General features: G+C 47.1%; 3 protein-coding genes across 10 annotated transcripts in view; 1 reads left to right on the top strand and 2 right to left on the bottom strand.

Moving 5' to 3' along the window:
- Nucleotides 1-13,466, bottom strand: part of ARPC1A (actin related protein 2/3 complex subunit 1A) — a 24,268-nt gene extending 10,802 nt beyond the window's left edge. Inside the window, exons 1-5 of one of the 2 annotated variants that reach the window (XM_053276676.1) lie at nt 13,307-13,466; nt 10,181-10,285; nt 9,321-9,425; nt 3,368-3,590; nt 2,101-2,208 (exon numbers count right to left, since the gene is read on the bottom strand). In XM_053276676.1, the coding sequence (XP_053132651.1) occupies nt 2,101-2,208; nt 3,368-3,590; nt 9,321-9,425; nt 10,181-10,244 (500 nt within the window). In that variant the 5' untranslated portion in view covers nt 10,245-10,285; nt 13,307-13,466. Of the gene's footprint in view, nt 1-2,100; nt 2,209-3,367; nt 3,591-9,320; nt 9,426-10,180; nt 10,286-13,156; nt 13,176-13,306 lie in introns of those variants that run through there. The other variant, XM_053276677.1, reaches the window with a different exon arrangement.
- A 5,993-nt stretch (nt 13,467-19,459) lies between these two features.
- Nucleotides 19,460-88,886, bottom strand: LOC128336660 (myosin-16). 5 transcript variants are annotated; one of them, XM_053276655.1, is made up of 44 exons: nt 80,890-81,426; nt 80,449-80,720; nt 78,652-78,795; nt 75,563-75,719; nt 74,402-74,429; nt 73,851-73,947; nt 73,605-73,697; nt 72,063-72,126; nt 70,365-70,463; nt 69,660-69,763; nt 68,942-69,080; nt 67,213-67,481; nt 66,572-66,742; nt 65,290-65,469; nt 61,994-62,120; nt 59,918-59,979; nt 57,546-57,633; nt 56,078-56,195; nt 54,919-55,039; nt 53,885-54,021; nt 52,655-52,736; nt 50,983-51,156; nt 48,822-49,049; nt 47,227-47,331; nt 46,746-46,832; nt 44,564-44,709; nt 42,831-42,921; nt 41,638-41,694; nt 40,904-40,990; nt 39,684-39,929; nt 38,565-38,682; nt 36,940-37,067; nt 35,635-35,831; nt 34,562-34,694; nt 32,230-32,446; nt 30,905-31,041; nt 29,224-29,327; nt 26,698-26,890; nt 26,090-26,293; nt 24,790-24,915; nt 22,926-23,096; nt 22,016-22,216; nt 20,797-21,026; nt 19,460-19,873 (listed from the first exon to the last, which is right to left on the bottom strand). In XM_053276655.1, exons 2-43 carry the CDS (start codon nt 80,656-80,658, stop codon nt 20,823-20,825), a joined length of 5,844 nt encoding a protein of 1,947 aa, XP_053132630.1. In that variant the 5' UTR covers nt 80,659-80,720; nt 80,890-81,426; the 3' UTR covers nt 19,460-19,873; nt 20,797-20,822. The 5 variants fall into 5 exon arrangements, with proteins under 5 accessions (XP_053132630.1, XP_053132633.1, XP_053132635.1 ...); XM_053276658.1 differs by lacking the exons at nt 80,449-80,720; nt 80,890-81,426 and adding an exon at nt 88,851-88,886; XM_053276660.1 differs by lacking the exons at nt 80,449-80,720; nt 80,890-81,426 and adding an exon at nt 82,684-82,908.
- A 142-nt stretch (nt 88,887-89,028) lies between these two features.
- On the top strand, nt 89,029-107,987 carry KPNA7 (karyopherin subunit alpha 7). Of its 3 annotated transcripts, XM_053275729.1 has the most exons (11): nt 89,029-89,166; nt 93,024-93,101; nt 94,918-95,052; nt 96,444-96,529; nt 97,460-97,728; nt 98,388-98,470; nt 99,620-99,883; nt 102,663-102,896; nt 104,270-104,452; nt 106,051-106,200; nt 107,740-107,987. In XM_053275729.1, the coding sequence occupies exons 2-11, from the start codon at nt 93,036-93,038 to the stop codon at nt 107,824-107,826; spliced, it is 1,557 nt and encodes a 518-aa protein (XP_053131704.1). In that variant the 5' UTR covers nt 89,029-89,166; nt 93,024-93,035; the 3' UTR covers nt 107,827-107,987. The 3 variants fall into 3 exon arrangements, with proteins under 3 accessions (XP_053131704.1, XP_053131705.1, XP_053131706.1); XM_053275730.1 differs by lacking the exon at nt 106,051-106,200; XM_053275731.1 differs by lacking the exons at nt 93,024-93,101; nt 94,918-95,052 and having other exon boundaries at nt 89,128-89,166.
- The last annotated feature ends 858 nt before the right edge of the window (nt 107,988-108,845 follow it).

Genomic DNA, 108,845 nt, shown 5'->3' with positions numbered 1-108,845 from the left:
AAAGTGCTGGACTAGGACTGGAGAGACCCGAGTTCAAATCCCTGTTCAGCCATGAAACTGACTGAGTGACTCTGGGCCAGCCACTTCTCTCTCAGCCTAACCTCCCTCACAGAGTTGTTGTGAGGATAAACAGAACCATGTACACTGCTCTGGGCTCCCTGGAGGAAAAGCAGAATATAAATGTGGCAAATAAACCATTTGAGCTTTGCCTCTATAAGCTGCCCTGTGGACTGTGAAGATGGAAAGGCAGGATACAGCACTTTACAAACAAATACATTATAAACTATTAGCAATTTAACATTTGAAACGCTGACCTCTGAGGGAAGCCACACAAAGCTCTCTCATTACTCTTGGAAGACCCACTTGCTAGAATCCCAAGAACCCCAGCTTTCTTACAGCAAACACAGAAAACAAGCTTCTAGTCCTCAGGGTTCACTTCCGCATGAGGAACTGATAGCAAACCAAGGCAGTCAGCAGCAGTGCAACGTCCTTGCATTTGCCATATCAGTGGGAAACTCCCCAGTGCCTGGTCACTCCTGCACTGAGCACATGTTGGTGCCTGGAACTGTAATGAAAGCCACTCTAGAGAAGGCAGAGAAAATGAAGGTAGAAGAGAGATGAGCAATTAATCACACACGGCTTCTCTTCTGCAGCTGAGGAAGAATTCAGCCCAGGCCTTCTCTGACAAGCACACGCCAGATCCACCCCCACTTGCAAGGAGACCGCGGCAGTAGCCACTAGTACTGTCTGACGGGGGCTAATCACACAGAACAAGATACTCAGTCCCAGAGTCCCGGAGCATTCAAAAGTAGTTGGGGAAAGAGCTCCCGGGGAAAAGCCAAATAACAACAATGACATGAAATAAGCCTCAGGACAAGCCATACACCACATCCAATTAAAGACGACAGGATCCAGTGGGATTTAAACAAGCCGGAATTTGTTGAGAATGCTAAATGCCATCTTGCCTTCAGATGAGAGGATTTTAAAACTGCTGGAAAACCAAACTGGCTACAGCACCCAAGGCAAGCCCCTTTCACATATGAAATAGCCAGTGAAATTTTCGACATCATGTCAGAAACATTCCGCAATACCCCGGCCCAATTTACATTGCCAGCAAGATTTTCTCCCTTAAACTAAAGAGTGGGAGTGGTGGGGGTTGCTATTTCAGGAGCAAAGAGTAATGCAGTAAAATTGGCAAGCGGAAGGCAGCCTGAATGACTACACTGCAATTATTGCATCAGATTTTTTAAAAGGAAAAAGGACAATTACTGATAGTGATTTGCTCCAATATACCAAGTTGGCTTGATTCTAGCACTATTAAGGTATATGGTGCTTTACAGAGGAAGATAAGATCCCTGCCCCAAAGAGGATACAATCCAATTGTAGAGTTCAGCAGAACTATTCATTGTGGCTGGGGATGAAGGGAGTTGTAGTCCAACATTAATGGGGGACCTTAAGGCTGGGGACCCTTGCATTAATGTCAAACGTAATCAAACGTAACATAAGAGCCCGGCTGGATCAGGCCCATCTAGTGCAGCACCGATTCACACAGTGGCCCACCAGATGCCTCTGAGAAGCCCAAAGGCAAGAGCCGAGGGCTTTCCCTCTCTCCTGCTGTTGCTCCCCCCTGCAACTGGTATTTAGAGGCACCTTGCCTCTGAGGCTGGAGGTAGCCTATAGCCACCAGAACTAGTCTTAAACTTGTAGACAGACCTGTCCTCCATGAATTTGTCTAAGCCCCTCTTAAAGCCCTCCAAGCTGGTGGCCATCACCACATCCCACGGCAGAGAATTCATAGGTTAATGATGCACTGTGTGAAGAAGCACTTCCTTTTGTCGGCCCTAAACTTCCTAGCAATCTGTGTTACGGGATGACTCTGGGTTCTAGTGTTGTGCATGAGAGAGAAGTTTTTCTCTCTCTCCACAGCATGCATAACAGTACACATTTCTAGCATGTCTCCGCTTAGTTGCCTTTTTTTCTAAACTAAAAAGCCTCCTGGCAAGAGCCATGAAAATGAAATATGGCTAACGTGGTAATTAGAGGCAAAGTGGGAAGACAGGAACCAGTCGCTTGAATCCAAAGGGCTCTGACTTCTCTCACCTGCATTTGAAGTCACAGGATCCAGCTGCCAGCAAGACATTGTTGGGGTGCCAATCTAGGCTCAGGACCGTGGAGCGAATGGGCTTCTTAATGTGCTTGCTCACCCACCTGGAGAGGAGAGGAGGGGGACAAACAGACAGTGAGGAACCTGCTATCATCCCCTTGAGTAACAGGGCTGGAGCATCATACAGCAGGGCAATCATTCACAGGCCTTTTAAAAGAGAACTACTAAGCCGGATGAATCCATCAGCATGATTCAAGACACAGGTTTCATTACTAACTAGTTAGCTGTTGCAGAAATGCTATCCCCTGTAACAGAACTGTTGCCTTCTTAAGCATTCACTGAACGATTAAGAGACTAGTCGAGCACACAGAGCTACTTTGGTTTTTCTGGACTGGGGCAGAGCATCTGCTCTGCATGCAGAAGGACCCAGGTTCAGTCCCTGGCAGCATCTCCAGGTATGGCCGGGAGAGACTCCTGCCTGGAACCTTAGGAACATAGGAAGCTGCCTTATCTGAGGCAGACCACCTCCAGCCTCTGAGTGAGGCCACCTCCAGCCTCAAAGGCAGGATGCCTCTGACTACCAGTTGCAGGGGAGTCACAGCAGGAGAGAGGGCATGCCCTCAATTCCTGCCCGTGGCTTCCAGTGGCATCTGGTGGGCCACTGTGCAAAACAGGATGCGGGATTAGATGGGCCTCCTTGGGCCTGATCCAGCAGGGCTGATCTTATGACCATTAGCTCAAATATTGTCTCCCCAGACTGGCTTCTCCAAGGTTGCAGTCAGGATTATCTCTCAGCCCTATCTGGAGATGCCAGGGAGGGAACCTGGGACCTTCTGCATGCAAGCAGGCAAATGATGCTTTCCCCAGACTTTTCCCATCCCCTCAGGGGGAAAGCTCACACATGTGGTCTCCCATTCAAGTACAAACCAGAGTGGACCCTGCTTAGCAAAGGAGGCAAATCATATTCACTACCACAAGAGCAGAGCCACTGTCACTCAGTGCAGACAATCCTAAGCTAGATGGGCCAAGGCCTGACTCAATAGAAGGCAGCCTCCTTTGTTCCTATAACAAGGAACTATTGACTCTATTGTAGTTTCAGTCTCTTTGTAATGCTGACATTAGTTTTAGAAGAGAGAGGTTTAGAAGCTGAAGCCTCGGCAGTAACACTGCTAACCAGCAACCGACAGATCACACAGCTGTACAGATGAGAAGAGACAGGCTGAGAACAGCCCGAGAGAAGCAGGTCAATGTTAACAGGCTCACCAGTCATTTTCAGATTCAAAGTAGCACACAGAGATGAGCCGGGCTCCGCTTCCGACGGCAAATTTGTTCTCCAGAGGGGACCACTTCACAAAGGTGGCTGCTCGGTTGATCCTCAGAATCACCAGGGTCGGTTTCCACACTCCGTCCTTCTGGCTCCAGACGTAAGCATTGCGGTCAGCACCACAGGTGACAATGCGGTCGCTCTTGGGAGCCCAGTCAATGCCTGCAAATTGAGAATGTCCTCATTTCTTGGAGGCTGAGCCCCTACTGATCACAACACACAATCTGGAGCTGTCTCACCACATGCTTGTTGCATGCCATTTATAGCCTGCCCTTCTTCTCTCGTTGAGCTCAAGGGGGAATTGCCCAAAGTCTCCCATCCAATTACTGCCCAGACCCAGACCGGCTTAGCTTCAGCGAGGCTGTGGCAGCAGGTACCTTTAGCCCAGAGCCCAGCTACTGAAGCCAAGTGCTTGTGCTATACTACAATCTGCAGAGCCTCCAGCCTAGCTCTCCAAACATGGTCCGGTATTAGTTGACATTACATATTCCAAAACAACCAACTGCTTTCTTTATGCCCATGTGGGCTTGGGGTGACTGCAAGATAAGTTGGAGGTCAGATCATGTAAAAGCAAGGAAAAGCCCACCAGAAGGTGTCTCCTTGCTTTGCCAATATCTGTCCCTGAAATTGTTAACAAGAAGAACTCCACTTTTGAATGTATGTTATAGATTTCTAGCATGCCCCATTTTGAAGAGCCAGGGCAAGAGCCAAATTATGAGAGCCCAAACACTCCACCAACACTGAACAAAACTAAGGAGATCTAATCTTGCTTCAGCAAGCATGAATTCTCACCTTTCCTAAGCAAGGTCCACCCTGGTTTACATTTGGAGAGTGAGCACTATCTGCTGTAAGGCATTCCCCTTAGGGGATGGGGCAATAACTGCACAGAAGAGCATTTGAAGGCCTGGGGTTCAATCCCTGGCAACATCTCCAGGTAGGGCTGAGAAAAACTCCTGCTTTAATCCTTGGAGAGCTGCTGCCAGTCAGTGTAGACAGTACTGAGCTAGATGGACCAAGGGTCTGACTCAGTATAAGGCAGCTTCTCTGTCCCTGTGATAAGTCAAAGGTGTTCTATAACTAGAAAGCAATGACTGGAAAACCTTTCTAAGCTTCCCCTTGCCATTGAAGCCATTAAAAAAGAGCACACTTGGTCAGACGGGACAGCTTGGGCTAGAGTTGGATATCAGGTTTATAGCAATGACAAACTGCTCAGGAAGGGAAAAGGATCCGATCATAGAACCTCCAAATTTTCTGGACGGTGTAAACGATCTTGACATGACATGGCTAGTCTTGGAGAACAGACTCAGAACAACCATCTCAACATTCCTCCCAGTCACACAGCCAAGTCTTAAGTGAGAGATTTTATCTGGGAATGTCTCTTAGCCTGAAGACAGATTGTTTTCTCAGAGAGCTGAACGCGAGTTGGAAGACAGATTGTGGCTTTAGATGGGTCCACTCTCCACAGCCCCAAACACTCCAAACATTCAGCTCTGGAAAACAAGCTTGCTGTGTGGTGTCAAAAACCTTCAAGACTTCTTTGACAAGAAGCTTTGACGGGGGCAGAGGATGCATGTAAAACTTATCTTATCCTCTCTTGAACTATTGTTGACTCTCTTAGAAACTGTGGCCTGCTCCCAGCCTTAGCTAAAAAGGAAGCTTGCTTTGGAAGTTGAACAGAACTGGTTTTCTGCTTGACCAGGAGGTACTGGCCTCGGGCCATTCCACACTGGACCCTGCAGAGCCCTCAAGATGCAAATAAAGCCACAGAATGCATTAAGAAAGAGACAATGCCTCTGTATGATCAAGCCACAAGTCAGGGCTTGACAAATCCCAGGTGCCAGGGATCCATGGCACCTAGAAATTTAACCATGGCACCTAGACTAGGATATTCAAAGGCAGAGTTACGTAATAAAATCTTTATTTGTCCCAAGCAGCCCCATTTCTGTTCCAAGTATTTCACTTCAAAATGGGATAAAGAGAAGCCCATTTACCATCCCCCTCCACAATGTCCTTCACAAAAGGAGAAGAGCTGGTCTTGCAGTAGCGAGCATGAATTGCCCCTTTTCTAAGCAGGATCTGCCCTGGGTTGCATTTGGATGGGTAACTACATGTGAGCACTGTCAGCTGTAAGATATTTCCATTAGAGAATGGGGCTATAGCACCTCCTTGCATGCAGAAGGTCCCAAGTTCACTCCCTGGCAGCATCTCCACGTAGGGCTCGGAGAAACTCCTGTCTGAAATCTCAGAGAGCTGCTGCCAGTCAGTGTAGACATTACTGAGCCAGATGGACCAATGGTCTGACTCAGTACACAGCAGCTTCCTATGTCCCTATATAAGGCCAGTGATTTTGTCAGGTGTCTATTATCTGGCTCCTAAATTTCTGGGCTGGCTTCTCATTCCAAAGTAAGTTTGTCAAGGCCTGTCTTAAGTGGTTAGTTGCACATTTGCTACAGACATAACAACCAGCTTGCCAATAAAATGTCAACTGTGGCTCACTTTCTTCCTGCCTTTGATAAACACGAAAGACTCCTACTCAATACAGAGATAATGGAGCATTCAAAGCTCCTCTGGCAGATTCCTCTTTGTTTAGACCAAGGCTGCACAACCTTGGCCTTCCTGCAGATGCTGGACTACAACTCCCAACATACCTCACTACTGGCCACTGTGGCTGAGGGTGATGGGAGCTGTAGTTCAAAAACTTGCGGGAGGGCCAAAGATGTACAGCCTGGGTTTAGACCAGGCTTGCTCAACTTCGGCCCTCTTGCAGATGTTGGCCTACAACTCCCATAATCCCTGTGGCTGGGGATTATGGGAATTGTAGTCCAAAAACAGCTGGGGGGCCTAAGTTGAGCAGCCCTGGTTTAGACTGAATTCACATTGTTTGGTAAATGCTTCTGTGAGACGGGCTGTAACGGCAAGAAGTAGAACATTCTGTACCTTTATTAAGAAAGCAATCTTCTGAAAAGAGCTCACAGTTCTTATTTAAAAGACTAACAGTGTGCTTCATCAAATACTTAAGCCGGGGGTGCAGAGAGGATAAACCCCTGGTTTCACCTTAATTGCAGGCAGTGCTGATTAAACGACTCGAGGGTCGTAGCGTACACTTAAAAAGTTAGCCCAAAGCAAAGTAACAGCATCCAAGGGTCACCCCGTTTCTTTTTTTAGCTTTTAATTAGGAGTCCTGCGGATTATGTTCACTCAAGCTCATGCGACAAAGATGACAAGGATTTCTTTAAGTCCTTCATATGGGGGATTTCCCCCCTACTACTGTGCTTTAGAACCTGAGCTCTCTATTAAAAAAAAGATTTCTTAATTCTTGATTAGGAAAAGAGCTCCAAAATAGAAGCATGGCTGATGCAGAGGTGTCAGGGGTGACGGAAGAAATCCATCTGTCTCAGCAAGGTGTTATTTAGGATCTGAAGATGGCAATTAAGCTGCAAATACTGTAAGCTTCTCCCACATCTCTCCACAATCCCCAAAAATGCAATGCCATCTCTCTCTCTCTCTGCCTTCAGCATAAGAGCTCCAACAGGCCTTCTACCATGCAGAGCTGCCTTGCCAATCTTACATTTGTATCAATATTTTTGCCTATGTTCAGAATAAGCTCTCATGGGGCCACAGATGCAGGTTAGGATATATTACAGTATTTAAAGCTGTGGCACAACAAAGTGATACAAAGGAGTGTGACATGTATTTATCGTTCATGTTATTTTCCAAACAAAAGTTACGTGATTTAATATTCACACTCTTGAACTTAAAAGGCCATGACATCTTGACACTGGCAAGAAAGCTTTCCTGCATAGGGAACAGAATCTCGCGATGGCTTGTCATGCATTATCATTCATGTCTGCGTTTCCTGCCCAAGTGCAGAGAGCAGGCAGCACCACAGTGCTGAGTTCTCCAGCTGCTAAATGGCTTCCGACAGAACAAGGGGCTTAAGACGGGGAAACGCTGTTATAACTCAGAGCTATAGCAGCTTAATGCCTCTACTTACAGCACTGTAAGCTTATAGCAGCAACGGTACAGCACAGCAACTACTACTATGAATATATCAATACTGCTTTTCAAAAGGGCTCAAAGCAGTTTAGATAGAATAAATAAATGAGATGGTCCCGTTCCCAAAAGGCTCACAGTCTAAAGAGAAACCGAAGGTAGGCAGCTACAACGACCACTGGAGGGATGCTGTGCTGGGGCTGGATAGGGACAGTTGCTCTCCCCCTGCTAAACAGAAGGGAGTCACCACAGGAAGCTGCCATATACTGAGTCAGACCATTGGTCTATTGTCTTCACAGTATTGTCTTCACAGACTGGCAGGAGTCTTCACAGACTCCGAGGTTGCAGGCAGGAGTCTCTCTCAGCCCTATCTTGGAGATGCTGCTGCCAGCGAGTGAACGTGGAACCTTCTGCTCTTCCCAGAGTGGCTCCATCCCAAGGGGAGTATCTTACAGTGCTCACACTTCTAGTCTCGCATTCATATGCAACCAGGGCAGACCCTGCTTAGCTAAGGGGACAAGTCATGCTTGCTACCCACAAGACCAGCTCTCCTGCTGTGCAGGAGGCTGGAAGTTGAACATAGGAAGCTGCCTTATACTGAGTCAGACCCTTAGGTCCATCCAGCTTGTCTACACTGACTGGCAGCGGCTTCTCCAAGGTCTCAGGCAGGAGTCTCTCCCAGCCCCACCTGGAGATGCTGCCAAGGATTGAACTCGGGACCTTCTGCATGCACCAGTTTAAGAGATGCCTCGTTGTTCAGTTAGCAAGGTTCTGCCCCAGTTCACCCCCCAGGACTTCATACAGAAGCCATAGAGATTAGCCTCAAGCAGGAGAGGTAGAACAGATCAATAGCACAATATTGAACAATATGTTGCTATGCATAATTGTCATCCTTCCAGTAACACCGCCCCTTGAAGGCTTCCAGCCATGGCTGCTTGCTCTCCCCTCTTCTCCCAGGGAAAGGCAGCAGATGTGTTTTATTCTGCACATCTTGGGTCTGCACCTCCTGAAAAGCCCCTAACAGTGAGGGTGTTGCTAACTAGAATTCCTTGCACCCAGAAAGGCAAGCTGTGCATCCAAGCCTACAACTCCCGCAAGCCTCGTCAGCCTGCTTGCAAGCATGACTGAATATTTAAGCGGTGCCCATCAGAGATTGCAGCCGCTTCCAGTCACAGGATCCTATGGGTCAGCAGGTCTCCTAGCTGCACCGGAAGGAGTATCAGAAGCACCACCGAGTCCTCCTCTCTGGTTCGGAGATCCTTGAGGAAAAGGGTGGATCTGGGGAAAAGCACTGGGATGGGGTCTTTGAAACCCCAAGGCAACTGGGTATGCTATATATTTGCGACCAGTGCATTGGATACACACACTCAGGCTTTGAATAAGCACACACACACACACGCCAAAATATATGCATGGTATTTCAGTTTTGACCACCAACTGGTGCATAGAAGATATTGAGAGCAGGTTAATACAAAACAATTTTAAACTGGAATGGGCCACACAATACTGGAAATAAGTCAATATGCTTGCCCCCATAGGAATCGAAAGATGTTCTCTAATCAAACACTTGGACAGATGCAGCTTAAACAGCTGCAAATGGCATGTGAATTATAATAGTTAAAATAGAAAGGAACAAAATGCTGCACTATAGAGCAGGGCTGCACAACTTTGGCCCTCCAGGGGACGTCGGACTACCTCCTCAGCCAGGGATGATGGGAGTTGTAGTCCAGCCGCCGCCAAAGGGCTGAAGCTGAGCAGCCCTGCTATTGGGTTCACACCCTCCACGTAAGTGCATGAGAAGGGTCATAATGCAAGAGTCAAAGTAGCTTTGCATGGACAATCAAAGCTCTTTGCATCTCATAGGCGCAAGCCAGGATCTGAAGCGGATGCTTCTCTTACCAGTGATGTGTCCGTTATGTTCTTTCAGCTCATGAGCCTTCACCCACTGGTTCCCACTCTTCTTATAGATGTGGACTTCATGGTTATTAGGACTAATGGCAATCTCTGCAAAGAGGACGAATCCATTAGCATCAGAAGCATTTTCTTCACAACAAAGCTTAGAATGCAACATCTGTCCAACATCTATAGGCTCACAGTTTAGTCATAAAAACGTTTCCACCTAACAAAAGCAACCAAATAATGTACGTAACGGACATAAACACTGATTAAACATAGAACGTAACACAACGGCACAAAAGCAGAATACATAACAAGAGCATCAGTGTAGCGTAGGCCTGCTCAGCTGTTCAGCTCAGCCCACCAGCTGTTTTTGGACTATAACTCCCATAATCCCCAGCCACATTGGCCAACAGCCAGGGATTATGGGAGTTGTAGGCCAACATCTGCAGGAGTAGAGGCATAAAATCAAGCCAGTCAAATACAGAGGCCAGCCAATGCTTGGGATAAAAGGAAGGATGGGGCCCTCGCTCAGTGGCAGAGCATCTGCTTTGCATGCTGAAGGTCCCAGGTGCAATCCCTGGCAGCATCTCCTCCCAATGCTACTTTCCAGTGACAAAGCAAACATTAGGGCTATTTACCATGGGATTGCAGTATAACATGTGGTTTCATCCCAACAGCAGCAGCCGAAATTACGTGTACATACAACCCTTCCTAATCTTGGTGCCACTTATTTTCAGTAGAGTGCTGTGTACGTTGCAATCCAGTTGTGCAAATTCTGTTGCCGAAACGGCCTTTCTGTGCTAATTCACTGAGCCATCTGAAGTCACGTATATTGAAAGTGATAACACGACGACACTCACGTGTTCGGTCTCGGTTCCAGGCATGGCAGGTTATAGGCTCTAGTAAGAACTGGTGTAGGGACATGCTGAAGCAGCGATAGTCTCACAGCTTCAAAAGGGATGAAGCTAAAAAGAAATAAAGAGCAATACTCTAGGTTGTGTATTGCCAACCTTAAAAAATATATATTAAGACAAAATATACATTGAAATACATCTTAGAATTACTAACACTACAAAACCATATTGCTCCCAAAACTTAACATACACATACAATGTGAAATTTAAAAATAATGTACCAAACAAGCTTCCATACAGAAAAAAGAAAAAAGACATATGGGGTAGGACCAGTGTTCCCTCTAACAGGGATTTCCAGATGTTGATAAGTACAACTCCTAGAATCCCCAGCTGCATTAGCTTTTGCTTGGGCATTCTGGGAGTTGTAGTCAATAACATCTGGGAACCCTTGTTAGAGGGAACACTGAGTAGGACTATTTGGTTTTCATTTTCTCTTGGCTAGCTGAAGTGACCATCTTTAAAATAACCATATATTCGCTCCACTTTTCTTGACTGTACTTATTATTACAAAACTTTCTGAACTTATTCCATTCACTTTCAAATATAGCTTTAACTTCCCCATTTTTTATTTTAATGAGTGTACTTATATTCTTCATAAGCATAATCCACCATAACTTCCTATGCCACTCCTCAATACTTGCAATCTACTGGACTTCCACTATTGCCAAACTTGATTCCGATAGTGAAGGTATTTGAGAAGATCATACTGAATTTAAAGACTGATATTCAATTGGATTTTTAAATGCTCAGATAGCTCAAAGTAGATAAGCAAAAGTAGATAAGCTTGGACACACAAACACACACACTTTTAAAAGACGCATCCACTAAAAAAAACTTCTGCTCATCTGGGATAACCACTGTATATCCAGATAAAAATTATCAGGTGCCTCAGGGAGAGAACTGGTCATGTGGTAGCAAGCATGAAACAAAGCACCTTTGCTAAGCAGGTCTGCCTTGGTTTGCATTTGGATGGGAGACCACATGTGAGCGCTGCTAGACATGCCCCTTAGGGGATGGGGCCATAGCTCAGTGGAACAGCATCTGAGAGCCACTGCCAGTCAGTGAAGACAGTACTTAGATGAACCAGTGGTCTGACTCAGTATAAGGCAGGTTCCCATATTTCTATTCCTAAGGTGCAAACAACCAAGAAAGCAAGCTGTAGCTACAGCATCTTCACTTATGCTAATGGGTCATTATAAGAACATATTAAGAGCCTTGCTGAACCTGGCCCAAGAGTTATCTAAGTCTAGCACCCAGTTTCCCCACAGCGCCCCACCAGGTGCCTCTGGGAAGTCCACCATCAGGAGAGTAAGGCATGCCCCCTCACCTGCTGTTGCTCCTCTGTAACCAGTATTCAGACACATTCTGCCTCTGAATCTATAGGTAGACTCATAGCCACTGGTACAGCTTAATAGAATCAAGTTGAACTTAACAGCTTAAGTTCTCTGCAGCTTAAGATCTCAGCCTCAGAAGAACCGAGAGGCATGTCAAAATACGTTTCTTGCTTAGAAGTTATCTGATCTTACATGTTTTATGTAAGATCTGCTAACTTCTAAGCAAGAAATGTATTTTGATGCGACTAGTGCAAGCCAGAAGACAGACTCTGCCCCAAAGAGATTGCAATCTAAATTTCGACACCAGGAGACACAACCCAAGCTTAGTTTCATAACTAAATAGATGTAATTGAGTGAACATACCTGAAAAGGTAAGAGAACTGACTCATCTATGTTAGGTTGATGACACCTATGACTGGAATGTGCACAGAAACCACACCAGATGTAAAATGTAATTATCAAAACTCAGGCCCTATCCTTATTTCCCCACATTGCTTTCTTACATCCCCTACTCAACTGCATAGCCAAGGGAAATCTACTTTTTGCCTTTTCTATTACATGTGTTGAAGAAACATGCTGATGATGTCATCTTAAGACACCCACACCTACAGAAGCACCAAATATCCATGTTTGGCAATATCAGATGTAGTCTACACAGCAAGGTAAAAAATCCAGGTAAAGCTAGAAACAAACAGAGGCTGAACAGAATACACACACAGAGAGATCAACTTTTCCTGCCTATCTATAAATAATACACATGAACATATTTTATATAGATTATACAAAGTGTATACAGATAAGTATAAATATTTGTTTTTATCTGCAGTGATACACACAGCTATAGAGCTAAATATATACAGAATTTAGAGTTTTAAAGTCAGAAGCGTTATTGGACATCTTCTCGTCCAACCTTTGGCTCAGTGCAGGTATCTAATGCAATTACAGCATCCCTGATGGATGGCTGTCTGGTCTCTATAATCCATTTCTCACATGTGTGTGTGTTTACATTTATATCCCGCTCTTCCTCCAAGGAGCCCAGAGTGGTGTTCAAGGCTACGTTTACCATCCCAACAGCCCTGTGAAGTAGGTCAGGCTGTGCGATAAGCGACTGGCTCAGACTCACCCAGCGAGTTTCATGGCTGAGTCGGCATTTGAACTCGGGTCTCCCCAGTCCTTGTCCAACATTCTAACCATGAACACATATTACTAAGGGGCGTGTGTTCGTGTGTGTAATTAACCACACACACATTTACATATATATATATACAAGCATATTTGTATATACACACGTAATACACACATTATATAATACAAAGCAATTAGAGAAGATCGGCAACCGAGATAAACAGAGGGATTTATTAGTCGGTGGTTTTGGCTTCCGCCTTTCAAAAATATATAGTTTAATAATCCACGGATCCTTCCTGTCTGATGTCTCTTTGGCAGATTTTTCCATCATACGTTTCTAATGCACATGTTTCCCATTCACACATATATTTTACACTCCTGCAGATTATTTACTCCCATGCATTTATATAATCTGTATAAATATAAAAAAGATGACCTTTTTGGACCAGGGAGGAAGCCCTACCTTATCTCCACCCTCCCCTTATGGCGGGCCCTGGGGTGGGGGGAGGGGCTGTCCCTCCCCCCCTCCCCCCACGTCCCTGTCCCTCTCCCCGCCGGCAGCTCTGTGGGAATGGAAAGATGTGGGGGGCGTACACAGGCCCCTTCCACTCACCGTCCGGGCTGAGGGAAGCGGGACTCGCGGACTCTGGCCAGTCAACGCGACTCCGCTCCCGGCGGGGCTGCTCTGAAGAGAGGCGAGGAAGGCGCGGCCACCGAAAAGAACCCGGCTGTGCGAATGGGACCACTGCGCCTGCGCACGGGCTTCAGGAGCAGGGTTTTCCCCCATACGGCTGTGCTCATGCGCAGAGAGCACGATGTCCCCCTCCACCCTCGGCGGCAACCTGCTAGGGCGGCGGTGGGTGGAGCTCGGCGTTCTTACTGCGCTTGCGCGGCATGCCGCGGCGGCGAGAAAGCCGTGTGCTCGTACTGCGCCTGTGCCAAGTGCTGAGAGACGTTCTCGCAGCACGCTTGCGCAGACACAGTGGGGCGAAAGAATGATTGGAGTGGTGCGCCTGCGCAAGCCAAGATGATGTTGTGCGGAGATTCCTTTCCTACTCAAACCGCAGGAAAGGGCTGGGATTGTTTGATGAAGGGGCTGGGCTGCGTTCATAACCCCCAAGGACTGGGTGGCTGCATAACTTGAGAAAGTTGGAGAGGAGAGCTGGTCTTGTGGCAGCAAGCATGACTTGTCCCCTTAGCTAAGCAGGGTCTGCCCTGGTTGCATTTGAATGGGAGACCAAATGTGAGCACTGTAAGATATTCCCCTTAAGGGATGGAGCCGCTCTGGGAAGAGGAACCTCAACTCCTGCCTGTAGGCTCCCAGTGGCATCTGGACTAGATGGGCCTTGGGCCTGATCCAGTTCTTATGTTCTTAAACTTCAGATACTAGGAATGATTTCTGAGGAAAACGTGTACAGTATAGGATTTGGGCTGAATGTATGCAGGAAATGTGTACTGTAAAGCTGTGGTCATAGACACACTTAGTGGTAAGGCCCGTTGCATTTAATGGCCCTTACATTGAATGGAAGTAGCCAAAGTTTTGGATGCAGGCTAGAGTTGTCCAGCCTTTTAGCACTGGCCTGGAATCTCCAGAAATTGGCATCCATCCCCCAGGTGACTTGAAAGCAAGCCTGGAGATGTTTTGATATTGTGAAAAAACGAGGATGCAGAACAGTGTTCCCTCTCGTAGAGATTCCCAGATGTTGTTGACTACAACTCCCAGAATTCCTAGCTGCAATAGCTTTTGCTTGGGGATTCTGGGGGTTGTAGTCAACATCTGGGAATCCCTGTTTAGAGGGAACACTGATGCAGAAGATCCCCGGTTCAATTCCTGGCAGCATCTCTAGGTAGGACTGAGAAAAATTCTTGCCTGAAACTGTGCAGAGCCATGGTTGCCAGTCAGAGTAGATGATACTGTGCTAGATGGGCCAAAGGTCTGACAGCTTCATATGTTCCTATGTGTAGACTGACCTTAAAGAAGCAGTGGAGAAGTGTATTTTTTTGCTCTTGGAAAAAACAAACCAGTCTTTGCCATCTAGCAAGTATAGAAGTCTAGTGTGTCCTGTGGGGTTATTGGTTTTACAGTGTGGCCTCATTTTGCCAGTTTGATCTGTCAGAGAGATACCTGGAAGTTTTGATGAACCCCCAGTAGTGAAGTAACTTCTGAATTAAAACCAGTATGTAGACACACTGTAGCATAAAAACTGCACTTAGACCTAGAAATCCTTTGGTAATCTGTGATTTTAAGTGTGGAAATGACTTGCCTAGCAAGCATGAGGTTGCCAGTTCAAATCCCTGCTGGTACCCATATGGGGGACCACCTTAAGTGGCACAGCAGAGAAATGCTTGACTAACCAGCAGAAGGTTGCCGGGGTTCGTATCCCCGGTGGTACTATATTGGGCAGCAGCGATCTAGGAAGATGCTGAAAGGCATCATCATCTCATATTGCACGGGAGGAGGTGATGGCCAACCCCTCCTGTATTCTACCAAAAGAAAACCACAGGGCTCTGTGGGCGCCAGGAGTCGACACCGACTCGATGGCACACTTTACCTTTACATTTTTATGCTGATAAACTCTTAGTAAATGGATACTAGCACTTGGTAGGATTGCAATGAAGGCCTTGGAAAGGATATTTAGATGTTGTGATGTGTCTATACCTACAAAGATTAGAATCGTTCAGACCATGCTTTCCCCCGTGACACTCTATGGATGTGAAAGCTGGACTTTGAAGAAGCAAGATAGAAAAGGTATTGACGCTTCAGAAGGCAGGACTAGAACCTCTGGGTTGGAGTTGAAAGGAAGCAGATTTAGCTAGACATTAGGAAGGAGTTCCTAATTGAAAGAGCAGTGGTGGGCTCTCCATCACTGCAAGTTTTCAAGCAGAGCTGTAGCATTTTTAGCGTGTTGGAGTAGGACTGGGGAGACCCGAGTTCAAACCCCCGTTCAGCCATGAAACTCTCTGGGTGACTCTGGGCTAGTCACTTCTTTCTCAGCCTAACCTATCTCACAAGGTTGTTGTGAGGATCAACATAGCATAGGAAGATGCCTTCGACCAAGTCAGAGCCTTGGTCCATCTAGCTTAGAATTCTCTACCCAGACAGCAGCGGCTTCTCCAAGGTTGCAGTTAGGTGTCTCTCCCAGCCGGGGAGGGAACTTGGAACCTTCTGCATGGAAGCAGGCATGTGCTCTTCCCAGAGCGGCCCCATCCCCTAGGGGGAATATCTTACAGTGCTCACACTTGTAGTCTCCCATTGAAATGTAAGCCAGGGCAGACCCAGTTTAGCAAATGGGGCAATTAATGCTTGCTACCACAAGACCAGCCACCTTAAGTGGCGCAGCGGGACAATGCTTGACTAACAAGCAGAAGGTTGCCGTTTCGAATCCCCGCTGGTATGTTTCCCAGACTATGGGAAACACCTATATCAGGCAGCAGTGATATAGGAAGATGCTGAAAGGCATCATCATCTCCTACTGTGCAGGAGGAGGCAATGGTCAACTCCTCCTGTATTCTACCAAAGACAACCACAGGGCTCTGTGGGCGCCGGGAGTTGAAATCGACTGGACGGCACACTTTACTTACCACAAGACCAGACCAGCTCTCTTCCCCTAAACCGTGTACACCACTGAGCTCCTTGTAGGAAGGGCCGGTAAATAAGAAATGTGGCAAATAAATTGCTGCTGTAGCAGTTTCCTGCACTGATCAAGGGGATGGAATACAGGACCTCTAAGAGACTCTTCCAAGTCTCAGATTCTATGACTGGCCATCCCAGCAACAGGACTTTGGACCCAAGACTGTTGCAAGGGAAAGGCAAATACGGGAGGTACTTAGGTTGCTTTGTGATGGGGAGATTATTTTGAATCAATAAAACGTGTGTTGGCTTTGGCCATTCATCAGGGTCTCCATCACGCCGAGACAGCCTAACAAAATACAAACAAATGGTTTAGATAACTTCCTGGGTCCCGATCCAGCATGTGTTTACTCAGAAGTAAACCGCACTGACTTCAATGAGACATATTCCCAAGGAAGTGCACGTAGGATTGCCGTCTTTTTCAGAGAAAACGAGAGAAAACTGTAAAATCAGGGACAGAAAGGACGTGGTGAGAGGCACACAGGGCTGCCACTGCCTTTGCTTTTACTCATGGTTTTCTCTCTTCTTTTTTTTAACAGCTTAAAGTTTTGCAACTAGGACAGCTAAAAATTGCACAACTGGAATACAATTGCACATAAATACAGTTTCATCTTTCCAAAAGGTCCTTCACTGCTGGAGGAAGGAGGGAAAGCTACACAGCTCGTTTCTCTCTCTTTCTTTTTTTATTTCCACAGCAGGAATTTGGAAGATTTAGTTCACCAAGACTTAGTCTGCAACAAGCCATATTTTCTGGCAATCACTCAACTTCACTACTCATGTTGTTTCTCCAGGGTGGCTGGGGGAAGACGGGGTGGGAATTGCCAAATAAAAGTGGCCACTGTGGCATGATTCTGGTAGGCTTAACTATTATGCCAGGGATGCTCAGACTGGGATCCAGTTTTCGTTCTAACAGGAATTCCCAGATGTTGTTGACTATAACTCCCAGACTCCCCAGTCAAAGGCCATTACACTGGGGATGCTGGGAGTCGTAGTCAACATCTGGGAATCCCCGTTAGAGGGAACACTGCTTGGATCCCCAGCTGTTGCTGGACTTCAGCTCCCATAAGGCTGAGGGCCATTGTGGCTGGGGAGTATGGGAGTTGAAGTCCAGCAGTGTGTGCCAATGGTCCGTCATTGCCACCAAGCTTTGGACTGCTCTCCCGGCCGGCATCTGCTCCTCAGCCTCCATCACAGTTTTTAGAAAACAAGTTTAAAAGTGTTTCTTCACCCAGGCTTTTATATGGGAGTACCGTTTCTGCTGCTGCTGCTTTGTGTTCTCTGTGTTTTTCTGGTGACACCTTAGCACATGATGAAGTGGGTTGTCACCCACGAAAGAGTAAAGTGTGCCATCGATTCGGTGTCAACTCCTGGTGCCCACAGAGCCTGGTGGTTGGTTTTTGGTGGAATACAGGAGGGGTTGACCATTGCCGCCTCCTGCGCAGTATGAGATGATGCCTTTCAGCACCTTCCTAGATCACTGCTGCCCAATAGAGGAGTTTCCTATACATACCCTTTTCTGGTGAAGCGCCGGCAGGGAGAGAGCTGAGGGAGGGGTGGACGTGCCCTCCCCCGCCCTTAGAGTCAACCCTGCCTTCAAACTTCCCCCACCTGGGGCTGTGCACATCCCTGCTTCTCCCATCTCTTCAAGTGACTTCTCTCTTAGCTGCTATTCTTGAAGCTCTCTTGCTTCTCTGCTGGGTGGTTCTCTGATCCTCTGCCTTCTGTGCTGACTTTTTCCTGGATGCATCAACTACCTGGCCAAAAGTCAGGCCCTCTTTAGACACCTGTGGCCCCCAAATCCTTCTCATCGGGTCTTTTATGGGTCGGGCTTTTAACTCAGACTTCTGATTGGACCTTTTCACAACAACTTTTTGACCAATGATGATCTGGCACTGCTGTGCAATCACCTGTTGGGGATTTCAGTCCTTCATTTGCATTTCTGGAGGGAATGTATGTATGTATGGTATGTTCTTTAACTTTGGTAAACCACCTTGGGATCGTTTTTAATGAAAGGCGGTATAGAAAGCTTGTAAAGACTTGGCTTTTTACCCAGGCTTTTACATAATTGTTTTTACTGCTGTTTCTGTGTGTTTTTACCTGTTGTATTGTTTTTATGCCTGTTTTTATATGTTTTTTATATTTTTTAGCTTGATGTTTTTATTGCCTTTTTATTGTATGTTTTAACTTTTGTAAACCGCCTTGGGGTTGTCTTTTAACGAAAGGCCATATATAAATGTAAAAATAAATAAAAATAAATAAAATAGAAATTTAACAATAAACAAACAAACAAACAAACAAACACCAGCGGGGACTTGAACTGACACCCTCTGGCTTGGTCGTCAAGCCATCTCCCTGCTGCGCAATTAGGTGGCTATCCACGAAAGCATATTAATTAATTAATTAATTAACCAACATATTTTTATATCACCCAAAACACAAGTCCTCTGGGCGGTTTACAAAACAATAAAAACAACCAATAAAAAGATTGACATATTTCAACAATTAAAATTTTAAAAAACTATTAATTAAAATTAAGGATGCTGTATTAAACCATCTTAATGGTTCCTATTTCTTTACAGGTACTGGCACAGCAGGGAAATGACTTGACTAGCAAGCCAGAGGCTGCTGGTTCGAATGCCCGCTGGTATGTTTCCCAGACTATTGGAAACACCTCTATTGGGCAGCAGCGATATAGGAAGATGCTGAAAGGCATCATCTCATACTGCATGGGAGATGGCAATGGTCAACCCCTCCTGCATTCTACCAAAGACAACCACAGGGCTCTGTGGTCGCCTGGAATCGACACCAACTCAACGACACACTTCACTTTACTCCATAGTAGTTTTTGTGTGTCTAACTTTTAAAAGCTTTTAAAACCCCATTGCAGATTTGTCCACTGCAGGTCTGGTGGTCATGAGAACACACTGAAAACTGCAAGTCTTGCAATGCTCTCACCCCTTTTCTGCCTCTAGGGGTGCAGACTGTGTCAAAAATCACAATGAGCATTTCTCCCCACTCCACCCCCTCACCTAGTGGTACCAACATCCCAGCTGGCTCATGGACTGTCTCTAGCCCCAACGGTGGGGATGAATCCAGGCTCAGCCTGACCAAGAAAAAAAAAGCCGTTTCCCAGGTTTCTTTTCCATGGGGTAAAGCTTTATTTAGGCATTGCATTAAGACTATTTGTACAGGGAAATGATTGACAAGAGGCAACTCAAGCCACGCCTTCGAAACATTTTCTGTCCTTGACATGAAAATGCAAACAGACTGCATGAAAAACAGACCCTTTCCAGCCAAAAACACGTGTCTATATAACCTTCGTGGTGCATAAAACAAACTCTGGGAAAACGCTGGGTTTCACGCTCCTGTATCTGGCGGATGCTCTGATGACCACCGCTCTCCCCTCAGATGCCGGGATGCTTTCCACTCCCACCTTTCTTCCGTTTCTTTCTATGCAGGTGTCGTTCTGATCCGCTTAGGCTGCTCTCGTCATCACTATGGAAGCAATCTTGCAAAAGGCAGCTGTCTGGAGACGCTTTGGCCATCAGCCTGTAAAGGAAAGCCAGTGATTTAGCCGGCCTGTCAAAAGCAAGCCAGGGCATAGATGGCGGAACTGGATATGCTGCGGAAGCAAACAGACAGAGAACTGTAGTGATAGCTCAACAGTAAAACATCGGCTTTGCATAAAGAAGGTTCAGTCCCTGACATCTCCAGGTAGGGCTGGGGGAAACTGCCTGAAACCTTGGAGAACTACTGCCAGTCAGTGTAGGCAATCCTGTGCTAGATGGACCAATGCTCTGACTCGGTATAAGGCAGCTTCCTGGAAGAGGCAAACAGAGGGACAAGCTACACAGGGGTGAAGAAATGTTGGCTCAGTTTATCAGCCAGACAAAATATTTTACTCATCAAGCTATGTGGGTACATTGCCCATCAGGACTTTTTTCACTGGTCAGGCATCATATTTCACTCGTCGTAGACTAGTGGATTTCTGCAGCCCTGAAGCTACACATTACTTTAAGCCAGGGCTGCTCAACTTCTGCCCTCCTGCAGATGTTGGCCTACAATTCCCATAATCCCTGCCTATTGGCCACTGGGGCTGGGGGTTATGGGAGTTGTAGTTCAAACACAGCTGGGGTATTTAGCAGTGGAGCAGGCCTACTTTAAGCAAAAGTTTTGCAGGTACCCAATTTCTTTTTAAAGGTCAATAGCAGCTGGTTCCCTCCCTCAGCAGGTCAAGACTGTGAAGGGGCTTTAAGCCTATCTCTGCAACAGTCCCTATTCACATAACCCTCCAATCCACAGCTGCTATTTGTCCAGACATTAGGATGCAGGGTCTTTCTCTGCATAGCACATCTGCTCCAGTTATGCGTGCATAAGGATCATAACATTCCCAGCTCTTTCGGAAACTGACGTAAGATATCAGCCCCTCCTCCAGGCTCTTTGAAGAGGAAGGAAAGAGATGTCACACCTACCAGCTGCAGGCTCCAAGAGGCAGGCTCTATTCCTCAGCAGCTGACTTGGAACTGGCGGATTTGGAGACCTGGATGATCTCCACGGAGGTGAACGCCTTCCCCGCCGAGACCCGGTGCCTGGTGCGCAGCTTGTTCAGGGCCGACTCGGCCATGCCAGCCCTCTCCTCAGCATCGTCCAGCTCATGCACCGTTTTCCGGTACCGTGCCTGGCTCTGGTTAGCCTGTTCCTCCTGCAGGCCGTTAATGCAAGAAGGGTTTTATTGGGATGAAACAGGCAATGTGAGAATCAAGCTAGCCAAGATGAGGTGGGTTGTCGTGGCTGGGGATGATGGGTTTTGTAGTCTGACAATATGTGGGCACCCAAGGCTGAGAACCTCTGCCTTAGGGGATATTATCCCAGTATTCCTTTGAATGAGTGGCAGCTGCACACGATTGTGGCAGTCCATTGTGAGATTAGCAGTGGAGGCAACCATTATGATCAGGTGACCAGGATGTGACCATATAGCCAAGGGAATCCCTAACTATAATTGTTGGGATGGGGGAACCTAAGAACAAACAGCCCTGCTGGATCAGGCCCTACGTAGTCCAGCATCCTGTTTCCCACAGTAGCCCACCAGATGCCTCCGAGAAGCCCACAGGCAAGAAAGTGAGGGCATGCCCTCTCTCCTGCTGTTGCTCCCCTGCAAATGGTCTTGCCTCTGAGGCTGGAGTGGCCTATAGCCACCAGACTAGTAGCCATTGATAGCCCTGACCTCCACAAATTTGCTGGTCTGATGGTAGCAAGCATGACTTGTCCCTTTAGCTAAGCTGAGTCTGCCCTGGTTGCATATGAATGGGAGACTAGAAGTGTGAGCACTGGAAGATATTCCCCTTCTTAGGGGATGGAGCCCCTCTGGGAAGAGCATCGAGGTTCCAAGTTCCCTCCCTGGCAGCATCTCCAAGTTAGGGCTGAGAGAGATTCCTGCCTGCAACCTTGGAGAAGCCGCTGCCAGTCTGTGAAGACAATACTGAGCTATTTAGACCAAGGGTCTGACTCAGTATACGGCAACTTCCTATGTTCCTAAATTTGTCCAAGCCACCTTTAAATCTATCAAGGCTAGTGGCCATCACCACATCATGTGGCAGAGAGTTCAACCGATCAATGATGTGCTGTGTGGGAAAGTACTCCTTTATGTTGGCCCTAAATCCCCTGAGTTCTGACATAGGCTGAGGTACATACGGCCTCATCGATCTGCCTCTTGTAGGTCTTCAGCTTGTTCTGCAGCTTCTCCACCAGCTCCTGCATCCGCTGGTTGGTCTTGTGGTCCTCCTCCGTCTGGAAGACCAGCTCCTTCAGGCGCCGCTCGTTCTTGTGCAGGATCTTGACTGTCTCCACATGGCGCTTCTGTTCAGAGTCCAGTTCGGAGTCCAGTTCTTTAATCTGAAAAGGAAAGAGAGGGTTGAGGTGATTGTGCTCCAGGTGGGTCAATTGCCAGATTTGTATACCACCTTTCATTTAAAAAATAAATAAATCCCAAGGAGGTTTACAGTATCTTCAAAATACAAATTTTAAAGATGGGAGGAAAGCTGGTCTTGTGGCAGCAAGCATGACTTGTCTCCTTTGATAAACAGGGCCCATCCTGGTTTCCATTTGGATGGAAGACTACATATATGAACACTCTAAGATATTCCACTTAGGGGGTGCGGCAGTCTGGGAAGAACATCTGCTTGCATGCAGAAGGCTCCAAGTTCCCTTTCTGCCATTTCCAGATAGGGTGGAGAGAGACTTCTGCCTTCAACCTTAGAGAAGCTGCTGCCAGTTTGTGTAGACAATACTCAGCTAGATGGACCAAGGGTCTGACTCTGGTATAAAGCAGCTTCCTATGTTCCTAAATATATTACACACTTAATAGAAATATTAAGTTTGTTGGGGCAGGTGTGGGGTGGCTCAGCTGTAGGAGGCTCCCCACCCTGGCCATTTGGAGGCTCCCCCGGACCTTGGAGGGCTGGGCTGGGTCCCCAAGGTCCGGGGGTTAGTGCGCCGCTGAAGGTGTGATGCTTTACACGCTATTTCCTGTCCGCCCACAACCAAAGTGGAGGAAGTGATGGGCAGTTCTGCTGGAAAGAAAACAATGGAGATGTGTTCTGACCCTGGTTTCCAGCTTCATGATGGTGCGTTTCCCGCCTTTCAGAGCCAGCTGTTCTGCTTCCTCTATTTTGACTTGCAGGTCCTTGATGGTGACCTCATAGTTCTTCTTGATCTTCTCCAGGTGCATGGAGTGATCCTGTTCCTGGCGCAGCTCTTCCGCCATACGGCCCGCCTGCAATGGGGTTAGGGTGGGAAGGGAAACAGGACTATCAATAGAGGTTATTGACAGAAAGCAGCAGACGTCAGAACCAGGTTTCCTGATACGAGGCCTCGTAAGCCAACACATTCAGACCAGGCCAGCAGGGAGGCATGTTAAACAGACTGAGCTGGGAGGGGACGCTGCAGTTCTGCAGGAGAGAAGAAAAAACACAGAATGCAGCGCAGGATTCATCTTCCTTCTACTAGGGGCAGAATTCGTTTTCCTGAGAATCTTGGCCTTCATTTACAAAACAACAAAAACCCAAGTTTCCAGTCTTTATGACTGCTAAGTGTGCTTTCTGCTGAAATTCCAGAAAGGTAGAGGAATTCGATCTCTTGTCATTGGGGGTGATGTTGAAATGCACTCCGTAGCGCCTTCAGCCCTCTGGACTAAATTACGGCAAGTAAATTATGCAAAATTAGATAAATTATGCAAAGTTGCCCTATTAGCCTAATTTATAAAGGATATCAAATTCAGCTTTTGGACCGGTTGCTTTGTTTTTCTTTTAAGCATGAAGTACACTCAGTGCTGGTGATAATATGTGAACTCAGTGGCAGACATCCAAACTCAGTTACTCAGCAATACCACTCAGGAGCTACAATAAAGGACTACTTAATTTCAATAGGACTACTTAGGAGCAATTTAGTCTGGCTATCAGCCATTTAATATAAAATAAAGCATTGCTCAGCCTTTAACCTCACAACGTAGGTACACAAAGGAATTGATCTGCATGTATCCCTCTGGAAACAAAGGAATTTGTCTTAATAATAGTCATTATTACCATAATAATTAATGATAATCGATTATCAGAATATTTCATTTATTTATAAAATAAATATTTTATTTATTTATATGATGGCATCTTATTGATTTGATAATAATTTTAATAGCATAGCATGATAGAATTTTGTTCTGACATTAATCAAGTCTTTGGAAAGGGACTGTGAAGTCTCTGATGTGGTGGCAGATCAAGGCCTCTGTGTGCCTGAGTCAGGGTGCCATGTTAGGCTGAGTCTAGGAAGACGCGAGTTCAAATCCCCGCTCAGTCAAGAAACTCACTGGGTGATTCTTTGCCAGGTACGTTTCTCTGACCCTAACCTACCTCACAGGGTTGTTGTGAGGACAGACATAGCCATGCTATGGGCTACTTGGAGGAAGAGTGGGATATAAATGCAAAAGTTTAAAAAATTAAAACAAACATAACTTGAGTACAACTTCCTTCCCTGCCTCCCTACTTTTCTTTTAAGCATTAAAAAAAAACACCATATGGGAGGAGAGCTGGTCTTGTGGTAGCATGCATGAATTGTCCCTCTTGCTAAGCAGGGTCTGCCCTGGTTTGCATTTGAATGGGAGGCTACACGTGAGCATTGGAAGATCTTCCCCTTAGGGGATAGGGCCGCTCTGGGAAGAGCCCCTGCCTGTTTGCATGCAGAAGTTCCCAAGTTCCCTCCCCAGCAGCATCTCCAGATAGGGCTGAGAGAGTCTCCTGACAACACTTGCTTAGATGGACCGATGGTCTAGCTCAATATAAGGCATCTTCCTCTCTTCCTGTGACTGCCTCGTTGACGGCCCAGCAATCTGCTGCCTGAGGCCACTGCCTTCCCGTGCCGCATGGAAGGGCCGCCCCTCCTCTGAGGCAGGCCCCAAGTATCGGGATGGGACTCACGTCAGTGATGGCTTTCTTCGCTCTCTCGTCGGTCGCTCGGAATTCACTGATGAGCTCCTCGTGCTCATTTGTGATGCGCTGCAGGTCGGACTCCAGCTTGCGCTTGATCACCAACAGGCTTTGGTTCTGCAGAGAGAAGAAGAGGCTAAGAAGAGAAGAAGGAATCTAACACATGGGGGACACAGCCTGCCCACCCAGACGTAGACTTTCTGTGCCCCCGCCCTCAATCTTCCCCCCTGCTGTTGCTGCTACTGCAGTAGATGTATCTATCTTCGTTTAGCCCGATAAATGAGCTCCGTCTGGTGCAGGCACCTCCTCCCACTCACCTCCCGAATGGCAACCTGGACCTGTCCCCTGCTAACTGAGCAAAGAGGCTCACTTTCAAACTTTCAAAAGTGGCGGATCTCGTTACTGAGCAGGGGGAGAGCAACTGGCCCTATCCACACCCAGCACAATATCCCTCCAGTGGTTGTTGCTGGTGTCCATCATACATTTCTTTTTTAGAGTGTGAGCCCTTTGGGGGACAGGGCGCCATCTTTATTTATTTATTTGTATCTATGTAAACCGCTTTGGGAACTGTTGTTGCAAAGCGGTATATAAAAGTGGTTGGAGAGGAGAGCTGGTCTTGTGGTAGCAAGCATGACTTGTCCCCTTAGCTTATTAGGGTCTGCCCTGGTTGCATATGAAAGGGAGGCTAGAAGTGCAAGCACTCTAAGATCTTCCCCTGTGGAAGATGGAGCCCCCACTGTGGGAAGAGCAGAAGGTTCCAAGTTCTCCCTCCCTGGCAGCATCTCCAAGATAGGGCTGAGAGAGATTCCTGCCTGCAACCTTGGAGAAGCCGCTGCCAGTCTGTGTAGACAATACTGAACTAGATAGACCAATGGTCTGACTCAGTAGATGGCAGCTTCCTATGTTCCTAGAAGCCTTGTTTTGTTTTGTTGTTGTTGTTTTTGGAGAGTAGAGCTGGTCTTGTGGTAGCAAGCATGACTTGTCCCCATAGCTAAGCAGGGACTGCCCTGGTTGCATATGAATGGGAGACTAGAAGCATGAGCCCTGGAAGATATTCCCCTCAGGGGATGGAGCCGCTCTGGGAATTGCATCTAGGTGCCAAGTTCCCTCCCTGACAGCATCTCCAAGATAGGGCTGAGAGAGACTCCTGCCTGCAACCTTGGAGAAGCCGCTGCCAGTCTGTGCAGACAATACTGAGCTAGATAGAACGAAGGTCTGACTCAGTATCTGGCGGCTTCCTCTGTTCCTAAACAGCCGTCGTATTTGTCATCCTCGTCGTCTCTTCAGTCACCTGGACGCTGAGCTCGTTGTGCCTCTCAGAGACCTCCACCAGCTCCTGCTCGATGAGTTTCCGCGAGCGCTCGCTGCTCTCCAGGCCAGTGCGCACTTCCTCCAGCTCAGTCTGCAGAAGGCTGAGGCGCCGCTCCTGGAGGTTGTACTGCTCCCGCAGCTCCTCGTGCTGGCGGGCGTCTTCGTCCATCTGGATCTGAAGGTCCTGTGGGCAGAAAGGGGGCAAAGGGATGAGGCTGCTTCTCAGGAGCAGAGCCCCTGTTGGGCATGCAGGAGGTCCCTGGCAGCATCTCCAGGCTGGGGCTGGGGGGAAACTCCTGCCTGGAACCTTGGAGCGATGCTGCCAGTCAAGGTTGGTTGCTTAAAACCAGCATTTTATAAACCTGGAAATGCACCGAGATAAGCTAGAATCCGCAAGGCAACTCCCGATTCATGTGTGGAGCGGGTCGCAGGATCTCGAAGGGACTTCGGGATAAGTTTGGCTGGTGGGTGAATGCACACACTCTCTCCCGAAGGAGATTTGGGGTAGAGGCCCATGTCTGTCAAGCTTCCTGGTGCAGTTCCCCACCTGGCCTCTTCCTCCCTCCCCTCCCCTGTGGTCCATCTCACCTTGATCTGCTGCTGGAGTTTCTTCAGCGTCTTGACCAGCTCGCTGTTGTTCTTGTTGGCGTGATCCAGCTGGATCTCCATCTCGTTCAGGTCTGTCTCCATCTTCTTCTTCAGACGGAGGGCCTCTGCCCGTCCTTTGGCCTCCATCTCTAGGCTGGACTGCAGGGACTCAATCGCCCGCTGGTGGTTCTTCCTATGGAGGGGAGCCAATGTGTATGTTGTTGTTTATTTATGATCTTAGATCAAACATCAATATACACAGAATATATACAGTAAAAAGAGAAAACAATAATGGAAACAAAGTCTAAAATGTCATCAAATATATAAAATCATGCATCTTTGACAGTAACCAATTGCTGTGCTCTAGCTTCTCTTAGTTTGGTCAATGTATAGCAAAATTTGTATATTTATTTATTGATTGATTTGATTTCTATACTGCCCTTCCAAATGTGGCTCGGGGCAGTTTGCACAGAGAAATAACACATAAATAAGATGGCTCCCTGTCCCCAAAGGGCTCACAGTCTAAAAAAAATTGCAACATTCCGGGAGCAGATGTCACCTAGTAACGCATAACAATAACAACTTTATTAAAACACTAAAGCAACTGACTAAACATACAATTAAAAACACATTACAACAGAAGATTACAATAAAATGCAAATGTGTTGTTAGGGAAGACCAGGATTCTCCAAGTCTCTTAGATAAAAGTTTCTTTATCCACATCCAACTAACAGAAGGCCTCCTCTATGTCTCTTGGCCTCCTTCGCCATCAGCAGTAACTCCCCTTGCTCATAGGAACATAGGAAGCTGATACAGCTCATACAGTGAGTCAGACCCTTGGTCCATCTAGCCTAGTATTGTCTACACAGACTGGCAGCGGCTTCTCCAAGGTTGCAAGCAGGAATCTCTCCCAGCCCTCTCTTGGAGATGCTGCCAGGGAGGGAAATCGGAACCTTCTGCTCTTCCCAGAACGGCTCCATCCCCTGGGGGGAATATCTTCCAGTGCTCATGCATGCAGTCTCCCATTCAAATGCAAACCAGGGCAGACCCTGCTTAGCCTTCAAAGTTGCTCTTCCAGTCCAACCGAAACATTTTAAATACTTGTAAACAACAACAACAACAACCCCTTCTTAAAAGGCCTGGGTGAACAGAAAGGTCTTTGCCTGGCGTCTAAAAGAAAAAAGTGACGACACCAGGCGAGCCTCTCTGGGGAGGCTATTCCATAGACAGGGAGCCATCACCAAAAAGGCCCTCAGGCCCTCTCCCTAGTAACCGCCTGTTTCACCTCATATGGCAGGGGCACTCGGAGCAGCTCCTCTGAAGAAGATCTCAAAGTTCGGGCTGGGACATATGGGGTAAGGCACTGTCTTGAGGTAACTGGATCCCAAGGTGAACCAGCATTTTAAATTGGGCCAAGAAACCGAGCTACAAATCAGGCACTCTCTGGTTTGAATCTTGGCCCTTCTGTGAACTCACTAAGTCATAAGTAAGCAGGACTTGAACCCGGGACCTCCTGCACGCCATCAGCCACTCTCCCACTGAGCTGCTGCTACCCCCTCCACCCGGGGAATGTGTTGTAGCAGGCAGTGCTCACATGTAGCCTCCCATCCAGATGAGAACCAGGGCAGACCCTGAACATAAGAACAGCCCTGCTGGATCAGGACCAAGTGCCATCTAGTCCAACTGGTACTCAGAGGCATCTTGCCTTTGAGGCTGGAGGTGGCCTCTAGCCCTCCAACTAGTAGCCATTGATAGACCTCTCCTCCATGAAGCTATCCAAACCCCTCTTAAAGCCATCCAGGTAGTTGGCTGTCACCACATCTTGTTGCAGAGAATTCCACAAATGGATTATGAGTGGTGTGAAAAAGTACTTCCGTTTGCTGGTCCTAAATTTCCTGGCCATCAATTTCATGGGATGAACCCTGGTTCTAGTGTTGTAAGAGAGGGAGAAGAATTTCTCTCTATCCACTTTCTCCACACCATGCATGATTTTATAGACCTCTATCATGTCTCCCCGCACTCGTCTTTTTTCTAAACTAAAACTAAACTAAAACTAAAACTACACAGCCCCAGGTGTTGTAGCCTAGCCTCATAAGAAAGGTGCTCTCGGCCCCTGATCATCTTGGTTGCCCTCTTCTGCACCTTCTCCAGTCCTACAATGCCCTTTTTGAGATGTGGTGACCAGAATTGTACGCAGTACTCCAGGTGTGGCCGAACCATCGTTTTGTATAAGGGCATTATAATATGAGCAGATTTATTTTAAACCCCCTTCCTGATGATCCCTAGTATGGAATTGACCTTTTCCACAGTTGCTGAGCATTGAGTCAGCACTTTCAACGAGCTGTCCACCAAATTGCTTAGCAAAGGGGCGATTCATGCTTGCTACTACAGGACTTTGCTCTTCACCCCATGTTCTTCTGCCTCTTGTCTGCAAGCTGTGGGTCTTCCATTATTGGTCATAGAACGAAACCATCCATCCATCCATTCCATTCACTATGTGCCTGCCAAGCACTGCTCTGTTCTCACCTGGTGGCTTCAAACTCCTCCTCCTTCTCATGGATCCGCCTGTCAATGTCGGCTTTGACCTGCGCCAGCTCCAGTTGGATGCGGATAAGTTTGCTCTCTTCCACCTGTCAGCAAGCGTACAAGCAGAGGCGTGGATGGCAGGCTCTTTAAGAGGCAGCCATGGTGGGTGACAATGACAGGGACCTCTTCTCGGTAGGCCAAGAGTTCGCAACCTCGGGTCCCCAGATGTGCTTGGCTACAATGGCCATTGTGGCAGGGAATGATGGGAGTTGTAGTCCAACATCTGGGGACCCAAGGCTGCGAACCCTTGCAGTGGGCAAGTGAGCCACCGTGTTCTGCCAGAAGGGCATCGTGGGTCTAGAATGCACACAGACGAGAGAGTTATGATGTCATGAATCAGCCCTTTAGAAATACGATGTATTTTTGTTTTTAAATGAAGGCCAAGATTCTTAGGAAAGTGAATTCTGCACCCAGTAGAGTTTACAGCCAGAGGACCTAGATGTCTCATAAATGCTTCTGAACAGAAGACTCGTATAAGAACATGCACTAGATCCCTACAGTACCTCCTGCTCAGTGCAGGAAACTGCACCAGCATCCTCAAAAGGTGGCCACCCAGCGTTGCTGCTATGAGAATTCGCCAACGGATCTTGGCAACTCATAGGATATATGCAATCTAATTATTTGGGCTTAATATGATACTGTATGTATAGATACAGTATGTAAAGAGGAGAAGAAGAGGACAACCAGCACCAGATTACGACAGCAGTGAATGCACCACTGAGAGACCTTAAAGGCCAAGTGGAAGACAGATCATCCTGGAGAGAATCTATCTATGTGGTCGCTAAGAGTCAACACCAACTTGACGACACTTAATCAGTCAATCAATCATGTATATAAACATCTGTATGTATGTAATGTTGCATTATGCTGGTCAGAGGCCGTAATAAAGATACTCCTCCTCCTCCTCCCTAGCCTGAATCTGTTTCCTTCCACACGCAGGTTCATTCTAGTCCCGTGCTCAGAAGTGACAGGGAACAAGTCGGCTCCATCTTCTGTGTTGAAAACAGGCTGGGGATCACAGGGAGAACCAGGCCTCAGTCCCAGTTCCCCCAAATGGGAATCACAGCAGGCCTATTCACAGCACTGCTTGGAGCCAATACAGAAAACGTTTTCATGGTTATGACTATATAATTAGTGTATAACCCTGTCTTATATCTCTCAAGACCCAGATGCCGATGCTGAACAGCTTGTCAATATCCCTTGCAAAGTCAGAAGAGCTACTGCTACTGAAACGATGGCTCATGAACCCAGCTGCCTATTAAGATGATCTGGGGAGTTACAGTTATGGTTGCCACCGGTTATGGTTGCCACCGGCCCATTTGGTGGCAACTCAGGGCCAGGCCTTCTCTGTGGCTGCCTCAGGGCTTTGGAAGGCTCTCCTTGTTAAAACAAGAGCTTGTCCATCTCTGACTGCTTTTAAAAAGACCCTCAAGAAACACCGGTTTTCTCTGGCTTTGAACCGAAATTAATTTTAAACTCTTTTTTATTCCATGAAATGGTTTTAATTTTAAAAATTCTGTTTTATATGGGTTGTGTTTTGGATTGTGTGCACCGCCTAGAAAGACACATATCAGGCAGTATATAAATATGATAAATAAATATAAATGTTTGTTTTAGTTACCTCAAGGGAAGACTCTGCTTCCTCCAAGGCCACCTGCAACTCATCCTTCTCAATCTCCAGTTTCTTCTTCATCTTCTGAAGCTCGTACACACTTCTCCCTCCCTCGCTCAGCTGGTCAACCAGATCTTTAATCTCCTCTGGGGAGAGAGGCAAGATACACAACAGAAAATATTAAATATGAGAGCTAAATTCCGGGACTGTGACTTGCAACGGTGGCACTTGTGGCAACACCCCACCCAGGGGATTGTGGGAGAAGCTTCTAGTCCCTCGACATCACTCTGCACTGGCTTTATTTCCCCCAAAGACTGTCGTGTGAGCAGACGTGTGCATGCAGGGAAGCAGAAGGCGGAAACCCATTCAACTGAGCAAAATGTATTTCCTCGCCTCTTCTCCCAAACTGATGCCAAAAGGCAGGACTCTGAGCTCCACAGTGTGCAGAACAGCCGGGCAATCTGCCAGCCTCATGAAAGGCATCACTAAAGAGGCAGGTTATAGCTCAGAGTGGTTACAGCTGCACCAGCTGAATCCAGCATAATTTAATTAATTAAAGGATTTCCCTCTGAGACTGCAGACACTCACACAAATGCCCAGCCCTCACAAGGCACCAAAACGTTGCCAGTGGCAGGAGGCCTTTGGGAACATGCCCCTTTAAGGCACCAGGGGGGTATGACTCGAACCAAGGACCCCGGCAGTTCTGGCGCCTTATCTTCCAAGCCATTGGGGTGTTTCCACTGCAAGCTTAGCAGACTCTGCTCCATGCTTGGAGGGCGCCCCCTAGGCTGCAGTCCCAGCCTGCCTGAGCATTCCGTCAGCTGATCCCAAGCAGCAAATCCCTGTACACCAGACCCTCTGAAGTCTGAGCCAGTTTCTAGACCTCATGGCCATGAGCACATGAGGGCAAATGTGTGGACAACGCCTGATGCAATCCCAGAAGCCAGGGAAAACAAGCGGAGGAGGATTTCTAGTGGTTGGGTGGGGGCAGTGCCTCTATATAGTACCTTCCCAAACAGCACCTTCCCAAATATTCTGTAACCTGAGCATGTTATGCAGATTTTGCACAGCTATACATGTTTGCATTATGCAAATATGAAATCTGCATAATCGATACAGGTTACGGAAGGGGTCCTCAAACCAGAGTCCCCAAATGTCGTTGGACTACACTCCCCACCACCCACAGCCCCCATGGCAGGGGATGATGGGAGTTGTAGTCCAACGTTTGGAACCCCGGTTGGAGGACCCCTGGGTGACAGAACACAGCTTACTTTGGAGAGTGCAGAGTACTCACAATCCAACCACCAGCCCCCACCCCAGGCAGGGATACTTGCCCTGGAGGGTCTTGTTCTCTTTCTTCACAGACTCCAGGTGCTCCAGAGCTTCCTCATAAACCGTCTTGAGCTTGAAGTTCTCCGTCATGTACATGCGGCATTCCTTCTGGGAGTTGTCCACCTCCAGCTGCAGCTCCTCACACTTTTGCTGCCACTCAGACAGCATCTTGTCAAAGGCCCGCTGCTTCTTGTCCAGGACGGCGCAGGCTGCGTTGGCCTGGGGCGGGGGGGGGGAGGAGATGCTCTGCCATCACTCGCCTCTCCCCACCACCCATGGTCCTCTCCCCCACCCCCAACTCCTCATCACGTCTGCCTGGCACCCTCCCTGCCCCTCACAACTCAGCGGGCAGCTGTTCACGGGGCCGGCAGGCTTTGTGGGCCATGACCCTTCATCCAGAAGCAAGATTAAAAGACTATCTTGTTAGGGATTACTAGCCGCTTTTCCTCTGCGGTTGCAAATCTCCCTTCCCGCCCCCCGCCCCCCCCGACAAGTAGGCAGGAAGTGGTGAAGGATGAACTCTGCAAATTTTGGGTTTAGATATGTCCTTTTAGGCCCCGATCCAACAACTCATAGTTATATTTTGGCTATTGGGGGAAACTAGGAATAAATACATTCCTACATAATGGGAAGCAAATATCTACCATGAACAGCTCCTTGTCAGTAAGGTTGCTCCAGTTGTGGAATCCTTTCCTCGAGCACATTCATTAATTAGCAGAGAGCAGGGATTCTCAACATTCAGTCCGCAGATGTTATTGGACATCCATAATCCCCAGCCCTCAGTGGCCTTTGGTTGGGGATTCTGGGAGTTGAAGTCCAATAACATCTGGGGACCCAACTTTGAGAATCCCTGGCACAGAGGACCCGGGCGAGGGCATCCCCTATGCTTTCAAATACGTAGGAATTTATTTATTCCCAATTATTCCCACTAGCCAAAATATAACTATGGGTTGTTGGACGATGACCTAAAAGAAAATACCTAAACCCAAAATTTGTATTATCTAAATATCTAAACCCAATGCATCCTGCTGTAGGTGTGCAAACATTTACCACGTCAGCATTTATTTTGTTCTAATGAAACCAGCAATGCTGTCCCTGACTAATTATCACAATGATCATTCATGGATCACTGATCGCAATGAGGGGCTGAAGCTTGATGCTTCAACCCCTCACTACCATCATGGTGATCATAGACAGGAACATAGGAAGCTGCCTTAGGCTGAGTCAGACCATTGGTCCATTGAGCTCAGGACAGGATTGGTCCATCTCCAACAAACCATGTTTCTAGTCCTTATGGTTGCAGAAAGATGCTAGCGCAGGGGTGGGCAAACCTGGCCCTCCAGTTGTTGTTGAACAACAATCCTCATCACCCCCAGGCACAATTTATTGGGACTGGGGAAGATGGGAGTTGTAGTTCAAGAACAGCTGGAGGGCCAGGTTTGCCCACCTCTGTGCTAGCATCTTTCTGCAGCCAGAAGGGCTGCGTGGTTAACCTGACAAAAGCTCTACCTGATGGATGGCCAGCCTGCAGGCAGCCCAGCTCTCGGGCAGGAGCCACTCAAGATGCCTCCTTCGGCACCCCACTGGCTCATTAGGATGAGCAGTGTCTGTCTGCCCCCTTAAACCAACATGGCTGCGAAATCTCCCAGAGGTCCGAGAGCTGTGCTGCCTGAGCAGCGGAATCAATTCCCAGCAAGGAGAGCTGGACTTGTGGTCATGAAATGTCCCCATTGCTAAGCAGGGCCCACCCTGGTTCCCATTTGAATGGGAGACTACGTGTGAGCACTGCATTCCCCTGAGGGGACAGGGCTGCTCTGGGGAAAGAAACTGCCTGCTTGAATGCAGAAGGTTCCAAGTCCCCTCCCTGGCAGCATCTCCAAGATAGGGCTGAGAGAGATTCCTGCCTGCAACCTTGGAGAAGCCGCTGCCAGTTTGGGTAGACAATACTGAGCTAGATGGACTCATGGGCTGACTTAGTATATGGCAGCTTCTGATGTTCCTCCTTCCAAAAGGCCAGAGGAATGCATGGAATTTCCAAATGGCCACTGGCCATTGAGTGCATTCTATGGCCACTTGGAAGGAACCAGAGCTTTTCAGTCTGGCATTCCCACCCATTCATTTTAGTTCATTCCCTCTAAAGCATCTGCTTTGCGTGCAGAAGGTTCCCAGTTCCCTCCCTGGCAGCATCTCCAAGAACGGGCTGAGAGAGATTCCTGCCTACAGCCTTGGAGAAGCCGCTGCCAGTCTGTGTAAGCAATACTGAGCTAGATGGACCCAGGGTCTGACTCAGTATGTGGCAGCTTCCTCTGTCCCGGCCATGCTGGAGGCCCTCACCTTCTCAAGATCCAGCGTGAGGTCTTCCACTTCCATCTGAAGCCTCTGCTTCGTTTTCTCCATACTGGCCGCCCGGGCCTGTGCGGACTCTGCTGTCTCCTCTGCCTCCTGCAGCCGGGCAGTCAATTTCCTCCTGTGAGAAGATGGCAAGACAGGGAAATGCAAGTCAGCATTGCAAAGGAGGTCATGGGTATATGTGTGTGCGTGCGTGCGTGCGTGTGTTTGTTCGTTCGTGTGTGTGTGCGTGCGCACGCATTGGGGCAGGGGGTGGGGGGATGTCAGGTGGTCTTCTTCCACAGCAAAGCTGCCACAACAAAAACTCAGATAACCAGTTCTGTGTTGTGACTCCTATGGGGTGGGGCTGTAGCTTGGAGGTAGAGCATCTCCTTTGCAGGCTGAAGGTCCCCGGTTCAGTCCCTGGCAGCATCTCCAGGTAGGGCTGGCAGAGACTCCTGCCTGAAACCTGGGAGAGCTGCTGCCCGCCAGTGCAGACAGTGATGAGCTAGATGGACCAAAGGTCTGACTCCGCATAAGGCAGCTTCTTCTTATGGGGGTGCGGCTGTAACTCAGTGGTAAAACTCCTGAGTTGCATGAAGACCTTCCCAGCTCAGGTTCAGTCCCTAGAAGCAGCTCCAGGTCGGGCGGAGAAAGACTCCTGCCTGAAACTCTGGAAATCCGCTGCCAGTCAGTGTAGACATTCAATTCTGGGCTAAGAGGACCAAGAGCCTGACTTGATACAAGGCCGCTTCCTGAGTATCTTGCTGGCTTTTATATCTCTTGGGAGACATGGGGCCATGGCTCAGTGGTGGAACTTCGGCTTTGCATGCAGAAGGTCCCGGTTTCACTCCCTGGCAGCATCTCCAAGTCAGGTTGGGAAAGACCCCTGCCCGAAACCCTGGAGAGCTGCTGCCAGTCAGTGTCAGCAATGCTGAGCGAGAAGGACCAAGGGTCCTGCTCAGCAAACAGCAGCTCCTGGTGTTCCTCTTAAAGAGGGGAACACACATCTTCTTGCGCTCCTCCTAAAACCTGGAGCCGGCCTCAACTCTGGCGGCCCCCCTTCACATCCGGCTCACTTGGTTTCTTCCAGCTCCTCCGTCCTCTGGATGGCATCCGTCTCGTATTTGGTCCTCCAGGTTGTCACCTCAGTGTTGAGCTTGGAGACCAAGCGTTGCAGCTCCGATTTGCCCTCGTGCTCTTCCTCCAGCTGCTCTTTGATCAGGTCAAGGTCATGCTTGGTGTTGGCCAGGCTGACCACTGCCGTGCTGCGGGACTAAACAACAGCAAAAAATTATAATAATATTTCAACAAAAGTCTCCACAGCGGTTTACATTGAGAAATAACAAATTAATAAATAAGATGGATCCCTGTCTCTGAAGGGCTCACAATCTACATAGACTGGCAGCAGCTGCAGTTCAGAAACATCTGGAGGAACCCTGGTTGGGAACCACTGTTCTAAGAGGAGGCAAGGAGTCACCATGGACAGCTCCATCTCAGTAATGGCACTACAGTTGTGCATACACACACACACACACACACACCCCCGTCATCAATTTTTAAACTTCTAAAACCAGGTCAGCAGCCATGATGGATAGCAGAAGCATAACAAAGAACAAGGATAAAAACCAGCAGAACATTCTGTCAACTGGATCCGTCTGCCCCGGATGCTGGGGGCAAAACAAAAGAAATCTCTAACCCATCTCTGAAAAACCTGAGTGGCTTGCTGTGCCTCCCTTGGAAAACGGTTCTACAAGGCTGGGGCCATAACAGAATAGGCCCTGTTTCTCCCGACAGCCAGGTTTGCACCCAAGCCTGTGGATGTCCCCACTTTCCAAGGCAGGCAACCTTGTCACTCCAGCGGTTGTTGAACTACAACTCCTATCAACAATCTATTGTGGCTGGGGCTGATGGGAGTTGTAGTTCCACAACCACTGGGGTCACAAGGTTGCCCTGCCCCTGTTAGAAGATGAAGCAAATATCCACCATGGACAGCTCCTGGTCAGTAAGGTTTCTCCCGTTGTGGAATCCTCTCCTCGAGCACATTCATTAATTAGATACTGATCTAATTTTTTTATTTTTAATTGTTTTAACCTTTTAAATTTTAAATTGTTGTAATGTTTTAACCTTTTTAATTTGTTGTTTTTATTGTTTTGTTGTAAACTTGCATTTTGGGCGGTATTAAAATATGTTAATTAATTAATTAACCAGGCCCTGTCTGGTTTGGGATCAAGCCGGCCATTGTAGTTGGGGATGATGGGAGTTGTAGTGCAGCAACATCTTGGGACCCAAGGTGGGGACGCCCGGATCTAACCCATGAATCCACTAAGCATCAGAAACCCCATTTTTGTTATTTGGTTATCTCATGTCCGAATGGTCTTCACCTTTGACTCTTCATCCAGTTGCCGTTTGAAGTCATCCACTTGGGAAACGAGAGACGTCTTGACGCGTAGGATCTGGTTGAGCCGTGACTGACTCTCCTCATGCTCCCGGCTCAACTCGCTGTTCTCAGCTGTAGGGGAAGAAGAAAGGAGGACTTAAGGGAAGAAAGGCCCCCCGAGACATCCTGAGCTTCTAGCTTCTTCTCAAGGGAAATGGAAGCACGGTGAACATGATACCATTTCCCAACAATGGAAGTTTTCCAAGTGGTTTACACCGCAAAAAAAATATAAAACAACGGTTCCTGTTCCCAAAGGACTCATAGAAACCAAAATAGGCTCTCAAACTCAGGTGCTCAGTTGTTGAATTACATCAATGATGGGAGTTTTAGTCCAACCACCTCTAGGGATCTAAGGTTTGATATAAAATCAAATTAGTATATAGAAGAGAGATATACATACAACACACACATATATCTTGATATAAAAGAGAACCACCTCTTAAAAGATGTCTCTTTGCCCAATTAACAGGAGTGAACAGTACCTCTCTCTCTCTCTCTCTCTCTCCCCCAATGCCCACCCCAGAATCTTTGACAATGCACAAGGGCTACATGGAAAGTGTTTAGGGTTCCCTTATCAAGAAGCCAATGTGGAAAGGGTCCCATGAAGGTAGCGAGTTTGAAGATCCTTGCCACAGGCACCAAAATATGTAAAGAGCACAGCTTTCACCCAGTTAAAGAAATGCAATTGATTAATGATATATGGTTTTTATCCATTAAATCTGCCTGCATTTGCATATGAGAAAAAAAATCATTCTAAACTGGGTTTTTAAAGGATGTCACGTGTGGTAGCAAGCGTGATTCTGGAAGGGGCATTCTTCATTCTTGCTCCTCAGGAGGGAATACTTTTTTATAAAATTATGTTTGCCAACTACAGGTTTTTTTTTTAAAGATACGTGTATTAACTATAATAATATGTTTTGTATAATCTTCTGGTGGATTAATCAGGGATCACCTATTTTTAGACAGTCAAAATGTGTTTAATCCATTACTGACGTAATTGACTAAATTTGGTTCAGAGGGAGAGAGAGAGAGAGAGAGAGAGAGAAGGGAATCTATACTGGAACATAGGAAGCTGCCTTATACCAAACATAGGAACATAAATAGGAACATAGGAAGCTGACATATACTGAGTCACACCATTGGTCCACCTCGCTCAGTACTGTCTTCACAGACTGACAGCAGCTTCTCCAAGGTTGCAGGCAAGAATCTCTTTCAGCCCTCTCTTGGAGATGCTGCCAGGGAGGGAAAATGCAATTCCCAGAGCGGCTCCATCCCCTGAGAGGAAAATCTTACAGTGCTCACGCTTCTAGTCTCCCATTCATATGCAACCAGGGCAGACCCTGCTTAGCTAAGGGGACAAGTCATGCTTGCTACCGCAAGACCAGCTCTCCTCTTCAGATGAGCCAGACGACCAGGATCAGTGTTTTCTGACTGGCAGCGTCTCTCCAAGGTTTCAGGCAGGAATCTCTCCCAGCCCTACCTGGAGATGCTGCCAGGGACTGAATCTGGGACCTTCCGCATGCAAAGCAGATGCTCTACCACTGAGCTATGGCCCCAATCCCCATCTACCTTGCAGCCGGGTTCTAATAGCATTGATTTCTGCTTGGTTCTTCTCCATCTCAGCCAGCCTAGCATTAGCTTCTGAAAGATTGTCTTCCAATTTGCGAACATGAGCATCGGCATTTATCTACAAAAACACAGAGCAGAGGCTATTGTAGACAATAATCCACACCTTCTTTCCACACACCCCATCTCCCCCACAACAGATGCAGCACACCTATGAACTTGTCCAGACGGTCGGTTTTCTAACATCTGGTGTACTTATAGAGGTACTGGTTGCCAGAACCTAAGGGGTATACTCGTGGGTCAAATGGGCCAATTAAGACAAAAATGAAAACCTTTAAAACTATTTACAACTAGTTGGGTTTAAAAGCTTGGGTGGAGGGAAAAAAGAGGCTTTGAAGGACTTTTTAGAAGTTGTCAGAGATGGGGAGGCCCTTATTTCAGCTGGGAGTGATACTGTGGCTACTGCTGCTCTGTGGGAAGTTTGTGCAGGACTGGGGTCATTAGAGCAGCCCTGCTGGATCAGGCCCAAGAAGGCCTATCTAGTCCAGCACCCTATTTCACACAGTGGCCCACCAGATGCCTCTGGGAAGCCCACAGTCAGGGGGTGAGAGCTTGTCCCCTTCTCCTGCTGTTGCTCCCCTGCAACTGGTATTGAGAGGCATCTTGCCTCGGAGGCTGGAGGTGGCCTCTGGCCCGCAGACTAGTAGCCACTGACAGACTTATCAAAATGGTTCTTCATCCATGTGCAAGCCCAGCTTCCTCCCCGGTTTGTCGTTTACAGGACAGACACACATACCAATGAATCAAACCCGGTTCATCCCCTGGTCTTGCTCCGCCCCTATTCATCAAGCAGGTGACATCACAAACCAATGAGATTCTCCCTCACTCTATAAAACTCCCCAGACCAAGCAATTTGTCTCCCCTGGTGGGAAGGTCAAACCGCCAATCGGCCTCCATCGGCTGCTTCTTCGGTTACATGCTTTGCCGCTCGTCCATCTACCAGCCTGCCTGTTCATCAGCTTCACTGGTTCTGCCTCCTTTCGGACGGCCAGCATAGCTTCATTTCCCACCGGTTTAGCAGGATGTGGTTCCCCCCCGCCCGCTTCCTCCCCTTGGGCATACCTTGGATTTCTGGATCGTCTCCACGTTGGCACTGAGGTCCTCTATCTCCGCCTTCATGACCTGCTTGTCTTTCTCCAGCTTGGACTTCACCCTCTGCAGATTCTCAATGTGCTCGGTCATTTCCGCCATGGCGTCTGTGTGCTTCTTGCGCAGGGTCGAAGCTGTGGCCTCGCTCTGCAAGGCGGCCTCTTCCAGCTCTCGCCGCAGCTTGAGCAACTCAGCCTCACGCTTACGGTTCTGATCAATCTGGGAGCAGAAAGGCAGCGTGCAGACCGTTAGTCTCTTATCTGAAGCAAAGCCTAACTGCATTGGCTCATATTCTTCCCTTAAGCAAGGGATGAATGGATCCCTCTGCCCCTTGGATCTCTCTCAGCAAATCTAAATAATAATTTATTATTATTATTATTATTATTATTATTATTATTATTATTATGCATTTATATTCCGCTCTTCCCCCAAGGAGCCCAGAGCGGTGTACTACATACTTAAGTTTCTCCTCACAACAACCCTGTGAAGTAGGTTAGGCTGAGAGAGAAGTGGCTGGCCCAGAGTCACCCAGCTAGTTTCATGGCTGAATGGGGATTTGAACTCGGGTCTCCCGGTCCTAGTCCAGCACTCAAGCTCCTTGGGGCAGCAACCTATCTGTAAGGCACTTGGGGGTGTCTCCAGCTAGGGCTCTTTGCATTCTGACTCTGGTGTCTTACACTCTGTACCACCAATGGCCCATTTCCATGACCTGGAAATAGCCTAGCAAACTGAGCTCCATGCGCTGAGAGCGCCCTCTAGGCTGCAGTACCAGCCTGCTTCAGCATCCCATCAGCTGACCCCCTAGGGCCAATCCCGGCTTACTAGGCCCTATATAAAGCCCTTGCTTTAGAGCTTGGTCCTCAGTCTGAACAACTTGTCTCTTAAGGCAAGGAGATTGTCTAAATTCCTGTTCCCTTTCCCGGTTTTTGAAAAATGATGATTGTCGATGGTTGTATTTCTCCTTAATAGGAAATGGCAGGTGGTATAAATTCCAACTCACCTTGTTCTCCCCTATGCAAAGGCAAAAAAGAAAAAAGAAAAAGCAATTCATCTCTCTCACCCTTGATTTTTTCAGGGAGTCCAAGATCACCTGAAAAAGCGATTCTCAACTTGTGGCCGACTCACCAGCTTTCAGCCTCAGTTTCTCAGTCTGTAAAATGGGAAAATAACCTCCTTCCTTGACACACACTCACTTGAGCAGTAGTTGCTCCTCCGGCTTCTTCCAGTCGGTCGGTGAGTTCCTCCAGCTCCCGGGAGAGATCACTGCGCTGCTTCTCAATCTGAAGGAAATCGGCATAGAAAGATCTTAGAATTGCTTTCTCCTAGGTTAAATACTCTTAAATTTCATAAATGCACACATGGAGAGGGAAACAGCTAGAGACCCATAACTGGAGCTGTGTGATGCAAAATCCCGGGGATAAAGTTGAGAGCACTCCAAAGCAAATGGAGCAAGATCTGAGCGGTGCCACCCTCTTCTCAGAGAGAGAAACGTGATGTTGGGCATGATAAGCCTGGCTGGATCCAGCAGGCCTGTTCTTATGTCCTTTTCCAGGGAGTGACTTATCCACTAAACTGGGAAGCCCAAGCTGAGAACTTGGTTGTGACTAATGGTCTTCCTATTTGCTTCTGTATTACCTTAGGGGTCCCCAAACATGGGTCCCCAGATGGACTACAACTCCCATCATCCACAGCCACAAAAGCCAGAGGATGATGGGATAACATCTGGGGACCCAAGTTTGAGGACCTCTGTCTTACATGTTTACCCCACCCTTCCTCCGGGCAGTGTTCATAAGCCTGTTCCCCAACAACCTTGCGAGGTAGGTTAGGCTGATAGGAAATGACTGACCCAAGGGTCAGCCAGTATGTTTTGTGGCAGAGCGGGGATCGGAACCAGTTTCATTCGTTGCCTACAGAAGCATCGGCTTACCTTGGCTCGCATCGCCCGCTCAGATTCGAGTTCTTCCTCCAGTTCTTCAATCCGGGCCTATCGGAAACACACGCAAAGGCAATTCAGGGGGCAACATTTAGAACTAGAAGGCTCAAGAGATCCCCATCAACCCCAAGTGCAGCCTGTGTGAAGCTACAGTTCCTCGGGCATCATGACGAGGTGACCCTTCCCACCGTCCAGTGCCCCAGTGGTAGGGTTGCCATATTCTGGCTTTCCAAATCCGGGCACCTAATTTGCATATCATGCAATTTGCACAAATTTGCATATTATACAATTTGCATAAATTAAAGTTAGAATTAAATTATATTATGCAAATTAGCTTGGAAATACTTTCTGAGCAGAAGAGGGACTGCACGCTTGGCTCCATCACTCCATGTCTACAAGGGCTAGAGCTTCGCTTTCTTTTCTTTTCTTTTTAAAATGAAAGCTGAAATCCAGGCGAATCCGGGTGGGCTAAGCCATCTGGGATGGGTGAGATGCTTAAAATCCGGATGAAACCTGGAATTCCGGGGACATGTGGCCACTCTACCCAGTGGTGGTGAAGTTCCCTTCAAGGGAAAGGGAGCCCTCTTGAGCCCCCACACCACCTTTGGAAGCATGCACGGAGTGCTGGGAAGTGTAGCCCTTCCCAGCACTTTCCTCATAGAGCTCCCTGTCTCTTAAAGGGCCCCCCCAGCACTGAGAAAAACACAGGACTGTGTGGAAGTCAGCCTAGTGGGAAATGGCTCTCCCACTGAAGGGTGGTGTGTGTTTTTTGGCCAAAGTGGCCCCCACTTGAGAAACAGCGAAGATCACAGCCTTAGCTGAAGCACACTGGATGCCAAGCCAGCTCAGCATAGGCCCCTCCCAGCTTTTTCGGGACTACAACTCCCTCTAACAGGGATTCCCAGAGGTTGGGGACTACAACTCCCAGAATCTCCAAGCACAAGCCATTGCAGCAGGGGATTCTGGGAGTTGTAGTCAACAACATCTGGGAGTCCCTCTTCGAGTGAACTCTGCCCTTATCTCCATATTGTGGCAACCCTGAAGTGTCCAGGAGGACATACCTTCTTGCAGCTGCCTCTTGATAGGCAAAGGCTGGCTTTATGTTGCTAAATAAAGAGGGTTATGGGGAAAGGCGACCAACGCAGCCACACACAACCCAAGGGTGCCGCCCTGAGCCCCACTCCTACCTGATGCTCCTTCAGTTTCCTCTGCAGTGTGGCATTCAGCGACTGCTCATCCTCCACTTTGGAGGTGATGGAGTTGATCTCCATGTCCCTCCTGCAAGGAAAGATGCAACAGGCTGGTTAAAGCAGGCGTCCTCAAACGTGGGCCCCCAGATCTTGTCGGACTACAAGTCCCACCGCCTTCTGCTGTGATGACCACAGCAGGGAATGATGGGATTTGTAGTGTCCAGTCGCATCGGAAGACCCATATTTGAGAAACACTGGGTTAAAAGATTCTGTCAGTCCTGTGGCAACACCAAAGCTCATAACTGGGGCTGCATATACTCCAAGGCCTGGTCTAAACATGTAATGGAATGAGAGGGTAGAATGAACCACTTCAGGCTGCAGGTGGGGTGTGTGTGTCATTTTTATAAATGGTCCCCTGAATTTAAACTGCCCCCTAACCCCACAAATAGAAAACCAGCACTAAAGGCTGGTTGAAATTTTCCCTATGATGTGCTTGTTTTCCATCGGTAGGCAGGTTTGTTTTTCTAACATGGACGGGGGGTATTCAAAAACGGTATGCCCCACTTCCAGTTTCAAAGGGTACAACAGTCCACTTTACCAGCTCAAATTCTCCCACCTAACATTGCTCTTTAGCAGTGGGCTAAACAATCCCACAAGCCAATGAATGGCGTAGCGGGGAAATAACTTGCCTAGGGAGCAAGAGGTTGCTGGTTTGAATCCCCACTGGTAAGTTTCCCAGACTATGGGAAACACCTATGTTGGGCAGCAGTGAGATAGGAAGATGCTGAAAGGCATCATCTCATACTGCGTGGGAGGAGCCAGCGTGGTGTAGTGGTTAGAGTGCTGGACTAGGACCGGGGAGACCCAAGTTCAAATCCCCATTCAGCCATGAAACTTGCTGGGTGACTCTGGGCCAGTCACTTCTCTCTCAGCCTAACCTTCTTCACAGGGTTGTTGTGAAAGAGAAACTCAAGTATGTAGTACACCACTCTGGGCTCCTTGGAGGAAGAGCGGGTTATAAATGTAAAAATAATAATAAAATCACCACCAGCCAATTACAAAAAGCAGCTTTACTGGGAACAGCCTATATTCTGCGACAATATCTATAACAATTGACAATAAAATTCAGCCATCCCAGGTCCTTGGGAAGGACTCGCTGTCTGGATAAAACAAACCAGTCAATAACACCTGTCTGACTGTGTAAACAAGAAATAATAACAACAACAAAACACAAAGATCTACAAATTGAAATTGAAAGGCTGTGGCAGAAAAAGACCAAAGTAATCCCAGTGGTAACTGGCACCCTGGGTGCAGTTCCAAAAGACCTTGAAGAGCACCTCAACACCATCGGGGCCACAGAAATCACCATCAGCCAATTACAAAAAGCAGCTTTACTGGGAACAGCCTATATTCTGCGACGATATCTATAACAACAACAACATTGACAATAAAATCCAGCCATCCCAGGTCCTTGGGAAGGACCCAATGTCTGGATAAAACAAACCAGTCAATAACACCTGTCTGACTGTGTAAACAAGAAATAATAATAATAATAATGGTCAACCCCTCCTGTATTCTACCAAAGACAACAGCATGGCTTTGTGGTTACCGAGTGGACACCGATGGCACAACTTTGCTTTACTTCAAACAATCCCACAAGAGCTGAGTTCCCAACCTGAGTTGCCAAGTCTTGACCATTGAATGCAACCCATGCATCCCCAGACACTCACTTCTTCACCACCTCCTCCAAATCCAGCTTGGCTCTTTCCATCTCGTTGAGATTTTCAATGGTCATCTTCAAGTCACCTTCTGCCTTGCGGCGGGCCTTCTCCACCTCGGCCCGGATCTTCTTTTCTTGCTCCCAGTTGTCCTCCAGCTAGTCGGAAGAGCCAGCAGAGAGAGAGTGATCAGACTCAAACCATGCAGCAATGAAAAGGATGCAGACATATTGATGAGATAAGGCACTCTGCGTGCTACAGGAGCGGTACAGAATATTATTCCTGTTCTTGGTCATCTGTCTGTTGATTCCTTACGGCAGAGCTGCACAACGTCAGCCCTCTAGCTGTTGTTGGGCTACAACTCCCATCATCTCCGGCCACAGTAGCCAGTTCTTAGCTCCTTAAGGAAAGAAAGCTCATGAGATCACCCAGTTTACTGTGTGCCCATGTGTTTATCAACTTATCAACTTCGCAATGCCTGGACCGATTTGGACCAAATCTGGCACAGTTGTAGTGACACACAGGGACACCTCAATGGCATAGTCTGTGATGATGCCATCCACTCCAATTCAAGATGGCGGATGCGTGGACATTTCAAAAGCAAGTGGGCTAACTTGAGGATCGCCTAACCGATTTGAACCAAACTTAGTGCAGTTGTAGGGACACCCCAACTGCATAGTCCACCCCAATTCAAGAGGATGGGTGCGTGAATGTTTGAGGTGCATGTGGGCTAACTTGTGAAGATGAAAACTACCAATCAAGATTAGCATGAAAGGAAAGCAGGCAGATTAGTTCTTACCAGAACTCCTTGTTTTTTTAATGTAAGTGTGCCTTGTGATGACAAAGATTAGGAAACACTGCCACACAGAGGCTTTGTTATGGGGTAGCCCGGGAGACTCAGGCTCCCAGTGAAGGGCTCAGGGTCCCAAATCTAATCAGCCAGCTCCTTCTTGATTGGGGGGCAGGCAGCTGGTTGCCTCTGCTCCTGCTGCTTCAGCAGCAACGGAATCACTTCTCGTCTCTGCCTCATCCTTAAAAGCTGCTGGGGACAAGACAGACCCCCAAGCCCCCAGTACAGGACTTGTCCCCCACAGTTTCTCTTTGGGGAGGAGTCAGACATAATTATTCTTGGAGAGGGCATGTTTGGATCTAATTATCAAAAGAGGATCTGTGGACCCAGGGCCCATACACAGCAGTGCTGCTGCCAGCATAGCCGATTGCGAGCAAAACGAGGTCGCAGCCAATCAGCACTAGCTTGGGACTGGGTTATGTGAGAGAGCGCTTTGTCCCTTATGTCCCTACACGGACCTTAAGATCTTCCTTGGAGGCCCTCCTCTGGGTAAAGTAAAAGGTAAAGTGTGCCGTCAAGTCAATTTCGACTCCTGGTGCCCACAGAGCTCTGTGGTTTTCTTTGGCAGAATACAGGAAGGGTTGAGCATTGCCTCCTCCCATGCAGTGTGAGAGGATGCCTTTCAGCATCTTCCTATATCGCTGCTGCCCAATATAGGTACGAGTGGTGATTCGAACCAGCAACCTTCTGCTTGTTAGTCAAGCATTTCCCCACAGCACCACTTAAGGGGCACCTCCTCCAGGTGCCCCAGCCAAATGAGGTGAGGTGGGTGGCTACTCGGGAGAGGGCATTTATGGTGGTTGCACCCCGTTTATGGAATAGCCTCCTCAGTGAGGTTTGCCTGGCTTCATTACTTTGTTCTTTTAGATGCCAGGTAAAGACCTTTTCATTCACCCAGGCCTTTTAAATTTTGGTTTTCAGACTTGATCTGATTTTTAACTAATTTTAAAATGAGTTTTTAAAGCTGTTTTATATCATATTTTATTTATTTACATTTATATCACGCTCTTCTTTCAAGGAGCCCAAAACTGTGTATATGGTTATGTTTGTCCTCACAACAACTCTGTAAGGCAGGTTAGGCTGAGAGATATGCGACTGGCCCAGAGTTACCCAGTGAGTTTCATGGCTGAATGGGGATTTGAACTCAGGTCTCCCCGGTCCTAGCCCAACACTCTAACCACTGCACCACACTGGCTCTTTCCTTTTTTCCCTTTGTTGTCTGTTATGATTTAATGTGTTATGTGTTTTTATTGTATGTTTTAATCCTCTGTTGTGAGCCACCCAGAGAACAATTTGTTATGGGGCAGCGAACAAATAAAGTTTATTATTATTATTATTACTGACCTCATGTATCTGAGTGCTAAGTTTGCTGTTGTTCTTGGTCAGATGATTCACTTTGTCTTCTTCAGCTTGAAGGTCGTCAAGAGTTTTCTAAGAAGAGACACATAACAAGGGAAACTTGTTAAAGCCAAAGGAAACAGAAGAAGGCCGGGTGATTAATCTTCAATATCTTGGGGAGAGAGAAAAAGTATGCCAGCTAATTCGAAGCACGGCTTACTTTCCGAAACATTCCTTCAGGTCAAAAGCTTATAAATAATAGAACTTTCCACTTTAAAATTCAACGTAATAGATGATGTGTATTATAAATGGCCCTGGGCTTTGGAATGAGAATTTTCCCTTAGCCAAAGTGTTCCCTTAGCCAAAGTGCTTTCTAATGGAGGAATCATGAATGGTACTTTTAGGCCCTGCTGGGGCACAGCCTGCAATAGTCTGTAATAATTTGCACCTCAGAGACTTACCAGAAAATAAAATTGCTCTTTTTTACCTGGTGAAGCTCCTCCAGAGCCCGCTTCTCCTTCTGGAGTTTGGCGATGGTATCGTCCCGTGCAGAGAGGTCACTAGTCAAGGTTCGCACTCTGTGATCCAGAGCCTAGCGAGGAGCAAAGCAGTTTAATGCAGCGGAGACTGTACCCAGTTCATTAGGTAAAAGGTAAACTGTGCCACCCCGTCAATTTCAACCCCTGTTAACCACAGAGCCCGGTGGGGTTTTCTTTGGTAGAATACAGGAGACCATTGCCTCCTCCCACGCAGTATGGGATGATGCCTTTCAACATCTTCCTATATCACTGCTGCCCGATATAGTAGCAGTGGGGATTTGAACCGACAACCTTCTGCTTGTTAGTCAAGCATTTCCCTCCTGCGCCGCTTAAGGTGGCATCTAGTTCATTAACCCTAGCAAAATCCAGGACAGAGACAGAAGTTTGCTCCACTGGACCCTAACCAGATCTTTCATGCTTGAACCACACGTCATCCTTTATGGCAGCATTTATTTATGCATTCATTCATAGTTATTTAACATATTGGTATACCTCCCACTACCAAAGTCTCTAGGCAGTTTGTAATAGCAAACCAAACCAAACGATTAACACATTTAAAACATACACAAAATTTAAATTAAAACAATCCATAAAACTCAACTGAAAACATCCAACTAAAGCTTCAACTAAAAAGCTTGGCTGAAGAGATGTGTCTTCAGTAGCAGCTCCTCAAGGCCAGACTGATAAATATATTATCATTATTTTATCTCTTTTAGCTTTAGTAATTTTAGGTTTTTAGCTTATTTAGTTTTAATGAGTATATTCTATCCATTTTACTATTCAATCTACAATCATTCTTAGTTTTAGCCTTTTGATGCTATGTACTAATATGTATTTCAACTTTTTAAATTGCAATCATTCTTAATTTTAGATTTGTCAAGTTATGTATCATCATCTCATCATAACAACATTACATAACATGTAATTTTTAACCTGTATCAATTTTATGCTGGTCTCTGGAGCTCAGTATTGTCTACACTGACTGGCAGCAGCTCTCCAAGGTATCAGGCAGGAGTCTCTCTCAGCCCTATCTTGGAGATGCTGCTGCCAGGCACTGAACTTGGGGCCTTCTACATACAAAAGAGGGGCTCCACCACTATGCTAAAGCCCCATCCTCAAAACCAAGACATTTACAAAGACAAAGGAACTGGAGCTGGAACTGGAGAGCTGGTCTTGTGGTAGCAAGCATGACTTGTCCCCTTAGCTAAGCAGGGTCTGCCCTGGTTGCATATGAATGGGAGACTAGAAGCGTGAGCACTGGAAGAGATTCCCCTCAGGGGATGGAGCCGCTCTGGGAAGAGCAGAAGGTTCCAAGTTCCTTCTCTGGCAGCATCTCCAAGAGTGGGCCAAGAGAGATTCCTGCCTGCAACCTCGGAGAAGCCACTGCCAGCCTGTGAAGACAATACTGAGCTAGATAGACCAATGGTCTGACTCAGTATATGGCAGCTTCCTATGTTCCTATGAAAGGTTGCAAAACGGCACCCAGGAGGTTAAAGCAACTCAAGGCCACGTGGCTGGAAAGAATGCCAGTAGCAGGGCTGACCTGTTTCTCTTTTTCCGTCTTGGCCAGGGTGGTCTCCAGCCCCTCGAGGTCCCGCTTGAGGTCGTTGAGCTCCCCCTCCAGCTTGCGCTTGTTGGCGCCCAGAGACGCGGCTGCACCCTCTTCCTCCTCCAGGCGCTCCTTCATGTCCGAGATCTGACTCTCCATGTCCATCTTCGACTTCATCAACTGAGTCAGGCGCTCCTCGGCGTCCATCAGGTTCTCTTGTTCCTGCAAAGAGAAGGTTGGCAGTGATGCCGCCAGCAGCCTCCCAGCAGCTGAAAGGCTGCAATCCTCTTACCCTGAATGCCACTATTGAGAGAAGATCTGGAGGAGTCCTAGCGAGAGGTGAAGCAGCCAGCTGGTGGGACTGCCTGTCCGTGTGTTTAAGAGAACGCCTTCATCGCTATGAGCCCCACCACATAATGCGATCATCTGGGGAGGTCTGTTGGCAGTTGCCACCAGCTCGTGTCAGTTAGTGTCCCCTGCTCACTGAGCAAAGAGGCACCTTTTTAAAAGCGGTGATTCTCTTGTATTGAGCAGGGGGAGAGCAGCTGGCCCTATCCATCCCCTGCACAGCATCCCTCCAGTGGCTGTTGCTGGTGTTTATCTTATGTTTCCTTTTTAGATTGTGAGCCCTTTGGGGACAGGGAGCCTCGGTCTGTCGGAACTTTTGTTCAAAAGTGGCATATATATATTCATCATATTCGTATTCATCTGATGGCTGGAGATGATGAGACTTGTAGCCCAACAACATCTGGGTGGGAACCCAAGGTGAGACTTCTGGTTGGTGATTGGAATTACTCCTGCTAACTGAGCAAAGAGACACCTTTTGAAGTGGTGTTTCTCTTACATTTAGCAGGGGGAGAGCAACTGGCCCTATCCATCCCCAGCACAGCATCCCTCCAGTGAGTGTGGCTGGTATCTGCCTTATGTTTCTTTTTAGACTGCGAGCCCTTTGGAGACAGGGGGCCCTCTTATGTATGCATTATCTATTTTTCTGTGTAAACCGCTTTGAGAACTTTGGTCGAAGAGCGGTATAAAAATATCCATAGTAGTAGTAGAGATAAAGATTCATGCATTCATTTCTTCATTCACTCACTCATTCAAAGGTGAGAACCCCTGTAGTAGTAACATACTGCAGGCCACACTGCCCAGCTTGCACCCGAGGGTAGGTGCCCCATCACTGGAGCCCAGCTCTACACTCCTGTTATTCATGTGGTCCATACACTCCACGTACAAGTGGCATACACTCATTGGGTCTGCAGCCTATTGGAGTTTTTGGCGTACGGAGTTCGAGTGCATGCATATACAATGGCGGGGCCTGAGACGCTACTCCTCTGGTTGCAGCATTGCCCATTTCAGTCACAATGTGGAACAAAAGGTGCAGAAGAGGGCAACCAAGATGATCAGGGGCCTGGAGCACCTTCCTTATGAGGCCAGGCTACAACGCCTGGGGCTTTTTAGTTTAGAAAAAAGATGACTGCGGGGAGACATGCTAGAGGTCTATACAATCATGCATGGTGTGGAGAAAGTGGATAGAGAGGAATCCTTCTCCCTCTCACATCACACTAGAACCAGGGGTCATCCCATGAAATTGATTACCGGGAAATCTAGGACCAACAAACGGAAATACTTTTTCACACAACGCATAATCAACTTGTGGAATTCTCTGCCACAAGATGTGGTGACAGCCAACAACCTGGATGGCTTGAAGAGGGGTTTGGATGACTTCATGGAGGAGAGGTCTATCATCAGCTACTAGTCAGAGGACTACAGGCCACCTTCATTCTCAATGGCAGGATGCCTCTGAGTACCAGTTGCAGGGGAGTCACAGCAGGAGAGAGGGCATGCCCTCAACTCCTGCCTGTGGCTTCCAGTGGCATCTGGTGGGCCACTGTGTGAAACAGGATGCTGGACTAGATGGGCCTCCTTGGGCCTGATCCAGCAGGGCTGTTCTTATGTACTTAAGTTATGTTCTTAAAACTACACTCGGTCTGCATCATCTTAATTGTATAGACTGAATTTTTCCTTATTTTGCTGTGCCTTTCTCCCTTGGAATTTGTCTTCTTTTGTTGATTGGAAAACTGCACGTGGTTGACTATGTAAGAATGATTTAATTTAAGAAGTCTTAAAGGGAAAAGGAACAGCTCTGGTGACTCACGGCCTGCAGCTGAATGGTCAAGTCGTTCTTCTCTTGGCTGAGGGTGGCAGTCTTTTCCTCCAGCTCTTTGACCCGATCCATCAGTTCCTGGGTCTTGGACATGGCGCTCCGGAGCTCCTCTTCCTTGGCTTTCATTTCCTCCTCTTGGCGGGCCACGTTCAGTAAAGGCTTCACCTGCAGGCAAGGAGGCCAAGCCACAAGGTCAGCCACAGGGTGGGAAATCACGTCTCCATTTTGCCTCGTTAACGATTAATGGAAACAATCAAACTCCTTATCACTGAATGAACAGGCCAAGATTCTCCCCCCCCCCCCCCCGCTGAATTATTTTTTCCTGGCCTCTCTTATCTTTTAAATCCCAGGAGCCCGCACCCATTGATAGCAAGGGTAGCATGTTAGCACCCCAGGAGAAGTTTGGTAGGTAGGAGGAGGGGAGGGAGATTGTCCGTGAGAGAGGAGCTGGGCAGGACGGCATTCTAGGAACACAGGAAGTTGCCATATACCGAGTCATATCTATCTAGCTCAGTATTGTCAACCCAGACTGGCAGCAGCTTTTCCAAGGTTGCAGGCAGGAGTCCCTCTCAGCCCTATCTTGGAGATGTTGCCAGGGAGGGAACTTGGAACCTTCTGCATGCAAGTGTGCAGATGCTCTTGTCACTCTTGATAAAATACTAGGTAGAATCAGGGCTTGGGTTTTGGGGCCCCTAGGTGAAGTGTGATTTTGGTGTGCCTCCAGCATAGAAATCTGAAGTCCCTGAAGCGGGTGGGGGACACCGTTGGACGAGCAGGTTCAAAGAACCCGGGCCGCGGCCCCAGACATCCCCCGCGTCTGACGCAGATGCGCGCGCGTGTGTGTGATTTTGCTCCCAAACTGGGCTGCATCACCCCATTTGGGAGCGAAATTGGCCCATGCTGCATTGGCAGCGTGACCGGAGTGACTCTCCCAGCCTTTAAAAGGCAGGGAGAGTTGCTCTGGCCCGTGCTACCAATGCAGAGTGGGCCAATCTTACTCCCAAATGGGGCTGTGTGGCCCTATTTGGGAGCTAAACCACACCCCAGCGTCTGATGTCAGATGCAAGGGCGTGGCTCCCTGCGTCTGATGTCAGACGTGGGGGGCAGGGCTAGGGCGGCCGCCACTGGCCTCCCTCTGCCCCTGCCCTGAAGTTTAATTTGGGCCACACAGGCTGCTCATTCACAAGCTCTAATGACCAGCTGCACAGATGACCAGCCAATGACTAGCCCATGCTGGTTTGAGGATACAGTGGGAGAGAGTTCCCATGAAAAGATGCAGCTGCTAATTTGGAAATCCAGTCTGAGAGCACGAATGCTGTGGCAGGCCGTTCATACTCAAGAGAGAGAATGCAACGTATGAGGCTAGCTGTTTTGTGGGGACTGAGGGGCAATGAGCAAAGAAGGTTGTGTCTTTTGGGGGTGCAGAATGTGCAGGCCCACTGGAGACCCCGGGACAATATTACATCTGTAATTCTTATAGCACTATGCAGTGCTTCAGGGGTGCAATGCAAAAGGGTGAGAAAGAATAATGGGCAGTGCTATATTCTGGGCCTGTTTAGGTGCCCGCCTAGAACTGGCGCCCTAGGCGGCCACCTCGGTCTGCCTAATAGACATTCTAGCCACGATTGAGCTTCACTCTGTGTTCCTTCCACCCCTTCCTCACCAGGTTGTAGAGTTTCCACCAGCCCCAGAATCTCAGCTGTAAGAACTTGCGGACATTCCTCTGGATAAGCATCAGGCCCAACCTGCAAGGTAAGAAATCCCAATCAAGTTATGGCTGAGATAAGTTTTAAAACTGCGGTACTTCCTGGCAAATGCTTGACTAACAAGCGGAAGGTTACCGGTTGGAATCCCCGCTGGTGTGTTTCCCAGACCGCTGGTGTGTTTCCCACGCATCTCATACTGCGTGGGAGGCAGCAATGGCAAACCTCTCCTGTATTCTACCAAAGACATCCACAGGGCTCTGTGGGCGCCAGGGCTCTGTGGGCGCCAGGAGTCGAAACTGACTTGACGGCACACTTTACCTTTTACTTTACTTCCTGGCTCATAGGAAGTGCTGAAAGCTCTTCCCATTCAGAAAGCCAAACTAGCTGATGACCCTATTGCATGATGGGCCTTGATTTCTTTAAGGCACGTGTGGAGCAGGATCTGGATCGGGCCTTTGATAGGACCAAAACTTCTTGGCCCTGCCATGGTTCCGATCCAAACTGCCCCCCCTCCGATGCATGCTATTTAGCTTAGAAAAATGAAATACACAGGCCTCGATCACCCAAGATGCATGTGCAGGAGTATCTAAATATTTGCCATATTTGTGTCCGTAGGGGTTACACAGGAAGCTGCCATATACTGAGTCAGACCCTTGGTCCATCAAGCTCAGAATTGTCTCCACTGACTGGCAGCGGCTCTCTAAGGTTTCAGGCAAGAGTCTTCCCCAGCCCTACCTGGAGAAGCTGCCAGGGATTGAACTCGGGATCTTCTGCATGCCAAGCATATGCTCTACCACTGAGTTACGGGGCCATCCCCAAAAGGGGGAAATCTTACTGCACCCACATGGAGTGTGGAGTCACTCATTGAGATGTCGACCAAGGTGAACCCTGCTTAGCAAAGGGGACCATTTATGCATGCTACCGCGAGACCAGCTCTCCACCCCCACATCTGGGTTCCCAAATCTGGGTCTCCCGATGTTGTTGGACTACCAACCCCATCATCCCTAGTCACAATGGCCACTGAGAGTTGTAGGAACATCTGGGGTCCAGGGCTTGGGACCCCCTGGTCTAGTGTGACTCTTATCCCCCACACTGAACCCCATTAGTCCTCCTTAGCTGCAAGGATCTCATCCCTTTTTAGATGGGAAGGACAGATATGGGGTGGGAGGTGGGGAGACACGTCGTACCTTCTGTCCAGCATCTTTTTGAATTCGATCCTCATGAGGAATCCCCGGCCACGGCACTGCAGCATGGTCATAATCTTTGCCAGGCGGTCGTCTCGCATGTCTTCCAGCTTGGCTAGGACTCCGGCGCGGAAGAACACCTTGAAAGGCAGGGAGACACCACGCGTCCGTCAGCCCCCTGGCTGGGTCACAGCCTCCCAACCTGCCCCCAAGCTCAATCATATTAAAAATGCTATAATATAAAATATTATAAGTTATAAATCTATCAAATAGAAATATAAAATATTTATATTTTATATTTAAATATTAAAATATTTAATTATAAAGCTATTTATAAATAAATATAAATATATCTACATTTTATAATTAAATCTATATAAATATATAAATATAAATTTATTATATTTATACATAACCTAAGTTTTGGGCGGTATAATGTAAATTTATAATATAAATATAATAATATAATATAATCTAAATATAAATTTATATTTATATAGGACGTAAGTTTTGGGTGGTATAAAAATATGTTAAATAAAATAAAAAATAAATAATAATATATATAAATTTATATTATATTTATTTATTTTAAATAAATATATTCGATTTTATTCTATGCTGTGTTCTATTTGTTTTGTTGTTTTAAATTTTATATTACTTTTACTGCTGTGAGCCACTCTGAGCAGTATTGTATTGGAGGACGGGACATAAATATTTCAAATAAAGAAACAAAATAAAAAATAATAAACCCAAAGTACAATGTGTACCTACTCAGAAAGGAGATATGGACTGTTTTGGGGAGAAGGGAGGCCCTTTCTGACCTCCCTCCCCCACCTTAATGCAGGGGGTCTCTAACTGCAGCTCTCCAGCCATGGTTGGACTACATCTCCCATCATCCCCATCCACAATGGCCAGAAGCCAGGGTTGATGGGAGTTGTAGGCCAACAAGCGTCCCTTGACTCGTATACTATCAATCACGGCACCCCAAAATTATGTTCCTGTGGGATGGTGAGGCCCGGACCTAGATTGTACAGTACCTTGGTATGTCCAATTTTGTACTCATTCTCTCCCAGGTCAAGAGATCCCAGCAGAAGTTCTGAGGCCTTCTTATTGTCCACAAATCCCTGGGGGATGACGTTGGGGTTCAGCACCTGGTACCTGACATGACAAAGGAACAGGAGATCTTTGAGATGCTGTAGCAGCCAAGCCCTGTTGGATGTTAGGCCACAAACGGGGTAAGCAAGCTGGCACCATCTCTGCCTTTCAACCTCATCTAGCCTTTTCTGTCAAAGGCAGGGGAAACATTATATATGATTTATATATAACATATAAAGTAATTGTGTGGGAGGCAGACACAGGCTTCAACAGCATCGTCCTATCCAACACTTTTCCAGCAGATTACCAAGGTAGGAGAAAAAGCTTTTGGAGCCTGCATCCGCCTCCCACACAATCACTTTCCCATCTGACGTGACGAACTAGCGTTTAATTCACACACTACTGGAAATGATAGGTAGGATGTATGTCATACCCAGTTAATGGCTGTGAGAACAGCTCTCAGGTACACATATATGTGTGAATTGTCCCTTTCAGCAGAGGTTCTCCAACTTGGGTCCCCAGATGTTGGGCTACAGCTCCCATAAACCCCAGTATTTGGCTATTGTGGCTGGGGATGATGGGAGTTGTAGTTCAACAACATCTGGGGACCCAAGTCTGAGAAGCCCCGACTTACATTTTGTGAAACACTGTACCACAAATTTGGGAAATTGTGTCCCTTTCTGTTCGGGATGTGCAAAACACTTGACAGAATTGATTTGAATTTGAAAAGACTCAAAACTACTTGCACAGAATGAGATTCATGCGAATCTATTCAAATCTGAGTGAATTCTCATCCAATTCACATTGAATTCGAGCAAATTATATTTGAGTTGAGGCAAATTTGAATCAATTTGAACCAATCCCATTCTGTGCAAGCAGTTTCGAGTCAAATAGATTTGAATATGAATTAATTCGGAATCAATTTGAATTAATTCGGTCACATTTTTTGCACATCCCTACTTCCCGTCAGTGATAGAAAATTCATAGATACTCCACGTCTTCATTACTCAAGGAAGACATCATCCAACTGTTTGAATACCCATTCTTTGAGACTCCACCAAATAAAGAAAATGTGTGTGTTGGGGGGAAGTGGGAATTCACCTCTGTTTGAACTCAGGATACTGCAATCTGTTGGGGAACCCTTTCCTGCAAATACGGATGCCTTCTAGTACACCATTACAGGCCAGCTGGTGCAAGATCAGGTGAGCATCAACCACCCCTGAAACATTAGAGAACATCAGTTAGCATTTCCAATCATTTCCTCACCCTATCAGATTAACTAGGATGCTACCTAAGCCACAGAATAGGTTCCTAGGCTTCTGGGGATCTTTGCTTTGACATAGTTATGTTCAAGACCTCCTAAATGAAGTCTGTGTCCGTTCTGCTGCATACATGGGACTTAAGATTCCCCGAAACTCAGAATATGGTAGCTTTTTTTCTAAGCACAAGCAAAGGACATGTCACCATAGGCCAGGCCTTGACAAATTTCCTTTGGATCTGGGAGCTAGTCCCAAAATCCAGGAGCCAGACAAAGGGTGCTTGACAAAATGACTGGACTTAGTGACAGGCACTGTGGAGGATGAGGGTGAATGGGCTTTCCTTGGTCCCCTTTACAAGTAACATACTTGGAAGAGAAAGAGGGCTGCCTGGGATAAATCAGGATTTTACTAAATAACTCTGCCTCTGAATATCCGGGTCTAGGCACCACGACTAACTTTCTAGGTGCCATGGCTCCCTGGCGCCTGGGATTTGTCAAGCCCTGCACTAGGCCATTTGTGATACGGCCTGGCAAGCCAGCATGGGAAAGAGCAGCAGCAGGATCGGCCCTCCCATTATGCTAAGTATTTTACAGCGTGGGAATCCAGCCCACTTGGGAACCCTGCTGTGGCTTATGGAGTTTCACAACCCAAAAATTGTGCCCTCCCTGTTCCGACGACTCTGATTTTTGGACTTCACAGTGCTCAGTTCCAGTTCATTCCCTGCCGTGCTCACAGCCAAATGTCCACCAGGTTGATCCTCCAGCAATGAAAATTCACTGCCCACACTGAGGCCATTCACACAACCAAACAGCAGGGAGGCTGGGGGAAGGCAGGATCCTACCTACCTTCCCCCAGACGACCGGTGCCTCTTTGGGGCTCTGCCAATTGTACACCCACCACACGACTGGCACAGCGGTGGATGCCCCAAGTGGGACCAGAAGTCTTCCTGCATCCCAAAATGCACCATGCAGGTAGCGGAGAGACAGTCCTCACCAATGCAGCAGGACTCCTCTCCCTGGCCGCACTACACTTGGGACTCTATGGCTGCTGTTCCCGGTGGCTGTTTTCAGTGTGGCAGATGACCAGAAAGTGATGCAGGACACAGACTCCTTTCCCCGGCTACCTCATTTTTTGCCCAGGTAGCAGAGCTGGGCTACCTGGGTCTAAACTCTCTCCTACCCTAACAGCTCATGTCATGTGGACGGCAGGCTGGCCATCTTAAGTGCTCCTACGATGACATATTCCTGTTGCCTCTTAAGGGCTGCAAAAGGATCCCCACTCCCGGCAGCCAAAGCAGCCAAGCCTCATACCGGATTGCTTGAACTCATTGGGAACGATGCAGCGGACGAAATGAGGGGCGGTGCTGTGCAAGGTGGCCATCAGCTTGTTCAACTGCTCCTGAAGTGGGGAGAGGAGGAGAAATGAATGGCTTTGGGAGGAGGATGTGGCTGCAGCCACTTGCACAATACACAGCAGGGCTGAAATCTGGGGAGGACGAGCATTGCACAGCTTCAGGAGCTCGGCCTGCTCCTGGTTTGTTTGTTTGTTTGTTTAATTAATTAATTAATTAATTAATTAATTACATTTTATATCCCACTCTTCCTCCAAGGAGCCCAGAGCGATATACTACATACTTAGGTTTCTCCTCACAACAACCCTGTGAAGTAGGTTAGGCTGAGAGAGAAGTGACTGGCCCAAAGAGTCACCCAGCTAGTATCATGGCTGAATGGGGATTTGAACTCGGCTCTCCCCAGTCCTAGTCCAGCACTCTAACCACTACACCACGCTAGTTTTCAATCGTGTGTGAGCAAACTACTAGGGAGGAGGAGGAGGAGGAGGAGGGAGGGAGGGACTGAACCGCTTCATACGTAATGGGAAACCAAGGGTCTTCACCTCCAGTTCCCAAACCTGAACATACGAACCCGGGAAATTACCGTTAAATTTTAAAATGGACCTGTTGTTTCCCTCCCCAAACTCCATTTGTCACCGTCGTATACTGTAGTTCGTTTCACCACCGTAAACTGTATTTCTGTGGTGCCAGAAGTACCTCAGTACCTGGGAGTGCAGTTTGCTCTCACCCAAGCCCAGTCTGGCCCACAGGGCAACAGGGCATATTCCCAGGGTGCCCCACCCATGGGGCGCCCCTGCACCCCGCCGCACTCAGCAGCAGTGAATACTCCCACCCTTAAGCACCCATTCTGCTCAAAACCCAGCACCCTCCCCATAGACATTTCACTGCCCTCTCAGCGCCCCCAGTCCGGCCCTGTCTTCACCACTGACAGGATTATTTGAGGGAGGAAGCTCAACTTCCTCGATCTGAGGAAGGACAGCGAGGGGCTGTCCTTCAGGAAAGAAGGAAGCCCACACAGCCAGCTTCCCCACCTCTCTGCTGACTGCAGAGAGGCAGTCGGGGTGGGGGGCAGTGGGACCTGCAGTTCCACATTCTGTATGACCGTGTGTGTGTGTGTGTGTGTGTGTGTGTGTGTGTGTGTGTGTGTGGAGCTGGGTAGGATGGCTTTTCCTTCTATCTTCTCAAATTGAGGGGTAAGGGAGCTAGGGAGGATTGAGCTCTCCTGCCCAGCCCCTCTCTCCCAGACAATCACTCCCCCCGTCCTCCTACCTACCCTGCTTACACATGATGGGAGTGCGCACAGCTCCCAAAGCCGGGTAGGATGCTTGTCCTCCTGCCCAGTTTCCGATCATGTGAATAGCTGTTCTTGTGCAAATATATTGTGTTCACTTGAATACAATATTAGTTTCCCCCCTATTTCCCCCACCCCTCTATTTTTTAAAGGGGGTCATCTTAAATTCAGAGTCATGTTTGGGTAAATATGGTATACAGGGCCGGTCCTCATAATCCAAAAGAATCTCAGGTTGTCAGGCTGCACATGTGGATTCAGATGTTTTTGCCAATCCCAGATCCAAGCCACAACCGACTGAGAGTTAACTAGTACAACCAGTCAAGTTCCGAACTAAGATTAACTATCCCAGTTGAATGTTGGTTTGGCACAGCGAGGATCTGGGATCACGAAATCCTGAATTCACATGACCCATTCCACGCAAGCGTGCATGGCTGGGTGTTCTGGGATTTGCCAGTAAGCTGGGATCCTTTAGATGGTGGGTGAGGACTGGTCTACTTTGGAGCCGTGGTGGGGCTGGAACCCATAACCCACAGATCCATGTGCTGTTCTACAGGTCAGAGGGTTAGTTGACTGAGGTATGCATTTGTTTATGTGTTTCCGAAGTAACACATGTAAAAAATGTTTGGGGGTTTTTATATTTAAAAACCATATATATATTTGGTTATTTACATGTAAAAAAACTTTTAAAATAATTAAGCAATTTTTTTTAAGCAGCAAGAACTATAATAGAGCAGGGCAAAACAGCCGAGAAAGTGGCAGAGAGAGGGTGAAAGGCGGCATTAAGAGAGGCCTGCTGAAACAGCCAGATCAGAAAGTGATCAGAAAGAGGCCTGCTGAGAAGACAGAGCAGAAAGTGAGCAAATGGGGTAAAATGAATATCCTTCCTGGAGCAGTCTGGGTGCCACCACAGAAAAGGGCCTCGTAGAGTTGCCACACCCAACAACATCCGGGGACTTCAGTTCAGGAAGCCCTAGGGTGGACAATACTGAGCTAATGGGCCAGTGATCTGACTTGATACGTGTGGAATAAGCTTCTCTTACCCTGTAGAAATTCGAGACAGTCATGAAGGAAGACCCTCTTTTCTGCTTCTTGGTTCCTGAAGCTGGCAATAGAGAAATGGAGATTATTCAAATGTCACCTGAAATAGTATTAATCCCTATTAATGAATTGGGATGGAGCCATCGCTCAATGGAAGAGCATCTGCTTGGCATGCCAAAGGTCCCAGGTTCAATCCCTCCCCGCGTCTCCAGGTAGGGCTGGGAAAGACCCCTGCCTGAAACCTTGGAGGGCTGCTGCCAGTCAGTGTAGACAATACTGAGCTCAATGGAGCAAGCGTCTGACTCAGTAGAAGGCAGCTTCCTATATTTTAATTGTTTTTAACTGTTTATATTGTTTGTGGAAAACCACCATGAGATTCACTGAGTGGGGGTATACAAATGCAATAAATAAAACAAAAGGATGCTTTCCTCATGTCCCTTCCTGCAAAAACATTGAAGAGTAGCTCACACCAGGATTGCCCCAGGAGCTGAATCGACGCAAGCTTGATATTTATTTATTTGTTTATTTATTTATTATTTCTCTTTGTAAACCGCCCTGAGCCATTTTTGGAAGGGCGGTATAGAAATCGAATAAATAATAATAATAATTTCCAGCGGAGTGTGGCAATTCTGCTTTGCAAAAGGCCAGGCATGGATGGGCATTTCAAACTGCTGCTGAGTCGTGGACCAGTGAATGCAATAAATGATTGATTTTCAAATTGACAGAAGCCTGACATTTATCTGGTCAACTGGCGGCCACACACCACCGCAAGGGGATTCTCCGTTTACCCCTCACTTTAACCCACTGCTGCACTGGATTCCTCCGCCTGCATCCTTCACTCAGACATAAGGGTGTCCCAGAGCGCTTTTCTAAAATGCTGCCACGCAAATCAAGCGGGCGTCAAGCCAGAAGCCACCAGGAAGCACCCAATGCTGCTGGGTATCTCGAAGGATTGAACAAGTGGGGAGTGTGTGCCTCGGAAAAGCAGGTTTCCAGATCTGTCACCCTGGGAAAGCGGCCTCCCTCATTTTGGAGCCTGTCTGCGGTTCCGGCAATAATGACAAGAGGCTTTGCAGAAAGATGACAAGGGGCTTCTTCTCGTGGTTTTTATTAGGCTCGGAGAAGCATCCTGTCCTATTTCGGGTGCCGTTTGCTTCTGTTTTTTTGATCATCCATGAATATAAAACAAGGTCAGGATCAGGGAGCACGACCATCATGTGCTAAGCCCCAGGACAAGCACGCCCTGCCCAGATTCCATCTCCAGCTTCAGGAGGAGATAGGAACTGGGGGAGCATCCTACCTAGCTGGAGTTTAGCTCACGGTCGCTCCCTGCTGCTGACCTTGTTTTAAACTCAGGCGATCAGAAAACAGGAGCACATCCAGCTCCTGAACAAGGGTAGGAGGCTCCTTCTATATAGGAACATAGGAAGCTGCTGTATACGGAATCAGAACATTGGTCCATCTAGCTCAGTATTATCTGCACAGACTGGCAGCGACTTCTCCAAGGTTGCAGGCAGGAGTCTCTCCCAACCCTATCTTGGAGATGCTGCCAGGGAGGGAACTTGGAACCTACAAGCTCTTCTGAGAGTGGATCCATCCCCTAAGGGGAATGTCTTACAGTGCTCACACATGTACACAGGAACATAGGAAGCTGCCATATACTGAGTCAGACCATTGGTCCATCTCACTCAGTTCTCACCCTTGGGTACCCAGATGTTGCTGGACTACAACTCCCATCAGCCCTGACCACAATGTGGCTGGGGATGATGGGAGCTTTAGTCCAACGGCATAGGAACATAGGAAGCTGCCATATACTGAGTCAGGCCATTGGTCCATCTAGTTCAGTATTGTCTACCCAGACTGGCAGCGGCTTCTGCAAGGTTGCAGGCAGGAACCTCTCTCAGCCCTATCTTGGAGAAGCCGGGGAGGGAACTTGGAACCCAGATGCTCTTCCCAGATTGACCTAATTGACCTCACGGGGTTGTTGGGAACATGGAAGAAGATAAGCTCTTTTACGGTGCCCTCTGCTCTTCCAGGAAAGGGCAGGGCACCGACAGGATCAGTGACGGCTGACATACCGGCAGCTTCTTCCTCTTTGAAGAGGGTGCAGAGCAAAGCCATCCCGGACTTCTGAAACAAGCCCACCACCGTTTCATTCAGGGGGTCCTTGTTTTTCTCCAGCCAACCGGTAATGTTGTAGCCCACCTGGAGTGAAAAAGGCAAAGAAAGAGTGGCCGTGTGTTCAAGGCTATGCAGCATGCTGGGTGGCTAGCCCTCGTGGCAATCATGAAGCCACCCCCACCCCCTGCAAAAAGCTTGCTTGCTTGCTTGCTTTATTTAACACATTTGTATACCACCCAAAACTCAAGTCTCTGGGCGGTTTACAACAAAACAATAAAAACAGATAAAAAGATTACAACATTACAACAATTAAAAGTTAAAATGTTAAGACTATCAAAAGCACAATTAAAGAGCCAGCGTGGTGTAGTGGTTAGAGTGCTGGACTAGGACCGAGGAGACCCGCGCTCAAATCCCCATTCAGCCATGAAACTAGTTGGGTGACTCTGGGCCAGTCACGTCTCTCTCAGCCTAACCGACTTCACAGGGTTGTTGTGAGGGGAAACCCAAGTATGTAGTACACTGCTCTGGGCTCCTTGGAGGAAAAGCGGGATATAAAATGTAAAATAAAATAAAATAAAAACAATATCTAATTCAAAGCCTGGGTGAACAAATGCGTCTTGACTGCCTTTTAAAAAGCTGTCAGAGACGGGGAGGCTCTTATTTCAGCAGAGATGGGGAGGCTCTTATATGGAGCGCATTCCAAAGCCTCGGGGTAGCAACAGAGAAGGCCCGTCCCCGAGTAGCCACCAGACGAGCCGGTGGCAAGTGTAGACGGACCTCTCCTGATGATCTCAATGGGTAATGGGGTTCATAGCGAAGAAGGCGTTCTCTTAAATTATTTCAAATTCAAGGCTGGCTCCAGGAGTATGAGGGAGAAAACTCTCCACAAAAAGCTCTCTTGTGGCCCCCAAGGTTTGTGGAAGGGTTTACATGAGTGGCAGTGGCCACTCAAGAGAACTGGTCTTGTGGTAGCAAGCATGACTTGTCCCCTTAAGCTAAGCAGGATCCACACTGGTTGCACACGAAAGGGAGACTAGAAGTGTGAGCGCTGTAAGATATTCCCCTTAGGGGATGGAGCTGCTCTGGGAAGGGCATCTAGGCTCCAAGTTCCTTCCCTGGCATCTCCAAGAGAGGACTGAGAGAGATTCCTGCCTGCAACCTTGGAGAAGCCGCTGCCAGTCTGTGTAGACAATACTGAGTGAGATGGACCTATGGTCTGACTCAGTATATGGCAGCTTCCTATGTAGACAATACTGAGCGAGATGGACCTATGGTCTGACTCAGTATATGGCAGCTTCCTATGTTCCTATGTTCCTCTCAGTGGTGACCAGCCACCTCTCCACCACCCAATGATGTAGTGTCATTTTGGAGCATTGTAAGGTGAAGTGGCAGCTGGGATATCTATCCTATCCACTGGGATAGGTTTCAGAGGTGGGCCCTGACAAAGCACTGGGATCTCATCACCTGCCCAAGGGAGCTGTCTGCTGATCCTGGGCTGTCTACATTTTTTTTAAAAAAGTAGCTTTTTAGAAGAGCATCTGCTTAGCATGTAAAAGGTCCCAGGTTCAATCCCTGGCCACATCTCCAGGTAGAGCTGGGGGAAATCCTTGCCTGGAACCTTGGAGAGCTGCTGCCAGTCAGAGTATGCAATATTGAGCTAGTTGGACCAATCCCTGACTCAGCATATGGCAGCTTCCTATGTTCAGACAGGCCTTAAGGAAGCAGGGGAGAAGTTTCTTTCTGAGGAGGGGACCGTATCTCAGTGGTAGAGCCTCTGCTTTACATGGAGAGGGTCCCAGGTTCAATCCCTGGCGGCATTTCCAGGTAGGGCTTGGAAGGAGACTCCTGCCTGCAACCTTGGAGAAGCCGTTGCCAGTCGGTGAAGACAATACTGAGCTAGATGGACCAAGGGTCTGACTAAGGCAATAAGTCAGCTCCTTATGTTCCTATGACTTTTTTTTTTAAGCTGCCAATTAAATATTTAACTGAATAAACATGCCAGGCATCTGATTTTTTTAAAAAAATGTCCAAAGCCTGCCTGAAGCAAAGGGAAGAGGTATGAAAATCTGCAATGCATTTAAAACCAGGTGTATGCATCCTTCAGTGAGTGAAGGTGGAGGTATTAGCAGACCATGATTCAGCCTGCAGCAAAAAAACCTCTGAATTGGCTCCTATAAGGAGGTCTGCCTCTGTATATGTACCCTATAAAAGTCAAGCTTCTACATCTTCTTGCTAAAGGCAGTCCTGGCTACCTTCATCGATCAACTGCTGCAACACCTTTATACACCTGCCAAGATCTGCATTGCTAGTTTGTGCGGAAACAGGTCAACAACCCACACAAAAAAATCAATAGATGGGAGAGATTTGGGAATTTATGATGATGTATAAACTAACTCTACAACTTAGAAAGGCCAGGAAGGAACCTGAATACTAACACATTGGCCATCCGGTTCCCTTTTATGTCTTATATTGAAGCTCTTTCCCCAAGGGAAGGCATACGTCCTGCATACAAATGTGTGTATTTCTAATCTGTTATCGCTAGTGAGATTTGTCTACTCTTTCCTTGTCCCCCAACCCTCAGACCTCCCTTACTTTACACACAAGTAGTGCTGTTCTTATTATGCAGACCTTGTTTTTATGTCCGCTATTTTTCTGTGTCGGTGTGCATCTTTTTAATGACATGTTTTCTCCAGGGCTATCTTAGACTTCTGAAAGAGCTGGAAATGTTATGATTCTTATGGACAGATAACTGCAGTGCCTGTGAGTGAGTGGAAGTAGCAGCAAACTCAGGGTGACCCATAGATTCACTGGTGTTCAAAAATCTGGAAAAGGTCCCTAAGGCGGGGGGAACAGCAACAAAAAAAACACCCACCCAATGTTAGGCAATGGTATGGACTGCTTGTGGGCTCAGAGTGTGGTTAACAGACAAGCAGGTGGGTGGAGCTAACAGAACTCAGTGGCAAGAAGAGGGGAAAGGAGGGCGCAGACAAGACAAGGAAAATTTCTCGGCTTGAAGAATAACTCCCTTGAGACAGTCACAACCCTTTCTGCGTCTCGGGGGTGGGGGGTGGGGAAGGTGCCTAGAACTTTCACCATGTCCAGACTCAGGTACACCACATACCAAGTGCAAAATTCTGCTGCAGGTCCATACTTGTAAGATTATTATTTTTTCCCTCTTCGGGGGTGGGGTGGGGGGAATGGTTTACAGGTCAACAACAAAGACAGTCAGACTCTATCATGGCTTTGTACTTACGGTGCCGGCGTAATGCACCAGCTCAAAGTGGGCTTCTGCCCCTTTGCCTTTGCCTCCTTTGGGTTTCAGGAAGTTGGGGGACTTGCCCAAATGATTATCATAGAGGGCAGCCTTGAAAGTGGCATCCGTGGCCTTGGGGAACACGCACTGCTCTTCCAGGATGGAAAAGATGCCCATAGGCTGTGGAAGCAAAAGCACAACCAGAGAAGAACTGATGAGGAAAAGACCCAGATGTACAGACCGTCAGAAGGAAGTCATTGTTCAGTGGGACAGGATCTGTTTGGCATGCAGAAGCCCCCAACTCCAATCCCTGGCAGCATCTCCAGGTAGGCCTGGGAGAGATGCCTGCCTGGAACCTTGGAGAGCCACTGCCAGTCAGTGTAGATGGTACTGAACTAGATGGACCAGTGGTCTGACTTGGCATCAGACAGCATCCTATGGTAATATTCTATCATTTAAAGTAGGACCCTAGCTCACTGGCAGAGCATCTGCTTGGCATGCAGAAGGTCCTGGGTTCAGTGCCCGGCAGCATCCCTAGGCAGGGCCAGGAAAGACGCTTGCCTGGAACCTTGGAGAGCCGCTGCCAGTCAGTGTGGACAGTAGTGACCTACATGGTATAATGCACTTCCGATGTCAGGCTAAAAATATGGCAAGAAACCGCCTGGCTAGCTTTGTCCCATGAGGTTATTTCTCAGAGATAATTCTCTCTCTACTGAAAGGGGTCTCAACTGGGTGCCTAGATGCAACAAGGAGGAGAGCTGGTCTGGTGGTAGCAAGCATGACTTGTCCCCTTAGCTAAGCAGAGTCCACCCTGGTTGCATTTGAATGGGAGACTAGGAATGTGAGCTACTGCAAGATATTCCCCTCAGGGGATGGAGCCACTCTGGGAAGGAGTAGAAGGTTCCAAGTTCCCTCCCTGGCAGCATCTCCAAGATAAGTCTGAGAAAGATTCCTGCCTGCAACCTTGAAGATGCCGCTGCCAGTCTGGGTAGACAATACTGAGCGAGATGGACCAATGGTCTGATCCAGTATATGGTAGCTTCCTATGTTCCTATGCTGCTGGACTAAAGCCCCTATCATCCCCAGAGACACTGTGGTCAGGGATGATGGGAGTTGTAGTCCAGCAACATCTGGGGCACCCAAGGTTGAGAACTCCTGTTCTACAGGCTGCAAAGGAAGCAAGGAAGGAAGGAAGGAAGGAAGGATATGAGAAGAGGGAAAGAAGGAGGGATGGAGGGAAGGAAAAGAATATGAGAAGAAAGAAGGAAGGAAGGAAGGTCACCTTTTCCAGGAGTTCAATGCAAGCCTGCAAGTCCAGGCCAAAGTCAATGAACACCCACTCAATGCCTTCTCTCTTGTACTCTTCCTGCTCCAGCACGAACATGTGGTGGTTGAAGAACTGCTGCAACTTCTCGTTGGTGAAGTTGATGCACAGCTGCTCAAAGCTGTTGAACTGTGTGTGAAAAGGGAAGAAGAGACACTGGGTTAGCCAGAACAACCCTTCCTTGGAAATGATCTCCGTGCATTCGTTTCTGCATTTTGCTCTCTGCTTTTAGGCATCTGTTTGCCGTACAGCCCCAAACTAGGGACAAACCTGAAGACTGGGAAAGACTCCTGCCTGAAACCTTGGAGAGCCACTGCCAGTCAGTGCAGACAATGCTGAACTAGATGGACCAAGGGTCTGACTCAGTATACGGCAGCTTCCTGTGTTCCTATGAAGTTTGCATGTTGGTTTGTTTTTTAATGCACATAGCAGCTGTGCAGGGCCCTGGTTTGTATTGGGATTTCAGCAGGAGGTTTTAACCCTTAGCCCTCATTGCAACAGTGATTCAGACTGAAGGCCCCCTATGTCTTAAATTTGCCCTCAAGAAGGGATATTCCCATCAGTGCCAACTACAGGTTGTTGCTCCATATTTCCTGTACCTCAAAGATCTCAAAGCCGGCAATATCCAGCACCCCAATGAAGAATTGCCTCTGCATCTTGGTGTCCAAGGTCTTGTTGATCCTGACCACCAGCCACTTGAACATCTTGTCATAGACCGCTTTGCCCAGGGCACCGACGGAGTTGTGGCACTGATCCATGTTCTGACCTTTCTGCACAAACTCATTGCCCACTTTCACCCGGGGTCTGGTGATGCCCTTCTGGAGATCCCCAGAGTTCAGATTCATGAGGTGGGCAACTTTGTCGGCCACTGTTGAAAGAACACAGAATCCAGGTCAAGGTGAAAGAGATGGGGAGAGAGCTGAGTGGGATGACGAGAGCATGGCTGTTACTACCTGATTGTTTTCCTGTAGAAAAAAGGCAGCCATTTCCAGAAATTCTGCTAGAAACCCATCATCAAAGAGCTACTAAGAGCCAGTTCTCAGGCTCAACTGAAGATTAGTTAACTGGGAATCTGAGATTGTCAAGCTAACTTCAGATCTAAGACACTATATTTACCTGAATCTAAGACTAGGTTTCCCCCCAAGTTCTTTGACGTTAGAAACCACCTTAAATTGAGAATCCTCTTCCTTTTGGGTAATACAGATATAACCTGTCTTTAATATGTATTTTCCCAGGGGGTCGTCTAAAACTCAGAGTCATCTCCTATTCCGGTAAATTCAGTAATCAATCTTGATTTCAAGTTGGTTTAACATGGCGCCAATCTGAGATTCCCAAAACAGTCTGAGTTCTCTCGACACGCTCCATGAGAGCAAACATGGGGTGGGAATGGGTTAGCGTTTTAATTAGAGACTGTTTTAATTGTGTTTTAATAGTTCTAACTTTTTAATTTTAATCATTGAAATGTTTTAATCTTTTATTGGCTGTTTTTATTGTTTTTGTAAACTGCCCAGAGAACTTGCGTTTTGGGCGGTATAGAAATGCATTAAATAAAATAAATAAAATAAAATAAAATAAAATAAATAAACAAACAAACCTCAGATTCTCGATGAACTAACATTTTTGATTGTGAGAACCAGCCATAAGGATCACAGTAACAGAAGCAATAATCTATGCTGCAAGCTTTAAACTGTTCGTGTTTAACGGTCATGGCTCCCCCCTGCAAGGAATCCTGGAAATTAAAGTTTGGTGAGAGTGCTAAGAATTCTTTATCAGAGTCCTATTCCCCAGCCCCTAATAGGACAATTCTCAAAGCTTCTTGGGAAGAGGGAGTCACTATTTAATCAGCTTAAAGTTTTTATTGGTTTTAGCAAGACATGTGTGAATCAATTTGAACAGATTCTACTCAAATCTGGCCGATTTAATTGATTTGAATATGAATCAAATCACCCCTTAAAAGGGTAATTTGATTCAATTTTGAATCAAATTGGTCAGATTTGAATTTGAATCAATTCAAGACAATTCAACAACCGCCCAGGGACATTTTTGGGACCTTTAAAAAACCATTCAGGCACCCTGATTGGTCAAAAAGGTGCCAAAATAGGTTGAATCAATTTGGATTCAAATCAATGTGGATTCAAATCGAATTGGCCTGTTTCGGGCCAATTAAATTCAAATTGAATTGGCCAGTTTCAATTCAAATTCTAATCAAATCTGAAAATTCAATTCGTGCACATCCCTAGTTTTAGCCACAATCAAGACAAAAACAAGACCAGTGAAGAGATCCAGATGGCTGCTTGGTTTGTGTGGACTCAATCCCAAAGAGCTCACCCTCTGTGGTGTCCACTTCTGCCTGCTCCTCTCTTGGCTTCTGCTTGAATTTCATGTTGCCAAAGTGCATAATGCCACCAGTCAGCTTGTAAACGCTGATCTTCTCTTCTTGAGTGAAGCCCAGGACGTCAAAGGCCACCTAGTAGAAAGACAATGCATCAAAGGGCCAGCCTGAAAGGCTAAAATTCCAGCAAAGATACCTGGAGTTACTTTTTGTGGCTTGGACCACTGCAGCAGGGAGGAGGAGGAGAAGAAGAAGAAGACCACCTCCACTCTAATTCTCAACAGAGAAAGCACTGCAGGTCAGAGTCTCAGATGACAACATATTCATCCATATTGGTGTCGTTTCATACTGTAGGGTGGGATTGAATGTTCAAAAGCAGCCCCATCCAAAAACCGCTCCCTGAACACACATACTTAGCACACTGGGAGGAAAGCTAATCTAGGACTTCCCGAGGACCAATAGTCTGACTCGGTAGAAGGCAGCCTCCTATGATCCTAAGACTAAACAGAGAGGTATTTATATATAAGGCCCTGTCTTAGGTCGGGGTCCTTAAACCTAGGTCTCTAGATGTTGTTGGCCTACAACTCCAATCATCCCATCCCATCATCCAAGGTTGAGGACCCCCGTCTTAGGCCATATTTCCCTTCTAATTCCCCTCTTTCCGCCAAAGCCTCCATCTCCCAAGTGTGACATGCACCGCCTTTGCAAACTTACATCTGTGAGTTGCAGCTCTTCCCCATCGTCCATGTTGTCGACAATTGTGACACCCTGGCTTGTCCAGTGGTATTCCTTGGGATCGGGCACACAGAGCAGAGATTCTGTTGGCAGACAGGAGCGTCAGAATGTGAAGGACGTGGTCTTTGGGCCATGCACTGCACGGTCAACAAAAGTCACCAGCTGATGCAGCAAATGAGTTCATCTGCCATGCATACATAGGGCGATAAATGGAAGCAAACCCTCACAGACCAGCCTGCCCTACAGAGTAGTGATTTCCTGATTTGACTGTTATGCTTCCAAGTTTTTGTCTTTTTTTTTTTAAACCCTCCAGTCACCTAGCCACAGCAATCCACAAGAAAACTTGATCAGCCTTGCAGTTCTGGACGAGAAGTTCTGCTCCCTTCTTGCTCCACCATTAGACCTCTCCCAGCCGGGTATGTTCTCTCACCCGTACCGAAGAGGAGGAAAGCTTAATCAATGGGAGGCAACCTTAGCTCTCCAGCTGTTGTTGAACTTCTACTCCCATCATCCCCAGACACGATTTATTGAGGGTGGGGATGATGAGAGTTGTAGTTCAACAACAGTTGGAGAGCCAAGGTTGGCCATCCCTGTCTTAATGGCTGGAGGGCCCACCAAGGGCATCTCCCACCGCAAAGCCTGGAGCCAGTGCTGCACGTACACAAAGATGGGGGAGTGCCATACCCACAAGTTGAGGCATCTTGTTGGAGAGAAGCTGGTAGAAGATGTGATAGCCTCTTTCAGCAGGTTGTTGAGAAATGACACGAGATTTCTCTAAGAGATCTGGAACACAAAGGAAACCCAGGTTTGTGTTGAGAATGCAGATACAACCCAAGGCTATAATGGCTTGGCTCGGGTATCATAAGAACATAAGAACAGGTCTGCTGGATCAAGCCCAAGGAGGCCCATCTAGTCCAGCATCCTGTTTCTCACAGTGGCCCACCAGAAGTCCCTGAGAAGCCCACAGGCAAGAGGTGAGGGCATGCCCTCTCTCTTGCTGTTGCTCCCCTGCAACTGGTATTTAGAGGCATCTTGCCTCTGAGGCTGGAGGTGCTCTATAGCCACCAGACTAGCAGCCATTGATAGACCTGTCCTCTATGAATTTGTCTAAGCCCCTTTTAAAGCCATCCAAGCTAGTGGCCATCACCACATCCCATGGCAGAGAGTTCCATAGATTAATTATGTGCTGTGTGAAAAAGTACATAAGAACTTAGGAACATACGAACAGCCCTGCTGGATCAGGCCCAAGGAGGCCCATCTAGTCCAGCATCCTGTTTCGCACAGTGGCCCACCAGATGCCGCTGGAAGCCACAGGCAGGAGTTGAGGGCATGCCCTCTCTCCTGCTGTTACTCCAGGATCACAGGGGACCATGGCTTAATCCTGGGTCTGTGCAATGTGCATGATCCTCAGGGTTGTATGCTCCTCTGTCGTGCATGGAGAGGACGATTTCTGTTTCTGCTCTCTGTTTAGAACAAGCTGGGACTTGCTGGGCCAACGGATCCCAGCAAATCCTGGGTTATTCAGAAACTCTGATTAAAACAAACTAGGATCTGCTGGGTTCAAACATCACAGCAGATCCCGACTTGTTCTGAGCAGAGAATGGAAATAGAAAACCTCCTCCCCTCCTATACCAAGGCTCATGAATGTCAAATAGGACCAAGGATTAAACTATATCGCCATGTGACATCTGAGTAGAGCCAATGCAGCTCCTCTGTTGTTCAACAGCCTACTGTGTTCTGTGTGTACTCCACGACTGTGTGTACTGCACACTGAACACAATTAAAACTCTGAGTAATAAGAACACAAGGGAAGCCTTTCTGGATCAGACCTAAGAGCCAACAACCTGCTTTCCCCAGCAGTCAACCAGGCAATCCAAATTCTGCACCAAGAAAAGCCAAATTCCGCAACCTACATATCGCACATATATGCAGAATTTCTCTGATTTTGCATAATGTATTCTCAGTGCTTACTTTGCATAATTTACTTGGGTCTGATTAACCACAGGCAAGAGCCTGGAAAGACACCAACACCTTACATCTACACTCATGCCCTGGAACTCTTATTCGGCAACATTTCTTGCTTTTGAGCTGAGGTACTGCTTAAACTTCCAAGCACACCTGTGCAACCATAAGTAGAAACTTGCTTTGTGGGGAAAACAACGACCCTGAGATTCTCATTTCTGCATCAATGCCACATTTTGCACTTCTCTTGTACCCCTGCAAACACTGTGATATACATCTAGTTCTGCTTTAATGTGAAAATAACAGTGCACTCCATTGAATTCTCGATGTATTTTTCTCAAGTTATCACTAAGTTCAACTTCAAATGGCTGAGATCTGAGGCTCTGTTCTTGGGGGAATCGGACCCGTCTCGATACTTACAGCTCTCAATGTCAGCCCCAGCCAGTTTTCCCGTGCTGCCAAAGTGAATTCGGATGAATTTACCCTGGGCAAAAAGAAGGAAAGGTAGGACTTGAGATCAACACTGAAATATCTTCACACAAAGAAGAATGAATAGACAACAGATTGTAGGCAGCTGCATCAATATGTAAGAGAGGGACTGATAGATGAATCTTCAGAGACAAACTGGGAACTAGAAATGGGAGGAAAATTGCTTTCTTTTCTTTTCTTTTTTTGCATTTGCATTTGCATTTGCAGACAAAGCCTGTTATTGGGGAAAACTCCTTTCAAGAAAGCACCAATCAGCCCCGGGGCCATTTTCCTTTGCTGCATCCTGTATGTAAACTTATCTTCTTCAACACGTAGACCAGTTTTCTTCACTGTAAGGCCTGGGGGCCACTGGCAACCCCCTAAGTGCAGCCAGATGGTCTCCCATCCAGTTCACATACAGAACTGATGGTCTCCCATCCAGAACTGTTGGTAGACCAGTCCAGAACTTCTGTAGACCATACAGAACTTCCCATACAGAACTGATGGTCTCCCATCCAGTTCACATACAGCCTTAGACGTCCTCAGTGTGCTTCACTGTAAGGCCCGGGGGCCAGTGGTGGGCCCCATCAACCGTAAATGTGGCCCCTGATTAACTGTTATTGGGCCCATGTGGAGCTTCAGCCAAAGCTGACTATTCTGCACAGACCCCCTGGCACCATGCCGAGGTGATCCTTCCCGTAGCGCAGTGCTACGTTTCCCCCAGTGCTGGTGAAGTTTCCTTTAAGGGAAAGGGAGCCCTCTTGAGCCCCTGCACCGTCTTGGGTGGCATGCATGCAGTGCTGGGAAGTGTAATCTTTCACAGTGCTCTCCCCACAGAGCTCTTAAGAGAGGACTCCATCACTCTTAAAAGGTCCTCTCCCAGCACTGAGGAAAATGCAGTACTGTGCAGATGACCGCACAGTGGGAAATAGCAATTACATTGAAGGGTGTTGTTGTTTTTTGGTCAAAGTGGCCCTAGTTTGAAAGACAGTTAAGATCACTGATGTAGATGGTGTCACTTTCTAAAAACGCACCTTTTCTGTATGACACTTGTAACCAGTGTTCTCTCTAATTTTTTTCATCTGTGTGCAGAATGAGTTTCATTCTGGGCAGCAGTATGAAGGCAGTGTGTGTGCACCTGCATTCAAAATGGGGCCTTCCTGATTCAACCTGAGCGGGATCTAAAATTAAGCTGAGCGGACATCAAAAAATGTGTGATTGCGTGCACATGCGCATGCCTTAGAGGGAACACTGCTTGTAACATCCTTCTGTCCCCACCCATCTGGTTCTTCTGATCAAAAGATTTACTATTGCGCCTTGTAATAGCTCAAATGCAATTATTTTCAGCTGAGTCTATACATCCAGTTGAAAATAATCAAATGTTAAGTCATTAAATAATGAAAAAGTGAGCAATGTGTGAACATGTGTTAATCAGCACACAGCGAGGGAGAAAGAGTGATGGGGTACAACACCTTCGCAGAATTAGGTACTTACAAAGCGAGAGGAATTATTGTTCCTGGTTGTTTTGGCATTTCCAAAAGCTTCTAGGACAGGGTTAGCTTGGATGATTTGATCTTCCAGTGACCCCTGCACAAGAGAATGTTAATGTTAAACATGATATCTTGTTATTACAGGGCAGAGCTAATAATTAATATTCTCTTCCAGACAACTCCAGCAGGGGGCTGAATTTTAGTTGCTGCAGGACAATGGTCCCCAGTTCATTGGACAAGAAACCTTTACCTTCCCATCGGCAGGGGCTTTGCCAGTGCTGCCGATGTTAGCAAAGTACTGGATGACTTTCTTCGTGTTCTCAGTCTTGCCAGCACCGGATTCTCCACTATGGACAAAAGAGGACATAGACTAGTATTTCAGGATTATAAAACTGGGCGGGGGGGAGAACCCAGAGGCCCTCAGTGCCAACTCACCCACCCTCTACTGCATGAAAGAATTATTCACACACAGACCAGATGCAGAGTTTCTTAGGGCACTGATGGAAATACCCATTTCAGACCCATCTCTCAAATATAAGTCTTTGAAAGCAGACAAAATCCATTCCCTCCCCCTTTAAAACTTTCAAAGCTTCAGTATAGCTTCTCTGCAATTTGAACTGACTGCTATTAACTGGAATTTTAACTCTGAACTTTTATTAATTTGGTTTGTTATTATTTGTTAATAATAGCACATCTTGTTAATAAGGTGTGTTAAACCTGTATGGTTTTTAACACACCTTGTAAGCTGCCTTGGAGATTTAAAAACTAAAAGCAGGTTAATTAATTAATATATGTACTTACGTGATCAGCATAGACTGGTTCTCGCGTTCTGTGTGGGGCAGAATAGGACAGCAGATATCAATAAAGGATCTTAATATGTCTACAAAACTAATTTACAGCTCTGTAATAATTCTGCTGCCCAGAGCAATTTCAGCTTTCATTTAAAAAAAAAAAAAAAAAAGCTAAGCTCTAGCCCCTGTAGAAGTGGAGTTATGGAGCAAAACATGCAGCCACTGTTCTACTAAGAAATTATTTTCAAGCCAATTTACGTAATATGGAAAGCCAGAATATGGCAACCGTACTAGAGCATAATGTTTCCCTCAGTGGCAGAGGAGATCAGAGTCCTATGTGAAGAAAAACTGAAGCACACTTTCAAATAAATGATGTTGAATGTTGATGTCGATGACTTTCTAACGTTACATTAGAAAAGAATTGGAATCGGAATACATATCAGAAATCAGGATCAAAACAAAATAAGTAAACCAGGATTGGAAACCCTGGTTTGCAATCCTGGTTTGCAGGCAAACTATAGTTTGATCAAGCCATAATTTGCCTTGTTTGGACATAAAGCTGTGTATGTGCTGTATATGTGCTGTGTTTATTAAGCTGTGTGTGTACAGGGAGGACAGAACACACAAGCAAAGGGCTAATTCTTAATCCCCAAAACACTGTTCCCTCTAAGGCGTGCGTACGTGCATGCACGCTCACAAGTTTTTAGAAGCCCACTCAGTTCATTTTCGATCCTGCTCAGAAGCCACCTAATGGCACAGGGGGGAAATGACTTGATTAGCAAGCCAGAGGTTGCCGGTTCGAATCCCCGCTGGTAAACACCTATATCGGGCAGCAGTGATATAGGAAGCATTTCCTACTGCGCGGGAGATGGCCATGGTCAACCCCTCCTGCCTTCTACCAAAGACAAACACAGGGCTCTGTGGCCACCAGGAGCCGACACCTATTCGACGACACACTTTACTTTCAGGTTGAATCAGGAAGGCCCCACTCTGAATGCAGGTGCGCACACACTGCCTTGATACTGCCACCCACAGCAAAACTCATTCTGCCCAGAGATGAAAAAAATTAGAAAGGCCGCTGGTCTGAGAGTAATCTAAATGCAGCCACTGTGTCCAGGCCTAAAGAGGCTTCCCTAGAAGCGAAGGTTCAGAGGTCTGTCTCAGCACTCACCCATGAGCATGTCATGGTAGGCGTTGTCAGAGATGGAGAAGAGATGAGGAGGTACCTCCGTTCTCTTCCTGCCCTTGTACATCTGGGCCACGCGGGCTCCGTAGATGGGCAGCCACTTGTAAGGGTTGATGGTCACGCAGAACAGGCCGGAGTAGGTCTGGAAGAGCACAAAGGTATCCAAATGAGCATCCTGGCATGAGTGAGGGTGGTCCAGCTGGATTCAGAACTGGAGGGCACGGGTACAAAGCCCAGCTCAGTCTTTTTTCAGAGGGCAAACAGCAGTGATGGGAAGGAGGTCATTTTTGGCAGGAAAACAGCACGAAGAGGAAATCTCAGCTTCTCTCTCCATATGCGCTGCAGTCTCGATTAGGATCAGGCTTCCCTGGCAAATTGCTTTGTTTTGTTTTTTTAAACAAAAGAGGCATTTCTAACTGGAAGCATGTCTCTTCACAATGTGCTCCCACAAACATCTCGTTTGGCCCTCAAGCACTCGTGGTCGCTTTGGTCATGTTGTTCAGACCTAGGCCCAGTTTATACAATTAAGTGGTGATGCTTTTTCTGGATTCAGCTAAATGTATAATGTGGCCCTGAGATCCCAGCCTATGAAATGGGAGCAGCAGTGGCCTACTCCATAAGGTTGTTGTGCAAAGCATACAGCAAAAGTGTGGCAAAAACACCATGCATGTTAAAAACCTTTTACAACAGGGCGGCTAGTGGTAAAATATACGATTATTATTATTTATTTTTATTATTATTATTTTATAGTTATATCCCACTTTTTCCTCCAAGGAGCTCAAAATAATAATTAAAAAATGGTTATGTTTATCTCTTAATACTACTAAGCTTTCCACGTCCAGCAGGTCTACTCCACCTTCTCTCCATACAATTTTTATACAAATTATAAAACTATAATGCAAATAATATCTATATCATTAATTGTTATGACAACAATTACCACTTAACACACTGCTTGGTGTGTTCTAAACAATTCACATATACTTCTGTATAAGGGGGGAAACCGGTTAGGAAGAGAGTTGGTCCTATGGCAGCAAGCATGAATTGTCCCCTTTGCTAAGCTGGGTCCACCTTGGACTAATCCCCCAATCTCAATAAATGTGAAAGCATTGTTAGCCCCTTCATCAAAAAAAAAAAAAAAAAAGACTCCCTTACTAATTAATTAATTTAATTTATTTTCATCCTGAAAGGCTCATATTGGAGAAGGCCCTTCATATAAATGTTCCCAGTCAAAACATGAGGACAAAAGGGTGACAACTGATCACTTAGAAAGCCATTCAATCAGGATAAAAAGTCATTCAGAGAGGGGGGTGGAAGTCCAACTGCTTTTAATTAGCTTGCCTTTTGCAAAATCTGTGGGTTTAATAAATAAATAAAAAATAGAGGTAGCACAAAGAGATACTGTGGAGCTCTTAACAATTATTTCTGTTTTCCTATTCGCTTCCAAGCTCATTTCTTCTCTGCTATAAAAATGGGAATCAAGTGCTTTGTCCTAAAGCCAAAAAAACCCCCAATGTCTGCTTCCTGTATCTTAGCTCTCCGAAATGGCAGCTGCTTTGGCATTGTATCCCTTCAGGGGAGTTGAAAGCTGGAGCTGGATTCTGTTTGGGTTTTTCGAGTTGGTTTGGTCGTGTGCCTCAGATGTTTTATGAGCCCTCTAAAGCCTCATGACATCTCTTGCTCTTCTGCTACGTGTGGTCAAACATCTCAAAGCGCCTCAACAACGCAGATTAATTCACACAACACCTGCAGATCAGTGTTATGACCTGAGCCTCATAACTCAAGAAGCCGAATGCTGAGGGACTGGATATTAAATGGATGGCCGTCGTGGCTGGTTTGTGCAACCTTGGTCCTCCGGAGCTTGGAGCTAATTGTTATCTGATTGAATGTTTCCCTGCAGTTGGGCTCAGGTTTGCAACACAAGGCTGCAGGGGAGAGAATACTCTAATATGACGCTGTGCTGCACTGAGTCAGTTCTAAACTCATTTTCAGAGTGACAGTCAGCAAATTAAGAGAGATTAAAAGAACCACAAGACATACTAAAGATTTTTAAAAGGCTAAAAAAGCACCTCACAAAATAACCTAGTGAAAGGGATATTTATTATTATTTCTTGTTTACACAGTCAGACAGGTGTTATTGACTGGTTTGTTTTATCCAGACATTGAGTCCTTCCCAAGGACCTGGGATGGGTGAATTTTATTATCAATACTGTTGTTGTTATTTTTTATTTTTTAATTTTACATTTTATATCCCGCTCTTCCTCCAAGGAGCCCAGAGCGGTCCTAGTCCAGCACTCCCCGGTCCTAGTCCAGCACTCTAACCACTACACCACGCTGACTATTATAGATATCTTCGCAGAATATAGGCTGTTCCCAGTAAAGTTGCTTTTTATAATTGGCTGATGGTAATTTCTGTGGCCCCTGTGGTGTTCAGGTGCTCTTCAAGGTGTTTTGGAATTGCATCTAGGGCGCCAATTACTACTAGGATCTTATTATTCATTTATTTTATTATTTAAAAGATTTATACCCCGCCCCTCCAATACACTACAGCTCAGGGCAACTCACAACAATAAAATAGACACAGATACAATAAAAGTAATAAAATTAACTAAAAATTTTTTTAAAGTCAGATTAAAAAGTACAATTATTAGGTTCAAATTAAAATTAGAAATTATAAAAAGCTAAAGAAGCTAAAGAACCTATCAGATATAACAAAATAATAATGTAGCACTTAAAAGCCTAATAATATTTATTTTATTTTATTTTATTTATTTGATTTATATACCACCCTTCCAAAATGGCAGGCAGCATAGAATATGACATAGCAGCAGCCATAGGGTATTCCCTGAGAACAGTATGAAGATCCACTTGAATGCCCGGGTGAACCTAAGAACAGCCCTGCTGGATCAGGCTCAAGGCCTATCTAGTCCAGCATCCTGTTTCACACAGTGGCCCACCAGATGCTGCTGGGGAGCCCACAGGCAAGTCCTGAGGACATGCCCTGCTGTTATTCCCCTGCAGCTGGTGTGCAAGCTTCTCATTACCCAGACACCCCCGTCTTTCCACCAACTTACATAGATCCTCATCAAGATGTAGCGCTGCTTCAGATTATCCAAGACGCTAGCTTCGTTCAGGAAGGTCATGTTGGCCATGTCACTGACTTGGTAGAACTTGGGGGGGTTCATCTGCTGGACGTCATCTTTCTTAACGGTGACAGTCTGTTTGGTTAAATGATTGCTCTTTAGTCAAAGCTGAGACCACATCAACATCATCAACATCACCACCATCATCACCACCACCAAGCCTCCAACTCCGTGGTGGGAGTTTTGGAAAATTCCTAACATCCTTTTTTAAATTGGGCACAACATGCCATAGCTTCAACTGGGATAATACTGCACCAGGAATGAATCATGGCTGAGGTTAAAGCACATAAGTAAAGTGTTAATCTTTTTGTTTTAAAATAGGCCCTAAGAAAGGATCAAGGCATTTGAAAATTGGCAGTCCTGCTTAATGAGTCTCTCTGACGATCAATTTACTCCCTGCTGCCATATTGGGCATTACAAGAAAGTGGAAACACAACTGATCTAGGAAACACTGGCTAAGATATGGGATTTTGTAGCGATGGTTAAACTTACTAACTATGTTCAAATATGGGAAGATAGCTTAATACTTAATTTAGAGTCTTTTTATTAATTTCTGGACCAACAAAATACAAGATAAGACCCAACCTTTTCTTTCATTTGGTATAATGTAACTGAAATGTAAATCTGCATTTATTTTTGACTTATGACTAGTGCTCCCTGTAACAGGGATGCTGTTGACTAGAACTCCCATCAACTCCAGTCAAAGGTTATTGGAGCAGAGGATGCTGGGAATTGTAGTCAACAACATCTAGAAATCCCTGTTACAGGGAACACTGCTTATGATGCCTCCTTTCCCATCCTGCAGCATACTCACACAGTTGTTATAGTCCCTCCTCCCACTCCCTGAGTTTTAAAAAGAATGGGGGGAATGGAAATGTGGAGGTAAGGAACACCTCCATTGCACAATTTTGGTCTATGGGTCACAGAGCTGACCTATGGGAGGAGAGCTGGCCTAGTGGTAGCAAGCATAAATTGTTCTCTTTGACAAGCAGCACCTGCCAGTGCTTGCATTTGGATGGGAGACTCCATGTGTGAGCACTGTCAGATATTCCCCTTAAGAGATGGAGCCACTCTGGGAAGAACACCTGCCAGCTTGAATGCAGAAGGTCCCAAGTTCCCTCCCTGGCATCTCCAGATAGGGCTGAGAGAGACTTCTGCCTGCAACCTTGGAGAAGCTGCTGCCAGTCTGGGTAGACAATACTGAGCCAGATGGACCAGTGGTCTGACTCGGTATAAAGCAGCTTCCTAGGTTCTTCTCCTCCACACTTTCTACTCATCCCCCTAAGAAAGGCCTGATCAACTTAGGCTCCTCAGCTGTTTTTGAATGTCAGCTCCCATAATCCCCAGCCATAGTGGCCAACAGCCAGGGATTATGGGAATTGTAGGCCAACATCTGCAGGAGAGCCAAAGTTGAGCAGCCCTGCCCTGAGATCTGGGCAGCAGAACAAGGCACAGATGGCATCTCACCAGGTCGGGTGGGGCAGCAAGTATCTTCCGCCTGAGGCAACCACTTCAGTCAGCCTCATGGATGGGACTGCCCTCTGGTCCCCACAGCCCTGTACTTTCTACTCTGGCTAACAGCAGCTGGAGTTGCCAGGAATTGAACCTCTTCCTTAAGACTGGGGCCCTCCTCCCCAGTTTGAAAAACATGGTCGTATCTTACAGCCAGGGAGCCAACAGCCAATAAAATCCCTGCAAGCCTAGAAAGTCTCTCTCCCATCAGGTCACCTGATTGGTCACCGTCTTCACGGTGACTTGGTTATCAGCCTCGGACTGGATCTCTCCAGCCAAGAAGCCCTCCTTCTCGTCCTTGATCCAGCATGACTTCTTGATGTCATATGGCTTGCTTATGGCCTCAATCTTCTCTTTTTCGGAGGGGGCCAAGAACGGCATGGGATCCACGTCTTCCCCACATTCTCCTTTGTACCCACCAGGCATCTTGGCTTTGGTTTAGATCACGGAGGAAGCAGAGACTGGGAACAGTGTTACCCACAATGCACCTGCGTAACAAAGATGAGCTGAATGGTCACAGGCTAAAAATTCAGTATTGTTATTTCTTCAAATAGGCACCCATTGTTTGTTTCCTCATCTCCACGCTTTAATTTCCTGCCCATTAAATCTTTCCCAGCACCTCTTCCCAAGAGTTACCGACCGACAAAGAGTACCTACCAGAGAGACAAGATTAGGAGACACCTCTTGTTTACAAGGCACTGGCTGCAGTCTTTTATACCCATGCAGTGTGTCTGAGGTATCGCTTGCTTGCTTCAAGAGCCAGAGGCGATGCCTAAGGAAAGCTGATTGGCCCAGGAACAGATCCCTCGGGGGAGATCGAGTCATACCCAGTTTCTTAGGGATTTCTTCTTCCTCCACTTCTCCTTCTATGGCATCTTATAAACGCAGCCGCCTGGCTCGAGGGACCAGGGGAGGCCGAAATAGAACTTCTGCCTTGCACATGTCTGCTTCCTAGGCACCGTTTCAGTCGAGGTTTCAGTTACGCCAGGTGATAGGAAAGAATTTTGCCAATTAGTGGCAAGAAAAAAGCTGCAGCGAGGTGGACCGTGACAACTGGGAGCCTGACGACAGCCATTTTAAACACTTACCACACTGAGCGTCCATAGCCACAGCCAGATATTGGGGGTGTGTGTGTGTGTTTGTGTTCAAGTCATCATAGCAGAGCAGCCAGAACGTTTCTGTGACTAGCCTAACATAACGTGACCTAATTGTATGAAATATTAAGCTAAACAAAAAATTAACTCCACCACATTTTCAAATCAGGGCCAAATGCTTGTCAGTTCTCCTGATCAGAATATGGGAAAGTGGAAGCCACCTGGCTAGATCTTGACCTCACATGCTTTTTTTGTGTAATTTTAACAGAGATGAGCGCACAAGACTTGTCACTCCTATTTTGGTTAAATACCCAGGATGAACTTTTGACATTTGCGCTTTCTATTGGCTAGTAGTAATAAAAGCTTGAGATAAACTGTTGCTAAATTTCTCTGCCTTTCTCTTTTTGCACTAAAGACATGCAAAAGGACCATCTCCGGTTAAGTGACGTTCTCTGTGATTTCATTTCATTTATTTATTTATTTTAAATTTGGAATGGTTTAATATTGATTGTTTTTGTCCCATTGATGCATGTGGTTTGATTCTTCTTCTTCTTCACATTTTGGTCTGCTTTCTGTAATCTGTGGTTTGGTGTTTTGGCACCTTATGTGTATTTTATAAAGGGTCTGTGATCGTTAATAAACTTGACTGACTGGCCTAATTGCTTACTCAGTAAATTGGGTGGAATACTGGCTGCATGTTTTCCCATTGCTTTTCTATTCGGAACATAGGAAGCTGACATATACCGAGGCAGACCATTGATCTATCTTGTCTGTCCTGATGGGCAGCATCTCTCCAAGGTTCCAGGCAGGAGTTTCTCCCAGCCCTGCCTGGAGATACTGCCAGGGATTGAACCTCGGACCTTCCACATGCAAAGCAGATGCTCTACCAGTGAGCTTCAGCCTGCATGCCCAAGGCGAATATCTTAAGTTGCTCACATGTTATCGCCCATCCAAATGCAAATCTGTCTAACACAGGGGACAATTCATGTTTGCTACCACAAGACCAGCTCTGCATCCATTGTGGCTGGGGATGATGGGAGTTGTAGTCCAAAATATCTGGGACCCAAGTTCAAGAACAACATAGGGCTATTCATACATCACGTTATACACCCATACAGACACCTGCATTGTTGGGCAGCTGCTGAAGGCCTTCAAAACTGCCGAACCAGGAGACCACCTCTGGGCTCATGTCCTTTGAGTAACTCTCTCAGGACCCATTCAGGTAGTCCCATAGATGGCAATTTTACGGAGCACCCCCCTCCCCGAAACCTGGAGCCAGCAGGGCCTTCTCTGTAGTGGTGCCAGATTTATAGGATGCCCACCCCAGAGAGGCCCACCAGACCCCAACATCCCATACCTTGAACTACCAGCCTGAAAACCAGCCTTTTCCAAAAAGACTTTCTAGCGTCGTATTTTAACTTGTGTTCAGAGTCATTTCTTCTCATCACCTGCTTTGTGGTTTTAGAAATGAAAAATTCTCTATAAATTTATCTCTATATATAGTATAGGAGGCCCTCGTTATCCACAGACTCCATATCGACAGTTTCACGTATCAACGGTTGGGTCTTAGAGGCCCAATTTCATTCTCTGCAGGTAGAAAAATAGGTAAAATTCACCAATCTGTGGTTTTAAGTGACCAGAAAGGACCTGGAAATGACTTCTGATGTCATTTTCCTGGCTGCCATTTTCCACCGAGAGCCATTTTGTGGCTCTTTAAAGAAAAAAACCATTTTGGGGGGTGAATATTCCACCATTTGAGGGGCTTGCGGGGGCATTGCTGGAGACCTGGACACCTGGAGAATAAGGTACTGAGCTTTTCTTCTCTTCCCTTGCTTTCCCCCGCTTTTTTCTGTGTGTGTGTGTGTGTGGGGGTAAGAACCTAACCCCCACAATTCCCATTGACTCATGGTTTCATTATTCACAGTTTCCGTATTTGCGCCTATAGGCAAGAACAGTACCCCTGCAAATCATAAACTGTATAGTACAGAGCTGTTCTGGTGATAGCAAGCATGACTTGTCCCTTTAGCTAAGCAGGGTCCACCCTGGTTGCATATGACTAGAAGACTAGAAGTGTGAGCACTGTAAGATATTCCCCTTAGGGGATGGAGCTGCTCTTGGAAGAGCATCTAGGTTCCAAGTTCCCTCCCTGGCAGTATCCAAGATAGGGCTGAGAGAGATTCCTGCCTGCAACCTTGAAGAAGCCGCTGCCAGCCTAGGTAGACAACACTGAGCTAGATGGACCGATGGTCTGACTCAGTGTATGGCAGCTTCCTATGTTCCTACAGTACAGTAGAAATAAATTCTGCTGTCCTGATTTGATTTGGGTTGGCCTTTTTCCTCCCTTTGCTTTTGCAAGCAATTTGGATTTTATCCAAGTGCTGTGGTTTCCTCTGAGTTTTATTGCTTTGATATCTTTGACTGCTCAATGGTAGTTTATTCTTTACATTGCTTTCTTCAGTATTTCGTTGTGAGCCACTTTGGGAGGTCTCTGACAGGAAAAAAACCGGAGGCATGTTTTAATAATAAATAAAGACCATGTCAATCAATTAATCCAACTGAACACATGCTGTAGCCCTAAACACAACAACTGTGTTCACAAAACCAAAAACAAAACCCACAACAAATGATTTTCATTCCATGCCCTGGAAGCAAACAAGACAATTCCAGCTCACACCGGCTGAGACAGAAGCCTGGTCAGCAACACAAAGTGGTAAAGCTTTTCCTGGACTGTACTATTTCAGGCTGGGAGGGTGGGGAAGAATCACATTTTTTATTTCCCCCCCTCTCTATAAAGAACTTCTAGCAAGTAGAAAATGACTCAGCCAGTCCTTCTTCCTGATATTATTCCATATTCAGGGAGCTTTTACTTTTTCTACATAGGAGTATCAAACATCAGGGATGTATAACTGAACAGGTAAAGGTAAAGTGTGCCATCAAGTCGGTGTCGACTCCCGGTGACCACAGAGCCCTGTGGTTTTCTTGGTAGAAAGTAGGGTTTACCATTTTCCTTCTCTCGCGCAGTATGAGATGATGACTTTCCCAATGTAGGATTTTCCCATCGCCTGGGAAACATACCAGCGGGGATTCGAACCGGCAACCTCTGGCTTGCTAATCAAGTCATTTCCCGCTGCACCATTAGGTGGCTACAACTGAACAGGGGTGGGAGACAAATATCCCGGGGGGGATGAGCATTCTTCCCTCCCACCTCCCTGACTCAGTGGCAAGCCATTAGGTGTGCTATTATTTGCATCGGAGCGAGAGAAAAAACATGCTGAGGATATTCTGTTTTTTACCATGTCTATATGGTTCTTACGTAAGAACCTGCCTTATATTGAGTCAGACACTGAGCTCTGACCCCATCCCTTATGGGGAATATCTTACAGTGCTCACACATGTAGTCTCCCATTCAAATGCAAGCCAGGGTGGATGCTGCTTAGCAATTCATGCTTGCTACCACAAGACCAGCTCTACTCCCATTCTTCTGCAGCAAAGGCATACGTGGGGTGTAGTGGAGTGGGGGGGAGAAAAAGAAGGCAGAGGGCCCAGGGGCCCATCTTCCTCTTTGTCTCAGGGCCCTCTTCAGCCTTGCTACACTCATAGGAACATAGGAAGCTGCCATATACTGAGTCAGACCCTTGGTCTATCTAGCTCAGTATTGTCTTCACAGACTGGCAGCGGCTTCTCCAAGGCTGCAGGCAGGAATCTCTCTCAGCCCTATCTTGGAGAAGCCAGGGAGGGAACTTGAAACCTTCTGCTCTTCCCAGAGCGGCTCCATCCCCTGAGGGGAAGATCTTACAGTGCTCACACTTCTAGTCTCCCATTCAAATGCAACCAGGGCAGTCCCTGCTTAGCTATGGGGACAAGTCATGCTTGCTACCACCAGACCAGCTCTCCTCCCTCTGTCAAACCTTCATGCATGTGCAGAGGTGCTCTTACCCCTGGACTTTGGAGCCGAAGTCCAGGGCCTCCACAGCCCCTGGGTGCCCAGATCCTCTTTAAGTCTGCCCTGGGTGGTGTGGTCGCCCGGAGAAGCATGATGACGCTTAATTTGCAGGGGAGGGGGGGCCACCAAAGGCCTTTAGGGCCAGCAGTCACCTAGCTGCACCTCTGTGCATGTTTCCACCCACATGTGCACACACACACACACGCAGAGTGGTACAATCCAGGAAGAACTTTCCATCTTGATTCGGATATATAAACCAGCCCCAAGGAAGTCTTGGATTATTCGATTTGCCCTCTGTAGCCCTATTGCTTCAGGGGTAGCTGCTGCAGAACTGTGGCTTCTCTCGCTCTGCCCTGGGGAGCCCCAAAAGAAAGAGGAGTCTCCTCTCGGACACATGGTTCAGTTCGTTCTGCTCACCAAGGCTGCAGCTACTAAGCAGCCAAAGGGGACAGAGGCAGAGGGCCCTTCTTACACTGCAGAAAGAAGGCGAGAAGAAACCCTGCAAGAGAGAGAGAGACGGCAATGCCAGACAGTTATATGAAGCGCTCAGCTGGGGCGTGCTCTTTTGATATCTAATTAGTCACTGTGCATATGTGAGAAATGCTGATGCATCTGCTGGTTGGCCGGGCCACATTCCCAGCTGTTGTGTGTGCTCCAAGGCAGAAAGGGGTATTCCCACTGGGGTTCTAGCCAAGACACGGGCCAGTTATTGGCCCAAAGAAGGACAGGATTCAGGGTTCTATTTACGGAAGCCACTTTGGTTCTCTGAGAGAGAGAAAGGTGGGGCCATGTGGTGTAGTGGTTAGAGTGTTAGACCAGGACCAGAGGAGACCTGAGTTCAAATCCCCGTTCAGCCATGAAACCCACTGAGTGACTCTGGGCTAGTCACTTCCCTCTCACTTCCTTGGTGTGTGACCCCAGCACAAAAATACATGCAATTAATCATCCATTAGGTTCAACAGAGTGAAAAAATGGGACTACGACTAAATATGAAGAAGAGTAAACTACTACCACTACTACTACTATGGATATTTATATACCGCCCTTCAACCAAAGTTCTCAAAGCGGTTTACACAGAAAAAATATATAATACATAAATAAAATGGTCCCCTGTCCCCAAAGGGCTCACAATCTAAAAAGAAATATAAGGTTGACACCAGCAACAACCACTGGAGGGATGCTGTGCTGGGGTTGGATAGGGTAATGACAACTAATGACCAGCCTCAGAATGGATAATGAAAATACTGAAGTGGTGGGCAACTTCTGCCTTTTAGGATCGACCACCAACAGGCAAGGATCCAGCAGTCAAGAAATATGCTGCAGACTAGCACTTGGTAGGGTTGCAATGAAGGCCTTGGAAAGGATATTTAGATGCCGTGATGTGTCTACACCTACAAAGATCAGAATTTTTCAGACAATGGTTTTTCCCATGACCCTCTATGGATGAGAAAGCTGGACTTTGAAGCAAAGTAGAAAAAGCATTGACGCTTTTGAACTTTGGTGCTGGAGAAGACTTTTGAGGTGACCATGGACAGCCAGGAAAACAAACAAGCTGATCATAGAACCAATCAATCCAGAATTTTCACTGGGGGCACAAATGACCAGGCTCAAACTGTCATACTTGGGTCACATTATGCAAAGACCCAGCTCCCTTGAGAAGTCCATCATGCTGGGGAAAGTGGAAGGAAAGAGAAGAAGAGGACGGCCAGCAGCAAGGTGGATGGACTCGATGACGACAGCAATGAATGCACCACTGACTGAGAGACCTTAAAGGCCAAGTGGAAGACAGATCATCCTGGAGAGAATCTATCTATGTGGTTGCTAAGAGTCGACACCGACTTGACGGCACTTAATGAATCAATCAATGTTCAACACAGAGACAGCAGCAGGACACATAATCTGTACTCTTCATTTGAGGTCAGCCACTGAGTTCGTTTTTAAAATGAATGTGTGTGCAGTCATTCACAGAAGAACACTATTATTATTATTATTTTACACAGTCAGACAGGTGTTATTGACTGGTTTGTTTTATCCAGACATCGAGTCCTTCCCAAGGACCTGGGATGCCAGAATTTTATTGTCAATGTTGTTGCTGTTGTTATAGATATCGTCGCAGAATATAGGCTGTTCCCAGTAAAGCTGCTTTTTGTAACTGGCTGATGGTGATTTCTGTGGCCCCTATGGTGTTGAGGTGCTCTTCAAGGTCTTTTGGGACTGCACCCAGGGCGCCAATGACCACTGGGATTATTTGGGTCTTTTTCTGCCACAGCCTTTCAATTTCAATTTGAAGATCTTTGTATTTGGTGGTTTTTTCTATTTCTTTTTCTTCTATTCTGCTATCCCCTGGTATTGCTATGTCGATTATTTTGACTTGTTTTTCTTTCTTCTCGACTATAGTTGTTGTTGTTGTTGTTGTTGTTGTTGTTGTTGTTATTATTATTATTATTTTACAGTTATATCCCGCTCTTCCTCCAAGGAGCCCAAAGCGGTGTACTACATACTTGAGTTTCTCTTTCACAACAACCCTGTGAAGTAGGTTAGGCTGAGAGAGAAGTGACTGGCCCAGAGTCACCCAGCTAGTTTCATGGCTAAATGGGGATTTGAACTCGGGTCTCCCTGGTCCTAGCCCAGCACTCTAACCACTACACCACACTGGCCCTCTGAATTGGGATTCATTATCCCAATGAATATAGTGGGACCTCCTCGGAATAAAATATCAGGCAATAAGGCTGCAGATATGTTGAGAGGCACTCTTACCCCTGGACATCGGGGCCAAAGTTCAGGGCCTCCACACCCCCTGGGGGCTCCCATACCTTCTTTAGTCTGTCCTTGGTGGTGTGGTTGCTATGCCAGGCCGGCTTGCTGAGTGCGATTGTGACCTGCACCGGGTGCTTTAAGGACAGGGGGAGTGGGGAAAGAAGTATGTGGGATGGCAACACTGGTTTCCCGTGAGAGGGATTTCAAAATGTTGTTGACTACAACTCCCAGAACCCCCAGCTGCAAAGGCCTTTGGCTGGGGATTCTGGGAATTGTAGTCAACAACATCTGGGAATCCCTTTTACAGGGAACACTGGATGAGAATATGTTAAATTGTGTGTTGAAATGTTCCTGCTGACACATATTTGCATAAATATACCTGTTTTATATTCTTACATTCTTGTGAGTTCAGTTGCTCTTTGTGCCCTCAAGAACCCACCTGTTAAAAACACTGTCTGTGTCATTGTGTGTGTGTGTGTGTGTGTGTAGGGGGGTGATGGTAAATTTGGTGTGGGGGGAGGGGTTCTCCAAAGGCCTTTAGGTCCAGGTGCCAAAATTACCTATGCGCACTTCTGGGTATGTTTACTTGTGAGTAAACGCCACCGAATGCAGAGTCCTCAGAATATAGACGGAAAGGATCGGGCTGTCAGTCTGCAATACCGCTATGAACACTTCCTCAGAGGCAAGTTCTATTACACTAAGTATGGCTTAATTCTGAGGAAGCATACATAAGAGATCTCTCTACACAACCGATTCACGGGAAACCAAAACCAAGCGCTACCACCACCCCGCTCCCGCAACCCCAGAAGATAAAACCTTCCTACGTCGCGCTTCTCTCCTCGCATCGCTGGAAACCTGAAAACTGCTTCGCCCTCGCCCGTCTCCACGTGCTGCGGATTACCCGCATCTCCTCCCGCGCAGGCGCAGTGGGCATTCCGCTGCCTTGGGAAGGCATTTTTCTCCCAGCTGCTGAAGCTAACCGCGAAAGTCGGGCAATTAAAGGGGCGGGGCCTCATTTGTGGCTAGCCGACGGGGGCGTGGCTAGAGGTATTTCCCGGGACATTTAAGTGCCGCATGCAGAGGGCTGTTTGATGTATAGTTTGCAAAAATAAGTAAAAAGAGAGCGAGAGAGAAAAAACCGTGAGTAAATGGGTGGATTTGAATGGCTGGTTCCTTGGGAAATTCTTGCATATCTTTTTACTTAACCACCCCCAATTCTTAGTGTAATAACTGTTACAGCTATTATTTTTTTGGAGAGAGAGAGGAAGGCTTTAGTGTAGAGTGGTACCTTTTTTTGGTTCTCCAGTCATTGGACTACAACCCCCATGGTCCCTGGATATTGGTCACTGGCAATGGGGGATGATGGGGTTTGTAGTCCAAGCACAGCTGGAGGACTGGAGTTGTGTAGTTCTCCTGTAGTGTTTCCTGTGCTGGCAGGTAGGAAGCCCATTACACTCAATGGTGGATTACTGTACAGGCAGATGCCTAGGGCGGCAGATCTTGGGGAGTGGCATCTTGGAAGAAAACTTCATAATTTTCTTTCTCTTTAAAAAAGAAAAAAAGCTGCAAAGTGGCATTTATAAAGGTAAAAGACAGAAATAAGTTTTCCTTCCCACCCCCCAAGCCTCCATACACTTGTCCCTGGGGTGGCAAATCTCTGGCTGCCTATGGATGGCCAGAAGATTAATCTGCCCCTGATTACACTGGGTTTTGCTGAGCCCCCGCAGTCCCCAGTATGTGCTTATGAGAGAGAGAAACAGTAGGACAGCTGCAAGCCCTGATCCTGCCGAAATGTTAGCTAGCTAACACCCCTTACTCCTTGGGATACAGATGGATAAGGGAGGGGTCTCTCATAAAACCACTTGTTTCCCCCACACACCCCGACTTTGCCCAACTTTAATCAAATAGGGTTTCCAACTTTGGGTCTCTGGCGGTTGTTGGACTACAACTCCCATCATCTCTAGCTGCTGCAAGCATTACAGCAGGGGGTGATGGGCATTGTAGTCCAACACCTGGAGACGCAAAGTTGGAGACCCCCATTCTAAGTTTAGTGGGGCCTGGTTTCCCTTGGTTTACCCTGCACTGTGGGGCCTGGGTGGGACTTCCCTTTCTCTGGGGCTGAAACTCCCATCTAGTGTTCAGAGTGGGGAGGATGCCACACCAAGCCCAGAATTTCCTCCAAGTTGCAGGACCTCACAGCAGATACATTAATGTGGCAAAGGCTCCCTAGAAGCTAGAAATGCCAGTGGAGAAGTGATGCTTCCTATACAAATAGATAACCCGTAATGGTAGCAAGCATGGTTGTCCCCTTTGCTAAGCAGGATCCAACCTGGTTTGCATTTGAATGGGAGACTCCATGTATAGGCCCTGTAAGGTATTCCTCTCAAGAGGTGGGGCCGCTCTGGGAAGTGCGCCTGCCTGCTTGCAAGCAGAAGGTCCCAAGTTCCCTCCCTGACAGCATCTCCAAGATAGGGCTGGGAGAGACTCCTTCCTGTAACCTTGGAGAAGCTGCTGCCAGTCTGGGTAGACAATACTGAGCTAAATGGGCCGATGGTCTGACGGTGGAAAGCAGCTTCCTTTGTGGTGGAAGTGCTTGGAAAACAGAGCTGCTGGAATCTCTTATGCAGGAGATAGTTTTAATGCTTTGTTCTACCTTCTTTCTATGGAAAACAAGGTGGTTGACCCCAGCACAGTTTTCCTCCAGTGGCTGTTGCTGGTGTCTGTCTTGTGGTTGGTTTAGATTTTGAGTCCTTTGGGGACAGGGATCCAGCTATTTGTTTGTTTCTTTATGTAAACCGCTTTGGAAACTTTGTTGAAAAGGGGTGTGTAAATATTTGTTGTTGGCTAGTGCTGTGGTGTGTGTAGGTTCCCAAGCAGTCTTCTATCCAGACACAGGCCTTGCTTTGGGAAGGTAGCTGCATTGAACACAAGAAGCTGCCATATATGGAGTCAGACCCTTGGTCTGTCTACAGCAGCACTGCCCACACTGGTTGGCAGCAGCCCTTCAGGGTTTCAGGTGGCTGGAGTTTGAACCTCGAACCCTCTATATGCAAAGCAGGGGCTCTATCACTGAGCTCCTGTTCCTTGCCTTCAGACCATATCCCTGGTTATTATTGTTGGTGGTTATGTTATGGCTGCAAACCTTGGTACCTTCTATCAAGGGCCATGTATGTATATTTATATCCTGATCTTCCTCCAAGGAGACCAGAGCAGAATACATGGTTATGTATGTTGTCACAACAACCTTGTGAGGTAGGCTAGGCTGAGAGAGAAGTGACTGGCTGGGACTTACCTGGTGACTCTCATAACATGGCTGTGTGGGGATTTGAACTCAGATCTCCCAGGTCCTAGTCCAAAATTCAAACTGCCACACCACACTGTCTCTCTTTATTCAATTTAAATAATTAGTTAATTAATACTTGTGCACCATCCCACACTTCTGTTTCTGGGCAGATAATTTTAGTGCATCCATCTAGCTCAGTATTGTCTACACCAGGCCTGCTCAACGCTGCCCCCTCAGCTATTTTTGGACTACAGTTCCCATAATCCCCAGCCACAGTGGCAAATAGCCATGGATTATGGGGGCTGGCACAGCAGGGAAATGCTTGACTAACAAGCAGAAGGTTGTCCGTTCAAATCACCACTGGATATCTGGCAGCAGCGATATGGGAAGATGCTGAAAGGCATCATCTCAGACTGCACAGGAGGAGGCCATGGTCAACCCCTCCTGTATTCTACCAAAGACAACCACAGTGCTCTGTGGGCGCCAGGAGTTGAAATCAACTTGATGGCACGCTTTACCTTTAGGCCAACATCTGCAGGAGGGCCAAAGTTGGGCAGCCCTGGTCTACACTGACTGGCAGAGGCTCTCCAAGGTTCCAGGCAGGAGTCTTTCCCAGCCCTACCTGGAGATGCCACCAGGGATTGAACCTGGAACCTTCTGCATGCAAACAGATGCTCTACCACTGCGCTTTGGCCCCATCCCCTAAGTGGAATATCTTACAGCACACAGTATTCGCATATAGTCGCTTATTCAAATGCAATTAAAGGCAAACACTGCTTAGCAAAGGGCACAACTCATGCTTGCTCCAGAAAGACCAGCTCTCCACCCCTTTATTCATACACAACCCAAAGCACTACGGTTGTTCCTCACCAACCGTGAGGGTTCCGTTCGGGCAAAACCTTGCTGTTGGTCAATTTGCAGTTGGCGAGCAATTGAAATCATTGGAAATCAGGCAGTTAGGGAAACTGTGGTTGCAAAAGGAGTGAGAAATCAAAGAAAATATGCTTTCTTTATGGCCAAAAATCACCTGGCATCCCTTAAAATTGCCAAGAATAAGCAAGGGGAGTGAGCTAATTGAACCTCTGGGAAATTTTGAAGCCCCCCAAATTGCTTGAAGGCCCTTTTGAACCCCCCTAAAATGCTCAAAATCACTTTAAATCATGAGGAGTTGGCAGGGTCAGCAAGAAGAATGAGTGGATTGAACCTCTGAACCCCTGCAAATTGCAGAAACACACCCCAAATCTCTAAAATCTCACCAAACTGCTGATACTTGGGTTGCAGTCGGTGAGACCGGTCACAATTTCCTGGTTGCGGAGACTCAAAACCATGATTGAGGAAACCGCCGTTGGCACGGAATGACTGTATTTATTTTACTGCATTGGGTTGAGAAACTGTATTTTATGTTGGTAGGGATTAGAGGCAAGCATGAACTTGCCAGTTCGAATCGATATAGGAAGATGCTGAAAGGCATCATCTCATACTGCATGGGAGGAGGCAATGGTCAACCCCTCCTGAATTCTACCAAAGAAAACCACAGGGCTCTGTGGGCGCCAGGAGTCAACACCGACCCGAAGGCACACTTTACTTTAACTAGGATTAGGGGCAGGAGCAAATTATTTTGCATAACGGTGTACCTGGTTGAAACTCAAGTGAAAACGGTTTGCGATCGCTTGGTTCTGAGCTGACTCACCTTTCAGCATATCTGTCTGTCTAGACCGCACTGAAGATGCCCGCCACAGACGAGCAAGATAACCGGAGGAAGCAATTCAAGAACAACGGCAAAGACCTTGCAGTAAGTCCGACAGGGAGACTTTGGAGATTTTCTTGGTAGGGCATGAAACTGCAGGACACAATCCAAGTGTCGCATGCCTGTTGAGCCTGTTGATTTCTGTTGAGCCCATTGGCTTCAGCTTGAAGTCTACTCTGGGAAGAGAGGAAGTAGACCTAGAACACATAGGAACATAGGAAGCTGCCATATACTGAGTCAGACCATTGGTTTATCTAGTTCAGTATTTTCTTCACAGACTGGCAGCAGCTTCTCCAAGGCTGCAGGCAGGAATCTCTCTCAGCCCTATCTTGGAGATGCTGCCAGGGAGGGAACTTGGGACCTTCTGCTCTTCCCAGAGCAGCTCCATCCCCTGAGGGGAATATAATCTTACAGGGCTCATACTTCTAGTCTCCCATTCATATGCAACCAAGGTTGACCCTGCTTAGCTAAGGGGACAAGTCATGCTTGCTACCACAAGACCAGCTCTCCTCTCCAGGAGGAAGTATAAAAAGCAAGCTTTTTCTAAAAAAAATTTTTTTTAAAACACCAAACTTTTTTTCTTCAAACAGGAGGAGGGGGAGATTTTGAGAGGCTGGTATGTCTTTAGGGGGAAAGTGTCTGTGTCTGGTTTTTGCCAGGGCTTTTTTGTGTGCCTGTGTTGCTCTCAGTTTTAGCTTCTCTCTTGCCTAGAGGGAGACGGTGGGAGGAGCCAGCTAGGGCTGAGGCGAGTCACACCTGGTGGGAGAGGCCACATTCCTGTTGAGCCTGTCTGCCTCCATTTGAAGCCTACTCTCTACGCAGGAGGCAGTCAAGGAAATTAGCGACCAGAGCTTAGCGGACAGGAGTTAGCAAACAGGTATACAGGAGTTTTGCGTGGGGTTTAGCCGGGAAGTGTGTGGTGGAACTTGAAAGCCACTGAGCAGGAAGAGAAGGCAAGTACTAATCCCTCTTTCATGTTCTCGGGAAGTAAAGCTTGAGCTGTTGAGTAGCTGACAACTTCAGCTAAGACCTGGCTTTCAAATAAACAATCCCCAAATACTTGAAGCAGCCAACAAAAGCAGTCATGCAGATAGAAAGCCAGCAGGGGTGGGAGAGCTTCCCAGTATATTGCAGAGAGTGTTGCATGTATGACTATCTGCTCAATGGGCAGAAGTTGTGGGGTGGGAGGTCCTCGGTGCAAGGAGCTACTGGCTCTCAGGGAATAAGTTCGTATCCTCGAAGCCAAGGTGGCTGATCTGGAGAAGCTCAGAGTCAGAGGTATGTGGATGAGACCTTCAGGGACTTGATAGAGGCATCCCAGGCTGATGGTGACACCTCTGCTTTTGGGGAGAAGGAAGGCCTTGGAAGGAGGACATTCCAAGGAAGAGGGAACTGCTCCCTTAGAAGAGAGCCCTTCCGTGAATGATGAGCCCATATCCTCTCCAACAGGGGATACTCCTCTGTGGGGTGTGGGCCTCTTAGTAGTAAACAATTTGATCATTGGGGTATAGAGAGTTGGGCCTATGACCCACATGTAGACCACATGGTGACTTCCCTGCCTGGTGCGAACATTATAGGTGTCACATGGCATCTAGATAGGCCGCTAGGCAGTACTGGGGAGGAGTTGGCTGTCGTGATGCATGTCGGCACCAACAATGTTGGGAAATGCCGTCAGGAGGATCCGGAAGCCAAATGTAGGCTGCTAGGTAGCATATTGAAGCCCAGGACCCCCAAGATCGCATTCTCAGAAATGCTACCGATTCCATGCGCAGGGCCAGCGAGACAGACAGGGCTGAGGGGTCTCAATGCTCCAAATTAACTTGATAAAAACTACCTAATACTTGGCTGACTTCCCCTCCAGCGGATGCGGAAGCAAAGAATAGAGGTGGATGTCCAGCTTCGCAAAGCTCGGAAAGACGAACAGATCTTGAAGCGAAGGAACATCTCTCTCTCCGTGGAAGACGCCCTGTCTCCAGAAAAAGAAGAGGAAACTTTGGTGTGTGGGTGTTGGGATGCAGAACCGGGCAATTGGGCTCCAATCCCACCCTGAGCCCCAAACAAGAAGAGGGGATAGGAAGCCGCTGCCTTAATTTTTCTCTCTCCATGTAAACTGCTCTGAGAACTCTGAGCGGTGCATATAAATATCCGTCGCAGTCTGTGGAACTGTGGTGGTTTCTCCCGCAAGAAACGGGTAGCATTGCAGCTGCAGTCGGGATGTTGATGGTTGGGGCATGCCAACGCTTGCATTTCTGGTGCCTGGTGTAACTTTGATGCCCCCCCACATTCAGCTAAAATTATATTCTGTACAGTGCCGAATATAACTTTAATTGAACAGGACACCAGAGTCGTCACTGGCAGCTGGTGTTGGCTGGGACAGGCAGTGCAGAAGCAGACCATGCTTTAAAAAACTTGTCCGCTGTCTCGCTGCTGCCCAGCTCTGCCTGGAGACCAGCCCCACTGCGGCCACTGCGGGCCCCCTGCTGTGCTGCTCGGCTGCTGGTGTGCACACACAGTGGCCATTTGAGGGGACAGTCCAGCAAAGGTTTTACCAGGTTGAAATAATAATAATAATAAATATTTTATTAAAGTGTGCCGTTAAGTCGGTGTCGACTCCTGGCGCCCACAGAGCCCTGGGGTTGTCTTTGGGTAGAATTCAGGAGGGGTTGGCCATGGCCTCCTCCCGTGCAGTAGGAGATGATGGCTTTCAGCATCTTCCGAGATCGCTGCTGCCCGATAGAGGTGTTTCCCATAGTCTGGGGAACATACCAGCAGGGATTCGAACCGGCAACCTCTGGCTGGCTAAGTCAAGTCATTCCCTCGCTACTTTATTAGCTGCCCCGTGACAAATTGTTCTCTGGGCAGCTTACAACACATTCAAACATCCAATACACATCAAATCACAACATACCAAATATATATATATATATATATCTTGTGTTAAAAAACAACAATTTTAAACATCAAATGGCAGCTGTGCATGTGAATTGGCCAGTGGGGGGTGGGTGGGGGCATGGAATAGGGGGAATGTATTTCTTAGATTCAATTTATAGAACCCCTTTCATAAAGCTCGTCTCAAGGCAGTTTACAAAAGTTAATACAATAAAATGCCATAAAATAAAGACCCTAGAAAACATAACTTGAGGTGGGAGGAGGGCGGAACCTTATACATTTCAAAGGTATATCCTGCTTCCTCACCTCTCCCTCCATTTCATCTGGGAGTTGCAGTAGCTATTCACTGCAGGGGGTGCCAGGACCCGTGCCAAAGATCTGGTTGCCTCGGTATTCCTAATACCCAGGCCAACCCTGCTGGCTTGGCCAGAGACCTCTGTGTATGGAAGAGACTTCTCGGTGGTGGTGGTCTTGTCATCCCTTCCCTTCTCTGCGCAGGAAGCTCAGCTCACTTTGGAGGAAATTGTCCTCGTGGTGCAATCGGATGACCCCCAACACTATTTGAAGGCCACTCGGGCTACCAGGTACGCTGAACCAAAGCTCCCTTGTGTGGTACCCTCTAGACTCTACTGGAGGAAACTGAGCCTGAACACAACTCTCGACTACTGTTCTTCTGTACTTCTTGGAAATGGGAAAAGGAAATGCAGGATAAAATCCATAGCGGAATCACTGGTGTGTCTTGGAATCACTGGTTTGACAAGATCGTGCAAGACTTGTGTCCTGTATACAGTTGTCTCTGAATACATGCTGCATTTTATGCTTAAATTACCTGGGTTCTTGGTGTTTGAGAACACCTTTTTCACAAGCTCTGCTGCTAACTAAGATAGTCTGGGGAGGTCTGCTTATGGTAGCCACCAGCTCATCTGGTGTTGACTCAGGCTTGATCCTTTCTTATAGCCACCCCAGAGGCTTTGGAATGCCCTTCTGCCAAAGTAATAGCTTCAGCGACCCTAGCAGCATCTAGAAAAGTCCTTAAGGCACCTCTATCTAACTAGGCTTTGGGGCAATCTTTAGTTGTAAATATTTGTATTTTGAATGTCTTAATTTTTGAGGTGTTTGAATGTGACTTTTGTGTAAACCACCTTGAGATGTAGGCTTTGGCCATATATAAACGTGTCAAATGAAATGTTTAGTTTTATATTAGCTGCCCAGAGATGAAAGTTTGGGTGGTATAGAAGTTTAATAAATAAATAATAGTATTAATTATTAAAATACTGGCTTATTTTTAAAAACCACAATGGAAAGGGACCCAATTTTGGTCTTTCATCTGCATCTAGTACCATTGTTGCAGTAACCTCTAGTACCTTGTAGGTGTCAACATTACTAATCTAATGTGTCTGAAGATTGGCTGGTACAGAGTGCTAAGATGCATCTATTTCTGCAGAGAGTATTTGTTCGCTATCTCTGTTCCAAATCTGTTGTAATTCTACTGGTATTTCATGTGTCGTCCCCAGGAAAATGTTGTCTAGGCAGAAGAATCCATCTCTTGATGAAGTCATCAAAGCTGGGATCGTTCCTAGACTGGTGGACTTCTTGTACCATCACGATGACCCAGCTCTACAGTTTGAGGCCGCTTGGGCACTCACTAATATTGCTTCCGGGACATCGGAGCAGACCAGGGCAGTGGTGGAGGCAAATGCCATCCAGGCCTTTGTAGTCCTTCTGTCTTCTCCGCATATGCACATCTGCGAGCAGTCTGTGTGGGCCCTGGGAAACATAGCAGGTAAGGGGGCAGTGGACCCTGGGAAACCTAGAAAGCACCATCCCCCTTACCTACTGACTTCCAGTTTGGTGGCCGATGGATGGCAAGATCAGGAGCAATGTGAGGCCAAACCATTCATGCTTCAGGATGTCCACTTGGTGCTGAGAAGTCCTGAGAAGGACAGCCTGCAGCAAAATCGGGATGTTGCTGAACCACAACACCTGTCGTCCCCAGCCACATCTTATTGTGACTGGGGATTGTGGGAGTTCAGCAACATCTGGAGAGCTAAGGCTGCCTACCTTTTGGTCTAGACCAGGGATTCTCAATGTTGGGTCCCAGATGTTGTTGGACTTCAACTCCCAGAATCCCCAACCAAAGGCCACTGGGGTTGGGGATTATGGGAGCTGAAGTCCAATAACATCTGGGGAACCAAGTTTGAGAATCCCTGGTCTAGACAAGGGGTTCTTGGCTGTGGGTCCCCAGATCCTGGACTATAGCTTTCATCATCCATTGTGGCCAGGGATGATGGGAGCTGTTGTCCAGCATCTGGGGACCCACAGCTAGGAACCTCTAGTCTAGATGGGTCAATGGCTTCAATTATAGCCTACTGCTGTTGTACATCGAACCAAAGAGCAACTCCCTCCACCCACCGACTTCTCAAATGTCCTCCTTGTGTGTAGGTGATGGCCCCGTGTACAGAGATGCTATAATCAGCTTCAACGCGGTCCCTCCCCTTCTGAGTCTGGTGACGCCCACTACTCCTGTACGTATGCTTGGGCTCGGGGGGGGGCAAGGTATCCTGGCCGAGGACCACCAGCTCACTGGGCTCTTGAAGCTCACCTGATTTATTGACTGGTGGGCTGGGGAGTGGCCGGTCAAGGGTCCCAAGCCTATGAGCTGGCTGCACAGTAGCCTAATCACTGCCAGCTCAGTGGTAGTGTGCCTTCTTTGTGAGCAGAAGGTCCAGGGTCCAATGCCTGGCCTCTCTAGGTAGGGCTGCGAATGACTTCCACCAGAAACCCCCTGTCTGTCAGATGTTCTAACCTGTACTAACAGCCTGTTCAGGGAGGAGAGTCGAACCTGTGGACATGAATCATCCCCTTTGCTTAAGCAAGGTCTGCCCTGGCTTGCATTCGGTTGACTAGCACTGCCCGCTCCTCAAAGATATTCTAAGTAGAGGATTGTTATTATTATAGGTTATTATTATAGGTAAGGCTGAGAGAGAAGTGACTGGCCCAGAGTCACCCAGCAAGTCTCATGGCTGAATGGGGATTTGAACTTGGGTCTCCCCGGTCCTAGACCAGCACTCTAACCACTACACTACGCTGTGGATGGGGCCGCAGCTCAGTGGAAGAGGATCTGCTTGGCATGCAGAAGGTCCTAGGTTCAATCCCTGGCAGCATCTCCAGGTAGGGCTGGGGAAGATGCCTGCCTGAGACCTCGGAGCTGCTGCCAGTCAGTGTAGACAATACCGAGCTAGGTGGAGCGATGGTCTGAATCTATAAGCCAGCGTCTTACATCCGTATGGTCTAAGGCAGCTGAACAGAGTTACACCTACTGTAGCTTCCATCACTGATCTTGAACTGAAAGTTGCTCGACTTCTGCAGATCCAACAGGTCTTGGATTCTCCAGGACCAGGTCTATTTTTTTCCCCATATTCCAAGGGTGTGATGGACTGTGGAACAGAGGTTTACTGCACCTTGGAATAAGCCAAAGGTTACCAGCCTTGATTCCCCAGATGCTAGATTATGACTCCCATCATATCCCAGCCACAAAGGCTGAAGGATGATGGGAGTTGTAGTCCAACATCTGGAGACCCAGGGTTGGGAACCCTGGCTGAGACCCTACCTGCAATCCCGGACTCTTGAGCCAGGGAGAACTTGCCTGAACACATGTCACATCCTGGTTTCAGGTGGGGTTTCTGAAGAACATCACCTGGACGCTGTCCAACCTCTGCAGGAATAAGGACCCCCATCCTCCCCTGGATGCTGTGAAGCAGATTCTCCCCACGCTGACCTGCCTCCTGCAACATGAAGACAAAGAGATCCTCTCGGATGGGTGTTGGGCCATCTCCTACCTGACAGATGGGTCCAACGACCGCATCCATGTGGTGCTAGAGACGGGGATCCTGCCGCGGCTGGTGCAACTCATGGGCACTCCAGAACTGTGTATCCTGGTAGGCAAAGAGCCATTGATTTGTCCATCATGGTGGAGAGAACTCTTCTGTGACTCGGGTTGCCAAGGAGGGGTGGAACCATCTGCTCTTATAATTGCATTACAGATGAATCTGGAGCTCAAATTAATTCAGAGGCTCTGGGTTTGGTGATTGCAAGGGTGTGCCCGGCGCTTTTTATTTTTCACACTTATATCCCGCTCTTCCTCCGAGGAGCTCAGAGCAGTATACCTGGTTATTTTTATCCTCACAGCAACCCTGTGAGGTAGGTTAGGCTGAGAGCTACATGACTGGCCCAGAGACATCCAGTGAGTTTCAGGGTTGAATGGGGATTCGAACTTGGGGCTTCCCGGTCCGAGTCCAACACTCTAACCTCTGTGATATGCTGGCTCTCCCTTCTAGAACAGGTCTGCACAACTTTGACCCTCCAGCTAGTATTGGTCTAAAGCTCCCATCATCCGCAGCTACAGTAGCCAAAAGCTGAGCATGGTGGGAGTTGTAGTCCAGCATCTGCAGAAGGGTTGACAACTGTACTTAGAACCATGGGAAATGTAGTTCTCTTCCCCCAAGAGGTATCCATCCTAGTCCGAGCAAGCTACATCTTAAGCAGAAGGGGACTGGATCTTCCTTGGGTGATGAGGGAGACGTGCCATTGTCATTCATAAGAACAGCCCTGCTGGATCAGGCCCAAGGAGGCCCATCTAGTCCAGCATCCTGTTTCACACAGTGGCCCACCAGGTGCCTCTGGAAGCCTACAGGCAGGAGTTGAGGGCATGCCCTCCCTCCTGCTGTGACTCCCCTGCAACTGGTACTCAGAGGCATCCTGCCTCTGAGGCTGGAGGTGGCCTATAGCCCTCTGACTAGTAGCCCTTGATAGACCTCTTCTCCATGAAGTTATCCAAACCCCTCTTAAAGCCATCCATGTTGTTGGCTGTCACCACATCTCGTGGCAGAGAATTCCACAAGTGGATTGTGCGTTGTGTGAAAAAGTACTTCTGTTTGTTGGTCCTAGATTTCCTGGCATTCAATTTTATGGGATGACCCCTGGTTCTAGTGTGATGGGAGAGGGAGAAGACTTTCTCTCCATCCACTTTCTCCACACCATGCATGATTTTACAGACCTCTAGCATGTCTCCCCGCAGTCGTCTTTTTTTCTAAACTAAAAAGCCCCAGGCGTTGTAGCCTGGCCTCATAAGAAAGGTGCTCTAGGCCCCTGATCATCTTGGTTGCCCTCTTCTGCACCTTTCCCAGGTCTACAATGTCCTTTTTTAGATGTGGTAGCCAGAACTGTACACAGTACTCCAGGTGTGGCCGCACCATAGTGTTGCATAAGGATTGTAATTCAGGATGCAGTCTCTTGAGACTGACTGCCTCTTGACAGGAGCTATATTCCCTGTAGAAAATCTGTGTGATATGGTCCAACTTGGAGAACTTTTGGCTTACCTTGGAAATCAAATGTGATCTAGTAGATGCTCAAAGTCTATGTCTGCAGATGAGGTAGAAAGAATGAACCACGATAAAAAGATGAGTCAGAGGAATGTATTGAATTCTTCTTGTATACTTGCAATACAACTCATGCAAAAATCACAGAAGAGGTGCATGGAGGAGAAATGTAGGGTGGCCAGAAGCTTGGAATCGGACCTTGTATTTCTCGAAGCAATACTTGGTAGTGGTACTCGCTTCTCAACACCAAATAAAATAGTCCTCCGTCCCCAAAGGGGTTACAATACCAAAAGCCCATGGGAGGCATCAGTATCATCCTCGGGGGTGAGATGCTATGCTGGGGTAGGGTTGCCATATTCTGGCTTTCCAAATCCGGGTGCCTAATTTGCATATTATGTAAATTGGCTTGAAAATAAATTCTGAGCAGAACAGTGGCTGCACGTTTTGCTCCGTAACTCCGCTTCTCCAAGGGCTAAAGCCTAGCTTTTTAAAGAAAATGAAAGCTGAAATCCGGGCAAATCTGGGTGGGCTAAGCCATCTGGGTGAGATGCTTAAAATCTGGGTGAAACGCAGAATTCTGGGGGGCATGGCAACTGTACACTGGGGTGAACAAGGGTGGCAGCTGTGCTAAATACAAGAACCACCAGTTGAACTTTATTTCAAATGTCATATAACTAAAATTCATATATGATCCTCTTGAAAGAAAGACACACTTTTCATTGTTATATATACCACCTTAAAGGCATTCCAAGGCAGTTTACAAAAGTGAATACAACAGAATCCCATCAAATCACATTAACATAGTAAAATCAATTAAGAACATAAAAACACCAAAAAGCAAGAGCCATAAAGCAACAATATAATCCTGGTATTAATACTTAAATAACTGCTCTGAGCCATTTTTGGAAGGGTGGTATAGAAATCTAATAAATAATGATGATGATGATATTTGTCTCCATACTGGTCAAGACCATAATAAAGTGTCTACTGTTTGTCTTGATGCCAAGAAAAAGGGTGAGGGGAACGAGAAAGGCAACCCCGTCTTAAAAAAACCAGAACCTTGAAAATCAATATAATTCATTAAAACTAGAGCAAGCTGGAAAAACTAACTTTTCAGCAGCCAAGTGAATGGTCTTTGGTCCCCGGTGGGCTTATCATTCCCCAAACCCCACAGGAGATGGACACCAGCAACAGCCACAGAGAAGGAGGCTATGCTGGGGATAGTCATTCTCTGCTAATCACTTGAAAAGGTGCCTCTTGGCCCAGTTAGCCGGGATTAAAGCACCAAGGTATCCCCACCCAGCCTACTAAGCTCCACCCCTCATTTTTTTGCTCCTAGACGCCAGCCCTGCGAGCAGTGGGTAACATCGTCACGGGGACGGATGAGCAAACGCAGATGGCCATTGACGCTGGCCTGCTGTCCGTCCTGCCCCGGCTCCTACGGCACCCTAAGCACACCGTGCAGAAGGAGGCGGCGTGGACTCTGAGCAACCTTGCAGCCGGGCCCCCCAGCCAGATCCAGCAGCTGATCACCTGTGGGCTGCTTCCTCCCTTGATGGAGCTGCTGGGACAGGTAACAGATGGGAGATCTGCAGAGCTTCCTGGGAATCCCGCCCCACTTAAATTGACAGGGCACATTTCTAGTCCTTATGGCTGGTGGCTGCTGCTGCTGATTTACAGACCACTTTTTCAATGAGTGCTCAAAGCGGTCTACATAGAAAAATAAAACAGCAGCTGCTCTGCATGCAGGAAGTCCCAGGTTCAATCCCTGGCACCTTGGAGAGCCACTGCCAGTCAGTGTAGACAATTAGCTAGATGGCCCTGTGGTCTGACTTGGAACAAGGCAGCTTCCGGTGTTTCCTGGAGTTATGCTGTTCCGGGTTGGGATGGGACAGTTGCTCTCCCTGCGGCTGAATAGAAGAGAATTGCCACTTTAGGAAGTGTGTGCTGGCTGACATCTATCAGAAGGCCAAATGAAACTTCCAGCCAGGGTTACAGTGCTTCGTATTGTTCATTGTCCCACAAGTACCAGAATCATGCAGAATTGCATGATTATACAAAACAAGCAAATCTGCATAACCTCACAGAATTCAACTTCCTCTTAACACAGAATCTTTAATCTTGAGGGCAGGATAGTTCTAACTCTGGCAACGGCTAAAGGTAAAGGTGTGCCGTCGAGTCGGTGTCGACTCCTGGCAAACACAGAGCCCTGTGTTTTTCTTTTGGTAGAATACAGGAGGGGTTTACCATTGCCACCTCCTGCACAGTAAGAGATGGTGCCTTTCAGCATCTTCCTATATCGCTACTGCCTGATAGAGGTACCAGTGGGGATTTGAACCTATTGAGCAAAAAATAACAGTTGTGCTGACTCCTTAGATGGTATCAGGTTGTAGCTGTTGTTGTTGTTTACACAGTCAGACAGGTCTTTTTGACTGGTTTGTTTTATCCAGACATCGAGTCCTTCCCAAGGACCTGGAATGGCTGAACTTTATTATCAATATTGTTCTTGTTGTTATAGATATCGTCGTAGAATATAGGCTATTCCCAGTAAAGTTGCTGTTTGTAATTGGCTGATGGTGATTTCTGTGGCCTCTGTGGTGTTGAGGTGCTCTTCAAGGTCTTTTGGAACTGCACCCAGGGCACCAATTACTACTGGGATTATTTGGGTCGTCTTCTGCCATAGCCTTTCAATTTCAATTTGTAGATCTTTGTATTTTGTTTTATCTATTTTTCTTCTATTCTGCTATCCCCTGGTATTGCTATGTCGATTATTTTGACTTGTTTTTCTTTCTTCTCGACTACAGTTATATCTGGTGTATTGTGTGGCAGATGTTTGACTGTTTGTAGTCGGAAGTCCCATAATATTTTTGCATCTTCATTTGTAGCGGTTGTTGTTGTTGTGTGTTTCTTGTTTACACAGTCAAACAGGTGTTTATTATTCTGCAGGGAGATTTTAAAGCTCAGAAAGAGGCCATCTGGGCAGTTGCCAACTTCACAACTGGAGCCACTGTAGAGCAAGTGGTGAACCTGGTCCAGGCAGGCATCCTGCAGCCTCTTCTCAACTTACTGACTGTCAGAGACAGCAAAACTATCCTGGTGATCCTCGATACCATCAACAACCTATTTGTGGTAAGCTTTGTGTTTTGGTTTCTACTTCTCATGGTCTTGGTTATTCTGATTAGAGGCTTATGAAATTATGCATGGTCTACCCTGGGATTCCCAGCTTTGGGTCCCTAGGTGCTAGTCCAATATCCAGGGACCCAAAGCTAGGAACCCCAGGGTAGAGAAGGGGAATAAGCCCCCGCCTCCATCATAATACTAAAACTTGGTTACTTGGTGATTTGAAACAGAAAGTAAAGCATACTAGGGTCTGTAAGTCAAATGAGCAAAAGATCCACACAAGATCTAGAATACAGGTTACATATTGTATGAAAGTGGACAATAGTAAAAAAAATTTTTTTAACATATCAGACAGACTTTAATATAAGCAGAAACAGAATGTCAAATAGAGCACATAAAAATTGAAAGATATCACATCTAAATACAACTACAATAGCTGTCTGCACAATAAACAATGGAAAACTACTGAGTCAACAACAATAACAATAGTGTCTAGCCATTTCACAATGTAGTCTCTAGTTAATACATTTTCATGAATGGTCCACAAAGCTAGCCCACAAACACGGTTTTCTTAATGAAGATGTCTTGGCCCTCCAAATATCAAGCTTTTAAATAGTGCCTAAGCTTCAACTGGTCTTCATAAAAATACTCTGTTTCTTTGATGAACATCTCTTCTCTTCTGAACCAAAAACTCTCATTTAGCATTGGTATGTCAAAATGGCCTCATACACACACTGCTATTGCTTTCTTCCTGCAATTATTAAAGAAAATTGGAATTTATTCTTGTGTTAAAGATGGCTATTGATATCCAAGCAGAATCTCCATGTTCAGAGGCAGTATTCCACTGAATAGATTGCTGGGGGACAGCAAGAGGAGAGAGTGGCTACCTTTTGGGCCCCACTTAGGGATTCTCATGAGGTACCTGTTTAGCCATTGGGTTAGGAACATAGGAAGCTGCCACATACTGAGTCAGACCATTGGTCTATCTAGCTCAGTGTTGTCTTCCCAGACTGGCAGTGGCTTCTCCAAGGTTGCAGGCAGGAGTCTCTCCCAGCCCTATATTGGAGATGCTGCCAGGGAGGGAACTTGGAACCTTCTGTTCTTCCCAGAGCAGCTCCATCCCCTGAGGGGAATATCTTCCAGTGCTCACACTTCTAGTCTCCCTTTCATATGCAACCAGGGCAGACCCTGCTTAGCTAAGGGGACAAGTCATGCTTGCTACCACAAGACCAGCTCTCCTTTCCCTAAAAGATGGAAAGAAAGTGCCAGAATGCTGGAAGAGGTTGACCTTTTATCTTCTCCAGCTGGGTTCTAAAGTTCTGGGAAACATCCCCAAGCAGACAGAGTATAGTCCTACTTCGAAGAGGAAGCAAGAAAAAATCTTGCTTGAGAACGGCAGCTTTTATTGGTGCTCCGGTTGACTCTGTCTTTGCTAGAAGAATCCACTACCTTGCTCACTCTCCAGTTTTACACACGTGCAGATTAATATGACACTTATCAACTAGGAGACTGGCCCAAGGACAAAAGGCTCCAAGTGTGCCATGGCGGGTTAGGCAAAGCTTTCGGGGAATACGCATGAGCTGTTGCATGTCTCCTTCTCGTATCAGTCGGCGGAGAAGATAGGCGAGACGGAAAAACTGTGCCTGGCAGTTGAAGAGCTCGGGGGCCTGGAGAAGATTGAAATGCTTCAGGCTCACGAGAACAACTTGGTCTACCGAGCGGCTATCAACCTCATTGAGAAACACTTTTCAAGCAATGTAAGCTGCTCTACCCTTGCTTTTGGGTGGGGAGGAGATGGTTGGTGAGCACAGAGGCCTGGTGGCACACAAGATGTGGAACGATCTCTCCAGGCAAATCAACTTGGTGCTTGTCAGCTTCTTGTCCCCTGCGAACTGAGCAAAGAGGCAACCTTTTTAAAGTGGCAGTTCCCTTTCTTGAGCAGGGGGAGAGCAACTGGCCCTCTCCACCCACAGCACAGCGTCCCTCCAGTGGCTGTTGCTGGTGTCTGTCTTCTGTTTTCGTGTCTTAGACTGTGAGCCCTTTGGGGGCAGGCAGCCCATCTATTTATATCTAGGTAAACTGCTTTGGGAACGCTTGTTGAAAAGCGGTATATAAATAATCATTGTGTTCTTGGGCACAAGATAAGTCCTCCCTGTCTGGTGTGTGGCTGCAATCTAGGTTCAGCAAGATCAGGGGTTCCCAACCTGTAGTCTGGCAACCTCTTAAGTACCACAGGTAGGGTTGCCAACATTTCATTGCCAGAATGAGGGACACAAGTTTGTGAGGGCTGGCTGGGAAGTGTAGAGAGGTGCATTTTATTTTTTTATATCTGTGTAAACTGTTTTGTAAACTTTAGTTGAAAAGCGGCATATAAATACTCGTTGCCTTGTATGCAGTGGTAATCAAGAGCCTGAGTATCACTGACATATATGAAATTGAATGCTATGCTATTGAATAATTGAGGGACAAATGCTGTCCCTTTTAAAGGTAAAGTGTGCCGTCAAGTCAATTTCGACTCCTGTCCTGGCGCCCACAGAGCCCTGTGGTTTTTCTTTGGTAGAATACAGGAAGGGTTGACCATGGCCTCCTCCCGCACAATATGAGATGATGATGCCTTTCAGCATCTTCCTAGATCGCTGCTTCCCATAGTCTGGGAAACACACCAGCGGGGATTTGAACCGGCAACCTTCTGCTTGTTAGCCGAGCATTTCCCCACTGCGCCACTTAAGGTGATGCTGTCCCTTTAGGGACCAACCTTTCATCCCTGAAATGAGGGACGGTTGGTGGGAACTCCTGAGCTAGATGGCTGGTTACGGATTACCTTTGTGAACTGCTTTACATAGATATAAACTGCGCTTTTTAAAAAGCGCCATTAAGGTGGCTACCCTCATCTTTACTATATTGTAAATAAAGCATTGATGGTCCACTTAGGAACATAGGAAGCTGCCTCCTACAGAGTCAGACCCTTGGTCCATCTAGCTCAGTATTGTCTACCCAGACTGGCAGTGGCTTCTCCAAGGTTGCAGGCAGGAGTCTCTCCCAGCCCTGTCTTGGAGATGCTGCCAGAGAGGGAACCTGGGACCTTCTGTATGCAGATGCTGTTCCCAGAGCAGCCCCATCCCCTGTGGGGAATATCTTACTGTGCTTTATTATTATTATTATTATTATTATTATTATTATTATTATTATTTGATTTGATTTGATTTGATTTGATTTGATTTCTATACCTACACATATGTAGTCTCCCATTCAAATGCAAACCAGGGCATTCACCCCTTCAACCTCTCCCTCCCTAGGGTGATGGAAACCCAGCTCCAGAAGCAGACCAAGAAAGCAAGACGCTTCCTTTCTCAGCGAAGCAACAGGATTTCTACGACTTCTGAAGTGGGGCCTGGCTTGCCAGCCACACAGCAGGCTCATCTGGTGAGGGGCTACTACACACTCCACTTGGCTGTGGAAGCACTCCGGGGCGAAGAGACACAGGTGTGGCGGGGCTTGTTCCTTACGCTGTCGGTCAATAAACGGCTGTTCTTGATTTGTACAACCTGCCTGGAGCCTGCTTTTGCGTCCAGATGTGGGGAATCTTCTAAATCTTGCGCACAAATCTTCTGAAGAGGATGATCTCCATCGGTGAGCTAGGAAGGCAGGCCAGACAATCCCAGCTTGTGGGGAGGAAAAGTTCTCATCTGTCCTGTGCTTTCTCTAGCGAAGGCACACTTGGAGAGCTTTGCCAGTTAATTCCTCAACCGTTGAGGAGCTTAAGGCACAATCAGATTCGTAGCCATCTACTTTGGAGAAGAGATCACCGTGTTTGAGGCTGGAACTCCAGGTCACGTGTAGCTTGTTTTTTGTTTCATTTTAATCCCTCTCTTTCTCCACGTTGCTCAGAGCAGTATGCACTATTCCCCCTCATCTTATCTTCACAACAACCCAGCGAGGTAGGTTAGGCTGAGCAACTGGCCCAAGATGACCTAGTACAGCTCAGTGGGGATTTGAACTCGGGTCTCCCCAGTGACTGTCCCAGTCCTACACTCTAACCGCTGCACCAACCTGACTATTGTTGGTACATGTGTCGAGTAGCTTTAAAGCAACAGCAGGAGGCTACAGTAGTACACCGCTCTGGGCGGGATATAAAATGTAAAAAATAAATATAAATAAGGGGCTCCTTCAGTCTCACTCTTCCACTCAAAATCCTAGCCAGCTCTCCTACCTGCCTGGAGAGAGAAGATGCAGTTCGCTTTGGACCTCTATCCCACGCTTCCATTTTTTCTAGCATGGCTTGCGTTATATACTGTGCATTGATTTTCATAGCTATGATGCCTTCTCATAAGAACCTTGTTGAATCAGGTCCAAAGTCTAGCTAGTCCAACATCCTGTTTCCTTCAGATACCTCCCGGAAGCC

This window comes from Hemicordylus capensis, chromosome 13 (assembly GCF_027244095.1).
Source record: "Hemicordylus capensis ecotype Gifberg chromosome 13, rHemCap1.1.pri, whole genome shotgun sequence".
Lineage (NCBI taxonomy): Eukaryota > Metazoa > Chordata > Lepidosauria > Squamata > Cordylidae > Hemicordylus > Hemicordylus capensis.
This window is presented reverse-complemented; position numbering and strand designations above follow the sequence as displayed.

Excerpts from the sequence above, each read along its gene's own strand:
- KPNA7 (XM_053275729.1), top strand. The coding sequence starts at position 93,036 with ATGCCCGCCACAGACGAGCAAGATAACCGGAGGAAGCAATTCAAGAAC. Across the intron at positions 96,530-97,459 it reads AAGGCCACTCGGGCTACCAG|GAAAATGTTGTCTAGGCAGA; the intron begins GTACGCTGAACC and ends TGTCGTCCCCAG. Across the intron at positions 106,201-107,739 it reads AGAAACACTTTTCAAGCAAT|GGTGATGGAAACCCAGCTCC; the intron begins GTAAGCTGCTCT and ends CTCCCTCCCTAG.
- LOC128336660 (XM_053276655.1), bottom strand. The coding sequence starts at position 80,658 with ATGCCTGGTGGGTACAAAGGAGAATGTGGGGAAGACGTGGATCCCATG. Across the intron at positions 73,948-74,401 it reads AACCAGTCTATGCTGATCAC|TGGAGAATCCGGTGCTGGCA; the intron begins GTAAGTACATAT and ends TTTTGTCCATAG. Across the intron at positions 32,447-34,561 it reads TCACGCTGGATCTTGAGAAG|GCCAACGCAGCCTGCGCCGT; the intron begins GTGAGGGCCTCC and ends CCCCCGCCCCAG.